The sequence below is a fragment of the Clarias gariepinus genome, chromosome 14 (genome assembly GCF_024256425.1).
Source record: "Clarias gariepinus isolate MV-2021 ecotype Netherlands chromosome 14, CGAR_prim_01v2, whole genome shotgun sequence".
NCBI lineage: Eukaryota > Metazoa > Chordata > Actinopteri > Siluriformes > Clariidae > Clarias > Clarias gariepinus.
Window position 1 is genome coordinate 29,782,508 of NC_071113.1, and position 144,179 is coordinate 29,926,686.

The following is a 144,179-nucleotide window of genomic DNA, read 5'->3' on the forward strand; positions in this document are numbered from 1 at the left end:
TGAATGCGGAGTGTAAGTTAACTTATACTCTCATAGAACATGGTTATGGCTTATTCTCTATGTACATCCGTCTCTATATAATCCCTAATCGCCCGTTTATAATAAACAATGCATTAAGGTGATTGTCTAGTTGCAAACTGTGTACGTAGTCGGAAAACTATAGTATGCTTACCTTTGTTACGTTAGATGGTTTATAACGATGTCTGTCGAAGATTAAGAAGTCATGTAAACACATCAGTAAACACATCGCGTCCGTATCTCTCTCAGTAAGTTTCTCCGGTTTTTGTTGTTGTTGCTCGCGGCAGCGCAGCCCGTTAATTCATGCCCATGCAGTGATGAGAGACAAATCGAGTCGATGCATGTCCATTCTTTTAATTTCTGCGTTGTCAGGCGATATTACAAACTTCCGTGTAGGTTCCGTACTTAAATCAAACCAAAAACGACTGAAGAAAACAGGCTCGGGCTCCATATTCCATAGTTTTCCAGTTTGGACTGCATTACCCACAAAGCACTGCGTTGTGGGCAATGCTTTGTGGGTAATGCAGTCCAAAGCATTGCCCACACTGGACTACACTTCCGTGGCTATACCCACGTGTGTTGTGAAGACACGCCCCACAGAACTGGGTGGGGCGGGCTCAGCAGAGGTCATGAGCATTTAAATTAGCATGTACTGAAACAGGTTGCTGAGAACAGAGCTAGTTTTTACCAGGTAAAAGTAGTGTTTTTTTTTTTTTACACAATCCTTTTGAATTTTTAATTAACATATAATACAAACTTTTCATTAGGACCCTAAAGATCATATTAACATTTAATGAAAAATATGATGTGTAGGACCTTTAACATCTCCCTCACACACTCTGAGGAACATCTCCCTCACACCTGACCTATGCACTGTTTTGTCACGCTTGTTGGTGAATATGCCTTCATTAGAGAGTAGACTTTAAGAATCCTAACACTTTTACCTTCAGCATGTTGCTGGTGGACGCAGCTCCTCCTGGAAAGATCTTCTCGATTTTGACCACGGGCTGCACTCTGGACTCGATGCCACCAGAGATACTGATCCCTGTTCATTACAGACTTCACATTAGTGCACAAACCTTAACAAACAAATGTGGAAAGAAGCGGCTACAGAGGGTGTAAGAGTGTATAAGAATATTTTAACAGGCTGTAAACTATGCTGTTGAATTCTGGATTTATATATTACATAGCGCCAGCTTCATACCTTATTGACTGGCAGAGCAAAGTGTTGAAAAATTTGTAAAAGTGTGAACTTTAATCCATTACACTTAGCAGGCACCGAGCAGCTCCACGTTGTATTGTCTTTATAGTAAATTTAAACTTTTTTCACCTGATCTCCCTCAGTAATAGAAGCTTCTCCGGTCCATCAAGAATAGCCAGCAGGGGGAGCACTAGCGACTTCAACTCTCGCCCCACTGTATACTAAACAAACAGAAAAGAATCTTATATACTAGTACACCTATAAATCGACTACATTTGATGGAGGAAAGGTGAGTGATGTCACACATTATTACCCGCGTACAGATCTCCACGAGCACGGCTACGTCTTCCTCCTCCAGCAGCTTCCTGGCCATGTCCTCCACCTGAGTGAGCACTTCCTGATCGGACACCCTGCTGCTCGTCGTACCTTCAGCCGTAGATTAATTATGAAAAAATCTGTTCTAAAAAATGCTATTTAATCTAAACTCACACTACATTACCATGACCGAGCTCATTTCGGGATGGTGATTTTGAACGCTCTGTGGACGAGCTCCTTTTCCAAAGTAGGCAGAGGAATGTTTTGGAACGCTGCAATGAGATCCCACTGTGTTCTTTTCCTTCCTTCTGCTTCCTCTGCTCTTCCTTTGTACATGTGTGTTTTAAAGAAACAGGAAATGTTCATTGTAATGCTCGATGTAATGTCATTAATTGATAAAATCTGGATTAAGGATATTTAATCCCCCATGCAGCCCAGTCTCCCCCACATCGCCCCAGCCCCCCCTGCCCCCCCCCGCCCCTCCAATTTGAGCCTGTCTAAAAGCAGCCCTGATGGTGAGCTACTCATTCTGTTTATTATATTATTTCCATAGCTGCATTGTAATATTTTCATTACTGGAACAAAAAACAAAATTTGTGTATGTACACATGTTGGGGGTCTGTTTATTGAAAATGTAACATTTTATTTTATTTCTGTTCAAAAGAACAAAATAAACTAAATGATTTTTAAAAAAAAATTAATTTTGATGAACAAGATTCAAAGAACCGAGTCACAAAAATTATTCAATTCTCTCATATCTTCTAGTCTGAGTCATTCGTTCTTTTGAATATATTTCACTGCATAGCATCTATGGGACTTACGTGACAAAAGAACGAACAACTTGGGACTAGAAGACTCATTGAGAAGACAATTGGAAGACCTTTGAGGGCAAAGCTGGCCTGTTAGGGCGGGACGGTGTCCATCCCACTCGGGAAGGTGCTGCTCTCATTTCCTGAAGTATAGCTCATAGTCTCAGAAGAGGCCTAGTTAATCGGTGACAATCCAGAGCCCTAAAACCAACAGGCTAAACCAACCGTCTGCTAGCTGCAAAGAGTCGTCAGTCGTCACGCAGGGTTCATCATATTAAGACTGTGTCTGTTCTCCGAGCTAAGCAAAACTGTAGAAAGACTCAGAAAGTCTGTTATAGTAATTTAAATAACATAAAGGCCACAAACTTGGATCATATTGAATGCGCAGCCGGCACCTCTGATCTAAGCTAGGACTGTTAAATATTAGATCTCTCGCATCTAAAGCAGCTATTGTTAATCAAATTATCACGGATCAGAAGTTTGATATACTCTGGATTAAACAGGACGAGTATGTAGCTCTAAATGAAGCTAGTCCTCCTGGATACAGCTACATACACCAGCCTCGGTTAACTGGTAGAGGAGGAGGCGTCGCAGTTATTCACAATGATAATCTGTCTATTGTACAAAAACATGGACACAAATTTAATGCATTTAAAGTTCTCTATAGTAACATAACAAGTGTAGCTACAAATATTAGGTCTGCTTAGTTGATCCCAATAATTATAATTTACAGACCTCCAGGGCCACACACAAATTATGCTCGTAATTTAAAGATCCACTGTAATATAATTTTCTTAAAGATGTCTCTTGCTATTTTGTTTTTAAGTACGTTGGTTTCCCATCTTTGTTATACTGTCCCACATTCTTGTGGTGTTGAAGTCGTACTGCATGGATGTAATCTATTTCGCATCTACAGCTTTTAGTTCTCACATCATGAGTTGAGTTCTGTATCCACACACACCCAACACAATCATTTAAAAGAGTGTAGAGACACATGCGAGACATTCCTTATTTAAGATAAATTATTTTATTATTTTAGATAAATATGGACCATGTGTGTGTGGCAGGATAAATGTTTGTTTTGAAATGTGCTTCGTTGGGGGGTGTGGCTATCAGATTAATACGGGGAACGCAGTCTATTTAAGGACCCTTATTTTGACTAGTGGTGTTGTGTTTGTGGTGTCTGGGTCCTCTGCAACCTGGCGTGTCCCTTTTCGTTCCTGATCCCTGTTAAGGTAGGCTTGGGTTTTATTGACTGTGTAGCTAGGTGAATAGCTTAATGCTAATCAATGCTATTTACAGTTTAATTCTAGTGGAGGTGACGGCATGGACGTGTGGGCTATTCTCGGCGGAGCGCGCTTTTAGGTATGCCGGTATTCATAATAAATTGTTCTTACTTTGGCAGTAAGCATATTTAGTGTATTTTTATAGTATCAGCGGCGCTAGCGGGATGAGAAGGCCGGCCGGTAGATTGAGCTGCGGCATCGGCGGTGAGTACTCATGCAGCTTCGTGCGGGCGATTGTCTAAACCAAGTAAGTATACATTTTGTGCTTGTCTTTCCATGTGGTCAATAGATGGAGGTTAATGTGTTTATTTTCCTCATGCTAGGAGTGTGGTGGACTATTATAATCTCCTCGCCTTATTCCTAGTTGATAATGCTAGCGGCAACGCCATTGCTGTTTTGCTTATGTGTAAGAAGATTGCTTGCTTGTGACTCGGCTGCTTTGTAGGCCGTGGGGCTGGTAGCTACGGTGTGCATGCTGTTAAGTTTCTTTTTGCTTTCTTATTTTTACTTTTGATTGGTTTTTGTTCTTGTTTTGTGTGAATGGAATTGTCTTTCTTGGCTGATTGTTTTGCATGTCTGCTTTGTGTATTCTGTTGTGACGGCGCGAATGTTTGTGTTGTTGTTGTCCTTTTTTTGTTGTGTTAATTTGGTGTGTTTAGGCACCGGTCTCGGTCGTATATAGGATTGGGAGACGACTTGGTGCCCTCCTCCATATGCTATTGAATCTGTGAAATTGTTTATTTTGTTTTGTTTATGTTTGATGTGATTATTGTTTAGGGGGAATTGTGTGGACTTTACACAATTGTGTTCGCTTTGTGTGTGTGTGTGTGTGTGTGTGTTCTTCTCTTTCTTTATTGTTGTGATTAGGCGCCAGGCACTGTGCAGGACAGAGAAAGCTGGCTGCATGCATTTGTGGTGTGTGCTTCACCGATTGCAAGGGTATCAACATAATTCTTTCTTGTAGTGAGTGCATGGCACTTAATTTGATGTGGATTTGGGGGGTTTTTGAATGATTTTCTGAGCTGCAGCCGGCCTGCTTTGTCCTGTAGGTTTCTGTTCCATTTTTCCTCTGTCCCTGAGGACTGTTTTTATAAATTAATATTCGTTAATTGCTTCTGTGTCTCTTGGGAGCAAATAGATATTTGTTGTCTGTTTTTAATAAATAAACCATCCTTTTTGTACTGCTACCCACGTCTCAGGTACTCATTATTCTTGCCTTTGATAGGTGGAGCTTACCTGTGTGTCTTTATTGGGAGTATTTCCCTGGCGCCCAACCAGGGTGGCGTAGTCGGATTAAATTAATTTTGTAAATTCCCGCCTTTCGGGATATAACGGTTACCACATTTTGGCGTAGTCGGCAGGATCCACCTGGTAAGGCAAGGAATTTTCTTGAGTCGTGGGTATATTTATATTTGGTGATTTTGTTTTTTGTGTTTTTTTTTCATAAGCAAAACAGCAGTGTGCTTTAGATTTCGTGGGCAAGTATGGAGGATGAGATGCAGGAGTTGCGAGAACTGGTGGCCCAGTTGAGGACGGATAATGACCGTTTGCGACGTGAGCGTGAGCTTTCGGTTCCAATGCTGTCCCTGTTGCTGCTGTAACCACACCTGGCCCATCCCAGTCAGCGGAAGTCGATTTAGTGGCACCGGAACGATTTGTTTTTGTGCCTAGGGATCGGCGGTGTCCAAAATTTTGTGGTAAATCGGGTATAGGCATTGAGGAGTGGGTGGAGGAGGCCGAAGCATGTATGCGGGTTCGTTGTTTGTCTAAGGCTGATAAGGCATTTTTCCTCTTTGACCACTTGGAAGGTGAAGCCCAGGAGGAGATTAGACATCGTCCTAGTGGGGAACGGGGAGATCCGGACAAGATTATTATGATTTTACGTGAGCTGTATGGTTGCTCTCAGTCATATGTAGCGCTCCAAGAAGCCTTTTTCTCTAGGAAACAGCAAGATGGGGAATCTTTGTTAGAGTTTTCCCTGGTCTTGATGTCTCTATTCGAGAGGGTTAAACAACAGTCGGCCAATGCTATTCCTAATTCCGACATTGTGTTGCGTGATCAGTTTGTAGAGTATGTTGCTGATAGTGCCCTCCGCCGGGAATTGAAGCAGTTAGTCCGTCGTCAGCTCGCCGTTACATTATTGGAGGTACGGGGGGAAGCAATTAGGTGGGAACGAGAAGGGATGCCAGGAGGGGCGAGGGGTAGAAGTCAGTCCGTCCCAATGGCATATGGCATCCAGTACGGAGTGCAAGGGCATTCTCACTTAGAGCTGAGGGAGTTGCGGGAGATGCTGCAATTGCAGCAGCAGCAGCTGGATCGGCTTACTCGAAGTGTTGCAGATATGCGGTTTCCTCAACGGGCTCGCCGGCCCTCTCGTGCCGAAGTGTTACTTTGTCACCGGTGTCAAAAACCAGGTCACGTTGCCCGTGAATGTGATGGAGAACGTGTTCGTTCTTCCTCCTTAGCTCGCCGTGAGTCACCTTCTTCGACAAGGGTTGGACCAACTTTTGTTCAGCCGTCGGAAAACTAGGTCCCACCGAGCTGCTGAGTCACCATTCGGTAGGGAAAGACCCTGACTCAATGACGTTAACTTCTTTGCCACATTTAATGGCACCATGTCCACACCTTGTTGTTTGTATGGGAGGTGTACAAGTACCCTGTTTGATCGATACTGGCTCTATGGTATCTACGATTACGGAAAGTTGTTTTGTGGAACTCTTTGTACCATTGGGCCAGGATCGTCTCCGGGCATGTCATTGGTTGCAGCTTCAGGCGGCCAATGGATCGTTAATTCCGTACGTTGGTAATGTTGAGTTGGACGTGGAGCTTTGTGGCCAGGTAATTTCAGGGTGTGGCGTATTGGTTGTTAGAGATCCCCCTAAGGGCACTGGTGCTCGAGTCCCTGGGATCTTGGGGATGAATGTTTTAAGTCGGTGTTATCAGGAGCTCTTTGGGTTGCACGGTGCTGCCCTTTTTGATGCACTATCTGTGTCAGAGGCCTCCCAGTTGGTGGTCCAAGCATTACAACATTGTCATGAGGTAGATGCCACCCCTCAGGCAAGCCATATTGGAAAGGTGCGATTGCGGGGTCGTCATGGCTGTTGCATTCCAGGCGGCACTATGAAAGTGGTGGCTGCTACTTGTTCTGAGCACTTCGCTGGGGGAACTGAGCTTTTCGAACCCCCAGAAACAGGGCTGCCTGCCGGACTTTTGGCATCTGCTGCCTTGCTACGAGTGACTCGGGGTACAGTTTATGTACCTGTTGTCAACGTAGGTAAGACTGACATAATGCTTTTTCAAGACTCCGTTTTGGGCACCCTGCACCAGGCATTTATGGTGAGCTTGCCTAGTGGTGTTTCAGAATGTAGTTCAGTTGCTGTGTCCGTAAATTTACAGACTTCTGTTGTTCTTCCCTCAGTAGTGGAACAAATCAAGAGTCTTGATCTGTCTGTGTTGTCAGAGTCCGAACAGAACCAGGTAAGATCCCTGTTGTTAAAATTTCATACAGTTTTCTCTGCGCACGAAGGTGACTTGGGATGTACACAGCTTATTTCTCATGACATCCCCTTGATGGACTCGGTCCCAGTTCGTCAACGGTATCGGCGGATACCACCGTCAGAGTATGATGTGGTGAAAACACACATAAACCAGCTACTAGAAAATAACATTATTAGAGAGAGTTGTAGTCCATATGCCTCTCCTATTGTGTTGGTCAAAAAGAAGGATGGGACCATGCGCATGTGTGTCGATTATCGCCAGCTGAATGCAAAAACCCGAAAAGACGCCTTTCCTTTGCCACGGATAGAGGAAACCTTGGATTCACTGACGGGGGCCCGGTGGTTCTCCACCATGGACCTCGCCAGTGGTTATAATCAGGTTTCTGTTACCGAGGCGGATAGACATAAGACTGCCTTTTGTACACCTTTCGGTCTGTTTGAATGGAATCGTATGCCATTTGGGCTCTGCAATGCCCCAGGCACCTTCCAGAGGCTGATGGAGAGGTTGTTTGGGGATCAGCAGTGCCAGTCCCTTCTTTTATACTTGGATGACATAGTGGTGTTTTCTTCTTCCGTTGCACAACATCTGGATAGGTTGGAGGTGGTTCTGAGTCGACTGGAGCGAGAGGGGCTAAAGGCAAAGCTAGCCAAGTGTGCGTTTTTCCAACAGGAGGTAAGTTATTTGGGACACATAATTTCGGCCCAGGGGGTGTCGACAGATCCAAGTAAGATAGAGGCGGTGAAACAATGGCAACGTCCTACGGGGGTGGCAGAGCTTCGGTCGTTTCTGGGGTTTGCCAGTTATTATCGGAGGTTTGTAGAAGGCTTTGCCAAGTTGGCAGCTCCCCTACATCGTCTAGTAGCTGAATTTGCGGGTCGTAAGTCCAGGGGTCGAGCAGAGTCGAGGTTTGGGGTGGCTTGGACAGAGCAGTGCCAGGTGAACTTTGAGGAACCGAAGAGCAGGCTCACTTCTGCCCCAGTACTGGCGTATGCTGATTTCTCCCTTCCCTTTATCTTGGAGGTAGACGCTAGTCATGGAGGGTTGGGAGCAGTTCTGTCCCAGGAACAGGGAGGGAAGGTGCGGCCTATAGCCTATGCTACTCGCAGTCTTCGGCCCACTGAGCGCAACATGTCAAACTATAGTTCCATGAAGTTGGAATTTTTGGCGCTCAAGTGGGCCATGACTGAGAAATTCAGAGAATATTTGCTGGGGCAGAGGTGTGTCGTCTTTACTGATAATAATCCTCTTAGCCACCTGGCTACGGCTAAGCTCGGGGCCACAGAGCAGCGGTGGGCGGCGCAGTTGGCCTCTTTTGATTTTGAGCTAAGGTATCGTTCTGGGAGGAGCAACCGGAATGCGGATGCCCTTTCGCGACAGGGTCCTTCCAGTCAGGGTGATTTGGCGGGGGTGCTACCTGGCATAGCGCTTCCCACTGCGGTACAGCAGGCTGGTGAGGTGGGGATGGCTTCTCAAGCAGCAGTTACGGTGCTGCCTGGTTTGGCTGTGGACATGCAGTCATTACAAGATGAGGACCCTGTTATAGGGGAAGTGTTAAGGTTTTGGAGGCGAGGAGCCCCACCTAATTCAGAGGAACGTCGACAGTTACCCAAGGCTGTGGTAACTCTTTTGCGACAATGGGGTCGGCTGTGTGAGGAGGACGGGGTATTGTACCGCCGAGTGTTTCGTTCTGATGGGGGAGAGGAGGTGTTGCAAGTGGTGTTACCAGCACTATTGCGTCACGAGGTACTGACACAGTTACATCAGGAGCACGGGCACCAGGGGGTGGAACGCACCACTGAGCTGGTGCGACAGCGTTGTTTTTGGCCAGGCCTGACAGCCGATGTGGTACAATGGTGTCGAGAGTGCAAAAGGTGTCAGGCTTCAAAGGATACGCGACATCTGCACTGTTCTATAAAATATTCTGCTGTGAAAATATTAAACAGGACAATATCTTTAATGTAAGCTCAGCTTTATTACTTTATGTAATTGACTATTATCCTTAGACAAGGTGCCAATTTTTTATTTATTTATTTAATTTAACCAGGAAGGTCCCATTGAGTTACAGTAACTCTACTCCCAGGGAGTCCTGGCCAAGAGTGGCGGCTAGTTACAAGTACACTAAATACAATGGACATACAACCAAATACAATAACAAAAAACCCAGAGGAACAAACAACTACAAAAACACAAGTCTCACATGAATCTTAAGACTAGAAATCAATGATATCACACTTCATGAAGCACATGGTGAAAAGTAGATATGAGGGCACCAAATTAAAAGCAGTGGCACTTTTCTGTAAGTGTTGATTTTAATATGTTTTTAAAAATATTAAAAGATGGAAGTGATTCTAAATTTAAGATGTTTTGAAGTTCCAGACATGTGGTGCATAATAGGAAAAAGATGTTTTTGTTCTTAATGAAGGAGTGACTAATAATATCTTATTTGATGACCTTGTACTGTAAACACGCTTATGATATGTAAGCAGATTTGAAATATATTGAGATAATTTACCCATTAGTCCTTTTGCAATAAATATCAATAAATTACATTTCCTTTCAAAGGAGAGAGAGGACCATTGTACCATTTCATACAAGATGCAGTGGTGAGTCCTAGCAGCTGCACCTGTAATGAAATGCAAGGCTGAGTGATATAAAACATCTACAGTAGCTTTTTCAGTAAAAAGCAAGAGGAGTGCATATACACTAAGTTCGGGGTGACTTTCTAACTCAATGATGGTTACTGATTTTTATTTCTTTCTACATTGTAAAGGAATACTGAAGGCGTCCAAAAAATGCATTAATCTCCTTTGAACAGTTAATGGTGAGATGTTTCTGTTACTTCTGCTCTGTAAAGACTTCATAACGCCTCTAATCTGGTGTTGAGAAAAGAGGTGCTGTTAATTGGTCATTTTTCAGGCTGATAACTCTAAATGAACTTCTCGTCTGCGGCAGAGGTAGGTTTTGGTCTCGCCCTCCTGGACCTTTATGAGAGCCAGTTTCATTATGGAGCTTGACGGATTTTGCAAATGCACTTGACAATACTGTTCTTGCAAGAACTATTACAGAAAGGCCGACCTCTGTGTCTTAAAATAACAACTAACTGTTGTTTTTATTGTTACGTATATAATTACCTAATCCCATATGTGTTATTTTATCGTTTTGAAATCCCCAGTACTGTGTCATCAGCATAAAGATGGACTTTTGTTGGACTTAGATCCATACCTATATTATTAATATAAATAGAAAATAAAACTTATAATACATTTAAGCTATAGACGTAATGCTGATTTACTGACCGAGTCTTTTCTGCTTTCACTTCTCAATTAACTCAGTGATTGTAAGGATTTCTTGAATTTTGGTAGACCCCCTTTGGTCTACTCAGTGCTCCGACTGTATTCTGTACACACACAAAGAACCAAAGAAAAGGTGGATGCAGGAGTGTTTACATCCAGTCTAAAATGCTTTTAAAAGATAAGGTAAAGAAGAACAAATTTAGGACTAGCTCTGCATTTACAAGCATTCAACAGTTTTACGACCTTTAACATAAACTACTATAGAATGTGTTTATTGAAAGTGCAGCTTGTGTCGTGGTAAAGAAAGACACTCTGTTCTCACGCACACAGAATATCATGAAACACACTAAGAATTAAATATTAGAGAGTATCAGAGAACTGGAAGAGAGTTTTGATGATTCAGTTCATGCTACTCCACCCACTTCCCTTCATTCTCTCTCTTCCCCTCACTCACTCACACACACTACATGTCAAATTCATGCCAGATAATTAAATACAGTATAAATAAAAGGAAAAACAAACAGTCAAACAACCGTCAGTGTGTGGCCAGTGTTACTGTAGGTCTGCGTTAAGGACTGTGTGAAGCTTTTCAGAGATGCTGGAATAGGCAGTTTCTCCAGACTTTGTGGAAATTCTTGCGGAGGCAGTTGAGACAGGATTTTTTGCATAGCTGTGAGGAAGAGTGTTCCTGGATTTCTCCCAACTAGGTAGTTAAAAGTCTCCTCACCCAGAACACTGGACCAGCACTGCCGATCATTTTGCAGTGCGCTCTGCATTCCGAACTTCACCTGAGGCATGAACATGAGCAGGCTTTTAAGGCACATCTCGTTGGCATGTGTGTTCTCTTTGGAGGTCCAGAGCTGCTCGAGGGTGAGATCCAGTGGTGTCATACCGTTGTTGTCCTCAAGATGAGGTGAAGCCCCGTTTCCCAATAGCAGTAGGACAGCCTCTGAGTTTGACAGTTCACAAGCCAGATGGAGTGGAGTTTTGCCGTCCTTCTTGTGGAGGCATCCTTCTCCGTCCATGTACGAGCGCGAAGAGGGCATTTTATGTGCCACCTGAAGGATGAGAGACATAATGTCTATCCTGTCAAAGTGGACAGCCTCTACCAAGTGCCAGCAGCAAAAAGGCCCTCCTGGCATGGCAAGAGCGCCGTATGAAAACTTATTCAGCAAGTATTGTGCGTAAGCTCGGTGGTCAGGCTGAATGGTAAGCAGAAGCGCCTCGGATGGAGAGTATGTCCGTTGAAAGCCGTCAAGATCCCACTTAAAGATTTCGATTTTGCGCATGTCCTCCAGCATCCACACAGGTTTATGGTCGCACAGCTCGGTAAAACAGCTCACGCTTCTTGTTCGGGTCCGCCATCCAGGCGGTAGGAGAAGATATAGGCTACGCGGAGAAACGAAAACGCCTTTGGGCTGTCAGTGTTAAAAGTCACAATCGCTCGTCTCACCAGAAAAAGTAAAGGCACTAACAATTAATACCTGATATGTTCATAAAAGAGGCGCGCTTGTCACTTTCACACGGTCGATGATAAGAAGGTCTCTGGAGCACTCGATCAGTGCACGTACGTGATGTTCCTACTGTACATTGTGAGATCACGTTGCCTGTTGTCATGGTACCACCCAAACCACAAAGTACGCTACCTGCTGTGACGTCACGTGAGAGACGCCTGTGATGGAACTGCCCTTACAAACACAAACAGTACAGTAGGTTCTGTCCATATTTATATCCCCCCTCAACCTCCCCCCCCCAAATGAGCCAATCATGTATTTATTTATCAATTCACAGTATCGCGATGTGTTGTTATTCCTGTCTCTGGAAGAGTTGCTTGAAATTTTCTATGGACTAAATCCGTGTATTTATCAACAACAAAAAAAAACAGCTCCGCTAGAAAAACACGTTCTCCGATGGTTAACGTTTTCACCGCGGATACGGAGCAAGAGGTCCTGAACCCACTAAACATTGGACGTCGGATAGATGTGCAGATCATGTCTATATTGGGTCCGGCGGTCCATGACCAATTTTGGACATCTATTCGAGGTCCAAACTAGGTCCACTATTTGGACGTCCAACCATGACCCAACTTGAATGTCATTTTGACGACCTAATCTGGCTTATTTTTTTAGATGAAAATTAGCTTCCCAAAAATGACATGGAAAACACGTTCCACAGACGTCAACATTAGACGTGCGATAGACGTCGAAAAAAGACGCCGCCTGACGTTACAAAACAACCCCATCAATGGACGGAGTGTATTCGGCTAATAATTATATACAAATATGTAAATATTTAATCTGTTATGTGAGATTACAGAGGTAATCCCCCCCAACACAGTCTCATAACATTTATTAAACCCTATATTGTACATTAAGGCTATGTGCAATTGTTTTTCAGTTCATTAGGCTTTTAGTTAACAAAGCAAATCTCTGGCTCATGTACATTGTATGCATAAAACACCTTTCATATATGCTTGTATCCTATTCCAGATTTAGTTTACTCATTGATTTTTATATTATTATTCACTCTTTTGGGGATTATTCCAAGATTTAAATTGTGGCTGCTGGAATTAGTGCATTTGGCCACAAGAGCATTAGATCAGGAACTGGCATCCCAGTGGTGTTTACTGGGGTTGAGGTCAGGGCTCTGTATAAAACACCTAAGAACTTCCACTCCAAACTTCCATGTCTTCATGGAGTTTTGTTGGCACGGATGTTGGAACAGATTTTGCTGAGAAGGCATAAAACTACACAATGCAAAGACATTATATGCATGCATCAGTTTGTGGAAGGAAGATCTATGGGTTTGGTCTTCAGCAGTCCACAAACGTTTGGCCATTTAAAGTATTTTCATTTTGTTTTAATGTTTTAATCTTCTCCAGAGCAATAATTGTACTGCCAGACAACTTCTCAAGCAGTGCATTAACTGCAGACATTACACAACACAATACATCTTAGTTGTGAAGAACATCGTTGATGACCTCAGACTCGCTGCCTGCAGCCTTGCAAATGTCAGCTGATTCCCTTTCCACAGATGTTACAGTACAGCAATGTCAGGACTAAAGGGGTCATTGCAGCATTTCCACTCGCGCAAACTTTTCGCATCTTCTTGGGACGCCGTTGTTTTCGTCGAGCTGCGACTCGCCCTACTTTGATGTCTAGAACATTTTCAGCTTCACACAATACATCTCCTAGAGTGAGCTGGGACATATGACATCTTAAAACATTAGCACATTTCATAACACCCAATAATCCAGAATAATATGATTATGAGAAATAAACAATGAGCAAGGCATAAGACATATTGCTTTTCAAACAAGTCATTTATTATTTACTTTAGTCTAGTAGGCATAGTTGGTAAGTTAGAAAATAACTTATCAGTTAAAATAAAAATTAGAATCCATAACTGGATCATCATGGGAAAGCAGCTGAAGATCATGTCCTGGTCCCAGTCATGCTGGGGGCTAAATTGTCTTCTAGTGTAGACATGAGTAGAACAAACTTCTCTTCTCTTCTCTTCTCTTCTCACAGTGCACTCAAGTTCACATCTTTTATATATTTGGTTCTAGGTATATTTATGTACATTCTATGCAAATAAAAATTAATGTACATTTTAAAATAAAGAATATTAATTTAAATAAAAACATTTTGGTGTTTACTTTGTTTCATTCAATCTGAATAACGGTTCTTTTCACCACTATTTAGATTAACACCACTTAATACGATTTAAATTCAAGCATGAAGTGTTTTTATTTTTTGTCGGCTTAGACAGGCCGGGTAATTTTCATGAAGTCCTCACTACTGTATGTTCTTGTTGTGGAGATTTGCAGTGGTCTTATTTCTAATTGTTTTGCTACAGTAATTAAGTAAACATCTAGTATTATTTTGGTAAGTTTCTATAAGAGTGGAGAGATACAACGATCTAGCCACACTGAGAGCTTTTTTTATAGTTTAGGATGCTCTCCTTCCATGCTGTTTGAAATACTAAATTTAGTTTGACGCCATTTACTTCCCAATTTCCTACCAGTCTGTTTTAAAATGCGTGTGTGGTCATAAAACCAGGAAGCAAGCTTCTTATCTTTAAGTATTTTCCTTTTAACTGGAGTTGCATTATCTAAAGTATACCAGAATGTTGACTATAAATATTCAGTCTCCTGATGGAGTTCTGCGGGGTCAGATGGTGATCCAATCAAAGTGGATAACTATGGGAGATTACTCAAAGCTGTGTGTGGTATTTGATGTCAATGTACGTTTAAAGTTTAATGCGGTATCGTGGTGCTGTGCGTACATTGTTACCATGATGCGCTTTAATTGAGACAAGATAGTAATCTAAAATAACTTCAGACTGTGGAATTGTAATTATATTTCTTATACTTAAGGATATTATTAAATCTAAAGTGTGACTTGCTTTATAAGTGGGTCCTACTACACACTGATTTACTTCTACTGAGTCCAGTATGGACATAAATGCTGTTCTCAGAGGGTCTTCTAGATGCTCAAAATGAATATTATTAATATCGCCAGCAATTACCGCTTTGTCTACAGAAACGCCCAGGTTTGAAAGGAAATCTGCAAATTCACAAAAAAAAAATTCAGGGTACGGCCCGAGGGTCTGTAAATGATCATCGCGACTGAGCTGACTTAATATATGTAACTACACTTATGTTCATAAAGAATTTCAGATGCATTAAATTTGTTTCTGTGTTTTTGTACAATAAGACAGAATATCATTGTAAATAACTGCAATGCCTCCTCCTTTACCAGTTAGACGAGGCTGGTGTATGTAGCTGTATCCAGGAGGACTAGCTTCATTTAGAGCTACATACTCACTGTCTTTAATCCAGGTTTCTGTTAAACACAGTATATCACCCCAGTGAAAAAAAATACACTTTACTGTATTACAAATATATTGAAATCCTCGATAGTACATTGCAAATATACTAACAAAAAATTGTACCATCAATTAATATATACAGTAAAAAGTATACTAACATCATGCTTTTACCAAATTTTGGAATAAAATTTACTTAAAAATAATTGTATTATAGTACACTTTTCAAAAATATATTATTGGAAAATATACTTTAAGTGAAAGGTTGGTCTAATTTCCAATGTATACTTATTTAAACTTGTTTTTAAATGTATTTTTGGTATATTTAAAAAAAATTTAAGGTACAGTATTAGTTTAAACCTGGTGTGTTGATTTTAGCTGTTACACAGAGACTGAAAACAGGCCGAGAGCTACGGAGCCATTATACCACAAGCAAAGTACATGAGATAGATATCTTAAATACCCGTTTATTTTCCCATTTTTCTACCTCTTTTATTGTTATCTGCATCTTGATGTTGATGTACTCTGTATTACTGCCTCTGATCCACAGTGCTCCATCATCTGCATATAGTGATTTTTCTATTGTTTCTTCTACTCCATCGAATATATATGATGCTGAATAATATTGGGCTACACATGCTTTCTTGTGGGGTGCTGTTTTCTACTGTGTATTTTTTTTTTTTTAGTATTCTGTGCCCACTCTGACTTCTATTGTCCTATTTTCTAAAAAGTTCTTTATCCAACTATGCATTTTGCCTCTTGTTCCTCATTTGTCTAGCTTGCATAATAGACCTCCTTTCCAAAGCATATATCGTCAATATTGAAAAAGACTGGCATTACTGTTTCCTTATTTGTTTGTGCTTTTCTTATTTCAGATTCAAGGTTTAATATTGCGTCCATAGTACTTCTTCCTTTTCTAAATTAATTTTGGTATGGCGATAAAAGTTTGTTTATTTCTGGTGGTGCGTCTTTTTGTTACCATTCTTTCAATTGTCTTTCCTATTTGCGATGTGAGTGCAATTGGCCTGTAGTTAGTTAGGTCTGAAGCTTCTTTACCTGGTTTTAGTACTGGTATTATAGTGGCTAGTTTCTAGTCTTTGGGGATATTACCTGTTTCCCATATTAAGTTAAAAGAGGCTTATTATCAGTTGAATCCAGTTCTCTGTCATGTGCATAAGCATTTTGTAGCGGATGTCATCTCTCACTGGTGTTGTTAGCCGTGCCCTTGCTGTTGCTTTTTTAAACTCATGTATTGAGAATGGGAGGTCTAGTTCTTCTCTGTTGCTTTCCTTTCTTCTTCTTTCCTTGTGTTGAATTATTATGTTTTTCATATCCTCTCTCAAATACCTGTTTTCTGAACTGTGTATGTTGACAAATGTTATGGCTAAGGCCTCTGCTTTGTTACTAATTGCAGTCCCATTATTGTACTGTAGTACTGGGATTTCATTTCTAGTTTTAATCCGTTCATTTTCATTATCATTTTCCAGATGTTTGTTAGTTGTGTCTCTCTTCCTATCGTGTTGCAGTACTGTCTCCAGTGTGTGCGTTTAGCAGTTCTTGTGTTTTTCTTAACTATCGCCTGTGCTTTCTTATATTGGATTAGTTTTTCCAGTAAATGGTGTTTTTGAAGTTGTTTGAATGCTTTAATTCTGTTTTTGACAGCCTTGCTACATTCTTTATTCCACCATGGTACGCATTTTCCTTTTCGTTGCACCTTTGTTTTTCGGAATCGTTTTGCATGATGTTTGGTTAATAATATTAGTTGTTCTGTTTTTAAGTTCTTCTATTTCTGTTATACTTTTAATTGATTCCTCCTTATATGTCATATCTATATTTGTTTTAAATTTCTCCCACTTAGCTTTCCCCAATATCCATCTTGGTATTTAATTTTCCCTCTCTTGTCTGCTGCTTACTCCTGTTTAATTAATATCGGATAATGGTCACTTCCCATTGTATAGTACTTTTGGGTGTTCCATGTACATATTCCTGTGATTTCCTTTGACTGTTAAGTCTATTGCACTCTCTGTGTTATGTGTACTGTTGTGTCTGGTTCCCTCGATGTTGTTTGTACATACGAGACCTCTATTTCTTATAAATTCCTCTACTACCTCCCCATTTGTGTCTGTTTCTCTGCTTCCCCAGAGTGTATTGTGCGCGTTAAAGTCACCACAGCATATATTGTGTTCTTCCCATTTTCCTATTATTTCTTCCAGTGTGCTGTTGTTTAATTTACATGGATTGTAGTAGTTTACTATGTAGTTATGCTGCGTTCCTCTGTCCATACTGCGACTGTTATTGTTTCATGTTCATTCTTGCTTTCCACTATATATTTATTTCCTTATTCTCTTAGTATTGCTACTCCCACTCCGTTCCCTTTTTCTCTATCTTTACTAATTGTTTTCTAATTTCCTAGTATCTTGTATTCCTATTTTGTTTTTAGCCATGTTTCTTGTTCGCATATAATTTGTGGTTTTTCTGGTTTGTCTGCTATAAATGTTTAAGTTCTTGTCCGTTAGCTTTTAAACTTCTTGATAATATCATTATTTCAGGTTTATATATTGACTGCGCTCTCAATTCATTTATCATTGATTTTTTGCCTAACTTAGTCCGCTATCCCTAGGTGGTTCTGGCTGTGTTTACTATGGTCTTTATTTTCTCTGTTATCTTGTTTGTCTGTGCGGAGGAGTTAATTATGTCTACCGTGAAGAGCACAAAGTTGTTTTGGTTTACAATCAGAGTGTCTTATTTAATTTGACTACATCCAGTGTGTACCTTTTCTCTCTTTTTTTTTCCAAATCTTATCGTTTTTCCTTGTTTCCATTTTTCTTGTTTGTAACTTTTAGTGCCTCTGCATATGTTATTCCTTGCTCTGTTCTAGTCTTCTGTACTTCCACCGTTTTTTTGCTAGCTTCACATCCCCTGTATGCTGCACTGTGTTCTTCTCTGCAATTACAGCATTTGAGTTTGGTTCCTGTCTTTGGCATTTGGAACATCTTAGTGGGGGATGAATGTATCCCACGAATACTCTATATGGTAATTTACTTTCCCCAAATTTCATCTTGAGTGACAGGCTATCACACCTCATTCCGTTTCTTGTGGAATCTTTTAACCTCCTTTATTTTCTCTCCTGGCCCTCTCTCCAGTTGTTACTGTTGTTGGTATCCCCGTGATCACTTCCCGGGCCCTTCTTTCTTCTATCTGCACACTTTTGACTCGTTTCACTTTAATTTTATTAATTTTTCCTTGTTAAGTTTGTATTTTATTAATAGGAAACCATTTCTTAATATTTTGCCACTTTTAATATCTCCTATTGGTGTTGTTATTGTTTGTGTGATTTGTATTGGCTTCCAGTCTCTAAACGACGCTCCTTCCTGTGTTAGTTTCAGGATTACTTTATATTCTTCTTTTTGTTCTACACTTTGTTTTACCTTGTCCTTCACCCTTTCCTTTAAGTTAGATACTTCACTCATCTGTTGTTTTGGATGTTTGCATTTTACTTCTTTCCTGTTTCTTTGTACTTTTCTCTACTCTTCCCGCCTGCCGCCTTCAAACCACCTCGAGCAGACGTCCCCTCTCCCAGGCAACACTTCCGGTTTGAGACGTTCTTCTTCTACCCAGGATCTGAGTTACTTTTTTTTTTTATTGAACAAAAAATAGAACAAAATATACATTTATGATAGCATCATAAAGTTGTGTAAACGATCAAAAAACAAGGCACACATTAAAATTGCACAAGAAAATAGGTATCGAAACTATAGAGAAATAAGAAATAATAAAAATATATAACAAAGAAAAATTAAATAATTAAAATAAAAAAAAAAAATGAAAAAGAAATGAAAAAAAGAAATGAAAAAAAGAAATGAAATAGGGTCTCTTTATTCTTCTCCTAATAAACCAAATTCTATTATTATGCCAACAAGTTTCTTGGCCTTTTTACCTTTCATATATTCCAATGATGGAACATAATTGCAAATAAAATCCTGTTTAAAGACTGAAAAATAAGGTTTAGTTTTATACACATGCATTTATAAATAAGAAATTTGCCTTAAATCAGCATTATATTGATGAGAAGGTTATTATTCTTATCATCCAGTAGTATTCCAATTATTCAATTCAATTCAATTCAATTTTATTTGTATAGCGCTTTTAGCAATTTTCATTGCCGCAAAGCAGCTTTACATAGTCAAAAGAATTATTTAGGTTTGTATGAAATGTGAATTTGTATGAATCAAAATGGTCAGTTTGTCCCTGGTGAGCAAGCCAAGGGCGACAGTGGCAAAGAAAAACTCCCTGAGATGGTAATAGGAAGAAACCTTGAGAGGAACCAGACTCAACAGGGAACCCATCCTCATTTGGGTGAAACAAAAAGCAGTAAATGATCTGCATTTATACAGTGTGTAGGGTGGGAGGCAGTTCAGCTATAATAGCTGATGTTAATTGATGTTAATATGGAGTCCAGGTAGTTATTGAAGACCCAGGTAGACTTGTAAGAAGTTCCAGTCATGAACTATCGAACTGTCAAGTCCCCAGAGAAACAGTTGCCAACACCAGTCAAGGCCAGAACCATTTTCTAGGTAGAGAGAATCATTCCCAGACACCAGACGCATCCCAGAGAGACACACGGGGCATCCATGTGACGAGATCTTCAGCCAGAAGCGGGGCACCAGGATGGGTCAGACAGGTCCGGAGGGCAGAGGGAGTCTGGATTACTGGCAGCTCTGTGTAGCTCTGTGTAGCTCGACAGAGAGAGAGAGAAAGAGTGAAAGGGGGGGACAGGAGGAGAGAGGAAAAAGAAAGAGGGGGGGAAAGAGAAGAAGAGGAGAGATGGCAGTTAGGTAGGGATGCACCGAAATTTCGGCCGCCGAAAATTTTCGGCCGAAATAGCATTATCGGTTTCGGCCGAAACGTAAGAAAGCGCCGAAAATAAAAGCCGAAATTGTCGCCACGCCTCTCCCATCCTCCCGTCTCGTTCGCGCTGTCATTACGCATCAAACACGGAGTATGTCGGCGGTTTGGAAGCACTTCAAAGTTTCAGATGAGGACAGCAAAGTTGCAATATGCAACATTTTTTTAATACAAACAAAAAGAAAATATTTTAAACATGTTTTTTAATGAAGCCATTTTCGGTTTCGGTATCGGTTTTCGGCCAAGTGCATCCAAAAATTTCGGTTTCGTTTTCGGCCCAGAATTTTCATTTCGGTGCATCCCTACAGTTAGGTATGGTCACAGTCACACAATGTATAATGTGAATGTATATTAACTGTAGAGTGCAAGCAGAGACTCCGGCAGGACTAACTATGACAGCATAACTAAAAGGGAGAGCCAGAAGGAAACACAAACATGAGGGCTTCCTGACATGTAAAGCAAACAATCACCTCACCGTCAGCAAACCTGAGTGATCAATGAGAGTGAGGAAGACAGCATCCAAACATACCAGTTCACCATAATACTCTACGTCCATGAGTCCCCCAGATCTGCTCCTTTACCTATGGAAAATCTATTTATAAAAATGCTTGGCTAAATAAATAGGTTTTTAGCCTGGACTTAAACACTGAGACTGTGTCTGAGTCCCGAACACTATTTGGAAGACTATTCCATAACTTTGGGGCTTTGTAAGAAAAAGCTCTGCCCCCAGCTGTATTTTTCATAATACGCGGTACTGACAAGTAGCCTGCATCCTTTGATCGAAGTAGGCGTGGCGGATCGTAAGACACTAGCAGTTCGCTCAGGTACTGCGGCGCGAGACCATTTATTGCTTTATATGTCAAGAGTAGTATTTTAAAATCAATGCGAAATTTCACAGGGAGCCAATGGAGTGAAGATAAGATAGGGGTGATGTGCTCATATCGTCTGGTTCTGGTGAGGACTCTCGCTGCTGCATTCTGGACTAGCTGAAGCTTATTTATGCATCTAGCTGAACAACCAGACAGTAAGGCATTACAATAGTCCAACCTAGAGGTGATAAAAGCATGAACTAGTTTTTCTGCGTCGTTTAGCGACAATAAATTTCTTATTCTAGCAATATTTCTGAGGTGAAAGAATGCTATCCTGGTAATATTATCTACATGTGCTTCAAATGAAAGGCTGGAATCAATAATCACACCAAGGTCTTTCACTGTTGCATTTGATGGAACAGAAAGGCCATCTAAAGTTACGGTGTGATCTAAAATTTTACTCCTAGCTGTATGCGGTCCTATGACTAGAACTTCTGTCTTATCCGGATTTAGCAGAAGGAAGTTAATTAGCATCCAATTTCTTATGTCCTGCACACATTGCTCAATTTTAGTAAGCTGTTTTTTCTCATCAGGTTTTGCTGAGACATATAACTGTGTATCGTCAGCATAACAATGAAAACTAATACCATGCTTACGGATTATGTTGCCCAGAGGAAGCATGTAAAGGGAAAAAAGCAGTGGACCTAAAACTGAACCCTGCGGAACGCCAAACTCCACTAGAGAACATGTAGAATAATCACCATTTAAGTCTACATACTGATAACGATGGGTCAGATAGGATCTGAGCCAGGAGAGGGCTGTACCCTTAATTCCCACTACATTTTCTAATCTGTGAAGAAGAATAGCGTGATCAACTGTGTCAAAAGCTGCACTGAGGTCAAGTAATACAAGCATAGTTACACAACCCTGATCAGAGGCCAATAGAGTGTCATTTACTACTTTAACGAGCGCTGTCTCTGTACTGTGATGAGGCCTAAATCCTGACTGATACAGTTCATGTATGCCATTTCTATGTATATATGAGCATAGCTGCTCCGCTACTATCTTTTCCAGGATCTTAGAGATAAAGGGGAGGTTTGATATTGGTCTGTAACTGGACAGCTGACAGGGGTCGCGGTCAGGTTTCTTAATTATTGGTTTGATAACTGCTAATTTAAAAGATTTTGGAACATATTCAATGCTGAGTGAAGAATTAATTATTTTCAACAGGGGTTCTATTATTGCTGGTACTATCTGTTTAAGAAAATGTGTCGGTACAGGATCTAATATACAGGTTGATGAATTTGAAGAAGAGATGAGTGAAATTAGTTCATTCTCTTCAAGGGGAGTAAAGTATTCTAGGTTCTGGTCTGACATGGCTAGATTAACATCTGCATCAATTACATTGTTCGGTTTTAAAACCTCAATTTTATGCCTAATTATAATATGTTTTCTTTCAAAAGCGGGCAGTTATTGTATCTTTGGCTCCAACCAATTAGACATGTTTTCCCAAAAGATAGCAGAGAACTCACAAGAAAAGGTGATCAGTAGTCTCAATGTCAATTTTACAGAAAGTACAAGCATTTGGTTCAAAATTAAACCGTTGTCTTAAAAACTTAGATGATGGATAAATACCATTAAATATTTTGAAATGGGTTTCCTTTGCTTTAGGAGCCACTGGAAACACAATATATTGTGTTCGTAGTATTTTAACGGTTGGTTTATCATAAGTTTGTAAAATATTGTTATAATATAATGATGTTGGATATATTATAAAAAATTTAAACAAGAGCGGATGATTTTGTTGGGAAGCGTTGCTTTAAGGTTATTACCATTAAAAAAAAGAAGTGATGGGAGATCACATGAACCATCTGAAATGTCTGGAAAGCTGTTTTGTACAAGGTTTATACAGTTGAAGCATCTGAGTTACCTGTAAGCAGCCCGTAAACAGGCCAGTCACAGGTGGAGCTGGTTACAACTAATTACAGAGAGACCCCTCCTTGTCTCCCTCTGGTGGCGGTCAGCGGTCATGGCAGACTGTCCCTTACATCAGAAGCCTGGTGACAGGATCAGGAGCCCCCAAGACTCACCCACTTTCTGTTTCGGACTTTCATTTTTTCAGTTTTTGGCCTGCAGGAGCACGCGCTGCACACATCGTATCTCCTGTGTTTGGTGTCAGAGTGTGATTAACATTTTTTAGCCTTCTGATTTGCCAACATGGGAACACTTACTGAGAATATTAACCCTAATAATGTTTAAATAATAACAGCATACCCATATGCGTAAATAACAATAATATAATTAATTACAAAGATTTATGCTTTGTTTTTTAATAAACGGTGGTTAATAAAGTGCCTTCACGTCTGTAATAGCTTCTAACAATATATACATACTTGTATATTTTATTAATCATTTCTTTGTTTATAATATACTGATCAGCCATTACATTATGACCACTGACAGGTGACATGTATAACATAGATTATCTTACATGCTAATAGGTTATCTATCTATTATAATAATAAGTTGGTGGAATATATAATAGGCAGCAAATGAACATTTAGTTCCTGAAGTTAATGTGTTAAGAGCAAAAAAAATAAATAAAAATAAATAAAAAATGGGTAAGCGTAAGGATGTGAGTGACTGACAAATAGTCATCACATCCCAGTGTAACCCACACCACTAGGAGTGCACCGTGGTTACTAGATTTTTTCTATACGGCTCTATGTGAAAGGATATACTAGAGTAGTTCCATCTCAAATCAACCAATGAAAGAGAAATTTTCCACCATCACCTCTCAGATTTTGCTGATTTTTTTCACCAATTGTTGATATTGCCATGAAAATAAAAAACCCCAGTTTTTTTGTCCCAACTCCCACTCCTTAAAAAAATGGCAGCCATCTCAATTTTTGGCCTCAAAGTGCTTTTAGACATGCCACGCCCCTTTTTGAAATCCTCTTTTCCTTGAGAACTCGCTTGCTCTATGTCATATGGAGATGAAACTGGGTATATTCATGTAAGTTTTTATGTAGATTCAGATTCTGCAATCGGAATTTGGCTATCTGCTGTGGTTATGGAGATATTTCTGAAAAAACATTTTTTGGGGGTACCCCTTTTCGTGACTATATGTTGCACAGGCGTGAGCAGTGCCCCCCTAAATCAATACTATCTGATTATCTTGATTAGGGCAGGGCAATTCAGTGGTGTGGAATTTGCAAGGAAAAGAGGACAGTAGATTTCTATTTTTGCACATATTTCTATTTTTAGTTCTATTTTTTCCTAGCACATTTCTATTTTTATTTTTAGTTCTATTTTTCCTAGTTTAAATTAATTTTTTATTTAATTTCTATCGTATTTCTTTTATTCATATTTATCTCTTATTTGTAAACTTTAATTCTCTTCTAGGGTCAATGGCAGTCGTATAATGCATTTCACTACATTTCGTACTGTGTATGTTTGTGTATGTGACAAATAAAATTTGAATTTTTTTTTAATTTTCAAAAAGGGGCATGGCATGTCTAAAAGCACTTTGAGGCCAAAAATTGAGATGGCTGCCATTTTTTAACGAGTGGGAGTTGGGACAAAAAAATTGGGGTTTTTTATTTTCATGGCAATATCAACAATTGGTGAAAAAATCAGCAAAATCTGTGATCATGTGGTGGAACCCTCTGGTTGATTTGAGATGGAATCACCCAGTAATAGACCAGTCAAGATTCTAGGATCGCTACAGGAGGGCACAAAATATATGAGTGTTGGTTAACAACAGTAACAAAACAGACAGACCAAGAGAATGACTTAAAATGGCTTGTTTACTTTAAAGTGGTAAACCAGGAGATTAAAATGAAAACATAAAATTAAATAGCAACAGCACAGATAATATAAAATAATGCTTTCCCTTTAAAACTAAGTTTAAGCTCCTTGTAGCTAGTTAATTTATATATTTGTATTGCACTATATTTATTCCGTTAATAGTTAACTTGCTCTAGTTTTAGAATTATTACCTTTTCTATATCTGTTTACTTTTAATTAATTTATATTATTTTCCTGTTTTAAGTCTTATAATAACTCTTTTTGGAGCTTTACTTTGGTTATTCGTCTCATTTGAATTAAATCTGTGACCCACAAATTAAAACAATTTTACAGTAAAGTCAATCTGATCTGAGGAATAATCAATTAACCATAATAAATAAAACACTAACAATTGTAATACGCAACAAGAATTTTGGTCCATAGAATAAATGTAAACATGGAAAACAAACAAAATAGAAATGTCTTCTTACTTTAAATGACAAATTCAATTAACACAAGAGTCTTTATGTAGTGCAAATTCTTGTAGCGCTAATGTTCAGTTGTGCAAATTTCCAAACAGGGCAACGATCAGCATGAGGTAGTTTCGTGGAAAAAACACCACGGGAAAAAATGGATAAATTCCACCTGTAATACTGGACGAACTTCCAACACTTGCTGAATTGCAGGATTCTCTAACTGGGTGGCTCGCCATCTCAGGATAACATCTCAACTTAGGCTCAAGGGAAAAAAACTGACCTGTTTATACAAACAGATGACTGCTAGACTGAACACATCTTCCACATGTAACCTTAAACTACTTGGGAAATACTATTTAAGCACTTAAAATCAGTTATGTAAATGATTAGTTGCTAATTTACACTTTTGAGCTCTTCAGAATTACAATGCTAAAGTTACAACACAACATGTGACCAATAGATGCATATAAACTTACATACATAAAACATTTCAAAACATTAACACATCACATTAAGACTTAATTTAACAGAGTTGCATGTCATATTTTGAAACTCACCAAGTCCGGAGAATTTCAACACTCTTTAAATCAACCGTGTCAGAGCTGGCAGAGTTTACAATCGCACTTCATCCACTTCAATAACATCAATAATCATGCTAAGATGACCCAAATAAGATTTTTACACATGTTAAAATATTATCTAATACATTATTTATGCGTTTTAAACAAAAATGACCGATATACCTGTCTTTGAATCAGTGCTGACACTCGCTCGTTAAAAAGCGCATGTTCTCTCTCCCTGCGCCTGTCCGTCACACTGATGACATCATCACAGTGCGTATTTCACAAAACCCAGAGTTATCCTAATAGTTTAAACGTTCACAGCACATTAACAAATTTAAATACCCATTTAAATTTAGCATTCCTGTTGTTTTTGCTTATTATTATTTTAGTACAATTACATACATCTTTTTCTTTATTATTTATTTATTTATTTATTTATTTTTTAAATACACTAATTTCTAACCTGGGTTAACCTGGGTTTTGATCCATGTCTTTTTTTGCCTCCAGGGTGAGAGCCTCTTGCCATTAATCCTTGGTCAGTTTGATCATTGGAATAAACAGCCTTTATGAACATAAACATATAATCATAAACATATGGTGTATTTTTTTCTGTTCACCTGTGGCAGTTTGGTACAAGTATTTTGTTGTGTGGCACTGGTTTCATTGAGGCAAGATTTAAGTACTCAATAAAGTTCCTGTTCATGGAATAAAATTCAGAGACATTTATGCAGAAGTAATGATCAGTTACATGGTTTTCCTGCTCCCTCCATATCATTGACATGACAAACAGCATGGATGAATGACACCATTTATTATTTACAGATTATGTTTGTCTATTTAACCATTTGTTTTGCTCCGCCAACACATGTCCTTTTGCATGTAGTCGGGACAGTTACCGAGAGACAGTTGGTGTAATTAACAGGGCTGAAAGTGTTTTTTGAAGCCAAAAGGTGAGGAGAATAATCCATGGAGGTGGTGGACAGTCCTGAGAAACTTACAGGATTTACTTTATATTTCCACTTATTCTGCTTTGGAATATCAGCTCTAATAACATCCAGGTTCCTGGGTGAATAAAAAATAACATTAAATACTAGTGTGCTATGTAGGGTGTACAATCGCTAATTCCACACACTAAATAGTGCCCATGATCAGGAGTTAGAGCGGGATTTGGGATGATAGTTAGCTTTGTCTGTTTTAGGCATAAATAAAACAAAATGAAGGCCATTGGAAATGACTTAAAAGCAATTATTAAGTCTAATTATTAATTAGAAGCAACAGTTAGGTGTTGTCTAAAATGACTATAACAGTTTTGAGACATAAAAAGAAAACACTGGAACCAAATTTTCTAAACCATGAACATTTATTTATTTATTTTTTTATTAAATTGTGGAGGCAGGAGCGTAAATTCTCAGCCGCAATCACTTGTATCTGGGGAGACAGGAGAAGCACATGAGTAAAGGTTCAGGTAATATCTAATCACCAGTTGCCGTTGGCATGACTTTTTAATAGCCCGCTGGCGACGAAAGCTTGGTGTTGTGTGCCCTGTTATATGTGGCTTGGTGTGTCGTGACAATTTCCCTACACAGGTGTTCTCGCTCAGGACAGTGAATTATTCTGATAAGCCGATCTGTGCAGTGAGAGGATTCCGCATCTCTATTCCCTGTAGTTATTAAAGGTGTACATTAAAGGTGTACATACTCTCCCCATATGTTAATGACAGCTCATCAAACACCAAGTTAGACTTTGACAAAGAGGACAAATCAAACTGCACTTTGTTAATCCACAATGTACAGTTCAGGTATTCTGAAAAGTACAGATTCAGATTTATAACTAATGAGACCGGTGGTAGCTGGACAGGTAAACCTGGAGTGACTTTACAAACTGCAGGTGAGATCAATTAATGAAATTAAGGTCCAAAATATTCATTATCTGTGTCATTTACTTTTGAAGAACTACAGGAATGCACAGAGGTGGAAAGAGTAATAACATTTTGTGCTCAAGTAAAAGTACGGTTACTTCAGTGAAATGTTTCTGAAGTACAAGTAAAAATCTACTCAGGAAAAAGGAAAAAGTAGCTAATAGAAAACATACTCAGAGTTCCTTTTTTTAAAACCGGGGTGGGATGGAGGATTCTAGTGTAGTTCAAAAAAGACAAGTTTAATTGACGGAACACCTTTGCATGATAAGGCTGTTGCCTTTCTGGTGCTTGAATTCAAAGTAGCTTAAATATTGCCAGGGTTTTGCTTCATAATAATTTGATGGCATTTCGCTTTCAGCTGGGTCTGAATCACTGGCATCTGTTTTGTCTGTCTCCACGGTTCCTGTGAATTTAGCGCGTTTGTTCTTCACGCCAATCAATCAATTAATGCAGTGGTTTCTTGGGTGCAATTTTTCCTTTCCCTTGCATTATTTTTTATTATTTAGCATTTTCCTATTACTTTAAATTTTTTGCTCATTTAGCAAAATGCTTGCAGACCAAGTTACTCACAATCCAAGGTTACGCTGTACTTGAATTAGACAGAGAACTGATTCTAGTGATACGAGGAATAAAACACTTGTGGAGTGTGCTGTGATAAAATAATCAGTGATGTGCTCGTCTGATAATGCAGACTTACTACTGACGCGCAGATTTATTGTCTTTATACTGATATCAGCCAATATTCATCAACATTCACAGATGGCAGTGTCTGATGTTTTTCTATTGTGTCAAATCAGTTTTGCGCTGGTTAAATGTTGTGTTGGTTATTTGTGGTCTGACTGGGACAACAGTAGCCTACCCAGCTGCAGCTTCAGGAAATGCCCAGTAGGTGGCACTATGATACCACAATTTAATGATTGCACACGTGTGGTTTGTTTTCAAATAAAGTGAGAAAATGTCTCAACACAAAGAAGAAAAACATCTGTATTCACCATCGTACAAATTATAATTTAAGAAATTGTGTTGGCATAGAATTTTATAATAGGTGAAAAATGTCACTACAGGGCTGCTGTTGTAGAAAATTAAACAATTTCTGACCATCACCATGTGATATTACATACAATAATAATAATAATAATAACTATCAGAAACAACAATAATAATAATAATAATAATGAAACAATCAGAGAGACATTTTGTCAGTATCTGTATAAAGTGATGAGTGGAGAGGTGTTTGTTTAAAGTCAAACTCACCTGGCGAAAGAGCCACATTATCACACCTGATCACCTGCATCAGGTCTGTGGAACAGATGATTAAATTAATCTGATTTAGTTGAAGTCTTATTTTACATGTATAAAAATGAACTTGTAACATCAACTCTGATGACTTTATCATGGTGTGAATGTGATAATCACCTGACCCTGCGCTCTGACCCCAGTTTCCTAATTGGGATATGCGAAAATTGAGCAATTTCCCTCTGGGATTAATAAAATTCTAATTATTATTATTATTATTATTATTATTATTATTAATTTCCCCTGCGTCGCAAGCACCACTAATAATAATAACAATAGTAATGATAATAATATACTAATAATAATAACTCAAAGTGATCTTATGAAACAGAACAGAGAGACTTTTTTGTCAGTATCTGTGTAAAGTGATGAGTGGAGAGGTGTTTAGTGTCCTGCTGTTTCAGAATTACCCAGAAAATCCACTCGTACCAGAGCCAGATCAAAAAAGCTTCGAAATCTTCCTGTGGAACAGATGATTAAAATTAATGTGATTCAGTTGAAGTCTTTATTTAATGTATATAAAAATTAACCTGTAACATCAACTCTGATGACTTTATCATGGTGTGAATGTGATAAGGACAGATCTTCCTCACTTTGTACATAATAGTTTGAGGGAAATTTCCAAAAATGTAAAATCTTATAAACTGATCCAGACATATTAGACTTTCTTCCCTTTTTAATTCATTAAAAAAATCATAATTATTTGTGATGTATGTATCAGTATTGTGCTAGAGTTTCACAAACGCTGCATCCTTACACTACCCACAGTTTTGTATTCCTCTCATCCTGCAGAAATTTGCCAGTAATTACAGTTTTTTCTTCATTAATTAATGATTTTAGTTTAAAGTTAATGATGTTTTAAAAAAGCCCACGGGACAATTTAGTCCCCCCCAGAAACACGGCTGTCCTGAAGACTCCTCCCATAAACATGAATGTCTCCTTACAGAAAAAAATTATCAATCACTTAAGCCCGCACACGCATGTTAATCTGTTTACATGATGTAACTGTGAGTGAGCTCTTACTATAAAAAAAAATTAAACGAGTTCATCAAAATAAACCTGTGATTTGCAGATGTAAAACTACTACAGAGCTGCTGGTGCAGTCAAACTCACACTGTACATCGTATTCCACTCTTGATCCCTTTGTTCCCTCTGTGGAAAAAATGGTTAAATTAATGTGATTTGGCAAAAATCTTTATTTTATGTGTATAAAAATGAACCTGTAACATCAACTCTGATGACTTTATCATGGTGTGAATGTGATAATGACAGATCTTCCTGACTTTGTACATAATAGTCTGAGGGAAATCTAATCCTCACAGATTATTTTATAACAATAGGGAACATATGATTTATGACATGTGTATCATATCAGGCCAAAATGTCACAATCAGTGCATTTAGACTAATCAAAGGTTTTTAATCCTCTAATACCACCTGCTACTACAGGCTACTGGTGTAGAAAATGAATCATCACCTTCTGACCACTGTGATCTCACACAGGATAATAATAATAATAGTAATAATAATAATAATAATAATAATAATAATAACTCAGAGTGATCTTATAAAACAGTACAGAGAGACATTTTGTCAGTATCTGTGTAAAGTAATGAGTGGTGAGGTGTTTGGTGTTCTGGTGTTTCAGGGTTACCGGCACTCTTCCCCATGCCAACAGGTTGTCCAACATTGTGCGTCTTGCTGCCTGTGAAACAGATGATCAAAATGTATGTGATTTAGCAGAAGGCTACTGGTGTAGAAAATAAATCATCACCTTCTGACCACTGTGATCTCAATAATAATAAGATCTCAATAATAATAATAATAATAATAATAATGGCTCAGAGTGATCTTAAAAAACAGAACAGAGAAACTTTTTTGTCAGTAAAGTGATGAGTGATGAGGTGTTTGGTCTTCTGCTGTTTCAGGATTACCGTCAAAGTTGGTTGGTTCAACATCCACCTCAAGAAACGGTGCAATTTTTCCTGTAGAACAGATGATTAAATTAATGTGATTTAGCTGAAGTCTTTATTTAATGTGTATGGTGTGAATACACATTATCACATTGTTTATGGTGTGAATGTGATAATGACAGATCTTCCTCACTTTGTACATAATAGTTTCAGGGAAATCTAATCCTCAGAGATTATTTCATAATAATATACTCACAAAGGATAATAATAATAATAATAATACTATTAATAATATTAATAATAACTCAGAGTGATCTTATCAAACAGAACAGAGAGACATTTTGTCAGTATCTGTGTAAAGTGATGAGTGGAGAGGTGTTTGGTGTCCTGATGTTTCAGGATTACAGTCAAACTCACATTCTGACGCATCAGGTTGTCCCATATAATTTTTGTTGTCATTGTCTGTGGAAGAGATAATCAAATTAATGTGATTCAGCTAAAATCTTTATTTAATGTGTATAAAAATGATTTTTTTTTTATCGTTTTAAATTTAAAAGTGCACAAAAAATTACATTTTTATTTAATCAAGAAAGCCTTATTATTACATAGGCTAGTAATCTGAAAAAAACCTCTTCACATCTTCAATCGATTACTATTAATCAATAATTTATTTACAAGTTTCAGTAGTATATATTTCACAATGGTATCAGTTTTTATTTAAATAAATATTCAATATTTTATGTCCGTCGTGTGAAATTTCCACAGCAGCAGCGATAGGCGCTTATGTTACCATGGTAACGCACAGAGAAAGTGACGTCTGCGCTGGTAACTTCGCAGGGTGTTCCGAATGGTGAAGTTTTGTCGAGGGAAGTTGCCTTCATCGACATTCATTGGAAATGGAGCAGGAATTAGGCAGCACTCGGGAGGAGCCAAGATGGCGGTGATGTAGCGGCAGTGTTTTTTTACGCTCTGTCAGGTCTTTTTTAGAGTGATGTGACTAAATGGTCAATTCTTTATAGAGTAACTGAAACGTGAATCCAGCAACTGTCACACCTACTTTATTGCCTTTTGTTAGGAAAACTGGTTTAAAAACACTTTAAATCAACTTAAATATATTCCTTTTCCTAGTTGGCATAATTTCAAACGTTTTACACTCATTGACAAAACTATAAAGCATTTGCTCATATATTTCTATCATGATATACAAACGAATGTTGTCCGAATTTTGTTGATTCTATCCATATCATCCGGGGCGACCATCAACAAACCACAAATTTGGGACCTTTATTTTGAAAAACATTTCAAGGATGGGATACTGCATCAGCCAGACACAAGTGAAGACCCCCTGGAAACAACTGTATAGTAAATCAGTCTCTCTCATATAGTAAGAAAAAGCTGTTTTTTAACGGCTGTGATGTCGTAGTCACTTTTGGTCATCATGTGGGGCGACCACCCCAAAACTGTGAATTATAATTTTTTTCCCACAAATCTATATTTTGATGATAAATTTGATAGTGCTTTGTCACTAGAAGAAGCTTGTTTGGTTTTTGAGGCTAACCGTTAGCCTGTTATACTTGAGTAAACTTGAAAACATCATATGGGGCGACCGAGTATCATGTGGGGCGACCACTGCTGAGTGTTTTAAATGATAGATATATGGCCTATATTTGTAGTTTTCATATTCTATACATCAATTCTATACATAGAGTTAAATGTTTAAGCATAATTATTTGTATATTTTATCTTTTTTTTTTTTTAATTCAGCCATTTTCCATTCCTTTTATAGGGAGAAACATTTTTTTGTTGTAGTACAATCCTACAGGAAAAATGTAAAAAAAAAAAAAAACACACACACAATGACATTCTATTTATCTGACTATACATGTATTAGTCATTTAAAACAAGTTTAAACCTATTTGACCTATTTCCTAGATGGCACGATTAACAAGCAAAGAAAAGACTGCTCGTCATAGACAGAAAGTCAACTCCGACCCTGCAGCAAGAGCAGAGTACCTCAACATCAAAGTACAACGGTTGTTACAGTTTCTTGCATAAATCCACTGTAGTCACGACAAGTCGTTTGCTGTGTTCTGTAGCTTCGGTAGATTACAGTTACAACAACTTATTTTACTGTATCCTTTACCTCACAGTCTCATGGTCAAAAGCTTGTGTTCTCCACGCCTTTCTGTATCCTTCCGTGTCGTAACAACAACTTACAACTAACGTGCGTGATAGACATGATACACAACTGTGGGATGATGTCACAGAACAACTTATGAAATGATGTCACAATACAACTTACGAGTATAATACTAAGTGCTTAAACTAATAAACTCAATTAACTTAATGTATAATGGTTAACTTAACAAATTGAAATGAAATAAACACAACAACAAATTACAAGAATTAAATATGGCCCTTACAATGAGAAAAGGAAAGGGCCAGAAAAAGAAACTTATCATTTGTGATATTTGAATGTTGAAAGGTTAATTGAGATGCAAGTAGTGTTCATCCCTGTCCAATAAATCAAAAAGGTTCCAAAAAAGAGATTCTTTACTCAGCTTCTTAAGTTCTTGAAGCATTTAATGTGTGTTGCAATAAAAATTATATCATTTTAAATGTTAATGTCTTTCTGATTTGTTATATTTAAATGTTGAAATGTTATTCGAATAAAAAGAGTTAAATTTTCTTTCGTCTTGAACTCTTTTGTGTACATTTTAACTGAAATTTTTATACCTGTGGTTTTCTTATCATTTGGGGCGACCATATGTCATGTGGGGTAACCAACAAATGGCAATAATTACACTAAATTCATAACCAAATATCCATCAGTTTAGCCTCAAATATTAATCAGTGGTATGCTATTGTTGAATGTGTAATATCTGTATAAATGCTAATTCAGTTTTTTTGCTTTTGTGGTAAAAATCAGTATTGTAACTGGATAATGAGGGAGACTGATATTATAGAATAAACTTGTGAAATAATGGTTTTCATAAAATGAAAGGGCACTAAAGTTTATCTTTCTTCATCAGTTTATCTATTTACTGATATGAGTTCAACTAGTCTTAATGATACATAAAAATGGGAATTTTGAGATATATTACGGTCGCCCCAGATGAATTTTTTAAGGCTATGTATTATAAAATAAGTGTAAAAACATTAAAATGTCAATTTTTTTACTTTTCTTTATAACGGCATGTGTACACTACATTCCAAATGTTTAGAAAATGGCAAAACATATCCATATTTTTGGTATTTTAAAATTGGCCTATTAAAAAGTCTTATCCGTCAATGACCCATAATCTAGTGTTTGTTTTGCTGGATATTTAGTGACTACCTCATCTAAGTTTAATTACTTTTTGTTGTTCATAGAGATTTCACAGTTAATTACTTTACCTAATTATTTTGTGTGTCCTTTTCTTATGTCTTCTTTTTGTTTCTTGAGCATTACATCTTTAAATGTTCGAGGCTTTCAAGACATTACTAAGAGGAAAGCAATTTTTTTACGGTGTAAACAAACTGATTCAGATTTCATATTATTGCAAGAGACTCATTCCATCCAAGGTTTTGAAGATCACAGTGGGGAAATAGTATTTATTTTAGCCATGGTTCGATCATTCCACTGGATGTTGTATCCTTCTGCATAAATTTAATGGCATAATTCCAGAGCATCTAACTTCAGATATTGGTAGGTGGTTAATCCTGGTGGTTAAATTGGATAGTTCAGTTTTTATTATAGGCAATTTGTATGGCTTTAATTCTAACCCTTTAAATAAAGACTTAATTACAGGCATTACTAGTAAGTTCCAAACTTTACAATCAAAATACCAAAGTGATTATATTGCATTATGTGGTGACTTCAACGTATGTTCAGATGAATCTATAGATCGTTTTACACCAAGCCAGTTGCCAAGTTCACAACCTCACAACATTATCTCGTCTGTTTGTTCTGATCTCTCATTGACTGACTGTGATTTTTTCCTTTCTTCTTTTCTCTTTCTTTCTTCCTATATTACTCTGTTTACTGTTATTACTTATTTGTATATTTTTGTTAAATTTGTTTATAATTATTTGTGTAATTCAAGCTTTAAAACCTGGTTCTTGTACTTTTATATCTTCCATATTGTGCATATTTTTTTTGTGATTTAATAAAAAGAAAATTAAAAAATAAGGCGACACCCTGTGCACTACGGAATGGAACGCAGCCCTAATTCTAGTTAGTACTTTTTCTAGAAAGCCAACGTGAGAAACAACCAGAAACTATAGAAAGATTTTACCACACACACACACACACCGTTATGTCAATTTCTTCATGGTGCCACGACTAAGCTGTCACATTATTAATTCTGAACACATCTGCTTCAGTTGCAGCCTTATTTTCACTGACAAGGAAGGTTATATCTATGACTGAAGGACGAGATGAGCCAATCAGAGACTGGAGCTGGTTCAGAGTCTGAGGGTAAAAAAGCGCGGGAAGAAAAAAATCTGGTGTGTGTGTTTTTTTTTTTCTTTGTGAAAGATCTTACTGTAGACTTTACTACAATACTAGCTGATGATGCATTATGGCCGCATCAGACTATGAACTGAGGAAACTGGAGAATCACCATTAACATAACATAGCTGTCACCTTAGCATCACATTTTTAGGAAGAGAGGGAGTTTCATGATTTGATGTGCAGCTAAATAATAATTTTTCCGACCCAATGTTCAGATTTGCCTGACAACTTTAATGCGGACCGAATAAACATAAAGAGTCAATGTTGTATTATGAACACAGACCTAACAGGAGATATAAAGTTCTACTCACCTCAGCTCTCTATCGTACTGACGCTCGAATGACACGTGACGTTTGCTCGTGGGCGTGTCCACTGCTGGTGGCCATAGGGGTCATTTAAGGGGAGGATGAGGGTAGTGTCATCCCGCAATCATCAAAACCAGATCGCAATCATCAAAAAAGTCAGTTCGCCCCCAAAGAACATGAATTAAAATAAAACTTAAATAAACTTGAAAAAGTGCTTGGCTTTCTCGATTCAGTGTCGTTTGCAGACAGAGGCTAACACAGCCCAGCCTCCCCCTCCCCCTCCAGGTGGGACTTGGTTGCGTCCGATCCGTCCTTCGCGCGCGTACTCACGCAGCAGTAACTGCGCTGCTCTACATGAAGGGAGAGTAAAAGGTTTTTTTTAATATATATATACACTTTTTGCCATGTCTAACCTCCCTCAATGTTGAAGCCAAAGTTACACCAAAAAAAATCAACTCGCTAATTAAACGCACTGGTATCACTTTTGTTTGTTTGACACACTTAGAATTTGTTAATTTAATGTATATAAAACCTACGGTAGCATGGCGCATTTAGCAAATACGAACCAAAGTGCACCCACGGAAACGGAATCACATTTATAGTGGAGAAAGACGACGAGATGCTTGTCTCACATTAACCCAACCAATGCAGCCCTGCTTCAGGCGATTAACTCATTAACAGGAGTTGAGTCTTGGGGGGGGGTTTATGCATGAACTGCAATTAAAAAATAAATATTTACATACAATGTATAAATACTCATATATTTTATTAATTTATGATAATTTCTTTGTTTATAATATATAATATACTGATCAGCCATTACATTATGACCACTGACAGGTGACATGTATAACATAGATTATCTTCTATGCTAATAGATTATCTATCTATTATAATAATAAGTGGATGGAATATATATTAGGCAGCAAATGAACATTTAGTTCCTGATCGTGCGTGCACTGATCGAGCGCTCCAGAGACCTTCTAATCATCGACCGTGTGAGAGTGACAAGCGCGCCTCTTTTATGAACATCTTCTTCTTCTTTGTCTTTCGGCTGTTCCCTTTCAGGGGTCGCCACAGCGAATCATCTGCCTCCATCTAACCCTATCCTCTGCATCCTCTTCTCTCACACCAACTAACTTCATGTCCTCTCTCACTGCATCCATAAATCTCCTCTTTGGTCTTTCTCTAGACCTCCTGCCTGGCAGTTCCAACCTCAGCAACCTTCTACCGATATATTCACAATCTCTTCTCTGAACATGTCCAAACCACCTCAATCTGGCCTCTCTGACTTTATCTCCAAAACATCTAACGTGGGTTGTTCCTCTGATAAACTCATTCTTAATCCTATCCATCCTTGTCACTCCCAAGGAGAACCTCAACATCTTCAGCTCTGCTACCTCCAACTCTGCCTCCTGTCTTTTCTTCAGCGCCACTGTCTCTAAGCCGTAGAGCATCACCGGTCTCACCACTGTCCTGTACACCTTTCCTTTCATTCTCGCTGATACTCTTTTATCGCACAACACACCTGACACTTTTCTCCACCCATTCCAACCTGCCTGTACCCGCCTCTTCACCCCCTTTCCACACTCTCCGTTGCTCTGGACCGTTGACCCCAAGTACTTAAAATCCTGCACCTTCTTTACCTCTGCTCCCTGTAGCCTCACCAATCCTCCTGGGTCCCTCTCATTTACACACATGTATTCCGTCTTGCTGCGGCTAACCTTCATTCCTCTGCTTTCCAGAGCATACCTCCACCTCTCCAAATTTTCCTCCACCTGTTCCCTGCTCTCGCTACAGAGCACAATGTCATCTGCAAACATCATAGTCCATGGGGACTCCTGTCTTACCTCATCTGTCATCCTGTCCATCACCAGAGCAAACAAAAAGGGGCTTAGAGCCGATCCTTGATGCAGACCCACCTCCACCTTAAACTCTTCTGTCACACCTACAGCACATCTTACCACTGTCTTACAGCTCTCATACATGTCCTGCACCACTCTAACATACTTCTCTGCCACTCCAGACTTCCTCATACAATACCACAGCTCCTCTCTTGGCACCCTGTCATACGCTTTCTCTAAATCTAAAAAGACACAATGCAACTCCCTGTTACCTTCTCTGTACTTCTCCGCCTCTTTTATGAACATATCAGGTATTAATTGTTTGTGCCTTTACTTCTTGACTTCTGGTGAGACGAGCGATTGTGACTTTTAACACTGACAGCCCAAAGGCGTTTTCGTTTTTCCGCGTAGCCTATATCTTCTCCTATCGCCTGGATGGCGGACCCGAACAAGAAGCGCGAGCTGTTTTACCGAGCTGTGTGCGACCATAAACCTGTGTGGATGCTGGAGGACATGCGCAAAATCGAAATCTTTAAGTGGGATCTTGACGGCTTTCAACCGACATACTCTCCATCCTAGGCGCTCCTGCTTACTATTGAGCCTGACCACCGAGCTTACGCACAATACTTGCTGAATAAGTTCTCATACGGCGCTCTTGCCATGCCAGGAGGGCGTTTTTGCTGCTTGCACTTGGTAGAGGTTGTCCACTTTGACAGGATTGACATTATGTCTCTCATCCTTCAGGTGGCACATAAAATGCCCTCTCCGCGCTCGTACATGACGGAGAAGGATGCCTCCACAAGAAGGACGGCAAAACTCCACTCCATCTGGCTTGTGAACTGTCAAACTCAGAGGCTGTCCTACTGCTATTGGGAAACGGGGCTTCACCTCATCTTGAGGACAACAACGGTATGACACCACTGGATCTCACCCTCGAGCAGCTCTGGACCTCCAAAGAGAACACACATGCCAACGAGATGTGCCATAAAAGCCTGCTCATGTTCATGCCTCAGGTGAAGTTCGGAATGCAGAGCGCACTGCAAAATGATCCGCAGTGCTGGTCCAGTGTTCTGGGTGAGGAGACTTTTAACTACCTAGTTGGGAGAAATCCAGGAACACTCTTCCTCACAGCTATGCAAAAAATCCTGTCTCAACTGCCTCCGCAAGAATTTCCACAAAGTCTGGAGAAACTGCCTATTCCAGCATCTCTGAAAAGCTTCACACAGTCCTTAACGCAGACCTGCAGTAACACTGGCCACACACTGACGGTTGTTTGACTGTTTGTTTTTCCTTTTATTTATACTGTATTTAATTATCTGGCATGAATTTGACATGTAGTGTGTGTGAGTGAGTGAGGGGAAGAGAGAGAATGAAGGGAAGTGGGTGGAGTAGCATGAACTGAATCATCAAAACTCTCTTCCAGTTCTCTGATACTCTGCCTTTATTTTTTATTTTTGAATGACAATATTCACCCAAAAAAAATAAAACTATGCTGTACCTAATTTTTTTGATAAAACATTTTTACACTTAAAAACATTAAAATAAATCTAAAAGTTGTGAAATCATGTAAAATATACTTCATGAATTGAGTACAAGTTGGTACAAAAAGTAAGTAGACCTGAATAACTTTATTTAGTACAATGATGTACAAAATTGAGTAAATGTAATGAAAATCAGAAGTTAATGCAATGGTTACCCCAAGTGAAAATGAGAAGTAGAATAATTGAGTAGATATAATTGAAATGCAAGATAGAAGAAACTGAAAACTAGACTATTATTTAATGAACAAATGTGCTTCATTTACTAAATATTTTACCTGAATTTAATTTATACTTCTCTGTCACAGAAATAATATATTACACCTAATTTTTTAAAATATATTTTACCTTTAATCAAGGGGTATTTTAATTCAGGTCAATGTATCTAATGACACCAAATTATAAACAAAGAAACATTACACATTACCATTTTAATTAAACATTTATTTGCCAAATTTGATAAGACATGAAGTCTAAACTCAATCTGGTTTACTTTGCAAATGACATGTAACAAGATCATAAACAATGAGCTGAATTGATCTTATTAGTAAACAGTCTTACAAACAATACATCTGCCACAAACATTATACAGTTAACATGTGGAAAGTTAACATGTCGACTTTTGTATTAGAATCTAATGAGTCACATTTTACATCTGAAAGATTGCACACCTTCACACTTCAGTTTCCTGCAAACTGTGGGATCCATACAAATGTGTGTGCAGAACTTCTCAGGTCTTAAAGAAGCAATGACAGTCTAAATGAAGACAGGAGACTGAATATCATTGACCAACAGTACCAGACTTCACTCCATAATGATCGAAATTCCTTTTGATGGTGCAACAAATGTGCAGAGCTTACACCGCCATCCCATAAGCTGGCACCTAAAAAAGGAATTATAGCATACAAGTAAGTACAAGTGTGACTGTTACTATATACGTCATCATACTGATCTACAAGTGGTGTTCAAATCAAAGCGGGACTTGTGATGAAAATTCTCTGAAACAAAGACGAAAAACTGATTTAAATTTACAGAGTCCTTTGCTGGTAAAATTCAGGTGAACATTCCAGTGGAATGCTTTTACACTAAATGAACTGCTTTGATCACCAAAGGCGTTTTGTTCTTGCAGAACAATGTACAACCTCATATATAAAGAAATAAAGGGAGCTTTTACTCTAATAAGTTATTCTGCACAATCAAAGACATCCCTTGTACATGTCTTTGTCGCTTGTATAAACATGATACTGAACCTTATTTACGCATTACGATCAACTATATAACTTTTTATACTTCAGTTTATGGAAAATCTATTATATTCTAAGGGAAAACTTGTATATTCTAGATTCATTATAGGTAAAGTGAAATATTTCAAACCTTGTTTTAATTAGTAATGGTTACAAATTTAATATTTCTGTAATATTTAAAAAGTTGACATTTACCTTGCTTTATCTACATTCTAACTTGTGTTGGTGCTGTGAAAGAGATATATAAAATATATAACATGTTTCACACACACAAACATTTTTAAATCAGTTTTAGTTTCTTTTACTTACACATCAGAACATATATAACATATTTCACTGCAATATTTTAATTTTATATTACTTTCTCCCAATTACAATTCTGAAAGAAACGTTGTACTTTTACTAAATCTTTATATTACATAGCTTTAGTTACTAATACATTTCATAGCACATTTCTTTAATCAACAGAAAATTTAATAGTGTTTAAGTACACTGTTTTGTTTGTGATGTACTTGCAGTACTTTTGCACTTCAAATACATTTTAAAACGTCATGTACTTATGACTTTAACTTGAGTAAAAAGTTTAAAGTTCTATTTTTTAAACAAAGCTATGCAGCATTATACTGCTAATCAAACTGTCTGCCTCTAGTGCTGTAAATCATTGCACTGGAGCTGTGCTGGACTCGGAGCTGTGCTGGACTCGGAGCTGTGCTGGACTCGGAGCTGTTGCTCTCTGCAGTGTTACTGCTTCTGAACGCACAGCTGATGCATTTACTTTTTCAAACAGTTTCCTACTGCTGCGTGGTCAGTGTTTATTCATGTTAAAAATACTCGCATACAGTAACACAAGGGCGTAGATTTCCCCTGCCACCCCCACCAACCCCAAGTCTTTTTAATATGCTGCAAAATGCAATGTAAATGCACTTTACATTAAAGGGATCATCCAGAAACATGTTTTAGTAAATGTTAATATGATCTTTAGGGTCCTAATGAAAAGTTTGTAATATATTTAATAAAAAATTCTCAATGGTTGTGTAAAAAAAACCACTACTTTTAACTGGTAAAAACTAGCTCTGTTCTCAGCAACCAATTTCAGTGCATGTTCCTTTAAATACTTATGATCTCTGCTGAGCCCGCCCCTCAGTTCTGTGGGGCGTGTCTTTACAACACACGTGGGGTATAGCCATGGGAGTGTAGTCCAGTGCGGGCAATGCTTTAGACTGCATTACCCACAAAGCCTCGCCCACAACGCAGTGCTTTGTGGGTAATGCAGTCCAAACTGGAAAACGCTGGATTATGGAGCCTGAGCCTGTTTTCTTAAGTAGTTTTTGGTTTGATTTAAATACGGAACCTACGCGGAAGTTTGTAATATCGCCTGACAACGCAGAAATTAAAAGAATGGACATGCATCGACTCGATTTGTCTTTCTCATCACTGCATGGGCATGAATTAACGGGCTGTTACGCTGCCGCGAGCAACAACAACATAAAGCGGAGAAGCTTACTAGGAGAGATACGAACGCGATGTGTTTACTAAAGTGTTTACACGACTTCTTAATCTTCGACAGACATCGTTATAAACCATCTAACGTAACAAAGGTAAACATAATATAGTTTTCCGACTACGTACACAGTTTGCAACTAGACAATCCCCTTAATGCATTGTTTATTATAGGAATTATATAGAGACGGATGTACACAGAGAAAAAGCCATAACCATGTTCTATGAGAGTGTAAGTTAACTTACACTCCGCATTCATCGTGATTATTAGAAAAGGCGATCTGCAAAGAGTCATAGAAAAATAAATTACACTCACCGAGCCTGGTGAAGATGAAGCAGGAACACGAACCGTTAGTACAGATCCATTTTTAGGAGCAGCTTCCTAGTAAAACCAGCTTTATATTGACCCGCGTTTATAAAGCAGTCTGGTGAAAAATGATTATCGCAATCATGAACGCATTTAGGTAAATTGGCGTAGACGTTAGCTTTATAAACTAAATTCAGCCACTGCGTCTTCAGCGGCTCAGATGTCGGTAGTGAATGACGACTGCTGTGTTCGCTATTACACCCAACAACTGTACACCACACTCGCTTAGGCGACATTTTGCTCCAGCGGCGAAAAACAATGGCCGACAGCTTCTTCTCACTCGAGGCGGGTCTTTGCTAAAACACCAGTGTCAATCAACTAGTGTAGGAGCGGCCTCTTGTGGTGTGGCGTCACATCGACAGGCATTTGCGATTGGCCTGATTTCAGAAGGGGCATGTTATTGTAATAAATGAAAAGAAAACCACTGGGCGGCTCTTTATCATCGTAGAGTGGTTGTGTACGCACTCTCCTAACACACAGTTCAGTCCAAACAGCTTAAAAAAGTGCATGTAGGCCTGTATGACCCCTTTAATACTAGCAATGCTTCGATTGATATTAATCCACTCGAAATGCAATTCATTAAGTTAAATTAGGGAGTAGTGTAATGGTAAAGGAATGTTTAATAATTGACAAAAAGATAGTTTAATAAAGACTATTCTTTATTGAGCCATAGTGCCATTGTTTTTCCTCCTACGGAAGTCAATGTTTAACGGTTTTCAGCTTTTTTTTCACAATATCTTATTTTGTATTCAACAAAATTAAGAAAATCATAAAAGTTTGAAACCACTTAAGGAGTAAATAGTGAGTAAAGTTTTTTGGGGGGTGAACAAAGCCTTTAATAGGCCTCACCTTTGACCCTAACTCTTCCCCTCTGACTGCACTAGTACCTGACAGGATTGCCAGCTGATGAAATAGGGTGACAAAAAAGTGAGACATGTCAGTTCAAAACTTTTGCCAAAAACACTAATGAATCACTTACATCCTCAGCCTATCACTCCTTATAATGCTAAATATTAGTATAATCAACATGTATAATACACACATTATACATTATATATAATCAACATTTAGATTCACCTCCTGTGACCTTGCCTCTTGACCTGAACTACAACATGGCTGATCTGCTTCTGACCCCTAATAAAAAAACATTGAGGGATTCCTCATTGACAGAGAATGCCTCAGCCTATTATTGGTTGGACTTTCGGCTGCTCCCGGCAAGGGGTCGCCACAGCGGAATGCCCAGTCTGCACTACAACTTGGCACAGGTTTTACACCGGATGCCCTTCCTGACGCAACCCTCCCATTTTATCCGGGCTTGGGACCGGCACTGCATCCAGTGGCTGGGGTTTGGGCTAACAATGTTAAATCTCAGGACAACTAGGTATAATAATATCAAGTCACCGTTCAACATCACCTGTGACCCCTTCTCTCCATCGCTGTCTGATATACAGCACAGTTGTTTAGGTTCTGTCACCTGACAAAACAGGAAAAACACATGCCATTTAAACAGCAATCATTTTATTTCACTTTTTCTGAGTCTTAGTGTGCAAATCTCGAATCAATAATGTTTGCCAAGTCAGTGAATGCATTCTAAAAACTATTAGTGCGAAGTGGATTGTCTATTAGTGAACTGTCAACGAAATTCTTGCCATATTATATGTTATATATATATACTAATATTGCCATATAGGCAATATTAGTATGTAGCACACTCAAAAAAATAACTTGTTGAATGAACATAATTAAATTATGGAAAGAATTTTCACCTGATTTATTGGCTCTCTTTCAGCATTAAGCAATTTTGTTGGCCCAACTTAATGTTCTTAGGCTCAGTCAAATTTATTCTATTAGGTTCATTTAACTTATTTACTACAGCTGCGTCCAACATACTTTAATACTGTTAACATAAATGAATAGCGTTGGTACAACACATTTTTCAGTTGTAAATTAAGTTGATCCACCTCTAGTAAATTTAAATTTTAAGACCTGGTCAACAGAATTCTGTGAAGGAAGGAAGCATAAGACAAACGGGATAAAACGGAGATTTTTATTTTACACCAGCAGCAATTTACAAATGAAGTCTCAATTTGAAAAGATGTACAAAACATAAAACTGACCCTGAGAAAAAAAAGACACTGAGAAAAAAAAAAAACACCAACAGAAGCGTTTTGTACTTTATAACTGTACGTTATGACTTTTAAATATGACCGTTAGAGACGGTTGGTCAGGAAACTCCTGAAGTCAGATGCAGACAGGACACTTTCACTCACAAACTCCTGTAAAAAAATACAGAGATAGATTAAATTAAAATTCATGATACTTAATTTATCAAATGAACAATATTTATATTTTCTTCCTCTCGCTTCACAACTCATGAGAACAGACCGAAACCAGAACCAAACCGCAGATTAAGCACGCGCATATAACCGTCGGTATTTTAAGTGTGATTAAAAATACAAGAAATAGCTTAAACCAAAATAACGTGACTAAACATCGCTAAACAGCAGGTAACATTTATGTTCAGTATTTCGTTTCTATTCAGAAAGACGGGAATTAATTCCTGCTTACCTTTTCCACACGCCCGCCAAACGTTTGTCTTCTCAACACGCTGTGTTCTCTTCTCGCGATGTCTTGTCGCGATATTTCCGGTTTTGCTTTTTCCGGTTTTGATAGTGACAAGATCTCTTTGGTTTATCTCAACGTGATTAAATCTAATACGTGTTAAGTTGTTGAATTTCATTTAAATACAACATAATTTATTCATGTTCATGTTGGAAGCATGAAATTATTATGTACAAAACACATATTACATTTTAGTACATGTAACAGGTAGCCATGTTCATTTTTTTGAGTGCATATAAATTTCTTTTAAAGACTGATTTCTGACAAATAGTCGTCATTAGATTAGGAGAACTGACAGGGATCATATTTATACTTTAACATTTAGCTGTTTAATCTGCTGTTAGTTTTAAGTCCGTATTCACAGACTATAGCCTGTCCTGCTATAATGAATGTGCGTCAAAGCGGTAAAAAAAACCTCACTAGCAATAACGTTAACTGTTGTCGTTACTTTGATGGATTCACTAGCGAACTTAAAGTGACTTACACTTTTCTTTGAAAAAAAAGCCGTTGATCTCGTTGATCTCTGTTCTACACTCCCTTGTGCCGCTCCAGCAGCCTGAGCACTCTGGACTTCCAAAATACATTTTGGAGTGACTTTTATAGCTTTTTATTGTTTTATGGACGTTCTATCGGATTAAACATAACTACAAATGGAAAAATCCACTAATTCTGACAAACTCCAAGAAGTGATTATGAAAGAATGGGTTGCTATCAGTCAGGATTTGGCCCAGAAGTTGATTTAGAGCCCAGTCGAATTGCAGAGGTCCTGAAAAAGAAGAGCCAACACTGCAAATACTGACTCTTTGCATAAATGTCATGTAATTGTCGATAAAAGCCTTTGAAACGTATGAAGTGCTTGTAATTATATTTCAGTACATCACAGAAACAACTGAAACAAAGATCTAAAAGCAGTTTAGCAGCAAACTTTGTGAAAACTAATATTTGTGTCATTCTCAAAACTTTTCCCCACGACTGTAGATGCCGAGGCCGTATAGAACAACTGAATCTGCACTTTCTAAAATAAACACTGCTCTGACTAAACACTAAACACACAAAACAATGATCCCTGATAAAGAGAGAACAGGATCGCTTCTCTTTTATACACTACAGAGAGGAAGAGAGATAATGAGAAAGGAAATGGAAGGAATGTAAGATGGAAGAAGTAGGAGCGAAAGATGGAAAAAAAAGTAATAAACTGGAAAGAGGAAAAGAAAAATTGATAGAAAAATGAGAGAATGGAGAAAGAGAATGAAAGGGAGATATTGTAGGCAATATGAAAGAAAATAAAAACAACAAAGAAAAAAGGAAAAGACAAGAAGGTAGGAAAGAATAAATAAAAGAAAGTAAGAAAAAAGAAAGGTTGGGACGATGAAGGAAAATAGAAATGAAGAGAATGTAAAAGAGTAATAGAAATGAATGAAATTAAAGAATAATTCTAAATAAATTCTGATTAAACGCTTGTGCTGCTGCTGCCGAGCTCCCTCTAGCGGCACTGAGCGGTAACACAGCAGCCTCAGACACCCATACAACATTGTCTACTGTACATCTCATTACCTTTATATTTTTTATACTTTTCTATTTTTTTAATGAACGGATATTATTAATATATTATATTATTATACTAATATGAAAGTGAAGCTCGACAATGTCTGCATTTTGTAAGTAGTTGTAGTAAAAGTAAAGTGATATCCACCTCCTGACCAATCAGATTACAAGTTGAGTAAGAAAAAACCAGCATGAAGGTCAAAGTGATGGTGAAAATGGGTGGTGTATTAAGAGTTCCACTCATCTTTATTACATCTGCATTCCTGAGAATTATACATCTCATGAAAAGACCAAGATACAGTAGGCGAGTTAGCATTATGAACGCTCTGTTCCAGTTATAGAGTCATCACCATCGCCACTGATAGCTGATTAAACCCTTTTAAGATGGATTGATGTGGTTAAAAGATCTGGTGTGTTAGAAACAGTACTGGCAGGCAGCTGTGTTCTCTCCCCTGGGTGAGCTCTCTCTCATGGGTGTAGTGATGGGTGTCTTTAGGTGTCTGGGTGAAGCTTTTGCTCCCTGAATGATCCAGAAGTTGATCCGAGCGAGATGTTTAACGCACAAGCTGTTTAGGAGTGTCTGGGGACCTTCACCACCAGCTCCATGGGGTCAGTGTGTTTGTTGCTGAAGGCTTGGCGGATGATCTCCACCGCGTCCTGATGCGTGATGCCCTGCAGAGATACCCCATCTACTGACACCAGCTCAAAGCCAGCCTGAGAGACAGAGAGAGAGAGATAAAATACAAAAAAAATCAAGAAAGAAAGAAAAAGAACAAGGAGAGGAAGAAAGGAGGATGCTTGACTAATAAAGAAGGTGTAGGATGGTGTAGAAGATGATAGGACAAGGAGCTGGGACCCACAAGTGGAAGATCACATCACACCCCAGATAGCACAGGTACGTCGCGGAGACGTCTGCTAAAGAGCGTATCATCTGGTAAACATCGCGTTCGTTTTTTATAGTCGTATTTTGATGGTCTGTAGATCGCCTGTTTGAGCTGTTAAATGATACATCGTCTTTACATCTATACGATGTATCTTTATCATCCGAAATTTGCTGGTATGTGGACGGGAAATATATACAGTATATATAAATAATCTGGAAATAGAGTGGAGAAACGCCAAAGGAGAATCAACCAGAAGGTGGCGGTAGTGCTTACGAAAGTGCTTACGGCTAACACTTACGAAAGCCGCCGATAAACTCCAAAAAAGAAGAACAGTTTGTTGAGAAGACAAACGTTTGGCGGGCGTGTGGAAAAGGTGAGCAGGAATTAATTCCCATCTTTTTAAATAGAAACGAAATACTGAACATAAATGTCACCTGCTGTTTAGCGATATTTAGTCACATTATTTTGGTTTAAGCTATTTCTTGTATTTTTAATCACACTTAAACTACAGACGGTTATATGCGCGTGCTTAATCTGCAAGTCGGTTCTGGTTTCGGTCTGAGTTGTGAAGCGAGAGGAAGAAAGTATAAATATTGTTCATTTGCTAAATTAAGCATCATGAATTTTTATTGAATCTATCTCTGTATTTTTTCACAGCAGTTTGTGAGTGAAAGTGTCCTGTCTGCATCTGACATTAGGAGTTTCCTGACCAACCGTCTCTAACGGTCATATTTAAAAGTCATAACGTACAGTTATAAAGTACAAAACGTTTCTGTTGGTGTATAATTTTTATTCTATGATTAATACTTACTTGTGGTGTTTTATGTTTTGTACATCTTTTCAAATTGAGACCTCATATGTAAGTTGCTGCTGGTGTAAAACAGTTTTTTTTTTAATTAAATATAAAATAAAAATCTCCGTTTTATCTCGTTTGTCTTGTGCTTCCTTCCTTCACAGAATTCTGTTGACCATGGTTAATTATAATTAACCAAGGGTATTTAATCAAAATAATGGGAGGGGGGTGTTTTAATAAAACGACGTCTATCCGACATGAATCAAACATTTGGCAGACGTATGAACATCTGATTAACATCGTCTAAAGAGCAGATCAGGGTCGTTTTAATTTATTTACGTCTTAAATACGTAGGCTTAGCATCGTTCTAACATCTGGCACGGATGTCTTGGCGACATCTGCAAGGTGAGCAAACGCCCTCTGCCAGATGAAAAAGACGACGTCGCATAGACGTCTCCGCGACGTGTGTGTGGTATCTGGGACAGAATAAGCAGATTACAGCATAAGGAAGAGTGCTAAGAGATGTTCCTTAACATCTCCCTCACACACTCTGAGGAACATCTCCCTCACACCTGACCTATGCACTGTTTTGTCACGCTTGTTGGTGAAAATGCCTTCATTAAAGAGTAGACTTTAAGAATCCTAACACGTTTACCTTCAGCATGTTGCTGGTGGACGCAGCTCCTCCTGGAAAGATCTTCTCGATTTTGACCACGGGCTGCACTCTGGACTCGATGCCACCAGAGATACTGATCCCTGTTCATTACAGACTTCACATTAGTGCACAAACCTTAACAAACAAATGTGGAAAGAAGCGGCTACAGAGGGTGTAAGAGTGTATAAGAATATTTTAACAGGCTGTAAACTATGCTGTTGGATTCTGGATTCTGATTGGTTAATAAGTGTTAATGAATCTTCAGGCTTTTGTTCTAAAGGGTCATTGTTTCTATGGAATCAACTTAAGCACAGGAACTCATTTCATGGATGCTCCAGATAATTCATTTAAAAAGGTATAATTAAACTGGTAACATGTATGGAAGGAGTCTCCAGTGTCAGTGCTTTGTAACATTTAGAGGTAAAGCTGTATAGTTTCTGACATGTTCAGTGCAAACAAAAGAAATAAAGTTTATATTTTGTGCTTTCTTGATATCATGACTAGTTTGATTTTTGTTGCATTAACTTTAAAAGAGAGAAGAAAAAGAGCCTTGCGAGGGAGTGACCTTTATAGCTGCTATACCGCAGTGATAACAGGAACAAGCTTGTTTTACGGACGTTCTACAGAATTAAACGTAACTACAAATGGATAAATTGCTAGCTTTGTGATATAAGAAGAATATACTCCTTCAGGACATGCTGGTACTGGAAAAGATGAAAAAAACAAGAGCACAGATTTCCTTACCCAGTGAGCGCTTGGTTTTGCTGATGCAGACCGTTTTGAGTTCATACTCCTGATCATTACCATGCTCCTGCGCTTGTTTTTCCTCACAGTGTCCCATAGAGGGCCCCGCAGTGCTGTGTGATCTCCTGAGAGGACCGAAAACCTGAGACAGTGGTGGTCTCTTGTGACGAGAAGTATCCACAACAGTAAAGAAAACATCTCGTCCAGTTTTGCTTTCCGTGCATCCATTTCGGAAAGGAGACCGCCCCCTTGACGAGGTCGGGTTTTCCAAACTCGGCCTGACCTCGTCGTCTGTTGTGGAGACTGGAGAGTCTGAATCTTGCGTCAGTAGCCAGTTAGGGATCGTTGGAGATCTCGATCTGGATGTTTTTCGAGATTCTAGGTAAGAGTACAAGTCTACGGGAATGTCCAGCAGAGGAGTGAAGGACACATGGCTAGGTTCCTCCGTCTGGCTTTGCGCCCGAGACTCTACACGAAGACGCTGTAATTGTTCCAGCAGCCGATTTTGTCTGTCCACGTCCTCGGCTGCTTGGAGCTCGAATCCACCCTGCTGATCTAAATTACATATGTACCCTGGAGCGTTTCGAATCAAAAATGCATAAAAGTCGTTAATTTAGGTTCTAATCCTTGGACTTACCTGGTACTGGTGTGATAAGGTGGCGCTTGGGGGCGTGGCCTGCTTTGGGGGAGCGCAAAGGGGATGACTGTCCTACAAGGAAAAGGGGAAATAGGACAAACAAAAAACGCTCATTGAGCTCACTCAGGTCAGGAGCTGGTACGAGCTACAGTAGCTTGGTATTTTTGTACTTACGAGAGCGTCGCTTTAAAATGTCGTATGCTTCCTCCTCAAAGGGTTTCACCATGCTGTTAAACTGCTGAAGATCCTCTTTAGGGACAAGCATTCTGAAATCAGGAGTGAAGAAGAAGCAACTCAGGAGACGTAACCTGTTCTGGTCATAGGATCCTTAAACTCAGTTACAAATTTTTGCTCTGATGCACTTCGTAGTCACAAACTATGATAATTCATGGGTAGTCATATGCTAAGATCATCGACCAACAGGGTGCATCAAGGTGACCCGTATTGAAACGTAGTCTCGATCGTAGTCACTGCTGGGAAACACTTCCCAGCAGCGACTACGATTACGGCTTTATTGCTATTGACCTGTAGGTCCGTCGTAGATCCAACTCTATGTTTACATACACAACATGATTCACTATTATTCATATTGAATCGTATGCACGGTAGCAGCACCATGTCATGTGACGGCGAGGCTTCTTCCGGTATAACAGGTTTCTCTGTAGGGACCTTGAAGTGCACCGTCAAACGATTCATACATTATTGTCATTATCTGCTTCCTTACTGTACCAAATCATGGTCATTTTCCGTGCTATTACATAGCGCCAGCTTCGTACCTTATTGACTGGCAGAGCAAAGTGTTGAAAAATTTGTAAAAGTGTGAACTTTAATGCATTGCACTTAGCAGACGAAGCAGAAGCCGAGCAGCTCCACGTTGTATTGTCTTTATAGTAAATTTAAACTTTTTTCACCTGATCTCCCTCAGTAATAGAAGCTTCTCCGGTCCATCAAGAATAGCCAGCAGGGGGAGCACTAGCGACTTCAACTCTCGCTCCACTGTATACTAAACAAACAGAAAAGAATCTTATATACTAGTACACCTATAAATCGACTACATTTGATGGAGGAAAGGTGAGTGATGTCACACATTATTACCCGCGTACAGATCTCCACGAGCACGGCTACGTCTTCCTCCTCCAGCAGCTTCCTGGCCATGTCCTCCACCTGAGTGAGCACTTCCTGATCGGACACCCTGCTGCTCGTCGTACCTTCAGCCGTAGTTTAATTATAAAAAAAAAATGTGCATAGAAAAAATTCTATTTATTCTAAACTCACACTACATTACCATGGCCGGGCTCATTTCGGGATGGTGATTTTGAACGCTCCGTGGACGAGCTCCTTTTCCAAAGTAGGCCGAGGAATGTTTTGGAACGCTGCAATGAGATCCCACTGTGTTCTTTTCCTTCCTTCTGCTTCCTCTGCTCTTCTTCTGTACATGTGTGTTTAAGAAAAGCAGGAAATGCTCAGCATTTTTTACATTTTAGATCTAGTTACACAAACCATAACGTAAAAGACCTGAGACAGTCATGTGACTCTGGGTGCGACGGACGAGTGGACCGGGTCGGCTCAGTGCCATCAGGAGGGATGTTTTCCTCCCCTCTCTTCTCTCGTCTCTTCCTGCTCCATCTCCTTCATCGTTACGGATAGACGAGTCTTGCAGGAGCTCCGTCGGGCCCCGGCTCAGACTCGTCTCTGCGTGCTGGTCGTTTTCGATGCGATCTGTGAGAATCTGGCCCTCTGTGAAACCGGACAAGTCGGATATCTGGGACCTGAGGGGCAGTGAGAGAGGCAGCGTGGCCTGCGAGAGACCAGCGACCGAGCTCAGGGGGGTTCCAGAGGATAGAGAGGAGGCAGAGGAGAATGAGTCTGACCCCCGTGAGGAAGAATGGAGCGCTCTACTGCTTCCTAAAAGAAGACAACATTCAGCAGCGTTATTGTACAGTATTTGTGAAATATGATTCGGTCTACAGTCTGGATTCTTACGCTTATCGAGCCAGCTGTACTCCGCCACCAGCTCCTGATACGCTGGGTATCTCCCTGCCTCCTGTCAATCAAACAAGACTCAACTGAAATCAGTTTTTCTTTATATAACACTTTTACAATGCAGATCTTTACAGGATGTTCTGTAGGAGCACCGTGTGAATCCTGGGATGAACACAGGACCATCTTTATCAAGTGTCAGACGTTTAACACTCTAAAAACCTGTGGTTTCTTCTTGTAGCTCTTCAACCCACATACACTCGGCTCTGATCAGATCAGCTCGGAGCTATAAAGTGTGCTTTAAAGTGATAGCTACACTCTACACTCTTTGAATGTTAGCACCTGATCCTTTAGCATGGTAAATAATGCAGCATTACCTAGCCAAGACACACACAAACACACACACACACACACATTACATTACACTCATAGATCTGATACTATTTCGCCATATTATCAATAATTATGTGTGTGTGTGTGTGTGTGTGTGTGTTCACCTTGATAGTCAGTGTGAGATGATTCTGGCTCCTCAGGACTTCCACAGCTCTGCCGTGAGTGATATCCTCAAAGCTCACACCGTTGGCTGATAGGATCTGATCCCCCATCTTAATCCCGGCCTGCTCAGCCAGTCCTCCTGGGTCCAGCCTGTGCACGCGCACACATACACACACACATATATACACACACACACACATAGAAAATACAAATATTGTGTTTTTCATTCAAACTCCTCACCTTCTCACTCTGAATGAAAGAGACAGACAGGTGGACAGATAAACATAAAGTCAGACATACAGACAGATGAACAGACTAATGAACAGATATACACGTATACACTGTGTTCCAAATTATTATGTAAATTGGATTTAAGTGTCAAACATTAAATGTTTGTTCTTTAAATTAAACTCATCAATGGTATTGTGCCTCAGATCTTTTTGGATCATTGAAATGAATCTCGGACACCTGTGATAATTAGTTTGCCAGATAAGCCCAATTAAAGGAAAACTACTGAAGAAGGTTGTTCCACATTATTAAGCAGGCCACAGGTTTCAACCAATATAAGAAAGAAAAAGGATCTCTCTGTTGCCAAAAGGCGTCAAATAGTGCAATGCCTTGGACGAGGTCTGAAAACATTACATATTTCATAAAAACTTAAGCGTGAACATCGTACTGTGAAGACATTTGTGGCTGATTCAGAGCACAGACGGGTTCGTGCAGATAAAGGCAGAATGAAGAAGGTTTCTGCCAGACAAATTCATCGGATTAAGAGAGCAGCTGCTGAAATGCCATTACAAAGCAGCAAACAGGTATTTGAAGCTGCTGGTGCCTCTGGAGTCCCACAAACCTCAAGGTGTAGGATCCCTCCGAGACTTGCAGTTGTGCATAAACCTCCTATTCGGCCACGCTTAACCAATGCTCACAAGCAGAATTGGTTGCAGTGGTCCCAGGCATACATGAAGACTAGTTTTGTTTACTGATGAGTGTTGCGCAACCCTGGATGGTCCAGATAGATGGAGTAGTGGATGGTTGGTGGATGTCCCCCATGTTCAACAAGGCTGCAACGTCAACAATTTGATGGCGGAGTTATGTTTCGGGCTGGAATCATAGGGATTTATAGGGAGAGAGCTGGTAGGCCTCGGCAAAGTATATAGAGTTTTTGACTTTCTTCCATGGTACAAAAAGAAAAACCGTGCCTTCCGTAGCAAAATCATCTTCATGCACGACAATGCACTATCTCATGCTGCAAAGAATACCTCTGTGTCATTGGCTGCTATGGGCATAAAAGATCATGGTGTGGCCACCATCCTCCCCTGACCTCAAACCCATTGAGAACCTTTGGAGCATCCTCAAGCAAAAGATCTGGGATAGGAGGCAGTTCACATCAAAACAGCAGCTCTGGGAGGCTATTCTGACATCCTGCAAAGAAATTCAAGCAGAAACTGTCCAAAAACTCACAAGTTCAATGGATGCAAGAATTGTGAAGGTGATATCAAAGAAGGGGTCCTATGTTAAGATGTAACATGCCCTGTTAGGATGTTTTTGATTTAAATAGCTTTTGATTTCAGTAAATATGACCTCATAATGATGCAAATTCAACGAAAGCCTATTTTCAGTTTTTTACGACCTATAAAATGTTCTAACTGTGTTGTGCATAATAATTTGGAACAGTGTGTTTTCAGTTTTTTTTTTTTTTAAATAAATCTTCTTACCATTAGGAGGTTAAATCAATAAAATTTTAATTATACCCTAATGGTTGATGACGATCAGAGAAAATCAGAGAAAGATATCATTTGCGTAATAATTTGGAACGCGGTGTAGACAGACAGGGAGACAAAAGGATAGACAGATAACCAGACAGAGAAAGAGAGAGAGAGAGAGAAGCAGACAGACAGATAAAGAGAGTCAGATGGTGGTGCTGACTTGGAGACGTAGATGCCGAGGCCGTACTCTGTGCCCCCGCGGATGTTGAGGCCGAGGCGCGGCTCTGAGAGAGACGTGTGCAGGTGAACTGTACGACACAGAGCGCCGTCCCTGCGGCTTTCTGTCTGAGACACGCCCCCTTCCTCTACCACCATCCTGCGGTGAATTAGATCTACCCTACACACACACACACACACACACAGTCTTAAGCAAATTCACTGTGTTATATAACCTTATTCACTTTACTCATTGCAGTTAGTTGCTCTGAATTGTGCAGCAGAATTTCTGTTACTAACATCAAAGAAATAAAGTCTTCATCTAATCAGCTTTCTGTCCATCTGTAAATCTGTCAACAGTAGTTCTCTGCCTCCTGATACTTGTAGTAAGGACAGGTGTGTGTGTGTGTGTGTGTGTGTGTGTGTTGCTCACCAGGTGGTCTTCTCATTGGTGTATCTGACCCCTGGGACACGCCCCACTCTCTGCAGGACCAATCGGAGGCGGCGGTGTCCTGTCAGCACATTCACTGCACTGCTCATGCTGATGTTCTCCAGACTGATACCATTCACCTCCAGGAGCTTATCCCCCACACACAAACCTGCCTGCTCTACACACACACACACACACACACACACACACACACACAGTTCTCTCTCTGTACAGTACTAAATATAATTATTTGAAGATTTTTTGAAAAAAAAAAAAGAGTAAAGAACTGATGATCTCTACTCTTTTTTTACCCACCATCACACACACAACATCTCACACACACACACACACCTGCAGCAGTGTTGGACTCCACCTTGCTGATGAAGATGTTGAGGCCGTGCTCGGCTCCTCCACGAACACTGAAGCCCAAATGGCCATCTTCTGTCTGATCCACTGTTAATGTCATTGTTTTGCCATGCAGATCATCTGCAACACACACACACACACACACACACACACACACACACACACAGAGCAGAGATCTGCTGAATTCTGATTGAACACACAATCTCTCTCTCCCAGCTGGCTTTTTTGTTGCAGACAAAAATCTGTCACATGGCCGTAACCCAAAATCTTGTCCAAAATTGGAATAAATCATTCAATGTTGCGCTGTTATAGGAAAATAATCAGTAACAGGTGACGTGATGAAGCACTTCTTTTAGTCTTACTCTCTTAATATTCTGATATAACTTTACTACGATGTGTAACAAAGTTCTGTGCTCGTGTGTGCCAGCTAATACTCAGGAGAAAGAAAATGCAAATGAGAGCAAAATAGGGAGATTAGATGAAATAGGAAGAAACAAAAAAAGAAAGAAAGTAATTCGAGCAACATATGAGATGAAATAAACCAGAAAAAGCTAAATAAGTGCTTTTTATATAATAAATAATAAATGAAGAATAAAAGAAGGAAAGTGATTTGGAGAGACTGAAAAAGAAAGAGAAAGAAAGCAAGAGTATTTGGGGGAAAAAGGACAACAGACAAAGAAGGGAGAGAGGGAGGAAGGAAAAGTGAAACGAAGGAAGGAAGAAAAAAGGGATGAAGGAAGAAGGACGGCTAAGAGACAGCTAGCTTAGAGAAGAAAAAGAAAGAAGGCACTACAGTAGGACTGTATTAGCGATCAGAAGGTTGTGGGTTTAAATCTCAGGACGTAAATCTCAGGGCTTGGGATTGTGCTACACATAAAGTTCTGATATTATTCTACCATCAAACACTGAATTTATCTTAGACTTTAATAGAAAGTTTAGAAATATTTAAAATATATTTAGCTTATTATATTAAAATTATGTCCCTGTAAGATTTTGGTGTATAACTACCGGAAAACAGAAATAAAATACTTTTGAAATTTTAAAGGTACAAATTAGATACAATGACCTGCAGCGTTGCACATGTGGTTTTGCTTAAGATTAATTTATGCAAATTTACACTAAATGTGTAAAAGTCACATGATGGCTCTCCTGTGTGAAAAATTTTCAGGGCCATTTACATCTCGTTCTTTATAGCACGAAGCTCCCGTTCCACCACATCCCAAAGATGCTCTATTGGGTTGAGATCTGGTGACTGTGGGGGCCATTTTAGTACAGTGTTCAAGAAACCAATTTGAAATAATTCGAGCTTTGTGACATGGTGCATTATCCTGCTGGAAGTAGCCATCAGAGGATGGGTACATGGTGGTCTTAAAGGGATGGACATGGTCAGAAACAATGCTCAGGTAGCCCGTGGCATTTAAACCATGCCCAATTGGCACTAAGGGGCCTAAAGTGTGCCAAGAAAACATCCCCCACACCATTACACCACCAACACCAGCCTGCACAGTGGTAACAAGGCATGATGGATCCATGTTCTTATTCTGTTTACGCCAAATTCTGACTCTACCATTTGAATGTCTCAACAGAAATCGAGACTCATCAGACCAGGCAACATTTTTCCAGTCTTCTGGATGTTTTTCCCTTTTCACACCATTCTTTGTAAACCCTAGAAATGGTTGTGCGTGAAAATCCCAGTAACTGAGCAGATTGTGAAATACTCAGACCGGCCCGTCTGGTACCAACAACCATGTCACGCTCAACATTGCTTAAATCACCTTTCTTTCCCATTCTGACATTCAGTTTGGAGTTCAGGAGATTGTCTTGACCAGGACCACACCCCTAAATGCATTGAAGCAACTGCCATGTGATTGGTTGATTAGATAATTGAATTAATGAGAAATTGAACAGGTGTTCCTAATAATCCTTTAGGTGAGTGTATAATCCAAATGCATTGTTAGTGTATTACTGTAGTGAATAAATTACTAATAAATGTACACGAAAAATATGATTTCTTACTAAAACTTACACTCTTTTTTTAAGTTTAAAGATTTTAAGTTAAAAAAACCAGACTGTAGATCAACATATATAGTTTTTTAGTCAACATATATAGTTATATATAGCTGGGTGTTATTAAATGTATTTATGGTAGCTTATCTTGTATTACATTTTGTTACATTCATGTTACATTAACATTTTGGTTAATAAAGACATAAAACTTCATGAATGCAAATGATCTACGTTTGCTGGTTTTTATTTATAAATAAAGTATAAGGAATAATAAAACAGCTTTTGACATGATGTCATTGTATAGTGGACGGGGCTTAATGTATTGCTATGTATTGCTACATTTTTTATTAAGTTTTAGAAAAAGACGTTTTATATATATATATATATATATATATATATATATATATATATATATATAAATGTGTGTGTGTGTGTGTGTGTATATACTGTATACATATTTAAAAAACAACTTTTATAAATGTATAAAAAATTTAAGTTGTAGCTATATGTATTTTCTATTAGAAAAAAATAATATATCTCGCGGGAATTTAAATTAAATTCTGGATTATACATATAAATTGTGAATTTATATATTTTTTATATTTTTTTTAAAAAGACACACACACACAACCCGTCTATCTGTTTCAGATAAAGCTCAGCCGGAATACAGGCGGAAATAAAACGCGTTGTCAGCGGTTGCTAAGCAACAAGTAAAAGCCGCTCTCTTAGTGTTCACCTGCGTCGCTCATTAATGATAGAAACTAAATAAAATAAGCCAAATAATTTCAAGTTTTAAATCACAAACGTGATGTTACTAGTCAACACAGTCAAAACGTACATGTTAATGTGTTTTATAAAAGTTTAAGTCGTTACTTTTTTACCTGATGTCGTTTGTGGTAAAGGCCAAACCTGTCCTTCATTCATCCCAACTCAATTTCCTAAGCCCCGCCCACTGTCGCTGATTGGTTGGTATTTCTGCGATAACTGATTTACTATTGGATAAAATGGTGTCAATCATTTCGGTCCCATCGTGGCGTCAAGATAAGAGGGAATTAAAATGACATAGATTTAGATTTAACTGTCCGTTTAATTAAATAATAAAAAATAAAATAAAAATACACAAAGGTCAATTATTTTATTAATCAATGTTTATTTTATAAAAAACAGTGTTTGACATTTTAATGTAATCACATTGTGCTTAAGATACTTATTATCCCACATAAGTTTTTATAATGATTAATGGTGATATATATATATATACTGTATCAGTGGCGGCTGGTGCAAATTTTATGGGGGGCGCAAACAAAATTAAAATTAAACTTTTAATAATCCCCTGTAAATAGCCATAAGAAGTGCTAGAAAAGCATCAGGTGTAAGCTCGGCCGCAATCACTTGACTGCTGCTTAATTACAATTTTATATTTTAAATATAAATGTGCTTTTAGATTGATAACTATTAATGTAAATGTGTTGTTTTATATTAGAGAACCTACAGTAGCTATTAGTATAAATAAAGTAGTGACCATAAAAAAGTGCAAACATTAAAATTGTACTTCTGCAGTAGAAATTAACCAGGCAATTTTAAAGTATTAATGGTTTCTCCCCTGCAGCTTTTTCAATTCTATTACAATTAACAAATCAAATTCACTGAATCACAGTGTGTGTTGAAGTACTTTTTGTCGGTTTTGAAAGCATAAGGCATCAAAACTGCTCGCTCTTGTAGAGAGTTTAGAGTCAGTCTGTCATTAAAATGCTCCCAAATCCTACAGCACCATTACATGTTCACACTGCAAGACATTAATCCATGAGTGAGGAAGAGCAAAAAAAAAAAAAAAAAATCTGGTGTGCGGCTATGCTATTGTTTTATGACAACAACAAAAAAAACTCTGCAAAATGTGAAAATGTTCGGGGGGTAAATACTTATGCACAGTGCTTTATAACACATTGGGCTAAAGGAAAAAAACAAGACCACTACTCAGTACCCTCTCTAGGACACTTTTTGTTCTTGAGATCCGTACTATTAGCTTTTAATCAGCTTTCGCCACTTTCCTTACTGCCTGTAACACTGATCTGAGATCAGCTTTATCACCAAACTCCTTCTCCTGGTGCTCCAATAAAATACCCTGAAAATAAATATACAGACATATATAAGGAAATTGTATAAATTGGTGATTTAAAAAAAATAATAATAATAATAATATGATAGAACATCACCTGATTCTCTGGACCAATCACATAAAGGCCTCCAAGGATAAACCCCTCCCCTTTCCTGTTGCCAGGGTAACCTTTTCTCCAGGCGCGCAGGATGTTTCGCCACACGTTGATACGAGTGAAGCCCAGACTCCTCATCTTCCTCTGGCAGGGAGTGTAAAAAAATTGCTGCAGCGTACAGAAAAAAAATAATTATTACAGACCGGATGTAACATATTGCATCATGATTTGATCACATGATCACAAACTTTCCCAATGTGTGCTTTCTTTTAGACATGTGAAGCCATCTTTTTAAACTGTTGCATCACTGAGTGGCATAACACACTCAACGGAAAGCGCTATCCGCCCACTCCCACATACATGATAGACAGGAAAGTCTATTTGCCCCACCCACTTAGACATCACAGCCAGCTCACTGGAGTAGTTTAGAATTGAACTTAAAATGTACTTATGATAGGACAAATGTTTCTTTTGTAAGAAAAACCGGTGGCAAGTAAAAGGGACAAATAAAATCTAAAATATCCTACAGCAAGTGTGGCTGATTCTCAGGGGCAATAAAAACTAAATCATTATTCTGTTAAATTCTCACATATCCAGTTATTTACTCCCTTTATGTCTTTATATAATCCCCTGATACACTAATGCACTTATCCCAGCGTTTCACAAGTGCTTTTCATCAAAAGTCCCGGTTTGACTTGAACGCCCCTCTTAACTGTCCTCCTACACTGAGGACGAAATAAAAAACTCCTCAGGAGAGCAAGTGCACTCAAAGCTGACGCCAAAAATTAATTTCAGTGCTACTTTGGAATCTCATACCCTCTCATCCAGGAAGATTTCTCCGCCGAAGTAGGGTCTGAAGTCATGTATCTCTGTGCCGATGTCCTCCTTCACCACGGCGTACAGAGGAACACCGACCTCATCCAGCTCAGGCTTCAGAGAGGACAGCTCAGTCGCTTCCTGTCATCACACACAAGCACATGCAAGGTACAGTACAGACACAGGTCACACATTTGGTGTATGTGAGGCATTAAAGACACAATGTGTAACTTTTAAAGATTTGGCAACTCCTTATCCTTGTAGAAATGCATTATATGTGTGTGTGTGTGTGTGTGTGTGTGTGTGTGTAAATCTGTAAAAAGTAGTTTGAATCGAGTGTGACCTTATGACCTTTACACCACGATAGCCGTGTAGCTCTACTGTAAAACTCACATTTAATCCTGAAGTTAAAGACATTTGCGTTTCTGCTTCAGGTGTTTATAACTAGTGTTTATAAGAGTTGCCTAATTTAATCCTGCTGGATTAGATGAACTGTTTTAATAAAAAGTTAAAAAACGACAGGAACATTCCTGTATCGTGGTGTACTGGCACTGTATATCGACACAACACGTACACACACACACACGCACACACACACTCACACACACACACACCTCTCTGCACAAAGATCATCCTGGGCGTCTGACGGCCATGATCACGGCTCCAGATTTCTTCCAGAGAGTGAACGCTTTAAAGCTCTTCTCCTCTGTGTCTCAACAGTTCATAAAAAAATAATAATAATGATTTGCATGAAAATTCCCTATAATAATAAAATGCAATAAAACATATAGATACTACATAAAAAGAATAATATTTATCATATAAAATCATATTAAAAGAATGGAATATGGACTATGGTATAATTTAAATCTAATGTAAGATGTACTGTAATAGTACAACAATATACACTATAGTATAGCAGTATTATATTTATTATGATTATGATTATGATTATTATTATCTTTTAAATAATAACGTGTAATAGGAGTATATTATCGCAGCTGTACTGAAAGTAATACACAAGTGGACATTCTATTAACTGACAGAGGTCATTTTAATTGCACATGTTGGTAGAGTAACTCACCCTATGACATTTAATATAATAATAATAGTAATTAGATATTAACTAAATATTAAGGTATATTTCAAGGGCTGTAACAAAAATAATGCAAAAGTGGGAGTAACTAAGGGTCAATCTAATTGCACATGTTGGCAAGTTTTCAAAAAGGATTCGAGAGTCAGGTTCGCCGATGGCGCAGGTGCATGGCTTATGATGGAGAATATGTTAAGTCATACCTTTATTTAGGGGAAAAGTTATTCTCCTAATAATCTAAATTTGAACTAACTATATCAGTTAATAAAAAAGGTTTCAACCAACTTTACATTGTTTTTGGTACAGCTTTTGTATAATGTTATAGCAGTAATATAAAAATGATAATTATAATAAAATAATTATAAAAATTATACAGGTGGTAGTATTGCATAGTAGTATAATATAGCTGGCTATGGCTAGTTCATAATTTATAGCGTTATTATTTTTCTTTTCATTAGCATTTATTGGTTAAATTTTACATTATGTGGTCGTAGTTCGAAATGAAATTAACTACAGTATCAGTCAAATGTTTGGACACACCTTCTAATTCAGTGTTTTTTGGTTAGTGATTTATTTTCTACACTCTCTATTTTTTTTCCCCAACACGGTGAAATAACTCATATGGAATTAAGTAATTAAGTAACAACAACAAGTTGTTTTTTTTATGAAACGGGGGTCAGCTGTTCTTTCTAGAACAGTATTGTATCGAGTGTGTTTGTAAAACCCATCAAGCTCCATGATGATGAAACGGTCTCTCATGAAGACCTTCCCAGGGAAACAAGACCAAAACTGAGCTCTGCTGCAGAGGAGAAGTTCATTTAGAGTCACCAGCCTCAGAAATCACAGATTAACAAACAGCACCTCAGATTAGAGCCGTTATGAAGCTTTACAGAGCAGAAGTAGCAGATATACATCTCAATATCAACTGTTCAGAGGAGATTATTGTGTGTTTTGGATAATAAACGCCTTCAGTATTGTTTTACAGAGAGAAATAAAAATCAGGAAAGACCATGGAGTTAAAAGGGGTGTCCAAACTTTTGACCGGTTACTTCTGGATGATGATGATGATGATGATGATAAAAAAACATGTATAGAACGACAAAATATAAAGTCGAGTCCATTATGATCTAATGTGTTTAACTGATATAAAAAAAATCCTCTTAAATTCAAAAGTGAGGAACATTAAGCACTTTAGGCACCAGATATTGATGATGTAATACTTGCACTGTCTACAGTATGACTCTACAGTATATGTACAACTACTTATTACTATAAATCAACTATATTCCTATCATTAGCTAAATACTGTGTATAAAACTGATTTCTGATGGGAAGACATGATTTTCTTTTTTGTTTGTTTGTTTTTTTTCCTTTTTTTGATCCTTTGATTTGCGTGTTACCCCCCACGGTGGTCCTTAGCTCAGCGTTGGCGAGTGTGTTCAGCGAGCTCGGATGTGGTTTAGTCAGGAACAGGTCAGTGTTGAGCAGCAGGACACACACGGTGATCAGAGTCACGGCCAGCAGCCACACATCCACACTAAACCCTGCAACACTCACCAACACTATACACACGACAAGAGAGAGCAGACAAGAAGGATAAGATACAGGACGTGTTCAGTTTCAACTACAGCATAACAGTCATGTTTTAGATTATGAGTATCGTTATAAATACTGGATTCTGATTAGTCAGAGACCAGCAGCTTAAACAGTATTGCTAATATGTTAAGGTTTCCATAGCAACAGTTATGCAGGCGCTCTGAATAAACTTTGATGCTGATGGAGTGACATTTCCTCTTAGGGGAAATTCGTTTATATGGATTAATGGAAGGAGTCTCCAGTATCAGCAGTTTGTAACAATCAGAGATGAGGCTGTGTGTTCCTCCCAAAAAAAAAAAAACAGTTGATTTTTTATTTTTATTAAAATCAAGAGAAGGAGTAACAGTTGATAGCTGGAGTTATTGTTGATGTTCCAAAACATGAAATGTGATTTATAAATGTATACAATAAATAACATTTATGTTAGTGTTTCCATAGCAACATGAAGGTGTACCGCGGGCAATCAGAGTAAATTTTGACACTGATTTGGTGACGTTTTCTGTGAGGAGAAATTACTTTATTTACAGTAGATTAACGGAAGGAGTCTCCAGTATCAGCAGTTTGTAACAACCAGAGGTGAAGCTGTGCATCCTGATTCCATGTACTTTACACAGTTTATTTATACAGTTCATACTTTTTTACATTTTTTTTATTTCTATTTGATACTTTATTTAATTGTAACAAAATTAATTTTGCATTCTTTCCTATTGGTGTTTGCCTCTATGATTTCCTTTTTTAAGTAACAAATTTTTTTTTAATTGAAATAAATGATAACAGGAACGATTGTAGATGTAGATAAAAGGAAGATTAATTATAAACTTCAGAACTAGTACGAGTACCTCCACATCATTGCACCATCCCACTGTTGATTATTTTCCTCTAACAGCATGGTACAGAGAATTTGAGTACTCATTCCTAACTACTTCCAAGACATGATATTGGAAAAGAGGAAAAGAGTTATTTAGCTGAAATACTCACTTGTTGCTGCAGTCGGATTCACACCCTGGAGTTAAAAGCTTTTGCCACAGATCATAGATGTGAGTTCATCTTGTCTCATCTCTCACATTAACAGCAGCAGCTCCGTACAACTGAATTGCTTTATGTATATATATAAAAAAACAACTGAAAAGCTCATTTGCATGAGGAAGAAACCAGCGAATCAGAAGTTGTCTCATTTGGGCGTGGTTAAAATGTGAGCTCAGGGTTTTACACACCCTAGTGAAGGGAACGTGTAATGCAAATGTAAGCAAAAATGCAGAAGAACTACAAAACTAATGGAGATAACAAGCAAGAGGAAGCGTACAGCATCCGCACACACTCGCCTCGGGCGCACAGCGTGTGTGTACATCTCTGTTCTGTTTTTATTTTGTTCTTTCATTATTATATTTTCTCTATGGAAACACTCTAAAAGACTAAACACCTAATCTCTCTCTCTCTCTCTCTCTCTCTCTCACACACACACACACACACACTGACCTCCACTGACTGTGTAAAAGAGCATAAAGTCTCAGTGAGCACGACTCCCACAGTTCCCTCTGTACGGGTCAGAAGCTCCATGACACACACACACACACACTTCTGACATAAACCGAACTTACACAAAGATTTGGAGTTACTCAGTTAATACTGATGGTATTTAGAGCAGGTGTGTGTGTGTGTGTGTGCGTGTGTGTGTGTGTGTGTGTGTGTGTGTGTGTGTGTGAAAGAAAGTGACAAATTGAAATGAATGGGTTCTAATATCTAATTTCTAGATGAATTATATTGTTACATTACTGTCTTGGCACCGAGAAGTTTAAACTGAGCCTTTTTAATTAAGTATTTGTAGTATTAGTAATAGTAGATATAGAAGAAGAAGTAGTAGTCATACTTCTGGTGATACAGCAGTAATAATAGTAGCAGTAATAGTATTAATCATGGTATTAATAGATGTAAAGGTGATCTTAGTACTAGTGTAATATTAATGGTTGTGGTAGTACTAGTAGGAGCAGTAGGTATAGTAATAGCAATAGTAATTATGAAAGTAGGAGTAGCAGTCATACTACTGGTGATAGTATTAATAACAGCAGCAGTAGTAGTAACCATAGTAGTAATCATAGTATTAATGCGGGTAACAGTGAAAGCAGTACTAGTACTAGTGTAACACTAATTGTTGTGGTAGTACTAGTAGAAGTAGTAGCTGTAGTATTAATACAAGTGATAGTAATACTAGTTATTAAAGAAGGTGTAGCAGTCGTAGTACTGATGATAGTAGCAATAATAGCAGCAGTAGTAGTGATAATAATCATAGTATTCATACAAGTAATAGTGATAAAAGCACTAGTATTAATGTAGTATGGTAGTAGTAGCCATAGTATTAATACTAGTAATAGTAGTTATAGAAGTAGTAGTAGTAGTAGTAGTCATTGTATTAATACTAGTAATAGTATTAATACAAAGTACTAGTTTAATCCTAAAAATGGTAGTGCTAGTATTATTAGCAATACCAGTAATAGTAGGTATGGTTATAGTTATAGTATCAATAATTGTAATAGTACTTGTAGTAATATCGATAGCAAATAGCAGTTAAAGATCATAGTACTGGTGATAGTAGTAATAATAGCAGTAGTACAGTAGTATTAATCATAGTATTAATATAAGGAATAGTGATAGTAGTACAAGTGTAATACTAATGGTTGTTGTAGGACTACTAAAGGTAGGAGCCATAGTATTAATACTAGTAATAGTTATAGTAGTTATATAAGTAGTATGTAGTCGTAGTTATTGTATTAATACTTGTAATTAATTGTATTAATACTGTGTATGTAATTCTAATCGCAACGGTACCAGTATTAGTAGTTCTAGTTCTAGACATCAATAATTGTAATAGTACTTGTATTAATATTAATAGTTGTCATAGCAGTGGTACTAGCAATAGTGGCCCTGCACCTCCAGGATTGAGGGTTCAATTCCCTCCCTGGGTCTGTTTGTGCAGAGTTTGTATGTTCTCCCCGGTCTCGGTGGGTTTCCTCCGGGTACTCCGGTTTCCTCCCACAGTCTACAGGAATGCTGAATAGGCCAACAGGGGTTCCCAAATTGCCCATAGTGTGTGAGTGTGTGCGTGTTTGTGTGTTGCCTGTGATGGACTGGCACTCCACCTTGTGCCCTGAGTGCCTTAGACAGGCTCCAGGCCCTGTACAGGAAGTGGTATAGAGGATGAGTGAGAGAGTCAGCAGTGATATGAGTTGTACAGTTGTAGTTGTAGTATAGTAGTGTAGCTGTCGTAGTAGTTGCAGTTATTGTAGTTGGGTTTTTTTTAGTCCTAGGAGTAGTCTTACTAAAAGTAGTTTTATTATAGTCTTAATATTAGTAGTGATTTTTCTCATTGTAGTAGAACATATTATATTATATATTAATAATTAATAGTAGTAGTAGTGGTAGTAATAATAGTAGCATCAGTAGTTGTAATTACTGTAGTTTATGTTTTTGTAATGAATAAAATTGAATCCTTTCTTTATGTATTATTTGTTCTTTAATGTAGAGACCTCATTATACACTGTGGGTATAATTTTAACTATAAATTTTTAAAAAAATAACTATTTTTAATTAATCATATTAATATTTTATATCTCATCTCAGTCCATTGTTTTTGTCTCTAAAGGCAGCGGGATCAGGGAGGGTCAGATTCTTGGGCAGTTTGGTAACTTGTCGACATTGTGTTGCACAATTCAGCATTTTCTTTCAGGGTGTGGGTTTGCATTTGTGTGTGTGTAAGTGTGTGTGTGTGTAAGATTAACTTGGGCACACTAAACTGACCTTATCTTCCATAACTCACTGATAAGTCAGGTGTCACATCTCTCTCTCTCTCTCTCTCTCTCTCGGTTACACACGAACAAGTCTCTTGCAAACCCACAACAATGTTATCAGCATAAATCCAGATCCAACAACCCCTAAAAACACTTTAATGAACGAACTGGAACGATGTTATGGGACACAGAACAGGAATGTATCTCGCTCATACTGACCTGACCTCAAAATCTGTTCCATTTACATAATCCAAGAGCTGTCTGTTTTTATATCTACATGCTTTATTCGCTTTAGTTTTAGTAGTTAGTAACCAGCTCTTGTACGTACTTTATCACTTTTTAGTGTTGTATGTTATATCAGGTGCTCGGGATTTCTTCTGTGGACTATAAAGAGGATAAGATACCCAGTCACATGACATTTTTTACATAGTTAAACTATTTAAGGTAAAATTGCATTAATGTTCATTTAACTAAGATTCATTTTCATTTAACTAATATACAATATTCCTTATATGAAAAAGAAAAAGTAAGAAAAGTGGCACCATATTGATAAATATAACTTATAGTCAAGGTACTGCATGTGGGCTTAATTTACACTTAATAAATAAATAAAAAGCCTTTCATTTTAAAGATGTAAGTAGTTTAAAAACTACCATAAAATATTTATGGTACAAATGATTTTTTTAATCACAAATCTCTTGTATTAAATCAGAAACTTTATGTATTTTGTTCCTATGCTTTATTTTGTTCCTATACTTACCATTTAAACAGACATTAAAATATACTATACAATGAATTATGAAGCATATACACAGTATAAGGCATATTTAAACAGGATATGGCTCATCGTCACTCTTCTTTATCCTCCTCCTGCAATAAGAACAATCATTTTGTTAGTGTTTGGTTCATTGTCATTAGAAACACTTCCTCCGTTAGACTTTGTTCAGGATATTGTCTCTATTTTCATCTCACATAAAGCTTTAGTGAAACTCAGTAATGATCTATAATGGGATATCCTGTATTAGGTGACACAGAAAGAAGCGGGAAACGTCACCGTGTCCTTGGGCGTGCTTGGGTCGGTGAGGGTTTCGAGTTCTTCTGGTTTGGCAGCATCGCTCTCCACCGGAGCTTCTGTTTGGTCTTCAGCCACGTCGGTGTCTGTGGCCTCGGTGTCGTCCTGTTTCAGAAAAGAGCAAAATGAACTACAGTATTATACAGTAGGCCTCATCATTCCATTCTGTCTGTCTGATTCTGTCTGCATGTAATAATTTAATTCTCTATTAATTTAGTGTCTGTCCGTGATGTTAGAGGCTGAGAATAAAAGTATCACCTGCAGCGTGAGAGGAGGTTCTGAACTGGCCGTTTCTTCCTCTGCTGTTTGGGCAGGAGGCAGAGATCCATCATCGCCTGCCTGCTACAGAAAGTGACATCAATTGTGTGGAAAAAAAAAGCTTTTAAAATTCCAATATCTACATCTCCTTGCTTCATATCGCATATTTTTTTCTTCCTCCTGCTATCTTTTGCCAATTCTATCAAGTGTTTAGAATTGTAATTCTACACAGAACACAATTCTACACAGAACACCCAGAGAAAATCATCTGTCTTCTATCCTCACCTTTTCTTCTGCTAATCTTTTGCTTAGCAGTGTTTTACTCACTGATTCTTCAGCATTTATGGAGACTGTATGAACCATCTACATCTGGAGAATATCATCCACCTGAATCTTACAGGTTTAATTCTTCTCTTCCTGCTTTATCTGTCATCTCTAGTCATTTAGTCAACACTTGTAGTGAGAATGAGGAGCGTTTTTGTTTGCTAGTCGATGCTGATGTGGCTGATGTGATGCTGGTGGTCGATGAGGGGCGCAAACATGAAACTAAACTCCACTGGTTGGTTTAACAGTCTGTCAGATTAGCTTCGTTCACATATGCCCAAAACACAGTAGCAATGCTGATTAAACGTTTTTATGTTATACAATATAATATAGAAAATGTGTGTGGCCAAAGAAGTGACTTCTGAAGTTTATGCAACATGAAAGTGACCGATCTCACTTCCCTAAAACCTTTTAGTTGCTTCAGCCGTTTCGGAGAGATGATTTCATATGTGTCCCAAAGATGGCATTTTTCAGCGCTATACTGTCTCGCTTCAAACAATAATCATTTAAAGTGCAAACTATTGATATTTATTTATGGGTATTGATACTAAAATTGGTGTAAGCTTCTAGGAGCATATGAGCTTTAAAAACTGCTGTTTAAATGAAAGCATTCTGTTTTTATTTTAAAAGTTTAAAAAGCAAAAATCTGTAGTGTCCGTAACCATGTTAAAATCATGTTGCAATATCTCAACAATATGGCATTTTCATGTGAAATCTAAATTCATCTGAATTACAATTAAGATCATTAAAAGATCTGAATTTGAAAAAATTATGGACACTACATAAAAGTGTAAGAAATTGTGTTAGGCAAATGTGTTACTTTTTATCTGATAAAAATATAAATATTAAATATAAATATTAAATATTTTTCACTTAGACGAGACTTTTTAGCACCGATACCATGTTGTATCCGATAACATAAGGTACATTTCTACTCACTAAAACCCTTCTACAAAATCTACTTGTGATGACGTTCAAGCAGTGATTGAGCCACAGTTTGCAGTTTTCTTTAACACCTCTCATAAACAGTGTTTGGGTTTGTTGGCTGTAGCTCATCGCGTACACCTCATGCGCTATTTGAGGTGCAAACTGTGGTTAAAAGGCCACACTAGAAAAGCATTCACATGTAAGCATGTATGCAGAAGAGGGCGCTCTATACCCCCCTGTGACACAGCACGAGCTGGCTTTATGTTTCTTAGAGGCATGTGCCTACAGATCCAGTATTACTGAGCCACGATACTGTCCTCACTTCTTCCTCTGCTTAACTTTCACTTGGTTGGGTCTTACTAAGGATTTGTGAAGTCACTCTCTAAGATCTAAACTTCTACATTTTGAGGTTTGGACCTGTTCATCACTCAAAAGTGTTGATCCTTCTTGATGCATCTGTCAATGCTATAGTAAAGCCAAACTCAGCTGTCATGTTTACAAACTGAGGTCTTCTGTCCTCACCTCCTCTTCTGCTTGACTTTCACTCGGTTGCGCCTCGCTCCCGGATTCTTCAGGATCTTTTGGTGTGTCGTCTGTCACTGATTCTTCAGGATCTTTTGGTGTGTCGACTGTCACTGATTCTTCAGGATCTTTTGGTGTGTCGACTGTGCTGTCTGCAGCTGTACTGTCCACCTCTGGAGGTTTCACGTCTTCTGTATCCTTCAATAATAATAATAATAATATGGATGTAAAAAAAAAAAGGCATAATCTTAGGATCATTCACAATCATCTTTTCCTGGTTTATGTACTGACCTGCTCAGTCGGCTCGTTCTCTGGTTCCTCTGTTGTGTCCTTATTTGCATCTCTAGAGGGCGCACTCTCTATATCTGTCTTTACATCCTGGAGGTGAACACACAAGCAGCTTTTTTATTTCTCTTTTACAATTTTCAAAAACGTTATTACATCCTCTAAGGACTTTTTTTTACCTTAAACTGATGCCTCATTATGACGTGTTGGTGTAAAAATATTAAGAGAAGAAGAAGGGATAATGGATGATGCAATGTTCCTTTAACTTTTTACATGTGGTCTACAGAGATTCTTTATTAACTTTTAGTTTTGCACCGGGGCTACAGGGTTAATGTAGCTAAAAAACAACGTACAGTATCAGTATGTTGTTTCGGTTCTGACATAACCTGCAGTTTTATGCAGTTACATGCAAATATTAAATAGTCTCACGTTGTTCAAAATGGTACCTACTGTACACCATAAGCGGTACACTAAACGTTAGACTTCTGGTCTCCGAGCCACCGGGGGGCAGCAGAGTCTTAAAAATATACAGGATTTATGTAAATCTTGATTACAACTCTGATCCTCAATGAAATACCAATTTGTATGTCACATTTTTCATTTGTTTTGTGTGTTTTTATCAACGTTCTTGATCAGTGATACACTTTAGTGGCCTCACCTCTTCATCTTGTGCCTCTGGCGTTGTATCAGCTTCGGGTGGCACATCTGCCTCAGGCTGCACAGGAGGTTCTTGAAGGTTCTCTGCAGGTTCTACTGCTTCAGATTTAGCTTGTTGCTAAATTTATGGAGATGAAAATCCAGAGAGAGCGTTGATTTGAGCATAAATAAAAACCTTCATTACGGAAGGTATGATTTAGACTTACAGAGTAAAATAAAAAATCTTTTGTGGAGACAGAGCTAAATCTGTTGTAATGTAAAAAGTCAAATTTAAGAGAAGCACTGTCTTGTGAAGTGAAAAGAAGGAAACATCACCACTATGACCATAACCATCACCACCACCATAACCTCCAACCCCCTCTCCACCACCATCATCCCCAGTCCTATCACCAACACCACCACAATCACCATCACCCCCAATCTTATGCCCACCACCACCATCACTACCACTACCTCCATCATCCCCATCCCTACAACCACTACCATCACCAGCAACCCCAACCCAACCACCACCATCATTATCACCATCAACAGCACCATCACCATTACTGTCCCCACCCTTACCATCTACATGACTCCTACCACAAAGACTATCATTATCACCACGTTCACCACCTGCATTATCACTCATTAATAAAAACACTTTCACCAACGGCATCACCCCTACCCCACCACTTTCACCATCATTACTACCCTGACCCTCACCATAACTATTATCTCAACACCTACCACCACCACTATTGTCCCATCACCACCGCAACAACCAATGCCATCATTACTACTCCCACTATCACCACCACAATCGCCACCACCATAACCTTCTCCACTACAACCCTCACCATCATCGTTACCCTCACCATCGGCATAGCCATCACCCTCAACACCCTCACTACCACCTGGGTTTCCTTTAATCTGAACCTCTCATCCTCCTTTCATCTCTCACCTCCTGTGCAGCTTGTATTTTCTCCTCCTCCTCCTTCAGCTGTTTCTGATGCTCGGCCTCCTCTTTGGCTCGCTGCACCTCCTCCTGCACCTGCTTTTCATATGCAGCTTTCTGAACAAACGCAAAGACGAAAGTCATCATGAAATTCAAGGCTCTGAGTTTATTGCTCTCTTCTGCCCCTAGTGGTACAACAGAGACTAGCAGTGTCTTCTTTCAATTCTGTTAAAGTCACCTTGGTTGTAGAATCTTTTTTCAGGCTGGTCGTGGCCTGTGAGTTGTATGTTTCGCACCCATTAAAACAGCGCCCTCTATGCTTTATGACACTCTAAGCCCATGAAATAATAAAACCCATGCACCATTTAGATTTAAATGAACTTATTGTGTGGAGTATGGTTGGTCTATTAATGGTGTAAAAGCAGACATATGGATGTAAACTTGATCCGCCTGACCTTTTCGGCGTACTCCGTGTTTTCTTTGTGTTTGTAAAGGTAATGAGCGAGAAACTCGATGGGATCCATAGGTCTCTGCTCCACGACTTCTGCCAGAGCCTCCACCAAGCATTTACCCAAATTCGTTTTCAGGTACTCAGAGTCCATCCTGACAGGAAGATCTACACACACACACACACACACACACACACACACACACACATTGGTTCAGGTTGCTTATATGTTTTAAATGTACATTCTGTAAAAGAAGAAAAACACCCACAACAAGCAGGAGAGGTAAATTTCCATATAATAAATAATAAATGTAATTAATATTGATATTAATTTTAAATAACTGATAAATGAAACAAGTAAATTAAAACACGTGAAAAAGTAAATCAATAAAAAACAAGCAAATAAATAAACATGTTACTTTGCTAGTATGTTAGTAAGAAAGTAAATAAGTGAGCAGACAAACAAGAAAATAAATAACAATATCAGTACATAAGTAAATGTATAAGTAAATACAAAAAATAAGCAGGTATGTAAGTAAGCAAACATTTAAATAAATTGAGAAAAATATATATGTAAGTAATAGGAAAGTAAATAAGAAGGCAAGTTTGCAAACTAATTATTAATAAATATAGGTAAAGGTATACCTTCTTCATTTCTGATTTGGACAAATTTCTATTTTCTTCTTTTATATTTCTATATTATATCTATTGATATTTTGTTCTTATTTGTACAGTATATTTTATTTTATTTTATTTTGCACAGTATATTTTACTAGTTAATTTCACTTTCTACCATATTTCCTTTATTGCAATATATCTATTTTTTTATTTGTACAGTATATTTTACCAGTTAACTTTATTTTCTAACGTTCCTTTATTTATATTTATTTCTTATGTTTAAGCTTTTATTTTAAGGTCACTGGCAGTCGAAAAAGCATTTCACCGCATATCGTACTGTGTATGACTGTGTATGTGACAAATAAAATTAGAAATTTGAATTTGAAGGTAGCCCTTAAAACTCAGAGAATTTTAGCCTTTATTTGTTTTGTTGTTTTTTCATAAGGATTTTGCAATATAGTTATGTATCCAGCACAAAATAGGCAATAAGATCAACTTAATTTTAATTTATTTTAACCGACTACACTAACATGACTGAGCAAAAAATGAGATAATGGGTTACATATGTAAAGAAGGAGCACAGATACACGTGATCATGTGTTTTTATTGTTGTTTTTGTTTGTTTCTGTGAATAAATAATAATAACAAGATCATTTTGAGAGTTTTACATTTTTGCAGCATCATTCATTCCCATATTCCAGTAGTGGTAAAAATTTACATGTTATAAAAGTAATGATAACTTTTTCGTTTTACCTGACATATCATAAGTCTAAAGCCTCGCCGTTGACACACACAGACACAGACACACGCACACACACACACACACACACACCAGCAAGGCTTTTTATGTAAGCAATTTTTGTTCAATTTGCCAGACACGTACTGTATCTGTGCCACTTGGTTATTGAGGGTAAATAACTAAGTAACTGAACAAACAAACAAATAAACAAACAAACAAACAGACAAACAAAAAAACTAACACAGAGACAGCCTGTGAGACAAACTGACAGATTAAAAGCGCTATAAAAAATAAAGTTGAATTGAATCGAATAAACAAACTGACAAACAAACAAACAAACAAACAAACAAACAAACAGCCAAGCATATATATAATGTATTTTGGTCCCCAGATGCTAGAAACATTATTAATAAAGACTATAAATATATTTAACAATATGATTAGACATGATATAACTTGACGTTATTAGATGTACAGTAATTGAGCTGAACCCCACCAGTCTGACCTCCTGTATATTCACTCACTTGTTATGTTAAAAATGTGAGATATTTGGAGTAATAATTTAAAAACATGTAAAAGTTTTTACCTGCTGTGGAAACACATATAAATATATTTTTATAAAACTGTTCGCGTCTCTCTTTCTGTTCCAGTGAGTGTTTTCCGTTACCATGGTAACCGTGCAACACGACTAATCCTCCGTCAGGAACAAAAGCAACACTTTCGGCCCAAACACCGGAAGTTCCTGCAGCGGCGCGTTAGTGACGTCACACCAATGGCGTTGTCGCGCGCTGTAAGAAAGTCCACGTCCATGTCGCCTAGACTTGTGTCTGCTTCCCAAAAACAAACAGTAAATAAATGAATATGAGCCTAAAAATGAATCAGTCCGTCAGTGAATAATCTTCCATCCCCTTTAGTGACCATAAAGTTATTCCCAGTTCTATTCACTTCTTCCCTCCACACATCAGCTGCAGCAGTAAAAGGCAACAATTACTGAAAGATGAACAACTCGCTTAATTAAAGATGAAGTGATTGTCCCACTTAACTACATTAGGAAAAATATATATCATTTTACTTAAATACTGATTTCATATCTGGTGGATAAACCTGGGAAATGAGAAAAACTAAATATTATAAGTAAGCATCTGCATCTTATATCAGTGCTCATCTGACATCTTTACAGAACAGGGTTCACTGGAAATGCAAGAAGATTTAAATGAAATATATAAAATGAAGGCAGGAGATGCCTTTTCAGATCTCACAATTCATGGAGAACAAACTTCCTCTAATTTTTCCAAAGTAAGCATGACTCTAAAAATCAATTCTATTTATCAATTAAAATGTAATGAGTCTAAAACAGATGATTCCGGGCTTATATCTGACTTCTGCGAATCATTTTCTAAACACTTTGACTTTTTATTAAAAAATACAAAAATGGACATGCAATGGATGTATGTTAGTAAGAAGCTGTGAGTTTTACTGGGAATGTGAGATGTACTGCATTATTAAAACACAAATGATGTAAAACACCATGGAAAAGGGGCTGAGTGGCTTAACGACTTAAGTATGAGGACACCAGACAAACACCATCGTTGAGCTTGGTAAACATCCCGATTTAAATTTATTCCCACAGTCTCCTGGGAAGTCTGTCCCAGTTTATCCAGTTTATCCCAAAGCTGATGCTTCGGTGGAGTTCAGTTCAGTCAGGGCTCTGTGTAGGATACACTCCAAACTTAACACACCATGTCTTCATGGACCTTTCTCCGGTAAGAGTGGACTTTGTTCCCAACATGCATGGGTGGTAATCCTTGGTGGCCCTTGATTGATTGGTGTAAATTGACAGTTTACTAAAGATGTGTAACGTTTGTTATAGGCAGAAATACTAAACAGACTTTCCCAGGATACAGCAATACACATTTATTGTTCATAAAAGATTTTACACACAAAAAAATTGCGTAAAGAATATGATACATAACATTGTACTGTGTATTAAATATAAAGAATCGCACCTTGTTCCTTTCAGTGCTTTCATTAGAAGGAATCTCGCACTTCATCATAGAGCCAAGGCTTGTGTAGTCCATTTGAAGATGTTTGAACAGAAACAGCTGATCCATACAGTCACAGAGTATTTATTCATTAACCTTCATCCCTCACTGATTTATTAATCCGAGTCCTAAAACCGACTAACCGATCAAGCTTTCTCTTCCTTACACTGGTTTTGAGAAAGACCCTGGAGCTTCCCTCTTTGGATCAGAACCACCAAAGTGTTTTCAGACACCGAGCAAAACTCCATAACAAACGTGGCGTAGAAAAGCAGCACGGTGATGACGAAGAGCCACTCACACACAGCGGCGGCGTGCTGCAGAGTGAAGCTGTCCTGCAGGAAGAACACGGCACCTGGCGCACACAGAGGGGTTAAGGACTATAGATCAGCTGTGTATCCTAAAAAACGAAGCTTTAACTAGAACTAGAAGGTGAGTCATGATACACATTATTCAGAGGAGACTTTCTGTCTCTCTCTCTCTTTCTCTCTCTCTGTTGTTAGTAAAGGATACAGAGAAGAAGTTGGATCAGGGCGAGCAGACTGAGGATGAGTCGGAGGTGGGCGGTTCGGCAGTGTGTGCACGTTTTTGCCAGACGGTAAGTCACAATTGTCTGCACACACACGAACAGCAAACTGGTTGGGAAAGCCAGAATCACTCCCACGTAGTGTACCACCTTAGCAAAGTCTACCTGCAACACACACACACACACACACACACACACACACACACACACACACACACACACACACACAAAACTCAGTAGTTTTAGTCTTCTGCTAATAATTTCTGCTTGTCAAAATGTTGGCAACATTTGTTTTGGAACACCATTGTTTTTTTTTGTTTTTTTTTTTTAAGTAAGTATTCCCCACATTGACTATAAGTCACTGGGATATCATTAATGGGATAACGTCAATGATCTCTATACAGTACAATGCTGCAAATACAATGTTAAATCAATATATATTTATATTTCTCAACTGAAACATGTCTCTGAAATGCTCATACCACTGATACTATGCTAATAATTACGCTTGGACCCGAACCTGGGTCACGGTGGGGTTTCTAGCTTCCCCCCAGAGACAAACAGACAGGTGGATAACCAGACAAACAGACAGGCAGACAGGTAGTGACCAGACAGACAGACAGACAAAGAGACAGACAGGTGGATAACCAGACAGACAGGCAGACAGACAGACAGACAGACAGACAGGTAAATGACCAGACAGACAAACAGACAGGTGGATAACCAAACAGACAGACAGGTGGATAACCAGACAGACAGACAGACAGACAGGTAAATGACCAGACAGACAGACAGAAAACATTTCCCAGATGCAAAAGAAGGTGAAAACAGCTGGATTAATTAAAAGACAGATAAACCCATCTATACTGATATGAGTGATATTCCTCCAAGGTGAAACTCATCCCGCCCCACTAGCCCCAGTGATTAAAAAATGTCCCTTTAAAGCTTCCGTACCTGGAAGTTTCCCACCATGCTGAGTCCTGCAGCACAGAGCCAGCCTGAGCAGAGCCCCATCATGTTCAACACACTGTCCTGCTTCTGCTGCTCCAACACCTGGGCGTAGCGGATCAGACCGATCAGCATGACTACCCGCACACACACACACACACACACAAACACACCCACCCACACACACACACACATACATAAGTCAGCATGACTGGAACACAATAACTCACTTGGATCCACATTATTTGATGCATTCTGTTGTAGCTACATGATGAGCTGATTAGATAATTGGATGAATTAAAATAAATGTGCAGGTGTTCCTAATAAAGTGGATAACGAGTGGATGGAAATCAACTTCAAAAGTTCAATACACTATCACTCACTCATGAAGGATCCGATACTGCAGAGGAGACTAAACCAGCAACTCTCTGGAGGAAACACACCACACTTACTGTACAGAGAGAGAGAGAGAGAGAGAGAGAGAGAGTAAATTTACTCCTAATCACGGCTCAAACTGATGTAGTTCACTTTTTTTAAAATAAAAATGCCGATGTAATAAAAACCATATTTGTCCCAAGATTAGCACTCATGCTGCACATTAAAAGTGCGATGAAAAAAACATTTCACTTATGGTCGTGTGCATGAGGAAATCATTTTATGTAGTCTGTAGTGGCAGTTTGTGTTTATACTGTACAAGCCTTGAGTTTTCCACTCTACACACACATCGCTCAGCTTCAGCTCTTTAAACATTAGAGATTTAATAAGAGAAACAAAATGCGATCAAAAAACAAACTGACTTGATTTATAAAAAAATATTTAATTCACTTATGTTTGCTACTTCAAAGATACATTTATTTAGAGTGGAAACCAAGTGATGTTTATTATAATAAAAAAAACAGAATGCAGTGTAATACATTTATTAGTTAAAAAGAACTAATAAATATTTAAATAGATTTAAGCTACAAACTCTAATTATGTAAATAATAACGATTACAATAATAACTTATAATTTTGTAAAAATATTAATGCTTTAACTAAAGTCATGAGGTGGATAACAAGTTTTGTTTATAGTCTAGAAGCTATTCATTTATTCATTTATTTATTTTTCTATGGTGTTTGGTTATTTTTTTTATGTTGTTTGATGATGTTAAGTTATATCGATATTACTGTATACTTTATTTTGAATAAGTAGAAAGTTACCTGATGAGAGGGATGTTATCCAGAGTGCAGCAGCGAAACTGTCCACTCTGCATCACCAGAGGCTCCTCACAGGACGAGTTATACACCCTGTATCACACACACACACACACACACACACACAGGGAATTTTTGTGTTTAAAGCTCAAAAGTTGTAAGTCGACTTTTTCAGGAAAAAAAAAAAATATTTTCAAGGAAAAAACTAAAGTTTTGAAAAAAAAAAACCACAAAAGTTTAAAGAAAAATCTCGAAAGTTTGGGGAAAAAAAATTGAAAGTTTTGTGTTAAAAACTCAAAAATCTGTGGGGTATTTTTCAATCATGGAAGGACACCGCATATACACTTTTTAAGTTTGATTAGATCTTCCACTTTAAACATAATGCAAAACAAGTGAGGTCTGCCCAACCTTGCAAAGTGTATATCTGGTTTCCTTTCTTGAGAGAAAAAACCCCCACAGATTTTTGAGTTTTATACACAAAACTCTGTTTTAAACTCAGAAATTCCCTGCCCCTTTCTTTCCAACTCTTAAAAACAATCGCTGTCATATTGGCCCTAATACTCCGTTATACATTTGTAACGCAGAGTATTTAAAAAAAAATTCCCTTTGATGTCATCTCATCATTGAGCAAACCTGTACTGAATAGAATATGAAGATTATTCACAACAGCAGGGCCAGAATTTCAGCTGAGCGATGAACTGATCATGAATGCTAGAATAAGACGTTTTGCCCCCAGACCCCCTGCACTGACTGACCCAGGTCTCCTGATCAATATTAATTATTGACAGCTGACTCGTGCCTGCTTGCTTGTCACGTCTGCTCTGATTCTGTCCTCGTTGCCCCTCACACACTCTTCCCATTTGTTTCCCTCGTTTTCCTTATATGGTCTAAGTTTCCTGTGGCCTTTCTAGTAACTACTGCTGTGTTTGTCAAAAGTGCATATTTCGATATTTCTGACCTCCACCTGTCGAAAACAAAAGAAAGACCTCTCAATTCAGAAAGATGGAAAGCTCCGCTCAATTACAGAAGGCACCAAGTGATGTCATGTGAACATAGCTGTTCTCTCTGTTGATGTGTCAACTCTGTAATGAAGCTTTTTTAATTTTATTAAATTTGTATTTATTTATTTATTAAATCCACTTTGTAGCTTATAAAGCATTCATAACTATGTGGGAACTGAGAAACATCCAGCGTCTGATTAAGAGGAGAGTTTTCCTAGAGCTATGACTGAGGTGCAGTGATGTCATTTCAAGATTGCACTGATAGTGAATATTTATTTATAAAATATAATAATCGAGGTTATATTTAAAATATGCGGTCTAAAGTCTTAGACTAGGTTTTGTGTTATAAAATTCCAAGTTCCTACTAAATGTAGCATTAAACAGACCAAGCTTGAAAAGTGTATAATTCCAAGTTCAGACTTTCCACTTGCACGTAGCACACCTGTGCCTTGTTAGGGTTTTTTCATCCTTTAGATTGTTACGATAATTTATATAAAAATGTAACTTTTCTTATATCACTGTCATTTAAAACTGTAACTTTTTTTTGGTTAGCAATACTTATTATTCATATACAATTATTTGTTTGTATGCATATATATACTCAGGAAAAAAAGAAACGTCCTCTGACTTTCAACTGGTTTTACTTTCAGTAAACTTAATGTGTAAATATTTGTATGAACACTAAAAGAGTCAACACCATAAGACATAAATTAAAAATGTTTCCCAATGTGTCCCTGAATGAAGCGAGGCTCAAAATCAAAAGTACCAGTCAGTATCTGGTGGCCACCAGCTGCTTGAAGTACTGCAGTGCATCTCCTCCTCATGGACTGCCTATTGCGGACAGTCTGAGCACTGATGGAGGGATTGTGTGTTGCTGGTGTGACTCGGGCAGTTGTTGTGGCCATCCTGTACCTGTCACGCAGGTGTGATGTTCGGATGTACCAATCCTGTGCAGGTGTTGTTACACGTGGTCTTCCACTGCGAGGATGATCAGCTGTCCTTCCCGTCTCCCTGTAGCGCCGTCTTAGGCGTCTCACGGTGCGGACATGGCAATTTATCGCCCTAGCCACATCAGCAGTCCTCATGCCTCCCTGCAGCATGCCTAATGCACGTTTACGCAGATGAGCAGGGACCCTGGGCATCTTTCTTTGGGTGTTTTTTTACAGTCGGTAGACGACTCTCTTTAGTGTCCTGCGTTTTTAGGACCTTAAATGCCTACTTTCTGTAAGCTGTTAAGGTCTTAACGACCATTCCACAGGTGCATGTTAATTAATTGATTATGGTTAATTGAACATGCATGGAAAACATTGTTTAAACCCTTTACAATGAAGATCTGTAAAGTTATTTGGATTTTTACAACATTATTGTTGAAATACACAGTCCTGAAAAAGGGACGTTTCTTTTTTTGCTGAGTATAAAAAAAAAAGAATAAAGAAAAATTTGAATAAAGTTTAACAAAGAGTGGACTGTTACTTTTTTTGTGCCAAACATGCTAACTATGCTAGCAAACTGTCACGCAAAGAGCTGTCTAATAAAGCTAACAATCAAGCCACTAGTTTACAGGCAATACAAAATGTTCGTTCTTCTCCACAATCCAGCACAAACACATAACAGACTTTCATCCGGTTCTTATCGCCTCCTTGTCACATCAATAATCGCAACGGCAATCATGTGAGACAAGTCAAAGGTCAGCTTGAAATAGTAGAGTTCAGTTTGTAAGAGAATACAGCAGTCACGTATAATAGCTTACAGAAACGTCTGAATGGTGTCTCACTATTGGGTCACACTGTGTCGATATACACTACATCCCATAAAGATAGTCACAGTTTTGCTATATTTTATTTTATCAAATAAAATACAAACATGATTTATACCAGCAAATTATGTTAAAGTCATTAACTTTACCAGTTGTTTATAGGGCAGACGTGCTGGTTATACACTGCCATGGCATATCTGTGGGGGAGAAATAAAACAGAAGGAAAGAAATGACAGACGGTAAGTAGTTGTGTTTATGACCTTTGGATTGAGGTTCGAGTCCATGGATTTGCAGGAGGTTTCTACAATTAATACGCAAAATTATGTTTGTGCATTATTCCTGAGTTCTTCCAACTGAAATTAAGTAGCCAGGGTGTGGTTAGTGTGTGAAGTTTGATTGGTGTCACATGGACAGCCAACTGATTCAAGCGCAACAATTGCTAGAGTAGCTTTAGGACCGTGATTGTCATTAACAGATTTTGCACATACAGTAAATCTTCATCAATGAACAGATGATAACTTCAACGTAATAGACTATGAGGGGTGTTCAAGTCAAACTGGGACTTGTGGAGAAATTTTTGATAGATGAAGGTGCAATACCAATTGACAGTCAAAAGTCCTGTTTTGACTTAAACGGCCCTCATTTTTGCATTTGTGCCTTAGCAAGTTTACAAAGCCTTACCACAAATACTTCAGTGTACAATTGGCTCTGCCAACTGTGTGAATGACGATGATTTAGTGTAGTGTTAAAAGTAAAGGTGCTACCCTTAGACAATATGTATAGAGCTGGAGGCCGAACGCCAGGGTACAATTTGTACAAACAGAAAGAAAGTCAGATAAAATGTAACAATAAGAAAAACAGTGGAATATAAATTCATAGACATCCAGTAAAGCATTAAGAAAAAAAATCCAAACAGTGGGTCGAGTGAAGACGTCTATTCTTGGGCAATAAGTAAGAGATATTTTTGGCCTAAACTTTAGGTTTAAATAGTAACTCTACGTTTTTACTCCACTCTTCCTGTCTCAGAGCTGTTGGGATAAAGGACATTGAATGTTGTTGTATTTGATCTAGTGTGATATTAACAACCTTAGCAGACAACGATGCCAGCCTACAGCTGAACTTTCACAGTCAGTCATTTATTTTAAGCTATTTCCACATTCAGGTATAACTAAAATAAAAGACTTACAAAGTTTTTTTTTATTTACTTAGTGTGTTTATGCCTCTGTACACCACCACATTGGATTTGCAATAAATAATAAAAAAATAAGGTCTTTAACCGAAGGGAGAAAAGAACAAAATATTTTTTGAATGAATGATGGAATTTATGAATGATGGGTGAAGAAGTTGCTGAATAGATGAATGACTAGATGGATGAACAGATACTTTTGAATTCATGGAATGCTGGATGGATGGATGGATGGATAAGTGGAATGATGGATATACAGTACTATTAGATTTGTAAATAATTGGTGAAAAGTTCAGTGAATAGATGGATGAATGGATGGGTATAATCCTGAATTTATGAGTGGATGGATGGAAATGGTTTTCTGTTGAATTCATGAATAAATTAATTAATGAGAGATGAATGGGTGATGGATGGATGTGTATACAGCTGACGACAGCTTGATGGGCAGATGAACAGCTACCAAATCCAAATTCAACACTTGTAGTGAACTTCAGACCTTTTATCTCCTTCATTTCTCATGAAATACCAAACAAACAAGCCACAGCAGGTAATGGAACTTACTTCTGAGCCTGTGAAACTGGTGGAACTTGTGTTTACACTTCAGTTGCATCCTAATTGCTTCATTTTTAACACATTGTGTGCAGAGGGCAAAAATACAAAAACTATATGGCTGTCCATATACTTATGGACCTGACTGTTTGTTGTCCTACTAAAAAGCAGAAATGAGGTTAAGATGTCACCTATAAACCTGAACTGATTTTTATTTAACTCTTTTTGGTTGATACAGAAGATATGTTTTTATGATTTTTTTTTTTTTTTTTTTTTAACAGAAAACACTACAACATGGAACTCGTGCTGTTATCCACAGTAACTATACACTAGATAGACTAGAGGACATTTCTTCACATTGTAGTGCACATAAGAGTACACATTACATTTTTTTATTACTGTAAGAGCACCCTTCAAGATTCTACGAATAATAAACACTTAATTAATAAAATAAATAAATACAAATGTGCAATTTACCAAAAATAGGAAATAGTGATATGGTAAAATTTCCTTTTTCTTAAAGAATATTCATTTATCAATTATGGACTTCAATAAATCAATGAAGAGACTCTTAGCTACAGTAAAACATTTGAATATTGCGAACGTTTTAAAGAAGGCCGTATGTCCATGAACAACAGTGCCGGTCGAGGTGGCTCAGAGCCCACTAAACATTCACCTGATCACTGAAAATCGATGGATAACTTGTCACCAACTTAAAGAAGTCTGTGTGAACTGTACAAACACTCATACACTAACACCACTCGCACAGGAACTCAGCTGGGAGTTGGTGCCACATCCCCCGTACAGTCCTGACCTCGCTCCAAGCCATGTTTGGAAATTTTGATCATTAAAGGAGTTCCTGGGAGGCCAGCGTTTTAGACAGAAAACTGGGATAAGTGCATTAGTGTAGCAGGAGATTATATAGAGAAATAAATAGGGGGTTTTTACTCTAAGAGCTGTGTTCTGTTATTCAATCAAAAGCACTCAAAAGTCCCAGTTTGACTTGAACGCTTAATTGAATGTTGTAGATGTAGAACATTAAACACTGTAAGTACTTCATAGGGATTGTTCATTAGTTTTCTATAACAGGACACAATGCTGTTAATATTAATAATAATTATAATGATTTTTATTATTATTAATATTTAGTCTTGTGGTTGGAGAGTGAAGGACTCTTGTTGTTTAACTTTCTATATATTACTTTAGTTTGCTTTAAATGTATATTTAATTTCATGAATTAGATCACAATGTTGCTTTGTAAAACTTCAAACATACCGTTCAAAGCAAATGATATTATTACACATGCAGTATTTTTTAATAACTTAAATTACTTTTAATATAAGATGATATTAGAACCTAACTTTAAGTTAGGAAATTATACTGTAATTGTAAACAATAATGCAAATCTAATCAAATGTCAGTAAATAGTAATGGATCTTTCGACACTTACACAATCCATACTCCCGAGATGGTGCAGAGAGGCAGAGTGACAGGTAAAAGCACCCAAAGTGACATTATTTCACCTGAATGTACCTTCAGCTCTGCAGGATTCCCTCATTTTCCGTCTCAACAGGATCAATGCGGTGATTACGTCATTACTAATCGAACTCATGAGTGTCCTTCCAGAGTGTCCAGCTTTCTCTCGTACTCTTCTCTCAGAGCGGTTCACTTCAGCGCACATGCCATGCCGCCGTAAGCCCGTCCCCTTAAAGCATCAGGTTCCATAAGTTTACTAGTTACTTTAATCACTGTTAATGTTTGGACTTTTCATCAGTTTACACAGCAACCAGAAGCAAAAGTCCAACCGGCAGAAAGAAGCACAGCTTTCAGTCAATAAACCAAACCAGCTGAGCGTCAAGATCGAGGAATCATGGTCCATCAGCGTTTCCACACTCGGTCCTCAATCAGATCATACAGTCACAAGGCACAAGGAGTCACACCTACCGTACACCGATACACTTCAATCAGGTCTTACGGTCGGCCAAAACACAGAAACTGTGCTGATTTATTTATTTTTATGTATACTTTCTACCAACTTTATGCAACATGGAAGTGACCGTCTCGCTTCCCTAAAAATTTCAAGTTGCTTCACCAGTTTTAGAGAGATGATTTTTTATGTGCGCTATATTTTTAGTGTTATACTGTCTCGCTTCAAACAATAATCATTTAAAATGCTAATTATTTATATTAAGTATTGATACTAAAATTGATGTAAGCTTCTAGAAGCATATAATCTGTTAACATTGTTGCTTAAATTAAAGCATTCCACAAAAATTTATACAATTTCCCTTCGGATTTATAAAGTTCTCTCTCTCTCTCTCTATCTATCTATCTCTCTATCTACTGTATATAAAAAACTCTGTAGTGTCTGTAACCTTATAAAATTCATGTTGCAATATCTTAACAATTTTGCACGTTAGAATAATACACTTTTTCAGGTTTATGTCTTTTCATGTGAAATCTAAATCACCCAAAATTTAGATTTCTGAATGTCAATCATTTAGAAAAAAAGATTATTTAGAAAATCTAAATGACAGGATGATTGAAAGATTTGAATTAAAAAAAGTTACGGACACTACAGACATAAAAGGGCATGAAATTGTATTTAGCAAATGTTTTTCTTTTTATCTGACAAAAATATAAATGAGTATGTATTTTTACAAAACACTAAGCATGGGTCGGTAGATAAGAAGCATTAAGTCTTATGGAAAATAGTGTCATATGATCCTGTCTGAAAATTCACTGTTTCACCTACAGGTGAGACTTTTTTATAGCACGGATACCACGTTTTGGCTGAGTATACAGTAGCATTGCAAGTGTACATGATGGAGCTTTTTATAAAACACGGTATAAGATAAAATGATGTTTAAAGCTATATCTGGTATGTGTGTGTTTAGATAGATAGATAGATAGATAGATAGATAGATAGATAGATAGACATGTATGTACAGTATATGTGTTTATGCGTCTTGGGACTGATTAATTAAGATGGGGACAGATGATTTGTTTTGATTTGTCTGCAGGATCAAATCTTGACACTTCTCCATTTCTACAAATAGACATATGGAACATCTTAAACAAATGATCAATTAATTCATTCATTTGTTTGCTTGTTTGATTTAAAGTTATAATAGTAATGCAGTAATGTACACCTTATAAAGAACAATTTATTAGCATTGCTGTTAGATAAGAAACTTTTATTAAAAATTGGGAGTCCTGAGTGTTAGACAATATAAACATATATTAAAGAAATAAATTTACTCTTTGATGTGCAAAAGTGGGTAAAAAAAAAATTACAACTGCAGTTTCATCCTCTTCATCATCACATACAACCTGTCAGTAAATCTGTACAGACATAAACACTGTGAGAAAAAAGAAAGCCTAAAAGGAAGAAGGGAAAAAAAGTACTAGAACATTTCTCGCACTTTTGTCATCAACAGTCAAGCATTTAGTATTTATATCCTAGCTTGCTGCCTGCTAGTGTGAATGTAGTGTTGTGTCGCTGTATACAGACGGTTCACTCACACAGGGATCATCCGCTGAGTGTATTTATTCACTTTAGCGCTCATCTTTTAAGGCATTAATAAAAAAATAAAAAAATTATCTGCAGCTCTTTTAGAAAGTTTTTAGAAAATATTTTTAATGTGAGAACAGTTAGGGCAGACATAAATGGATTGAAAAATGTGGACAGATGTGGTTGGGTGGATGGTTATGCTGATGGACGGCTGGATAGAAGGATGGCTGGATTCACAGATAATCGGACAGAAGGATATACTGAAAGTTGAATAGTATGCTGTTGGAGGATTGGATGGATGGATGGATGGATGGATGGATGGATAAAAGGGTGTACCTTTGAATGCATGGACAGATAAATGTACAAATTGGCAATTGATTGTGATGAATGGATGGCTAAATGGGTATACTGTAGGATTCATGAATGGATGAATAAATAGGTGGATAAAGGATTCAAGAATAGATGGATATACTCTTGAATTCATGATGATTCATAAATGGATGGATGGATAGATGGATGGATGGGTATACTGTTAGATTCATCAGTAGTTGACTAGATGGGTGGATGGATGGATAGATGGATGAGCGTACTGTTGGATTCATGAATGGATGGATAAATAGGTGGATAAATTGATGGGTATAATGCTGAATGTAAGGCTGTATAGATGGGTAAAGGGGTATTATACTGCTGGATTTTTGAACGGGTAGATAACGGATGGATGGGTTAATGGATGGATTCATAGACAAATGAATGGGTATACTGTTGGATTCATAGTTGGATGGACAGGTGGATGGGTGTAAAGTGAGATAATTAATTCACATCATTCTTATTTCATGGATAGATGGATTGATGGGTATATGGACATATTGGTATACTGTTGGATTCATGGATAGATGACTAGATGGATGGATGGATGGATGGATGGATAGATGGATGGGCGTACTGTTGGATGCATGATGGGAATACTGTTGGATCTATAGAAGATGCGTAAATTGGTCACTGACTGGATGGGTATAATGAATTTAAAGATGTGTAGATGGATGAATGGGTATATTGCGGGATTTATGAATGGATAGATGAATAGATGGATGCATGAATGGATAAATAGGTAGATGGGTATAATTAATACTAAAACTAAATTCTTAAATAGATGGATGGATAAAAAGGGATAATTCTCAATTCATGACTGGACATATGGGTATACTGTTTCATTCATGAACAAATTGATAGATGGATGGATGGATGGATGGATGAACATATGGGTAGATGGACATACTGTTGCATGCATGAACAGATAAATATTTGGACAGGAAATACACTGAGGATATATAAAACACAAGTTCTATCTAGAGTCTATTAGTTGTGTAATACTACACTATGATCAAATAAAAAGCTGTAAACAAAGTTGACAGTTCGGAGCATTAAATATAGGGATCTAATAGAAGATCAGACTCCATGTGACAGTCTATATTCAGTCTATAAGTATAAACATCACTGCTTAGATACATAGAACACCGGTGCCACAGTGTGCTTCTCTGGAGCTCATTTGTGATCCGGGACAGTTTAGTAACCTGAATAAACTATATATAAGAGCTCGATATGAATATATCTGGACTGGCATGAGAGTTATACAGTTCTCCTTACTGGCCATTATGAGGTAACGTGAAAGGTCAATTAGATCAAATCAGTTAGAGATAATAAAGACAGGTACAGTTTGCACTGTACCACCAGAGGGCAGTGTCTGACTGCATGATTATTACTACATGATTGACTACTGTAAACATTTACTGTAGTCCTGTGTGCTCAAGTTCAAGCATTTTATACAGAATCACTTTCATGGATAGTATAATAATAATTAAAATTTGTCCGATTTATATATAATGTTTTGTAACCGTCAAATCAATAGCTTGCAATAACTACAGTATGTTACAATGTGCACTTTGTTCATATGGTGTGTGTTTTAATTATTTTGGTCTATTACACTAATTATGCAGTGTAAACCTGGCCTAACTGCACACTTCATGAAACATACACACCATAATCCAAACCATGAACAGACAGAAGACAGAAAGCTACAGTAATTAGACAGACAGACAGAAAGACAGCACCGGCTCCTGTCCAACAGACCCTATTCAGCTTTAACTCTCCTCTCCCTGGCCGTCTCGTTCTTCCCCCTGTTCAGGTACGACTGGTAGAAGAAGGAAACGAAGAGCAGTAGGTAGCTGAGGTACATGATCGAGCCCCAGGTGATGTTGCTGTCCGTGGATCTGCACACCGCGTCGTTCTGCCAGAGGTACACGAGCATCAGCACCACCAGGCCCACAGCCATCTGTAGAATCTGGAGGGTGGTGATGATGATGGCGCAGGGCCGAGGAAGACGCAGGCCGGCCGCTTTCGCTGCATAGTAGGTGTACATGAGCGAGTGCACGGTGAAGTTCATGGTGATGAACCAGCACCCTCCCGCGACTCTGTCTCTGTAGGTGTACCAAGTGTACAGCAGCACTGTGATGTGGTGGTACCAGTGCAGGAAGATCAGACGCTGCTTACGCAGAACGATGAACACTGTGTCTCCTGGAGGGAAAGAACACGGCGCAGAACCAAGCATCAAGTTCAGGACAGTTCAGGCTGGATGGTACTGTACTGTATGTGCATGCATGCAGGTTATAAATGAGATAATTTTCTATAAATAATGTTTCTCTACTCCAGTACTTTAATGTCTGTTTGTATAATCTCCTTTTGTTTACATTTATTGTAAAGTGTCCTTAACCTCTGGAAAGGCGCTATATAAAAAAAAAATCATATTATTATTATTATTATTATTATTATTATTATTATTAATGTTGTTGTAGTAACAACCCTAATCACTATTTATTTCTGTATCTACATGTAGGTTATAATATATCAATTTTTTTATCTATTCTATGCATGCATTTTTATATTTTTGCTTTAATTCTTACCCTCTTTCAATTATAAATTGTACACATTTTTCTTAATCAGAAGTTAACAATCAAACATCAACTAATCATTAACAATTAACAATAAAAAATGCAAATTTTTTACTCTATTTAGGTTTTTATTTACACAATTCTAGCGGCACAATCCCAACTTATAACTTATAACTTATAACCAACCTATAATCTGAGACACATTAATGAGGCTAGTGCTTTACCTAAGCTGTCTCAAGGCCGCTAAAAATACAGCGCACAGTAATCATGCATCACCCGTAATGCGAGTGAGCCCTCTTGTGGTGGCACTTTAATACAGGTATTCCGTGACCTATAAACAAGTTCCAGTCCAGGAGCACGTTCGTAAGACGGATTTGTTCTTAAGTCCGACACAGTTATGCTTATACGCCTTTTAGACATTGTACAATGTAAAGCATACCAATCTACAGTACTTGGCTAAATCTTCGTCCCCTATCCGCACATTGCAATCATGTGGCCAAAAACCGTAACCGCACCCGAGGAAATAAATCTCACACGTGTCAAATATAACAAAGTTGTCTTATGCCTTTAAATCAGGAGGGGAATCCTGGATGCCATTTTGTCTCTGTGCTGTTTGTGCTTAGACTGTTTTCCATTGTATTGGACTGTGAGCTCTGTTTTGTTGAGGATTTTCCAAAATTAGGATAAATCACCATCAGGTCAGCTTTACAGGACAGACAAACATTTTCTATCATTGTGCTCCCGGACTATGTGGTAATGTCGACTCATTTCTCCCGCGCACACACACACACACACACACACACACATATATAATATACCGGACTTTAGACATTTTATACATTCACTTATACACTGAAAATATTGTTATCTGGTACACTGCAGTGTAAATTTGTTGTACAATACAATTAAGCTACTTCTGCGATTTTTCCGCATCTACGAATGTTTGCAGAATCGCAGTCCGTTCATATCTACGGAAATTTGTAACTCGAAGGTTTATAAGCTGGGGACAACCTGTATGTAAAACAAATATTATCAATTGCAGCTCTTCTTAGTTGCTTTGCTTCATTTCTGAAATCAGGACTGAAATTCTAAAAAAAAAAAAACATCTTGTACAATCTTCACATCATTGAGCTGAATCTGGACTTCACCTATAGAGACGAACGCTTGAAGCGTCCGATCAGCCAGTTCTCTAAAATACCTGGTTGCCATGGGAACGGCATGTGTGACGACGGTATGTTAGAGCAGATGATGGATAAGACCCCCATGAAGGTTCTTTCAGCGCAGTGTTGTGAGGTGGAGGAGAAGCTGTGGGCCTGAAGGACAGGACCATCAGGAAGTGCAAAGTATAGTAACAGAGCTGTAATTCCTCACACTCCACCGCATCTACAGTACGGTTCGGCCTGAGCAAAGCTCCCTGCGTTCACATTTCTAATCTAGTATTGTTTTCTCTTTGTGCTGTTCGGCGGACTGAAACAGTCTTGTCTTTCTTGTCTGTCAACAAATTTGAGGATATTCAGTAAAAAGTGTGGAAGTGGATGGTGTACATTCTCTTGCGATCAATAGTGCACATGTAGTAACACGTAAGTGCAGCTTTTAATCACCCTCATCGAATCCTTAGCCGTCTGTCTTATTCTGACGCCACTAACATGTTCACTGACATAAATACATACTTCTGAGAGATAGACAAACTATTTCGATCTAGTTACATGCCTGTGCAGGTAATGCATTGTGCTGCGCTGTTCGTACTAACAGTTTTAAGAAATGCACTTGCTCCAAAGCCACTAAGAAAAACTGCAATCCCTTTGAATTGGTTGAATTCCTAACAGCAATGAATTGATTAATGATATGATCATTGTGATCATAATGAACATTCACATCTGTACTTTACTTTGTGCCTTATCTTTTATGTACGCTGCTAAAGCGCTCTAATGTTTCTAAGGATCAATAAAGTTTGATCTTATCCTATCTTACATTTTGAGGAATTAGCGAAAGCCACTATGTGACAATGTTTATTGCTGAACTTTAAAATTAAATATGGCTCACTTCCTTTAACATTTCAAAATAGTTTATATCTCAATATAAACTTATACACTGATCAGCCATAACATAATGACCACCTGTGTAATATTGCCAGCATAACTGTGATGCACTGTGTGTTTTGACATCTTACTATTGGAACCAGCATTAATCTTTTTCTTAATTTGACCTTCTATTGGATCAGACTACACTACACTTGGCCACCCATGACCCTGTCGCCAGTTCACCGGTTTTCCTTCCTTGGACCACTGCAGCCCAGGAACATCCCACTCGAGCTGCAGTTTTGGAGTTGCTCTGACCTAGTCGTCCAGCCCTCACAATCTGGCCCTTTTCGCAGTAGCTACATTTTCAATAGAAGTGGGTGGAATAAATTAGGCATCAAGTGAACACTTTGTTCTTGAAGTTGATGTGTTGGAAGGAAAAAAAAAATGGGCAAATTGGTAAGAATTTGGGTGACAAGAGCCAGATTGTGACGGCTAGATGACTGAGTCAGACCAACTCCAAAACTGTAGCTCTTGTTGAATGTTCCCGGTTCGCAGTGGTAAGAACATACCAAAAGTGATCCAAGGAAGGAAAAAGGTGAACGAGCGACAGGGTCATGGCTCTCTGATGCACTGGGGGAGTGAAGGCTGGCCCGTGTATTCCAATCCAATAGAAGAGCTACTGTAGATCAGCTTGATAAAAAGGTTAATGCTGGTAAGATGTCAGAACACACAGTGCATCACTGTTATAATGGCAAAAGGGGACCTAATCAATATTACGCAGGTGGTCATAATGTTATGGCTGATCAGTGTATCATAATATGATCAAATACATACAATACATAAAAACAGTTTCGAGAGTTGGGCTTCTCCAGTGACCCCATTCTTAAATAATGGGAGGGAAAAAAGCTAATTTGACATAATGTTCCACAAAACTCCAAAAATGTGCAGGATAAAATTATTGGCACCCTTTCAAAATGTTGTTGTTTTGGTTGTTTTGCTGCCTCTGGCACTGGGTGCCTTGACTGTGTGCAAGACATCATGAAATCTAAGAATTACCAAAGGATTTTGGGTCACGATGTAGGGTCCAGTGTCAGAAAGCTGGATTGCGTCCGAGATCTTGGGTCTTTCAGCAGGACAATGACCCTAAACATACTTGAAAAAGCACATTTTGGGAGTTTTGTGTGACATTATGTCAAATTAGCTTTTTTTCCTCCCTTTTTTTGTTTTGTTCCAATGCACGCAAAGAGAATAAACATGTGTATAGCAAAGCATGTATTAATGCAATACTTTTCTGTGAGAAATACTTGATTTTCTGGAAAAATTTCTGGGGTGTCAACAATTTTGACCATGACTGTATACACAAAACAGCATAATGATCTTGTAAATAAGTCATAACTATAATTTATTGCGTGTACACCTTTTGCTGAAACAAGATAGAGTATAAAAAACGTATAAATTATACAATAACAATTTAAAAATGTAGAGTAATATGTTGTTAAACAAAAACGAGTCAGCTCTTCCTGCACGCTGTGTTTGTGTCAGAGTTTTAAACTAAAAGTAAAAAACACGTCCTCACCGAACTCGGGCACCTTGCTGATGGTGAAGGCGTAGGCCCAGAACTTGCTGATGGGGGCGGTGTATAAGTCTGTGTCACACACGGTCTGTCTGAATCCGGCGGTGCTGAGGAGGCGCAGCATGTAGGAGCCGGTACGCAGTGTTCCTATTATACTGACAACGAACACACATCACTCTGCTCACTCACACTGACGCATGAAAAATCGATAAACAGTACAAGTATTAGCTTTAGATCAAATCGATTTATTGACATACAGTCGCATTCAACTGTTGAAGCTAAAACACGAACCATACATCATGTATTTTTTTTCCCCCTTACACTATAGCTTGAATAAGAAATCCTCCTGCTATGGAACTCCTAAGCCTTGATAGATTCTCACTCTCACACTCAGAAAGAAAGATGTTTCTTTTTTTTTCTGACACATTTCTCTTTCAGCAAGTCTTTCCCTGATCATGCACGCTCACAAGTCCGGATCCATAAACTAAAAGTAGTCCAAAGTATAAATTAGAGCAAATGCTCAGCTTTACAGTCTCTGACTCTGCAGAACAAGAACATCTTTTATAGTTAATTCCGACTACGGTTCGGAAGATCCCAGGTTCAAACCCCACAACCACCAAGTTGCCATTGTTGGGCCCTTGAGCGCGGCCCTTAACCCTCAACTGCTCAGGTGTGTAATGGGATAAAAATGTAAGTTGCTCTGGATAAGAGCGTCTGCCAAATGACTAAATGTAAATGTTTATGGATCCAGACTTTTGGGCCACACTGGATAATATTTGAAGTCATGACTCTCTTTAATGGGAGGCTTGGAATCTTTCCACAAGACCATTAAACCCATTAAAAGCAGAACTGGGAGGTAACTGACTCACGACATGTACTTAATTACTGCACTTAAGTACATATTTTACACATTTCACACTTCTACTTCACGACAGTTTGGCATGGCTTCATGTTACATAACCACAGTGGTGTGTAGTATTTGAAGCAGGAATTAATAGTCGCAACCTGCTGACTATTTAGTGTCTCCTCCGAGACATGACATGAGAGAGAGAGACAATTTAATTTTCTATTTAAAAAAAAAGGATGCTGTGAGCTAATGCAAGCTTTGTACTTTTGATACTTTGATACTTTTGTACTGTAAATGTTTAAGTAAAGTTAAGTTTTACACTACAGAAATTTGACAATGACTATACTTTTTTTAATGATAACTTTTTATTAATTTATATTAAAGGCCCGTTTAAAGGTAGAGCAGCTTCACAGATTAACCTGGAGACGACTTTCAAAAAAGTTAAACAAACACCTCCTTATCAACATATACAGTAGATCAACAATTACACATGTCTATTTATGCGGCACCTCCACTGTACAGCTATCACCTTATTGTTTCCATGGTAACAGCTCATTTATAGCACATCCTGTACTAGTATAACAGTACAGCTGTAGAGTTTTAATAAAAGTATAAATAACAGACTCACTGCCGTATAGAGTTATAAAGACCGTGTCTTGGGTAGAAATCACGATCTCCTGAGCTCACCTGAACACAGCCAGGCTGAAGGACCAGAGCACCAGCGGAACACGCAGGTCCCACTTCTGTCTGTCTCTCATCAGGTACCGGCCGAGGAATATCACCACAGCATACAGAGCGGACAGTACAAAGGACAAGGTCCTGTAACACACACACACACACACACAAACACACACACACACACACACACACACACACACACACACACACACAAACATTACAGTATAAAGTATAGATCTATTCAGACACAGTGATGCCTGAATCTCATGCAACAGACAGACATTATGACAGACAACAAGCATAAAATCAGACAAAAAGACAGACAGACAGACAGACAGACAGGCAGACAGACACATAACCATACAGATAGACAGGCAAACAAAAGAAATGCGGTCAGACAGAAAGACAGACATTATGACAGACAACAAGCATAAAATCAGACAAAAAGACAGACAGACAGCCAGACAGACAGACAGCTATACAGATAAACAGGCAAACAAAAAATGCAGTCAGACAGACAGACAGTACAACATGCAGCCAGATACTAAAGAGTGACAGGCAGGCTGACAAGAAATAACAATCTCAGACAGCTATGTGTGGAAGACTAATATGTAGATAATAGATAAGAAATCAGACAAGCAGACTGTGAGACAGACAGACAGACAGGCAGACAGACAGATAGGGGCAGGCAGACAAATGCATAGACAAGTAGACAGACAGACAGCTAAGAAAGCAGACAGGTAGACCTAGTAAATAAGTTAAATAAGTTTTAATTATTGTCATCCTCCATGAAAATCAACAAATTTAGTGAAGACGCTTCAAAAATTCTTTATTGTATTCATTTTTTAAGTTCCAGACTATTTATTGCTAAATTGTTGGCATCCCTATCATATTAGTTAAAGAGGCTTTGAAGCTGATCAACTTCTGTTGGTTTGGTGACGTATGATATCCGCAGCACATCTAATATAAAAATGAGATAAGGACCAGGACAAAGGTCAGTGACAGGAGTTACTCCACCTGAACTCTGTCTCATTGCACACTGCTGGTGTTACACAACGCTCGGTGAGTTCAGTGAATCACCACATTCACCAACGTCTCACTGCCGCCTGGCACCGGCGTCAGATGCAGTACGTCACTGACGGGCACCATCACACCATAAGTGTAAGTGATGGTTAAAGGTCTGTTCTGGACATGCACAGGGTGTGTGAGAGTGTGTGTAGTAGGGACAGTCAAGTAATGACACCATCATTACAGGACAGTTTTAAACAGGACGCAAATAAGCCATGTCCTGTTGGTACAGAGACAATTAGAGAGGCATATGCAGACAGACAGACAGACAGACAGACAGACGGATAGACAAATGGTTAGGCAGACGGACACACGGATAGTCAGACAGGCAGACAAACGAGTGGAAAGGAATACAGATGTGAAGAGAGTAAAGAAATACTTATGTAAATTTAAAGTTAGGTACTTTTGTACTTTTACTTAAACACACATGTAAACAGAGGAATTCTACGTTTACTTGAGTAATATTTGACCAACGGTATCTCTACTTTTTTCCTCAAGTACAGGATTTGTGTATGTTGTCCACCACTGCTTACAAGATTTTATTAACGACTTTACAGTGTACCTAATGGAAAAGGGTTTTTTTTATTCAAATTTTTTTTTTACATTGTTTTTTTTACTTCATACACTATATATAAAAAAAATATATGCACTATTAAGAACTGCGATATAGATTATCTGATTCTCAGTGTTTAAATATTCCCTGAATAAATAAATCAATAAATAATTTATTTGGGCTTAAAAAAACAGGACTTTTGCTTAAAACATCAAATTTTATTATAAACTCTGTTGCTCTGGTATAATACACCAGGTTCTTGATTACCAGGTCATCATTATTATTGAGTACAGTATCTGGTATATTATTACTCCACAGGATGAAATAAAAGATGCGATGTTACATGTCATTGTGGAATGTCATCTGTAATTGAACTACATGTGCCAAACAGAATTTCAGTTGTTTATATACTAGGAGGAAAATTATGGAAATGTGAATGAAATGTGAAAAATGTGTATGAATCAAAATGATGGAGCAGAGGAGCTGCAGTTACACCTAGGTAGAAATTAGAGAGTAGCAAGAGAACTTGTCTGAGTGTACGTACTGTGGAGCTGTACGCTTTCCCGATGGCATTAAAATGGGCTGAGCAGGTTAGTCACTGATATGTAGTGATTTGTAGTGACTCAGCGGCAGCACTTCATTTAATCTTAAGTACAGACAGGTACAGGTACAGCCAGAAGCCAAAAGGTGTATGAAATCTTGAAAGGACGCATTAGACGTTTTAAACCGGGCTAGTCTGGAAAATCGGCTTTAAGAAGCCAGATGAGGGAGAATGTAACCTACTGTACCTACTGGATTCCAGCCACTTAACAAATAATAATAAGAAGAAATATGCACTTGAACACCCCCTCTAATTCCATGGTGTTTCCTAAAGGTGTTTCTACATTGCGGCAAATTAATACTGAAGGCGTTTATTATCCAAAACACACAATAATCTCCTTTAAACAGTTGATATTGAGATGTATATCTGCTACTTCTGCTCTGTGAAGCTTCATAACGGCTCTATTCTGAGCTGCTGGTTGTTAATTGGTGATTTCTGAGGCTGGTGACTCTAAATGAACGTCTCCTCTGCAGCAGAGCTCAGTTTTGGTCTTGTTTTCCTGGGAAGGTCTTCCTGAGAGACAGTTTCATCATGGAGCATAATGAGTTTTAAAAATGCATTTGGTAATACTGTACTTGCAAAAACTGTTCCAGAACAGCTGATTCTTGTTGTTCCTAATTAATTGCCTAAAATTCTATAAGTGTACTCTTTCATAGTTTAAAAAAAAATCCAGCATTACTATAGAATGTAAAAAAAATTATTCAAACTGGTGTCCAAACTTTTAAGCTTTTGGAAACAACAGCCATCATGTTCTCTGGATCAAAGATCAAAAGGATCATCCAAGCTGTTATCAGCATCGGGTCCAAAAGCCAGCATCACGGGATCGGATTGTGCCAGCGCCCGTGGCATGGTTGCTGTATCTGTGTGGGACCAAAAAAATATGTTCTTTTTTGGAGAAACATATGCTGCCATCCAAACAACATCCCTGTATTTTCCGGCAGGACAACAGAAAACTGCATTTTGCTGGGATTACACACTCATGGATGCTAAACACAGAGTACAGGTGCGAGACTGGCCTGTCTGCTCCAACTGAGGGTGTGTAATGCATTATAAAGTGTAAAATATGGCCACGAAGACCCGTATAACTGCACAGCTGACAACCTGCATAATGAGGCATGGGGGAAACTCCTGCTAGATAAACTCGACCAACAGGTTTCTTCAGTGCCCAAATTCTTAAAAGGTGTTACACATCAATAAAGTCAACTGTCCTAACTTTTTTAGAGAAAGTTGCAGCAACCAGATTTGGAATGATTGCATATTTACAAGAACATATTTACAAGGTGAAGAGAATTAACAGATGACTAATCTTTTTGATTTATTCACACTTTTTTTTTTGAATTGGGGTTGTAGATGGATAAATAGATACAGACAAGCAGACAGACAGGTAGAAGGTAAAAAGATATAGAGAGAATTAACATGATATTGGAAAAATTTGAAAAATCTGTAACAAAATGAGACAATCATAAATGTGCTTTATATATATATATATATATATATATATATATATAACCATAATAAACATTCTTTTGGCTGCTCCTGATCTGCACACAAAACAAAATCTGATCTTCAGATCCCCAAAACAACAAAATATAGCCTTAGTTGCCTGAGCCACCACTCCCCTAGACTGTATATTAATTGATTCATTGATTCACTAATTGATTTATTGATCCACTGATTGATTCTGATTCAATAACTAATTATGAAGATCAAGCTTTTTTATTTTTCCGTATCTGATAACGATATTAAAACTTGGAGAGTCATAATAATCATCTCTTTTTTTTCTTTAAAAACTACTAACTACTAATTAACCCCTACCTAACTAACAAACTTTAAAGATAAGTTACAAAGTTACTCCTAGTAAGTAAGTTCTAAGTAGGGCTAAAAACTTTTAACCCAAAAAGTAACTCCTAATCGACAAATATTGAAATCTAAAAACTACCAAGTATCTCCTGTCTAATTGTTTCATCGATTTGACTCATTGATTCACTAATTGACTCATTGATTCACTAATTGACTCATTGATTCACTGACATTAAAAGTGGATGGGTCAGTTTACTCACCAGTTCTCTTCAAACCATTTAAATGCACTATTTTCATCGAAGTGCCGCTCGAAGTCATAAAGCTCTGGAAGCAATGTCTTATTCATGTTTTTTTTTTCTGTCTCAGTTTTAAAAAGACTCTTTGGTTAAGAGAATAAGTTGCACTCCAGCGACTGTCACTCAATAAATCCACACAATCAGGGTGTGTACCGCGTACCACCCTCCAGCGTCACCTTTTTTCATGTTAGCCAATCAGAGCGAGGGGGGCAACGCGGTACTAGCTAATCAGCGATCAGAAGGCGGGACGTAAATACGCAGGCAGCCAATAGGATGAGTCTGATCTCTAACACTTCCTTGTTGTTCTTTTAAAATACGGATCTCGACCGGAAGAAAAGCTATTTCTCAAAATAAAAATACGCTGGAATTTTTATCTTAATCAAATGGTGCGTTTATAATAAAACATATTTATGATAAATATTTTTAAGCCCAGTATGTATGGCTAGCAACGCATAAGTCTCCGAAAAGCTCTGAAGTCTACATTCGAGCTCTAACTTTGAATCAGAGGTCACGTGTTACTCGGTTACTTTACAGATAAACAGCGTTTGAAGTGTGTTTTATAGTAACTGATGTGGTGTTTGATCTTAGTCTTAGTTGAAATAAAGTCTAACACGAGACGAAGAGAAAGTGTACACGCCTAATACGTCTCCCTCGCATGTTGTGAGCAGAAACTAAAGGTTTATTTTATATAATATTATTTCTATTAGTCACATTTAGTGCTTGTATTTAAAACAGTTAATCCATTATAAGAGCCACGTGTGGTGTTTCAGCAGCTTGCATTGCCCTGTGTGTGTGTGTGTGTGTTATCAGCCTGGTGCATGTGGGTGTTTAAAGGCGTTGTTCTTTGTGTATTGTGCTTACTCACTGCTTATAACCGTTCATAAGCATGCACACTGTCCCTGTGTCCCACTGTCCCTGTGTCTCACTGTCCCTGTGTCTCACTGCACTGCTTTGTCTAGTAGCTACAGGTGACAGAATGAAGGTGCTGGTGTTAAAGGAACCCCGAGAGAGCGAGAATGAGACGGATCCGTACATCAAGGTACTGTAAGTTCCTCTTTAATATTACAGTACTGTAGAAGATCCACCTGTCCTGCATGTCTTAGTGTTTTCTCTTATTTAACACACCTGATTGAACTCATTCGGGACTGGGTAATTATCTGAATTAGATGTACTGTAAGAGCAATCTGTCCGTAAATACTGTACATAGACAGACCCATACTGTACACGCCACTCCATATTTCATCTACCTCTGTATGTACTGTAGAAGCTCAATGGTTTACTTTATTAGACTTGGATCATAAATAAGTGTGGACTGTTAAACACCTCTTTTTTTTTTTTTTTTGCTATATTTTGTCAGGTGATGTCAAGTTTTTCTTTGCCTGAAAGTGTAGTGTGCATTGTCATTACTTTTCTTTTATTCATTCATTCATTCATTCATCCATTCATATTTCCTCCTCCCTCCCTCTTCGGTCAGCACTGTGTCCAGGTCAGGATGGCAGTGATTTGGTGCAAACATTTATTTTAGTCATTTTAGTAAAAACAGCATGATATACTTTTTGTCTTTCCCAGTATCCGATAATGTTATTCAAACCTTGAGAATAATGTCTGATATAAATAATTATCTTATATTTCTTTCTTTAAAACTACTAACTACAAGTTATCTCCTAAATATCTAATTAACAAACTTAAAAAATCATTAAGTTACTTCTAACTAACTGACTTTAAAATGCCATTAATAATCTCCAAACTTTAAATAGCACCAAGTACATCCTAACAAACAAACTTACTAACGAACTTTAAAAGCTACCAAGTAACTCGTAAGTAACTTTAAAAACTAGCTTTTTAAATAAATTCCTAACCACAAAGCATCTTCTAACTTTCTGGTCGAAAACTACGAAGTAACACTTTACTAACTGCAGTAACTACAAACTACCAAGTAGCTCTTAACTAACTCATTTTAAAAGCTATTTTAAATTTATCAAAAAAATAAATAAATAAACTACTAACCACAAAGTACAGTAACTCCAAACTAACTTAGAAAATAAGAATAAATAAATATGAAGAAACACCCAACCAACTAACTTTAAGCTATTATATATAGATAATTTCTAAAACATAGATTAAAAACATTACTTCTAAATAAGTAACTTTAAAAAACTACTAACTACTAGATAAGTCTTAACTAACATCCCTTCAAAACTTTTCTTTCTTTTTTTAAAAGCTCTCAACCCTTTTTAAAATGATTACAGGACAAATACATGTAAAGGTAGCACTTGTCCTTGACCACAGCTTTCACACAGAGCTCACTTACACAACAAATGTAATAAAGTATAAAAAATTATAACACTCAGTCCTAACCAAGTAAAGATACAAATTACACAAGAGATACAGTTCATGTAAAATGAGAGAGGCTTAAAGACACTGGTATGTTGCAGGAGCTGGCGGCATGTGGACACTCGGCCACACTCGTCCCCGTCCTGGCGTTTCAGTTCGTCTCTCTGGATCAGCTATCATCTCGGGTTAGTATCAGACCACGTACGTCCCTGTGCCCCAGCAGTCATGATGTTTTGCCTGATTATACAGTACATTGTTTTGTTTTCTCAGCACTTAATCCGTGCTCAGGAACGCCTGGCAGCACTAATCACTTCCTCTTCATTCTTACATAACACACAGCAGCCGTCCGTATTTATTCTAGTGTGATAAAAAAAAATTGCTGTTAAGAAATGCTGGATTATTTATTTATTTATTTATTTATTTATTTATTTATATACACAACAGCGCCTCTGCTGGCCAATAGTAAATACGCACAAAAGGCAGGAAAAAGTGAGAAGCGAGTCGAGGGCTGTTTTCTTTCTCACCCAGGGTGTAAAATCATGTAGGCAGTCAGTAAGAGCTCGGTGATTCCTCAGAGTGACAGAGTGACGCGCCTCCAAGATTAGACCTCCATCTGCGCTGCTATAAAGATTTGACTCAATGAGTTTTGTGTAAAAACATAATAGAGATCATCTAATCGTAGCGCGTCTTGGTATTTGGCAAATAGAACCTCGGTCGAACAACACTATGAATGTAAAACTGTGGCCGATACCCGAGTACCCCTTCCTGCCTCCACAGGATATAAGAGGGTAAGTTGCAGTTGGGTGATGCTAATCATCAACGCTTGATTAATTGATCATCAGCAGGTGTGCAGACGTCTATAAAAGCAGACGTTTTGGCAGTTTCCTGGTCTAAAGTTTTTCAGGTGTGTCAGTCGAACATGAAGATAAAAAGGTTCATAAAATAATTTCCAAACAATTCTATAGTGAGTAAGATTATTCACAAATGGAAACCATTCAAGACAGTCCTGCCAGGAGTGGACGTCCCAGCACATCCACACCAAGGTCAGACCTCGCAGTGCTCAGAGAAATACAACATAATCTAGGAGCTACATCTCTGACCCTCCAGGCCCCGGTGAGCGTGTTTAATGTTAAAGACCATGACGGCACAATTAGCAGAAGACTGAACAAGTACAGTGTGTTTGGGCGGACTGCCAGGAGAAAACTCGATGTGAGAGACTGATAAAGTCATAGAGGGAACCATCACCATAAGTTATTGCTGCTAAAGCTCGAGCTACGAACTATTACATTGGGGGGGTGGGGCGGTATTTAGTATTGACCTCATGTTTTTTTTTCATGGCTTCATTTGCAGTAAGTAAATAATGGCGCAGTGAAAAAATGTATATGTGGATGTACTGAGACCCGATATGACCCGATCAAATAATTTTAAATATGATTTGACAGAAAAACATAGAATTAAAAGAGGGGGCACTAACTTTTACACCTGACTGTAGATCACTTGATGTATAATCAGTAACAGAAATTACACAGAAAGGACAGATGATTTCCCTCTGGTTAGTTGGAATCCAACATTAGGGCTACATGTTGTATAACACATTGTATAACTCAGCAGCTTGTCAAGTTAGCCGTAGCGTGTTACTGATCATGTGTGTGTGTGTGTGTGCGCGCGCGTATGTGTACATGCAGATATTTCACCCAGAAAGACACGGGGGGCTCGTGTTCACCAGTCCCAGAGCGGTCGAGGCTGTGAAGCGCTGTATTGAGAGCAGTACACGCAGAGAAGGTCGGTGTGTATGTGTGTGTGTGTGTGTGTGTGTGTGTTCTCTTTATTGCATTTTTAAACATAATTGAAAAGAAAAAAGAAATCACTTCAATAAATAAAATCATCTTTTTTTTCTATTCCAAGTAGTTTAATTTTATTTTTATTTATTTTTTTATTAGAAACAATAAATATATTTATTATATATAATTTTTTCACAAACAGGAACCACTGAACCAGTTAACTTCTTATCTACTCACTTTACATATTTATATTTATTGTTTGTTTCCCAGGTTTTACTTATTATTTACATATATTTCCTACACGTCAGCCATAAAATTAAAACTTGAATAACATCACCTGTCGCGGGTATTTAACAAAACTCTACCACCTGTACTGCATCAACGATCCACCAGAGGGCGAAAGTCATGTACAGTATTAGATGCTTCAGTACACAACTTGTTTCTCAGGTGAACTCAGGTGTAACGCCGTCTGAACTCACTGGTTTACGCCATGTGTCCTGGATCTTATATGTAGGAAATAAAACGTTATTTTAATGATCACGTACAGAAGAGTTTTTAAAACGTCTTTAAAGATGTAGAGTCTTTAATAAAGAGCTCATTACTAACACAAATAAAGCTCATGACAAACTTGTAAAAGTTTATTTACTGTATATTAGTCTTTATATTTATTATAAACTGTAAAACATCATACTTTATCAACTATTACAGCAACGAAAAACTTGTTTTATAAATAGTAATATTAATAATAAATGCTTCCTGTGTCTGTATATAATTTAAGATAATAGATATAATATTCTTCAGCAAAGGATATTTTAGTGTGCGGTCATGTTCCTCTGCTCATATTTAAACATTTACAGCTCCAATATATACTGTACATATATCATGTCCTTAAAAAATAACATAAAGTGATTTTTGTTTAGTTTCACCCAAAAGCCGTAAAAAATTAAAGTGTGATTTTTTTTTTTTATAATACAATTATTACTTATGAAAGAACCAGTTGTTTATTATTGCAGTAATACCCCAGATTGGCCACTAGGTGTCAGATGTCATCTGATGTTAATTCCAGTTGAGAATTATTATTTTTTTTTTAACTCTTTGTACTTTGAACAGTGTTTTTTAGGAACAGGTTAAAGTTCAGGGTTTATAAACAGGTTTTGTGTGGACCCTTCTGGAAGTCTGATGTAGAAGCGTTGGAGAGAGTACTCATAGCGCTGAAACTCTGTGGAAGTTAAAGACTAATTAGTTAATTGTGTAATATATTATCCTCCAGTTTATTGTTTATTATTATTATTTTGCAATGTTGTGGATTTGGTTAACAATTATTTAAATAGATTTTTTTTACTCCAGGGTCTTTAAAAAAAGACCAGGATCTTCAAACATAGAATCTCTGACCCATGGTTCCCCTGTGTGTGTGTGTGTGTGTGTGTGTGTGTGTGTGTGTGTGTGTGTGTGTGTGTGTGTGTTCTGTTTTTATTATTATTATTATTATTTTTAGAGTGGAACTCAGTGAAAGAAGAGTGGAACGCTAAATCTGTGTATGTGGTGGGGAAAGCGACGGCGTCATTAGGTAACACACACACACACACACACACACACAAATGCCAATGTCTTATAAAAACAAGAAGAAAAATAACATTACAATTATTTACATAGATTAGCTTTTAATTTATTTTAATTAATCATTTTTAAAAATACATTTGAATAATAATAACTATAATATATAAAATATACAGTAACTAACATAATATAATATATAATCTTACTTTATTGCCCCTTAAATTGATAATAAAATATTTTTAGCTCAACAATATTGAATAAAAAGTCTGATAAAGTCTGACAGGCGGCGACTTTATTTCCATTTGTATTGATGCATCACAGCATCTGTGTGAGTGTGTGTGTGTGTGTGTGTCCTGTGTGTGTGCTGGGTGCTGGGTGTAATAACGGCTCTATAAAGTGACTCACGCAGCCGTAACACTCAGGATGTTTGTACACTTTACACCGAGCTGACACACACACACACACACACACACATATACACCTGCTGTCTTTCTCTTTACTACCACAGATTAGCTAATGATCTGCTCATTAAAGTGTGTGTGTGTGTGTGTGTGTGTGTGTGTGTGTGTGTGTGTGTAGTTGAGGCTGTGGGCCTGAAGCCGCTGGGTGAACACACGGGCACGGCTGACGTTCTGTCTCGGCTCATCATCGAGAGTAAGAACACAAACACAACACAGAACACTCGGTACACTTTAGTAACGTTACCATATATATGAACTTATTGTCATGTTTAAGTCATGTTTGTGTGTGTGTGTGTGTGTGTATGTGTGTGTGTAGGAGAAAATGCCACATCCCTGCCTCTGTTCTTTCCCTGCGGCTCTCTGAAAAGAGAAGTGCTGCCCACCACACTGAGACAACACGGTGAGACAGCACAGAGTGTGTGTGTGTGTGTGTGTGTTTTCACTACTAATTACAGAACAGTGTCTGACTGGGGGCTCTTACTGTACATGAAGAACATTAGCAAGTCATCTCTCTCTCTCTCCCTCTCTTTCTGTCTCTCCCCCCCTCTCTCTCCCTCCCTCTCCCCCCCTCTCTCTCCCTCTCTCCCTCCCTCTCCCCCCCTCTCTCCCTCCCCCTCTCCCCCCCTCTCTCCCCCTCTCTCCCTCCCTCTCTCTCCCCCTCTCCCTCCCTCTCTCTCCATCGCCTGGTGTTTGTTTGTGTTCCTGTCGCTCCTCCCCCTCCTCAGGTGTTCCTCTGGAGACCCTGACGGTCTACGAGACGGCTGAGCATCCAGACCTGGAGAGAAACATCACACACTACTTCAGCGAGCAGGTGAGACTCACTTACTTAGTTAGGCTAGTTTAGGTTAGGAGGGGGTGTGGCTTGGTGAGTTTCGAACGCTATTGGCTGGTGTGTGTCAGTCAAACTCACCAACACTTCCTGTTTCAAAAGAATTGGCACTTTTATGTAATAAGTAACGACATGTATACAAGTGTCTATATGAAGAATTAATGTATAATAGTGGTTTAATCATGTAGAGTGTTTAATGTGTGTGTGTGTGTGTGTGTGTGTGTGGCAGGGAGTGCCAGCCAGCGTCGCTTTCTTCAGTCCGTCTGGGGTCAAGTTTTGTCTGGAGCTGGTAAAGAAGCTCTCTGGAGAGAAACTCGACCAGATGAAGGTGAGACATCACACCCGCTCGAGCTCCTGAGTTCTGATTGGCTGGAAGGTGTTGATTCTGACCCTCACAGGCTTCTATAAATGCACCATATCATTTCCATAGCAACAGTTCATTCACCAGATGTTCTGAATAACCAGACTGAGAAGACGTGTCGTGTGGTTGGTGATCTGTGAGGAGATGTTTTTGTAACGTTTTTTTACGGAAGGAGCCTCCAGTGCCAGCACTTTGCACTGTCTTTTTTTTTTTTGTCCTTTAAAATCCAGCTGTTTTTATTTATTGGGCTGGTCCTGACATTTTGAGCGTGTCCTTTTAACATTTAAATTGTCTAGATCTAACACAGATAGCAAAAAATGTTCAATACAAATCCATGTATATGAAACAAAGAAAATCCAATATTGTCAAAAAAAAGTTAATTAATCTTCGGCCCACAAACCCACTCCCCAAGCACTGGTATTCTATACTGGGATTCTGCATAATTAAAATAAATTGCTTTGACTTGAACACGCCCCCCCATTAACAAATAAAGGATGTAACTTCTTGTCTTTTAATAAATAACAAAACAAATAAATTTTTGATAAATTGCTGTCTTATAAGGGGAATAGAACACATGAGAATGTGCTGTTATAGAAAAATAATCAATGTGAGGTGGTAAGCGGTATATTTTTTTGGTCTTTTAAATTTGAAATCTTAATCTTGTTAAAACATTAACATATACTTGGGTAACATCAGTATTTTACATTCTAGTCCTGCTTGAGACACAGCAGTACAGCGCTGTACAGTACACGGGTTTACCTTTACATTCTTCAAGTGAAATTAAAGTGTTTTGGGAGCTTTAGGATTTCGGGCGGTCAACTGTATGTTGATTTGGATTGTCATTGTGTGTGTGTGTGTGTGTGTGTGTTGTAGTTTGCAGCGATCGGTCCCACCACGGCCCAGGCTCTACAGGAAGCAGGTGTGAGCGCCAGCTGCACGGCTCAGAAACCCACACCGCAGCACCTCGCCACGGCCATCACACACAGCCTGAGGCGTGACCTCTGACCCCTGATCAGACGCGGTCCGTCCAAACACCTGGGACGTCATGCCACTGAGCGATAAGAAATGCTTCACAGGTGTCTTGAAAATCTCTATACGTATAGGAAACGAACATCATTAAGCAGCTACATGCAGAGCACAATCAGGACTGCGAGAAATTACTGCGTGTGTGTTTATGAAGAAGCTGAGGTCTTGTAAAAAAAAAAAAAAAAAAAGTTATGTTTTGAAGCAAGGGAGTTGATTTAGCGTGTGTATGGACACTTGAGACACCCTGTTCTGTTGTCCATGGTGGGGTGTGTGTGCACTGGACATCATAAGAAAATGATGAATCTGTTACAATACAAATGTTTTACTAATCAGTTGTAAACTGAACAAAACCACACACACACACACACACACACACACCACCAATGAATTTGTAAAGATTTGCCATATTTCACCTTAATTTCAAAATGTATTCCTAAGTACAGGAATCAAACTGACTGATTATGAAACACAGAAATCAATAAGCAACACATCCATATAAAATGTTAGATCACTACTATAAATATTTTATTTTGCATACTTTAACTAATAGTATTCTAACATATTAAAACTTATACCCCAGGATACGTCCATGCATGTTTCCTATAGAATGAGTGTTTTTCCAGTAATTCATTCCTCTTCTGTTTGTTTAAGAATCACCGCTACATGAGTATTTGATGCACTGAAATGAGTCACTGGATTACAGTAAATAATTATGAGTGTATAAGATACAGTACATCAGTGTGAACACGAGTGTTACGTTCTGTTTGAAATGAAAACGCAAATAAAGGACAGTTTATACTTTGACACGGTGTGTTTACTCTCGCTTAGACAAGGCTGTGAGAGATGACTGGATATGCGGGGTGCCAAGGAATAAGTCATGCTGTTATGGGAAAACAATCAACAACAGGTGGATCCCAGAATCCTGTTGTTCCACAGCATACTGTACTTTAATGCATTATACTGTAGTTTTCTACTCCTTCTTAATGTGCTAATAAACTGGTTCCTACTAAAAACTTTACCATATCAACAATACTCATTTTTTGAATCTGTTCATGTATATTGTTAAATAATTGCATATTTACAAAGTCCTGTAATTATAATTATTATAATTTTATTTATTTTTTTCAAATAATTGACAAAATGACAAAATGTAACATGGACCCATCCCAAAGTAAACCTGATAATATGATATCTGAAAACTTATTGCATGTTAACTGCTTAAGTAGATTCTCCTAGTTATTATTACAACCCGGACTGTACGAGTTCAGGCATTAAATGTTACATACGTATATGGAAGCGTTTAAGAAAAAAAAGGCTTTATTCATTATTTATGATCTCATAATCATTATTTACTGTCCTATAGTTATGAGATATGGATATAATTGTGAGATAGTAAGTTAGAATTAGGACACATTTATCTTATAATCAAGTAAGTTGTGTTTCTGTAAGACAAAAATTAATGCATATTAAATCAGGCATCATGAGTCTTGTTAGAAGTGATATTGAAACATCTAAATCTTCTCATTATTATGATCTATTCGATGGCAGAAACTTAAGCACTTTTGTAGGTTGCTCTGGATTAGAGTGCCCGCCAAATAACTAAATGTAAATGCAATTACTTACAGAAAAGTGTAACTAATAACTAAGATTTTATTTAATACGTCTAAATTTAAATCAATATAAAGTTAAAAAGGTAAATTAAAAAAACTAAAATCCCACTTTTCGACATATAGCCAGCTAGATAACATTAGTGATAGTCTTTTCTACATGGTAGAAGGTAGGATTAGAAGAAGAGACGCCATGTGCTTGGATAGAGTGGTCAGGAGATCTGGATCGGTGGTTGGTTTGAAGCTGGATGCCCTCAAGGAAGTGGTGAAGAGAAGGACATTAAAAAAAGTAAAAGTCTTTGGAAGACTTCTCTCACAAAGCCGTTCAACTGACAGACTAAAATGAAGTCCTTTGTCCCCTTTTAGCCATTCTGCTTTTCAGCGCCTCTCTACGGGGGCATGGGAGTGTGGACTGGGAGATCTAGGCTTAAGGCTGCAGTGGTCAGGACCTACCAAAAGTGATCCAAAGAAGAAAAAACTGAACTGGTGACAGGGTCATGGCCGGCCAAGGATCACTGATGGATATGGGGACATGCTGTAGTTCTAATTGCTGAAAAGGTTCATGCTGGTTTCTTTAAAAAGGTGTCAGAACACATACTCTAGGTCATTGCTGTTTTGGTGGCAAAAGGTGGGACCTGCTCAGTATAAAGCAGGTGGTGGTCATGATGTTATGACTGATCGGTGTATGCCCACTTACTCACTCACACATTAATCCTCTATACTGCTGTATCCTGTGTACAGGGTCGGGGTGCCTGGAGCCTATTCCAGGTGATTTAGGGCACGAGGGCCAGGGGTACAGCTTGGAGTAGGGGTGTAACATGGAAGATCTAGATTTTTCACATTACACGTTAATATTAATATGTTTGTTTTCAATAAAATAAGTTTATTTTCATTTCTAGTGTAAAAACACTGTATATCACTGGGCCGTTTTACATTTAACATTTACTGTACATTAAAAAAACAACATTATTGTCGTTTAGACATTATTTGGATTTTATTTAGCTACAGATTGTTAATGACGCGGGTCGTCACGTGACCTTCTCGCGCCTGACTGAGAAGAGCGTAAAGTCATAAAAATAAAAAAAAGTGCGCGTGCTGTTAGCGCTAAGTCAACGCACCTGGGGTTGACCAGGAGAGTGCACGCGCAGGTGCGCTCACGTATAGGCGCGAGGCGCGTGGCGCTCGGTCACGAGCGGGAAAGACTAATAATAATAATAATAATAAATGAAGAATGAAAGAAACAATAATTAAAGTGTGCTTTGTTTTTAATATATGTTTTTTTATGGGAATGTTTTTTTTAACATATAAACTCGTCTTTATATACATTACATCCGATTTTATTTGAGTCAGTATTTTTAAACAGTTATTAAATCGGGAGTTTTCACACCTGGCCGTTAGAGTGAGGACGTTATGACCGTTACTGTTTAAATTTCTTTTAAACGAACTTCAAAGACTCCCCGTTGCCTATAAAAGCGGCTCCTCTAACGGCTCCCGCGCCATTGCTGAGTTATTCAGCCTAGAGTGAACCTCATGTCTGATTATAACGAATAAACTTATATACTTATTATATGGTTATTAAACGCTGTTAAACAGACCTACTGAAAGCAGCGATGCCGTCTCAGCTGGCTGTTTGTGTCCTGGTGGCGGTCCTGGGCTGGACTGTTCCTGAGAGACTGTTCCACACTCGGGATCACTCGGATGTAGAAATGTCGTCCTCTCACCTGGCCGAGCTGATCACTGACACCGACACTGCTCAGGTGAGAGAGAGACACACACACACACACACACACACACAACTCTACACTCATCCACAGGAGCCATCTCTAAAGGCTAAACTAAACAAAAACAGGACCTCACTGGAGTGGAGAAGTAAATCAAATTTCCTTCATTTTTTTTTAAACCAGCTCAAGTCATCATGACTGTTGTTCAATCATTGTTGTGATGTTATTCTGTACAGAGTCTGATAAATTTGTGTTTGATGTTTTTTTTTCATTAAAGCTACAGCGAGTTCCTCAACTCATTCGCCATGAATGTCGAGTAGTATTTTCTAAACCAAAATTATGATTAATTCTTCTTTGGTAAGATGTTGAGACAATTATTATACCACCAAAAAGTGCAGTGGTAAGTACGGCGTTGGACCAGTCGAATGCAGGCAAAGGGTCGTATCATTTCTGATTCACTTAAATTTGTGGTCATTCACTGGTTAAAATGGTGATTTTGAAATTAACTACATTAACTATATTCATAGAGACTCCACGAAGGGCCAGGGGGCCAGGGGTAGCTCAGTGATTAAGGCATTGGACTACGGTTTGGAAGATCCGAGCTTCAAATCCCACAACCACCAAGTTGCCCTTGAGCAAGGCCCTTAACCTTCATCTGCTTAGAGGTATAATGCGATAAAAAAAATATATGGATAAGAGCGCTGCCAAATGCCTGAATATAAATACTCTGACAGTTGCCCCTGGAAGAGGGAGGTCACAGTGCTAAGCACTACACCACTGTGTAGAACCACACTGACTCCAAAATGTTCTTTTTTTATTTTTTTTACAATCAGTGATTGCATTTGAAGTGGGTATTGACTTGCATATATGTTTGCATCCAAGCAGAGAATTCCTTTGTTCAAACATGGGTTACCTCCATCAAGTCCAGCCAGGTGCTTCCAAACAGAAGCTACAGTACCTCTGTCCAGCCTCAAGTGCTTCATTTGTCCAGTCAAAAACTCTGAATTCTCCCATCCAGCCTAGGGTTAAAGTTTTTCCTGGTGTTCCCTGATGGGGTCAATCCAGCCAGTGGTCTCCTTCTGTCCTGCTTGAGATTTCTTCCATTGAACCTGTCCATGTACTGCCCAGTCTGAGGTTGTCTTTGTCTTGTTGTCCCACAGTATCTGGGCCACCTTCTGTCCACCCTGAAGCCTCTCCGTCCACCCTGGGGCTTCTTCTATTTTGTGTGGGGAGAGTACATTGTTGGTGTGCAGGCCTGAAGATGCCTATTACTGAAAATGTTGTTCTTTTGTAAAGTCATTGTGCTCATTGGTTCTGGTTCATTTTTGCATGTTTATGTACACTTGTAAGCATTTATTTATGGGGTTTTTTGTTTTTCCATTCCATCTTTAGCACTTTCTCTTCAAGTATGGGTTCATGAAGCCAGTCAATTGGGAAAGCACCCAAAGCCCTGATGCAGACACTCTAACTGATGATGATGATGATGTCTTCTCAGAGGACACAGTGTCTATCGTTCAGGAGGGGACTTCCTCGGCCCGCACAGGACGCCCCAAACATTCCCCAGAATCACCCGACTTTGTCAGAGCTCTGCTGGAGTTTCAGCGCGTGTCTGGTTTACCTGTTACAGGTGTGTTTGATGACGCCACCAAAGTGGCCATGAACAAACCAAGATGCGGCGTCCCTGACAAGGAAGAGGACCAGACTGAGACCATGGAGACCACCATGGCTGCAAAGGACCTGAATAAATCCTCTGAGGTTTTTAACACCACAGCGACACCACAGAGTAACGACACAGACGTTGATGCAGTTCAGAACAGCACCTCTGTCCAGGCGGAGACGAAAAAACAGCGCCACCTACAGATACTGATGCGTAAAAGTGGCAGGAGGAAAAGAAGCACCAGTACGTTGTGGGGACATGCTGCGTTCTCCAAGAGCATCCTGACATGGCGTCTGATTGGTGAAGGCTACAGCAGTCAGCTCTCGGTGGATGAGCAGCGCTACATCTTCAGGTTGGCGTTTAGGATGTGGAGCGAAGTCTCGCCTCTGCAGTTCGTAGAGGATCTGCATTCACCGCTGGAAGAGATCGACATCAGACTGGGCTTCGGAACAGGTGTTACTCTTCATTCTGGTTATTGTGTATTTCTGACATTTAACAAGAGAATGATGTAATACAAACGCTAATTATAAGCAATAAAAAAATTTTAGCACAGTAAAAAAAAAGTAAAACATTTTCTGAATAAAAACATTATTTATGAATCAAAAAGTTTTCGCAGTGGCAGTGGTAGCCATCATCATCATGGTAACGTGTTCATGTGTTGTAATACCACCATTGGCAGTTAGAGGCACTCTCCGTACCGATCCCCATTAAGCACATCAGCTATTTTTGGACATTGATATTCAATTTGGACTTGCTTAAGCGGTATTCTAGTATAAATCAATAATCATGTGTCACAAGTTATAGTTGAAGTTAAACATAATGTGATAAAAAAAACAATTGTAGGAAAAGTGATCTGGTCCAATGTGACAACATTGTGACTATTGTCTTCTGTTACTGTACGTATAAACATAACACACCATGCAGTAGCCAGACGGTGTTCTGACGACAGTTAAAAAATGCAAATGCCTCTCTTATGCAAATGTCAAATATTATTTTATATTATCTTCAGGATGGAGACTAGCTACTGCACTAGAGCGCAGTCAAGACTTTTAACATGATCTTGCATTGAGGGCACACGTTAAACCCACTACATAATGGTAAATATGATTTTAACGAAACTGTAAAATGTAGTGTGTCAGCTTTTTTTTTTAAACAGTTTTACACTTGGGCTCAGTGGTAGGTTTCTCGTCTAGCATGCGGAAGCCCCGGGTTCAATTCCCACCCTAGGTTCAAATCCCAGCCACTGGATGAAGCATCGGTCCCAAGCCTGGGTAAAATATAGGAGGGTTGCATCTAGAAGGTCATCTGGCAGAAAAAAACCTGAACTTCAAGATGTACACTTTTATTCAATATGTATTTTTACAAATTGTCTTGCTTAAAGTCATAAACTAATTGACTAATCCCACAATTCCGTCCCATTTGTAGTTATTTGCTGGACCTCTGTATTCATAGAATTTTATGCAATAAAAAATATATACAGTCTATATATATATATATATATATATATATATAATGAAAATAGAGCCTCAGCATTCACATTCACAGTTTCCGAAAAGTGTCATATAATTTCAATACTTTTTAATACTATTAATTTTAATCAGTATCAGAATATCCATATTAACACGCATTGTTCGTGTTCATTACAGAACACAAAAAGAGTCATGCTGAAGAACAGAATTAAAATGGGTCATTTTGACCTGAACAGAAGACGAGGGGGCAAATTAACATTCTAACGAGGCTATTAATGAAGCAGCAGGGACTATTAGCATGGCCTCATTTGCATAATTCAAGCTGGTGTCTTGCAGCGTTTATTAATTATTAGCACCATTTGCATGGAGGGGTGAAATATTCCTTTACACAGCGCCAGAAGGAGAAGTACTGTATAAACGTGGAAGACTAATATTTTGTAATTTTGTGAAGTGCAATATACTTTAATATGAGATAATTTTAAAGGTGTTGTGTAACACTAACACATAAAAGACTATTCATATTTGCATAATTGTAATATTACTTTGAATTAGAATTGATTAGAGCTGGAACATATACTTTATATAAACAAAATGATTCAGTTGTTCTTTTGGTGAAATTTTATGTATTATACATACTGTACAAGTTTATTTGTATACACTTGAACACGGTCAGTCTAAAGTCAGACACTTTTTTCCACTCCATAAGTACAGTGGAAGTCTCTAAAGCTCGATATAGATTCAGATGCGTGTGTTAAAGATGTCTACGGGGTTTTGTTCCATCCTGATTTTACTGCACTAATTATCCTCCCTTTGTTCAGGAAGAGAGCTCATTACTGAAATATAATTAAACAGCAACGCACTGAATACCTGCATTGTTATCTTTGACTACCCCGACTATAGATTAGTGTCAGGCTGCACGCAGAGAGAGAGAGATATTCTACTGCACTATAGCAGCTGTCGAGTCTGCCATGCTGCAATAACAGCTTACTTCATACACTTATAATCATATCATCAGATAGATAGAGAAGGAGGGTGTACAGTAGATCACAGCATTGTTCTCTTCCTCTCAGGTCGACACTTCGGATGCTCTCAGAGGTTCGATGGTGCTGGAAGGGAGTTCGCTCACGCCTGGTTTCTTGGTGACATCCATTTTGATGATGATGAACATTTCACAGCCCCCAACACAGGAAATGGAATCAGCCTCCTTAAGGTAAGACTTTAAATCTAAATTTAGCCCTAGGCATGGCTTATGTGGCCTTAATTAATTCCCTGCAAATGAGGCGTGGCCTATTAACCATTAAGCTGCTATAAAGGAGGCGTGGCTTATTCACCAGACTGTAGCAGTAATGTAGTTTGTGTGACTTTTTTATTAAGCCCCAGGAGAGAACATGTGGCCAACAGTATGTGACATTTAGGAAGTGTGACCTAATCCCCGATCAGTCCCAGTAATTTACCCCATTTAACCCACATAAGAAAGGCGTGGCCTATTTCCCAAGAAGGTGTGGCAGAGGTGCCAGTTATCTTCACTGAAGAAGGCGTATGTTGTGTTCCATCAATTCTGAAAGAAAGGAGGTGTGGCATTCAGTCCCTTTAAAAAGGGTGTGACCTATACTCCCTAGCCCTAGATGTGGCCTAATGACCCATTAAGCCTTAATGAGATTTGAGGTTTGGCATCACCATCCAAAAATGGGTGTTTGTCATTTCACCCTAATGAAGGAGGTGTGGCCTATAGGGCATTGAGCCCCAATGACGGAGGTGTGGCCTATATGGCGTTGAGCCCTAATGACGGAGGTGTGGCCTATATGGCACTGAGCCCTAATGACGGAGGTGCGGCACATCTGTCACCCCCAAAAATGGGTATGGTAACAGCAAAGGAGGTGTGGCCTACATGCCACTCAGCTACTACTAAAAAAGGGCATGGCTTATGTTAATTATGTTATCAATTCCTGGTGAAGGAGGTGTGGCCTATGTGCCAGTTAACCTGTGGCCTAATTGCTAATCATTCCCTGTGAAGGTTGGCCTTTTTACTAATCAGTTTGAATAACAGTACAAGTAATTCAGTCACAATCAGTCACAATAATGTAGAGGAACATGGTCTATGTTCTATTAACTTCCAAATCATAAAGAAGGAAACAGATCTACAAAGGGGTGTCCATGAAATACAACTGTAAGTCGCTCTGGATAAGGGTGTCTGCCAAATGCCTGACTGTACATTCACACACAGTGTGGGGTTATAACACCAATGTGTGAACAAATAGGACCAGAGGAGTCCTCCACTAATGGAACAGAAATCTCTAATATTCGCAGGGCTTTTATTGGATTTCCGGCCCATGTTTTTCAGGTAGCTGTGCATGAGATCGGCCACGTGCTGGGCCTTCCTCACATTTACCGCTCAGGATCCATCATGCAGCCGAGCTATCGGCCCCAGGACGACGGCTTTGAGCTCGACTGGCTCGACAGGAAGGCCATTCAGAACCTTTACGGTAAATACAATTGACTGTGTACTGGAGTGTGACCAGTTTGTGTGTGTGTGTGTGTGTGTGTGTGTGTGTGAGAGAGAGAGAGAGAGACCTAGAGCACAAACCCCATCAAAGCTTAGTAAACAGTTTATCTAGCTTATCGCCATTTACATGTGATTGCATGTGATTAAAGGAAGCCCAGAGCTGTAATATTGTTGTTTCTGTCAGACATTAGTGCTTATTTGCTGCACGAAGGTTACAGGACGGTGATGTGGAGCAGGAAAAGAGCAAGATTTTCTTTTGCACTCACAATTTTAAAATAAAATTCGATATAGTATTGGAAAGTCCAGTGTAGAATTAGTGGAGCTGTTGGGTCAAAGTCCCAGAATTCAACGCAGCTACTGTATAAAACTGAGCAAGTTGGCCATTTGCACTAAGACTTGGTCATGAAAGTTTTCGGTAATCAGTTTCAATATCAGTTCTGATCAGTTTCAATAACCAACATTGTATTAAAAAATTAAAGCTATCTATTTTTAGATGAAAGCACTTCCATTATTTTGTGATTAATTAAAAAAATAAAAGCTCTGAGCATTTCCAGATTCTTCAGATCGCAATCAGTATAATTAATGTTCGTATTGTTATATATACAGTATATCAAGTCTAAAGTGGCTCACAGATCGCAGTTATGAATCTCTCCAGATGACAATTCATTAAGGATAATGATCGCTTTGCTGCAGAAAAGGCAAGCGTGACGCATCACGTTCTGCCCAAGCGAGTCCCAGCAGAGCCGCCGCTGTCACATCCATCAGCGTTGTAATGGGATGTGTTTTGGGAGGTTCATTACCGCTGACTGGCCCTCATGTCGCTGAGCATTTCGGTTCCTGAACGTAAAAACTCAGCTATAAAAAGTGCTCTAACGGCTTGTAAATAAAATCTGTCATTTTTCTGTCTAGTCAGAGTCGGCTGGTAATGAGAAGGAACAGTAAAGTGCAGGTACCGCTCTATTCTGAGACATTGTACGGTGGTTATATTTACAGAATAAATATAGTTCACTGTTACAGGTGAGTGTGTGTCAAGTTGATACATCAATCTCAACGTTTGACAGAAATTACTGAGGAACCGCAGTGAACCTAAAGTGATGTACAGCAGATTGAGAAAGCTTATGTTGTACTGTACTCAGACTGTTGAAGAAGAAAATGCAAATGACAGGTTGACATTAATTGGCATTTCTATGGCAACAGTTCATCCATAGGAACTTATAAGTTTTTATTTCACAATGCTGTAAATGTTGATATGGTGATGTTTTTGTATAACTAGATGTATATTTAACAATAAAGGAAGAATTCTTCACTGTCAGTAACAGTACAAGTTTTCCACCTGCACGAGTTACAACATTTGTTCAGTGTACTGTATATATACACAGGGTGTTCAAGTCAAACCGGGACTTGTGATGAAGTTTATGGTGAATCAATGAAGGCGTGAAAGTGATTGACATTCACAAAAATACCTCATGCGTGGGACGGTGATGAGACTCTTAGCCACAGTGAAACATTTGAACGGTGCGAACGAATCCAAAGTCCTGCTTTGACTTGAACACCCCTCGTATAACACCTCAAACACAAAAAAAATGTTAAATCATGAATATTTAAACAACTATATTTATTTAATGAAAGCAATTTGTATAGCATAAAAAATAATCAATCATTGACAAATAAACTGAATTATTTTTATTTTATATTTATCTTCAATCTTTTCCAAAAGGCATATTTGGTCACATGACTAGAGCTCATTGTAGTATTCGAATTAGAAACAATTTTGACCCATGAAGCTGAAAAGAAAGAGACGCAAACAAACAGTAGCAAACAGATTCAGGAAAGAAGAGACAGATAGTGACACCGAACACTTTTTAAATGAATTAGACTTCATATACTATTAGTGTGATCATGTGATGCCTTTGCATACGTTAATATCCATTAATACTTCCAGTTTTGTAAGACTATGTCCTGCACGTTTAATGCAAAGAATTAACAATTCATTTATAATTAACTGTTTAAACTGTATGTTCACATCCTTTTCTTTTTCTTTTTTTGTACCGTTACAATCCCCAAAAGCTTAATTGCTTTTAATTCATACATGAATATACTGTACTGGAGGGTCAAATGTTACTAAAGCTGCTATAACGTAAGTGGTACAGTAAAACCTGTTCTTGAGCATTTCCATGACATTCAACGTAACTGTGAATGAAAATGATCGATTTTACTACGGTTATAGTAGCAGCTCGTGCTGTTAGGACATCTATAAGCATCTGAGTTACATAATCAAAACAAGTTCATTTATTAATAGTGTTCTATAATTTTTTGATTAACTTTAATTTCGTGTCATTTTACCAGTGAAGATTGTCGAAAGCAACTTTACAGGAAATAAGAATTCAGTTTTTCACAAGAATAATAAAGATAATAATAATAATTTATAGTTCTATCAATTTGATTTAAAAAACGATATATGTATAGGTTCCATGTTTAATCTGGTTCTTGAATCGGATTATGTTTGAGGCTCCGCGCCGATGTCCCTGCTCACTCTCTCCGTTTCGTTCCCTTGGTTCGGTCCCGTTCAGGAGGGTGCGGGGGACGGTTCAGCACCGTGTTCGACTGGATCAGGAAGGAGAGAACGACGTACGGCGAAGTGGTCATTCGCTTCAACACCTACTTCATGCGCAACGGTTGGTACTGGCTCTACGAGAACCGCAGCAACAGAACACGTTATGGAGATCCAGTCTCCGTGCAAGTGGGATGGCACGGACTCCCCGTGTCCGGCGTGGACGCCTACGTGCACGTGTGGAGCCGCAACACGGACGCAGTGTATTTCTTCAAAGGTAGATTCGAAAGTTATTACAGTGCGGTGTATTTATTGTGCTTCATTATAAGACTGTGAGGATGTTGACCGGATGTGTTGTGGTGTAGGAACGCAGTATTGGAAATACGACAGCGAGAACGATCAGGTAGTCACTGAAGACGCAGACGGCCAGCGATACCCTCGTCTCATCTCCGAGGGCTTCCCCGGCGTGCCGAGCCCCATCGACACGGCCTACTACGACCGGAGAGACGCTCACATCTACTTTTTCAGGGGTTCCATGGTAAGAACTAGGAACTACAGTGTAATTCTGACCACTACCACTAAAAACACAGCCTTTTTTAAATATATATATATATAAATATATAAAATTTACCTCCCCCTCCCCCCTCTCAGGTTTATAGGTTCAGCGTCCAAGCTAACAAGCTAGCTGCTAAAACTCCTCAGAAAATGACCGAGCTGTTTCCTGCGCTCTCCCCCGGCGACCATCCTACGAGCAACCTGGATGCCGCTTATTTCTCGTACACCCACAACGCCCTCTTCCTGATCAAGGGCGCCTCCTACTGGAAGGTGGTGGGAAGGAGGGAGCGCAAGGTGAAGCGCTCGCTGCCCTACAACAGCCTGCTGCCGAGGCGAGAGGTGCAGCAGCAGTGGTTCGACATCTGTGACGTCCACGCCAGCGCTCTGAAAACTAACCGCCGGTGACCAAAGAGAGTCAGACTGGTACTTACACTCCAGTAAGGTACAGCAGCTTTGGGTTGTCCTGGTAAAAAAGCACGTAACCCTGGTGGAACCTCACCGGATGAGTAGAACATACAAACACCATGGAGAATTTCTTCACCAGCTGAAAAACGTCTCCATTTTTCACCACCTAGCGATTTGGATTGTTTCAGTTCCTACGATTCAACATTGACTCCCAGTGCGTGGTCCAATGGTCACCTTAACACTGACGTTTAATTCTGATTACCTGAAACAACTGATCTAGTTCCTTATTTCAGAGCTTTTTATCTCTCATTACCTTATTTATAAACAGTATAATGATCTAATGATCATGAAGGGGATCTAGTCAGGGACACGAGATGGCTTTTCCAAACATGTGGAAATATCTCGGAGCGAGGTCAGGACTTTACGGGGGACATGGCGATGACTCCCAGCCGAGTTCCTGTAATGTGCAGGTGGTGTTGGTGAATGAGTGTGTGTGTACAGTTCACACAGACAGAATCGAGTTTTAATAATAACCCAGTCTTGATAAGAACCAGACTTGTCAGAGAACAGAGAGATTTATTTTTTTATATTTAATGAGACCATACACACTGTAGACTGTGGAACCAGAAGAAACAGACTTTCCGTTTAATCAGCAAATCAAGAGGAACTTATTCAAACACGAGTATCTTTATATGAATTTGTAGTTTAAACCCGAATCAGACTTTATCTAATTAACATGACTTGGACGTGTTTTGACACGTTTGCTAATTTGACCCAGCCGCTCTGATCTGAAGGTTTTAGAGAATATAAGTGTGTGTGTGTGTGTGTGTGTGTGTGTCTGTGAAAAACTGAGGTATAGAGAGCTTTCGAGATTGTTCAATTTAATGCACTGTTTCCTTATTTATAATCCTATTTATCTCTGTAAGACAAAAACAGAATCCTTACTTCCTGTTGACTGTTTTTTTAATTAATAATTGATTATTTTTTTGTACAAGGACAATAAAATGACAGCTCTATAAAGAGAATATTTATATATAGAGAGAATACAGGCGAATACATATCAAGTTAGTGGTTTCTGTGTGTGTGTGTGTGTGTGTGTGTGTGTGTGTGTGTGTGTGTTTTTCTAGGCAATTAAAGCGTTTAAAGCGAAGCGAGGCTGCAGGCGCACATCGATCATGCCGTCGGTGTGTGTTCAATTCAAGTGTTTGTTCTATTCATTCACTCTGTTGGCCGAAGCAGATTAAACTCCTGCTGGTGAATGACCTTCCCTTGTTCTTTACACACACACACACACACACACACACACACACACATACACACATCACTGACCAGTGCAAATACAAACTAACATTGTTAGACAAACATCCAGAGCACTACACGTTAGCGTGTCCATCAAAAACAAACGCAATGTGACGAGTTTCATCTGTTAGTGTCTCAGTGTCTCAGCGTCTCGCTGAAGTGAAGTGATCACTAATGTTCTGGTTCCTCTGGTTTCACTCCTCATCTCCATTAAAGGATCCCTATTATGCAAACTTCTCCTGTCAGTCATTTATGGTTAGACATTCAGCTAGGTCTCCTTGCTTTTTGTCCTTTTTTTCCATTTTAAACTAAAGTCAGTTAGATTTTTCCCCTAAGATGACATCATATAAGAAGAACCCCTCCTCACTGGCATGTTGCTCAGCTCAGTAGGCAAAATTATCTGAGGGGTATTTCAGCTGGAGCATAAACGCGCACACACACACACACTTTGGAGGAGCTCTGATACCTGTGTTAGCTTGCTAAAGTAATATGGGACCTTTAAAAGACGTCGTTGCATAGTATCACACAGTATCAGATGTTAGATCATTTTCTGATTATTTGTAATATTTAATTACATACTGTATGATTAGATATCACTTGTAGATCCCAGAGTGATATTTCAGTGTTGGACGTATCCGTGATGGCAAGAAAATCCGCTGATCTGATATGAAGTTATTTTTGTTATTACGTCAATTGAAATAAAATCATTACACTTTTGTTTAAGAAACTAACCGGGTGATTAATACTATTAAATTATCAATAAATAATAAACATCTACAAGATTATGGTGTACAAAATAAAACTTTTAAATCTGTAAAATCCTCATGTCCTGGTTGTGTGTTTCCGCTAACACGGATTCTGGCTTAGTGTTTACCGCGAGCACGCTTTGTGTGTGTGTGTGTGTTGGGTGTTATAGTGTTACACTGCTCCTTTGTCAAGCTTTTACCCTCGTCTCATCATCGCTGTCATGGTGAGAAAGATTTCACTAATGGTACACTCCTCACACGTCAATCATTATTAATAGAGCAACAGTTTAAGAAACACATACGTATACTTTAGGTGGTCACTAGGGGGAGTCTAGCACAAACAGTCCAGCACAACGTAGATCGAGGTGTGGATTTTGTTTTAAAATAGATACTGTTAACGGTTTTATTATTTTTTTTACAATCTAAAGAAGACACACACAAACCGGAGGAGCATAAAGCTCTAAAAAGCATTAAATTGAAGGTTAACGAGACTAGTACAGGATAAATACAGTAATAACTACTCTTATTTCCTGAAAGTGATTAATAAAAAATAAAATCAATAAATAAAGTGCCTGAATTTGATCCTTTTTAATTATTTTTTTTTAGATATTTATTGTTGTCCATATTGTTGTCCATAACGTAAAAATTTTTTATCCGTATTAGAACTAGAGAAACATATGGAGGTTTTTCTGCTTCAGATGATTGGTTAATTTCAAGCTGCTGCAGGTAATTACTGCCGACGCTCCACTCGCCGCAGGAGTCGCTGCGCTACGGTCCTTGATAATCGATTCATCACTCCCTGTTATAAAAACGTCTAGGCTTTTTTGTGTCCTTGTCTGTGTATGTGTGTGTGTGTGCGGGGCAAGTCTTCATATTCCTGCGGCTGATTTATGGAGTGAAGAGAAAAACTCATCAAAGGATCCTTCACAAAAACGTAGCCACAGTACAACCGGCACAGATTGTCATCTTCATGCTTAAACAGGCCAATTAGACTTCCCCTAATGTGACCTCATAAAAGAAGCTCAACTCTGCTGTTTAATGGAGGGGCGTGGCTCAGGAGTCGCTCATTTCCATAGACACTGAAACAGCACATGTGAAAGAGAAGTGAAATAGATTTTTACCTTGGGATACGAATTGAGTTCCTAAAGTAAAACTTCGTATTATAAAATACAATGTAAATGCAGATAATCTGCTCCTGCTACCACTATACCAATTTCCAACACCATAATCATAATTGTTTTTTTTATTATTATTATTTTTTCCTGATTTTCTCCCTAATTTATTCGTGTTCAATCCCTCCCTGTCACTAGGTGGCTCCCACATTAAGCTTCCATTACCACTCAGTCGGGAGGGCCGAAGACTTTCACGTGTATCCTTCGAACCACGTGACGCCAGCCGAGGACAGCGCTATCCGCTCCTTCCGCTTGCGTGAGCTCACAGACGCCCCTGATTGGCTGTAGAGCCGTGATTAATGTGGGAGCACTAAGTACCTTTCATCCCTCCCCTGTGAGAGAGCTCGGCCAATCAGCTCTCTCTAGACCTCCGGCTGCGAGAGGTTACAGCATCACCTGGGAATCGAACCAGCGATCACCGGATAATAGGGCGAGCACTTTACCACTGCGCCACTCAGAGGCTTTGATCGTATTTTTTAATATATATAAACAATCAAAACATTTAAAAAACGTGTAAATAAAGTAAAATATGACATAAATAAGACATTAAACTTCACTTAAACTTAATTTATGATTCCTCTCGGCTCCTTTTCCTCTTGCTACCGTCTTTGCTAACATTCTTGGGACCTCATGTTGCGAAGTCTTCATTAAATCTTACACAAAATAAAATAAAAAAAAAAGTAAACTTGCTTCACTTGACCTTCCACTGACGAAGTTTTGAACAGCTTGCGGACGTACGTGTGACTTAGCCAGTGTTCGCTCATAAATGCTTCGTATGCTGAGAACAATTTCTTGCAAAAAGATGAAAATTCTTAGGGTTCATATGCCGAGGTACCACCGTACTAACCAAATTATTACCAGATTATTAAGTAAAATAGGAAAACCAGGACAGATAGCAGCCCTAATCGTGCTGTGTGCGGTGTGAATATTCACTGTGATATCAGAAACAAAAGCTCACACCAATGATTCTCTCTCTCTCTCTCTCTCTAATAATAATCTCTCTCTTTATATCCTTCTTTTCTCTCTCACACACATAATGATCAGACAAGCAGCATGTGAGATCACTTCTGATTTCTGCCTCATCAGTGAAAGCATAATTCTCTCTCTCTATCTGTGTGTGTGTGTGTGTGTGTGTGTGTGTGTGCTTAAGAACCAAATCAAAAAGGTCAAAAGACAAAAAGCACAGCAGGTGCTGAGTAGAAAGTCCACCCTTACCCAGAGTTTCCCATCTTGCCTAAATCTCAGCGCCGTACTTTAATGAACTTTGAATCCTCTCAAGGCTGATTCTTTTTTTTTTTTTTACCCACAATTCCCTGAGCTATGTCGTTCAACATCATTGAGGGTTTTTTCACCACAATGTAAGAGACTTCCTACTCCCTGGGGTATTGTGTACCGTCTTCCTGCGTCATGTGTTTTATAGACACACAGTTCTCTACCTGCGTCCTCTTTTGGCTCAAGGTGCACGGGAAATGTTTTTGTCTGGAATCAGTTAAAGCAGCATCTGTTGTCACACACATGGACACATTTTCATGTCTCATAAGGCCAGTGTGATGTGGCTCCGCCCACTCAGATGTGATGGATGATCTTTGACCGGATATAAACACCGGCAAGCTGGTGCTGTCATGTTGAGTGACAGCTGTGAGAGGAGGCGTTAAATGGAGTGGGTGGTGTGTGTGTGTGTCGTGTGTGTGTGTGATCCTTTATCCTTGCCAGCATGAACACTCACCTCACTGACAGAAAGAAAACAGATGTAGGATGTAGGATGTAGATAGGGTCTGTATTTATATGTTTTAATTAAAAACATTGTCTTAAATTTGGACTTATTATTATTATTATTATTATTATTATTATTAATCATTGTAAGAAATCTCACTGAATTTGAACATCCTGGCTACAGACTTTATTTTATGTCTAGGGTAAGTAATGTAGGATTCCTGTTTTATTGAAGGTGCACTGATTGGACTCACCACTAGAGGGCACTTTTACAGATGCTTTACTGTATTGGCAAGAATGTTAACAAAAAAGCCAAAGCAATTACATAAGATTGATTACATTATAATCAAAGTCTCTCACCTGTTTTCTCCGTCTCTCTTTTTTTTTTTGCTTTCTGTCTCGCTCGCTGCTTCTTTCTGTCTCTCATTTCACTTTGTCTCCTTCACTTTCAGTCTCTGCCCATCTTTCTCTGTCTTCTGTCTGTCTCACTTTTTCTCATTCTTGTCTCTGTTGTGCCCTTTTTGTCTCTATTTTTTTGCTGTATCTTTGTATTATGCTATCTGTCTCTCTTACTCTTTCTATCTGTTTGTCTTGCTCTTTCTGTCTCTTTCTTTTTCTCTCTCTCTCTATCTCTTTATTTTCTCAGTATCTCTTTTGTCTCTCTTGCTCTTTTCATCGCTCTCTTTTCATGTCTCTCTCCCTGTATTTTTGTATATTTACCTATCTCTTTATTTTCTCAGTATTGCTCTCTCTCTCTTCCCTTTTTTTTTGTATTGCTCTTCCCCCCTCTCTCTCTCTCTCTCCCTCTCTCTTACTGCCTATCTCTGATGTTGTTGATTCTTGGCCACATGACAAGCTGCATTTTTTTTGGTTTGTTTACTTAACTTAGAGAGAGAGAGAGAGAGAGAGAGAGCGAAAAGGTCTGGTTTGACCGGTGGGATTGCAAGAATTTCTAGCTGCTATAACGTAAGAGAGAAGAGGAACTGTTCTCGTCTCACTGATGTTCTGCAGCATTTCATGGACAAGAATTACAGCATTATATTATATTCAGTAAGTAATGAATAATACTTGTTGGAACAGAGAAATAAACCACTACAGAACACACTGTTTAAGTAAAATAATCACCTTTTCACGTCTATAGACACAGCGGCTGGATTTGTGTGGGGTGGACGGATAAGTGCTCAAAGACCCAGCAGACCCTCTGATGAGCCTCACCTGCCCAAGCCACCATTGGAGTACTGAGCCCCAGTTAAACCATATAATAAACAAACCCATTATCACCAGTATAGTGAAATGAATAGGACCATAAACAGTATCTGAATACAGTACAGTACAAGTTTGTGAATGAACCACAGTGTAACAGAAACCTCTCTCTCTCTCTCTCTCTGTCTCTCTCTCTCACACACACACACACACACATACACATACACACACATACACACAGATCTCTGACTCAAATCAAGTTACTGTAGGGAGAAAACAGATGGGAATAATTTAATATCTACAATAAAATGAAGTCAAACCTGAAGAGAACCAGAAGGGAATTTCCTTTCACACATCAAAGAGAGAGAGAAAGAGAGAGATATTATTATCTATTATTTTTATTATTATTATTATTATTATTATTATTATTATTATTATGACTATATACTGTATATGCTTTTGTTTTTTTATAATGTTTATGAGTCACTCTATGCTTGACTTTAACTAAATGTCTGTACTCTTTTATTTTATATATATTTATTTACATTGTATTATTACTCTTTCTATACCATTTTTTTGTCTTCTTTTTACTCTCTTCTCCTGTTATTTTCCTGCGAGCTTTGGCAATATGAATGTAAACATCTGTCCTGCCAATAAAGCACCTTATAGAGAAATAGAGATTCAGACACACACCCTGAATATCGCTAACTAACTCATTTCAACCAGTTCAACCGTATTTAACATCACCACTGTTCAGATAGTTACCTGATAGTTGTTGTTGTTATTGTTGTTAACATTGATAAGGTTTTGTTGTTGCTGTTGTTGTTTTTTTGTTTACCTATTATGTTATTCTTTCATATTCAATATGTTTATCAATTCCTATTTATGTTATTCATAATGTAATCAATATTTTATAACTGCTTTGGCAACAATGTAATTTTTTGTTAACATCTATGGCAATAAAACCACGAGGAACTGAGAGAGAGAGAGAGAGAGAGAGAGATCTTTGCTCTTCACCCTAATTAAGTTTTAGGTCTTGAACACTGTTGCGCTCTGCAGCAGAGCTAATCAACTTGAGTGGTGTGTGTGTGTGTGTGTGTGTGTGTAGACTACCCAGATGTTTTTGTTTCACACCTGCTTCACTACATCTGCACCTGCCGTCTACACACTCTCACACACACACACACACACACACACACACACGTGTATATTTATAGCCTGTCAGTCGGGTGAGAACTACATACTGACTCTGAGAATCATCTATGTTTAATTTGTTGTTTCTCATTTAGAAGCAGAATTTGTGTGTGTGTGTGTGTGTGTGTGTGTGTGTGTGTTTGTTAAACGCTTTATATGTATTGTACATGTATGTTTTAGTCCATGGATGCTTTGATGCAGGTCGTCAGGACAAACACCCGTTGCATCGCTCATCACTCTGACTTGCATCCGTATCATCAGTGACGTCTCGCTGCTCTCAGGGTGAAGACAAATACGCCGGAGTTCTCTTATATACACGGGAGTTCTACCTCCAGAGCATCCATGATATATCTTACAACCCAGGCTCACAGAGAAGAACATTCCCTGAAGTCTCAAAGTGTGTGTGTGTGTGTGTGTGTGTGTTTAAATTCATACTTACAAGTCATTGTATTTAACTTTAATTCTTGTTTTAATCGACTTTACTGGCTGTTCATCAGTACAAATTGTCAGCCATTGTTCTTTTCCTGTGGCTTTACTATAATGTAAACATTTGTAAGACTTTGTGAGATTTATTCTGATGTGTTATTATTAAAATATATAAGAATTTGTTAACGAAACCTCTATTAAAACACCCTGAAACTGTACTGTAATGTTGTTTGTGGGGTAAATTTTCAGTCAATAGGTCCATTTTCCTTTTATTGTCTTAGTAGAGCACATTTTATGGCACTACTGTATATTTGATTGAAAAACTTGTCAAACTTAACCTGATTAAGCCCTCTCAACCAATCGGTTGAGATGCCCTATAAATATTCTTTAAAAAAAAACAAATAGATGACATTGTCTTCAAATAATATACCTTTTAAATAGCTTCATAGGATACCACAAAAAATAACGAGGATCTAATGCCCAATAACATAATGTGGTGCCACATAAAGACAAAAAATGTTACACTTTTTATGTAACTTTTCTGTATTTGTAAATGTATTGGTACTTTTACCAAAAAAGCTACATCTCAACCGTTTGGCAGAGAAATACAGTCTTAGGCATCCCTTGATAAATAACAGATTTGGGTGATTTTTTAATTGTAAAAATGTTACATTCACATTTGGGCATTTGGCAGACACTCCTATCCAGAGCGACTTACATAACGTGCTTTGAAGTTTACATCACTGGATACATACTGTACTTACACTGGGTTACTAGGTTACTAACTATACACAGATATCACAGCTTGCAAGCGCTTTTTAAAGACAGCTAAACGTCTTTCATTTCATGTACTGCACTTGGGAGTTTCTCCCATTCCTTCTTACAAAAGGCTTTTAGTTCTGTAATATTCTTTGGACGTCTTGCATGCACAGCTCTTTTAAGATCTACCCACAAATTTTCAATGATGTTTAAAACAGGGGACTGTGATGGCCATTTCAAAACCTTCAGCTTGCGTCTCTTGAGGTTTTCCATAGTGGATTTCGAGGTTTGTTTAGGATGTTTAGGATCTTGTACCTGTTGTAGAAGCCATCCTCTTTTCAGCTTCAGCTTTTTTACAAAAGTTGTGATGTTTCCCTCCAGAATTTGCTAGTATTTAGTGGAATCCATTCTTCTCTCCAGCCATGCAATGTTTCCTGTGCCACTGGCTGCAATACAACCCCCAAGCATAATAGATCCACCCTCATGCTTAATAGTTGGCAAGGTGTTCTTTTCATCGAATGCTGCCCTTTAAAAAAAAAAAAAAAACATGCCTTTGCTGATTGTGGCCAAAGAGTTCTATTTTAACTTCATCAGTTTCCAAAACGCAACAGGCTTCTGTAGATGAGTCTTACACAGCTGCTTAGAGGAACCCATGGTTGTTGAGTGTCCACAAGTGTGTGCACAAGGTTTGAAGAGTCAAAGTGTTTGTAAAGTTTTGAAATTGGTATTTAATAATGACAACTGTTGCCATGCATCAGATCTAATGAGCTGATTAAGGTCTGAAACCTTGTAAAAAGAATCTGAGACTCTGGAACTCTAAGGGGGTCGAAACTTTTGCACAGTGCTATAATAATGTTTTTATTCTCTATTTGTGTTCAATTTATGGCATAAGAAGTAAGCATCAATGTTTGCAAAAAATATTGTACATTTTTTAAAAATAAGATAAAACCCAATATTGTATTAAGTTGTGCTAAAAAACACAATGTTGTAAATCACATCCTTGTGCTCTGGGATTCTAACTGATTATACAGTAGATGAGACTTTATTCTTGTAACTAATCAAAACACAGAAGGTGAGACTTCCTACCCTGATATAAATAATTCTCATAGCTCATGTGCAGGCGATTTACAATTGTGATTTTTAAACTTCATTTAAAACGAAATAAACAAAAACAAATAGGTCAAAGATGTAATCTTATTTTTTTTTTTCTTCTCTCCATAAGCCTCTTCAGGAGCTCAGTACGTAAGTCAGTCAAAATCAAAAAGGAGAAAAAAAAAGTCAAGTTGGTCAAGAAGAAGACATCCTAATGAAGACCAATGAAGCATGCAGGTTGTTTCCATTCCTGGGAGCAGGACACAGCACCGATCCCTGTTCCTTCTTAAAACTGAGGTCTAAGGCTCACTTAATCTGAACCTGTGGTGAGATCCACAGCAGGCGTGGAAGCTAATGACGCTCACCAACACATGCTAAATAACAGGATTGGTCGAACCACCCAGGCTTTCTGAAAACAGTGTCACGTACCAGACTGCATGACTAAACGTGTTTATTCTTGATGAAACAGCTCATTGTTTGTAGGTGCGACTGAAAAATAAGAAAACAGCTGAAACTACTGGAGAACTACGTAGTTCAAAACTGTGTGCAACAACGGTGACATATGGTGCTGCACAATTGATCCTAATTTCAGAAAGGAAATATTTTATGTGAATGCAAACTTGAGATTTTAAGCCCCGCCCACCAAACGAGCAGAGGGTCAATTCTGAGTGCAGGTTTGAGTATTCGAACCAAACCTAAAAAAACTAAGATTTTTAATAAATTGACTTGAAAAACAAACAAGTCTTGGATTACGAGTACCGAGTATCACGCATGTGCTTCTTGTTTTGACGCCGAGCGTCACGTGATCACAACTGAGCCAACGCTTTTTCTCCCTCTTGCGCTGCGGAATTGTGGGTAATCATCTCCCCTGCTGGGTCTTAGTGCTCGTCTCTTACTGGTATGATCAACACCCGTGCACGCGTAAAGTGTTTACTATTACACTGTGACCACGTGTGTGTGTGTAAAACATATTTTATTTTGTGTCTGAATGCATGTGTGTACAGCGCCCGTGTAAAGCAAAAGTCTTATTAGAGAGGTTAAAGATCCATTTTCTCTCTCTGTATCAGCCTGCTCTTTGTGTCTGTGTGCATGCGCATCATTGGACACTGTGCCCCACACACACACACACACAGATCCCTCCTATTTTCGCCTTCACAGACACACACAAACACACACACTTTCTCTCTGCTCTACACAAAAAGCCTGCTCTGTCGCGTTTCTTTTCAAATGTAAAGTGCAGGTTAATTTGTTTTATTTTTACTTTACAGCAGTGATACCGTTAGTGTGTCGTTCAATCAAGTGTCGTTAGAGAAATTTATTGTTTATTTTTTCATAAAAAATTTATTTTAGTTGTGTGTGCGCGTGCGTGTGAAAAGAGTGGAGGAAAAGCAACTGTGTAAGACAAGAAGGAGGAGAGGGGGAGGGGCTCCTTACTTTAGCTTCACACACACACACACATACACATACACACATACACAGCACTTGCACGCCCAAACAGAAACACTTATCTGTTAGGATGTTTTTTTTTTTTTTTTTTAAAGGTAAAGTGCAGGTTAATTTGTTTTATTTTTTCTTTATATTTTGTGTTAATTACTTTTATGTATGTATTTTTTGGGCTGTGGAACAAATAATTTGAATGTCAATTATTTCTTATGGGAAAATCTGATTTGGTTTACAAGTGTTTTAAAATACGAGCCTGCTTTTGAAATGATGTATACTCGTAATTCAAGGTTTCACTGTATTTGACACTGTATTTGAATTATACTGTTCCACAAGACCTTCATGGGAGAGTCAGCAGAAGAAAACCTTACCTGCATCCCCATCATAAAATCCAAGTGCAGTGGACTGATGAAGTTAAAATAGAACTCTTTGGCCACAATCAGCAAAGGCATGTTTGGAAAAAAAAGGAGCAGCATTTCATGAAAAGAACACCTTGCCAACTATTAGGCATGGGGGTGGATCTATCATGCTTTGGGGTTGTGTTGCAGCCAGTGGCACAGAAAACATTGCACGGCTGGAGGGGAGAATGGATTCCATTAAATACCAGCAAATTCTGGAAGCAAACATCACACCATCTGTAAAAAAGCTGAAGCTGAAAAGAGGATGGCTTCTACAACAGGACAAAAATCCTAAACATACCTCGAAATCCACTATGGAACAGCTCAAGAGACGCGAGCTGAAGGTTTTGGAATGGCCATCACAATCTCCTGTTTTAAACATCATTGAAAACTTGTGAGTAGATTTTAAAAGAGCTGTGCAAACAAGACGACCAAAGTGTATTGCAGAACTAAAAGCCTTTCGCAAGGAGGAATGGGAGAAACTCCCAAGTACAAGAACTGAAAGACTTTTAGCTGGCTATAAAAAGCGTTTGCAAGCTGTGATATCTGCCAGAGGAGGTGTTACTAAGCACTGATTATGTAGGGCGCCCAAACTTTTCTACACTGCCACAATAATGTTTTATAATGTTTTTATTTTTATGCATCCATGTTTTCTGAAAATATTGTGCATGTTTTCCATTTCCAAGAGAGACTGTGTTAATTTCAATAAAGAAAAATCACCAAACTCTGTTATTTATCAAGAGTTGCCTAAACTTTGATATACATACGAATATACAGTAAATTTAACAATAAAATAAAAGACAGATATAGCATATATAAAAAATATAATTGTTTAATATTAAATTTCTGCGACAAACTAAAACAGTTTAATTTTCCTTTAAAGTGATTTTCTAGTGAGGATTAAAAAAATTTCAAGCAGTTTAGCTAAGGTTGTGGGTATTTAAATTAAGATTTATTATTAGATTAACAACTTTAATATCAGAAGATTTTATCAGAGAAAAAAACTGATATCTGAATATCAGTTTAAATTCTGAGATGAAACTCTCAAATATTTATTTATTTATTTGTTATTTCTTTGTTGGAAATAAAAAGACAAATCTTTTTTTCTTTTTTGTATTACTCTTTTCTACTGATTTTTTCCATTTTTTATAATGAATAATATAATATAATTGTCAAACCCCTGGTCTGATCTTTAAGATTTTCATTTACTTTCTCTCTCCCCTCGTATTCTGTGTTGTTTACATGTCTATTTAAGCACATGGCATTTGTTTTGATCCTCCGCCATGTGCCCGTGTCTCTGACATCACCATCCCTCCCACTCCCTCTTTATTATTCTATCAAGATAATTTCACTCACCTGTTCCCCCTCGTTTCCGTTGTAATCATTCACCCTATTTATTCCCTCCTGTCTGTTGTCCTGTGTCAGATCGTTGTTCCATGTCGCCAGCAGTCTGCCAGTTTCGTGTCCTGTCCAGTTCGTTACATTCTGTTCCTTGTTTTGGCTCCAAGCCAGTATTTTCCGGTTTTGTTTTGTTTCACCTTTCTTCTCCCCCTTCTCTTTCAGTTTTTTTCTCCTTTTTGCATCCAGACTGGATCCTGTTATTTCTTAGTTCGCGCTGTTCTGCAGTTTCCCGTCCCGCGGCCGGCCTGTCCCGCTCTTCTTCGCGGCCGTGCAGTTTAACGGATTTCGGTCCCATCGCCCTCTGCTGTTCGCCGAGGGAATTGCAGCCACGTCTCACACTGAAGGCCTTTTTCCTCTTCGGAGTGGTTTTTGTTGTTTTTTTTTTCCCCTTTTTGAGACTTTGGCGCTCCGGTGTCTTTGCCTAAAGAGAACAGTTCAGTTTGTTTGTTTTTGTTTTGTTCTGGCGTTTTGTTTCTTCTGTTTTTGCCTGATTCAAAGCACCTCTTTTACGAAAAGCAATAAAGGAAAGAACCTTGAAGTAGACCTGCATTTGTGTCCGTTCTGATTCCCTGACAGAACGATCTGACCAGCATGGACGCAGCAGGTCCAGACCCCATCAGATCAGCAGTGGCCCAACAGGGGGTGCTCTTAGGCCAGCATGAGACCCGGCTGACCAGCACCACGAGAGAGGTTGAGTACCTCGCCAACCAAGTGGCAGACCTCACTGCGCGCATCCAGGAACTCCAGCGGGAAGGCGCCCAAGCAAGTTCTACCCACCTCTCCTCCAATCATGATCGTGAACCCCGCTGCAACAATCCACCTCCCTATGACGGGGATCCCAACTCCTGTCGAGCCTTCTTGACACAATGTTCAGTAGTGTTCGCCCTCCAGCCACGCACGTTCGCGGCAGAAGAGGAGATACAGGATGAACTGGCCACTCATGACTTACCCCGCGACCTTGAAGACCTCATCGACCTGGCACTCCGCATTGAGGCTCGTCTCTGTCGTCGGCACCAGCGCCGGATGGTCCGCTCCTCTAGCAGGGTGGAGGGTTCCCAGTGCCCCCCGGTGACCGTCGACCTGCCAGAACCTGAACCCATGCAGGTGGGACGCCTCCGTCTGACACCCCAGGAGAAACAACTGCGTTTGACCAGGGGCCTGTGCCTCTATTGCGGAAAGCCAGGCCACTTCGCCGCAGCGTGCCCAGCAAAAGTCAAGGCTCACCAGTGAAGCGGGGGATCCTGGTGAGCGCTATTCCTTTTTCTCAATCCCCCTCCTCTCGCACACTTTTACCTGTATTGGTCCAGTATGGGGAGATTTCAGAGTCGTGCTCGGCCTTGGTCGATTCGGGGGCTGAGGGTAATTTCATGGACCGCTCAATAGCTGCACGATTGGGTATTCCAACCATTCCCTTGCCTGAATCGATCCCTGCCCGATCCCTAAATGGGACTTTAATTACTACTGTCTCGCATCAGACACCCAAGGTTAACCTAGTGGTCTCAGGCAATCACCGTGAGGAGACCACGCTGTACCTTCTGGACTCCCCTAGTGCTCCTATAGTACTGGGGCACCCCTGGTTGGTACAACATGGCCCTCACGTTGATTGGTCCGGAAATTCTGTCTTGTCTTGGAGCCAAAATTGTCTTGCTTCTTGTCTTGGTCCTGCCCCTTTTTCTGGTTCTGTTTGTCCTGTGTTGCAGGTGGAGGTTGCTGATCTGTCTGGGGTCCCGGCGGAGTACCACGACCTGCGACTGGTATTCAGCAAGTCCCGGGCCATGTCCCTGCCTCCTCACCGCCCTTACGACTGTGCCATTGAGCTCCTCCCAGGCACTTCTCCGCCCAAGGGTCACTTATATTCCCTTTCAAGTCCAGAAAGAGAGGCCATGGATACATATATCAACGAGTCCCTCAGAGCCGGCCTCATCCGTCCCTCCTCCTCTCCTGCGGGTGCAGGGTTCTTCTTTGTCAAAAAGAAGGATGGCTCCCTGCGTCCATGTATTGATTATCGTGGGTTGAATGACATTACCATTAAAAACAGGTACCCCCTCCCTCTTATGTCTTCAGCTTTCGAACTCCTGCAGGGAGCAAAGGTCTTCACCAAGCTTGACCTGCGCAACGCTTACCACCTTATCCGCATTCGGGAGGGAGATGAGTGGAAGACAGCTTTCAACACACCCACGGGACACTTTGAATACCGAGTCCTTCCGTTTGGTCTGACTAATGCTCCTGCTGTCTTCCAGGCCCTGGTCAATGATGTGCTGAGAGACATGGTAAACCAATTCGTCTTTGTGTACCTAGATGACATCCTAATTTTCTCTCCCTCTTTACAGGTACACACTCAGCATGTCCGCCAGGTGTTACAACGGCTTTTGGAAAACCAACTATTCGTGAAAGCGGAGAAGTGCGTCTTCCATGCAAGGTCGGTTTCGTTCTTGGGGTTCGTGATTTCGGCGGGTGAGATCAGAGCTGACCCTGCTAAAATAAGGGCGGTAGCTGATTGGCCAACTCCTGACTCCCGGAAGGCGCTGCAGCGGTTCTTGGGGTTCGCCAACTTTTACCGGCGCTTCATCCGGAACTTCAGTCAGATGGCTGCACCCTTAACAGCACTCACCTCTCCAAAGGTACTGTACAAATGGAGTAATGAGGCCCAGGAGGCCTTTGATAAATTAAAGTCCCGGTTTGTCTCTGCTCCTGTCTTGTCTACTCCAGATCCTGAACGACAGTTTATTGTTGAGGTGGATGCTTCTGATGTCGGAGTTGGTGCAGTTCTGTCACAACGCTCTCGGGATGGGAAAGTGCATCCGTGCGCCTTTTTCTCCCACCGCCTGAACTCCACGGAGCGGAACTATGACATAGGTAACCGGGAGTTGTTGGCAGTCAGACTGGCTTTGGGTGAGTGGCGTCACTGGCTGGAGGGCGCAGTCCAACCGTTCGTGGTCTGGACTGACCACAAGAATTTAGAATACATCAATTCGGCCAGGAGACTAAATTCTAGACAGGCCCGCTGGTCCCTCTTCTTTAGCCGCTTTAATTTCACCCTCTCCTACAGGCCTGGGTCTAAAAACACAAAGCCGGATTCCCTTTCTCGCCAGTTTGAGACCCCCAAGAGGGAGGCCTCTATTGACACCATCCTGCCCAAAGGCGTGGTGGTGGCTACTCTTTCATGGGATGTCGAGAGAGAGGTTCAAGAGGCCCTGCGCAGGTGCCGTATACCCAGAGAAGTTCCAGCGGGCAAGTTGTATGTCCCGGTGACACTGCGCTCCAAAGTCATCCAGTGGGGTCACTCATCCAAACTAGTTTGTCACCCAGGAGTACGGAGATCGCTGGCCTCCATCCGTCAGCGATTTTGGTGGCCCGCCATGACCAAGGATGTCAGGCAGTTCGTGGCAGCTTGCTCAGTGTGCGCCCAGAACAAAAGTTCATCTTCGCCTCCCATTGGTCTGCTTCGCCCATTACCCATCCCCGCCCGCCCGTGGTCACATCTAGCTCTCGATTTTGTCACTGGCCTCCCCAAGTCAAGGGGCAACACCGTCATTCTCACGGTGGTGGACCGCTTCTCCAAAGCAGCCCACTTCATCCCTCTTCCCAAGCTCCCCTCGGCCAAAGAGACTGCTCAGGTGGTGGTTGACCAAGTGTTCCGGATTCATGGTCTTCCGGTTGACGTGGTCTCAGATAGGGGCCCACAGTTTGTCTCTCGATTTTGGAAGGAATTTTGCAGACAGATCGGGGCCTCAACGAGTCTGTCATCTGGATTCCATCCCCAGACCAATGGGCAGTCTGAGCGGGCTAACCAGGATTTGGAACGTTCTCTCCGCTGCCTGGCATCCCACAATCCGACCTCCTGGAGTCAACAGCTGTCCTGGGTGGAGTATGCCCACAATACTCTACCGGTTTCTGCCACAGGTATGTCGCCATTTCAGTGCTCTGTCGGCTATCAACCCCCTCTGTTCCCTTCACAGGAACCCGAAGCGGCGGTTCCGTCTGCCTTGGCTTTTGTTCAACGCTGCCGGCGCACCTGGAGAAAAGCTAAGGAGGCCTTGGCCCGGGCTAATAGACGAACCAAAGCTGCGGCCGATCGCCACCGGACTCCTGCCCCGAAATATGTTTGTGGTCAAAGGGTATGGCTTTCTACCAAGGACTTGCCTCTCAGGGTAGCCTCACGCAAATTGGCTCCCAAGTTTATCGGCCCATACCGGATCACAAAGGTCTTGAACCCAGTGGCGATTCGGCTCAAGCTTCCTTCCACGCTTGGTCGGGTACACCCAGTATTTCACGTTTCTAGGGTTAAACCTGTGTACTCCTCCCCTCTTGTTTCTTCTGCTCCGACCCCCCCTCCCCCCCGTCTAGTGGATGGCTCCCCAGTATACACTGTTAGGAGGTTGCTAGACGTCCGTCGCAGAGGTCGGGGTTTTCAGTACTTAGTGGACTGGGAGGGCTATGGTCCAGAGGAGAGAAGTTGGATTCCGGCCCGGGACGTTCTGGATCGGGCGCTGGTCGAGGACCTCCGTCGACGACGAGGTGAGCCCCTTCCTGGGGGCGCCTAGTGGCGCCCATGGGGGGGGGGTACTGTCAAACCCCTGGTCTGATCTTTAAGATTTTCATTTACTTTCTCTCTCCCCTCGTATTCTGTGTTGTTTACATGTCTATTTAAGCACATGGCATTTGTTTTGATCCTCCGCCATGTGCCCGTGTCTCTGACATCACCATCCCTCCCACTCCCTCTTTATTATTCTATCAAGATAATTTCACTCACCTGTTCCCCCTCGTTTCCGTTGTAATCATTCACCCTATTTATTCCCTCCTGTCTGTTGTCCTGTGTCAGATCGTTGTTCCATGTCGCCAGCAGTCTGCCAGTTTCGTGTCCTGTCCAGTTCGTTACATTCTGTTCCTTGTTTTGGCTCCAAGCCAGTATTTTCCGGTTTTGTTTTGTTTCACCTTTCTTCTCCCCCTTCTCTTTCAGTTTTTTTCTCCTTTTTGCATCCAGACTGGATCCTGTTATTTCTTAGTTCGCGCTGTTCTGCAGTTTCCCGTCCCGCGGCCGGCCTGTCCCGCTCTTCTTCGCGGCCGTGCAGTTTAACGGATTTCGGTCCCATCGCCCTCTGCTGTTCGCCGAGGGAATTGCAGCCACGTCTCACACTGAAGGCCTTTTTCCTCTTCGGAGTGGTTTTTGTTGTTTTTTTTTTCCCCTTTTTGAGACTTTGGCGCTCCGGTGTCTTTGCCTAAAGAGAACAGTTCAGTTTGTTTGTTTTTGTTTTGTTCTGGCGTTTTGTTTCTTCTGTTTTTGCCTGATTCAAAGCACCTCTTTTACGAAAAGCAATAAAGGAAAGAACCTTGAAGTAGACCTGCATTTGTGTCCGTTCTGATTCCCTGACAATAATATAATATAATATAATATAATATAATATAATATAATTTTGTAGGTAAATCTCTTATTCAGATCTTTTTCTCTAACGTCTCTATCCTGAGAATAGTTGTTAATGGCGTCTTTGTTTTGATGCTGATGTGGATTAGACTTTAGATGACAAAAATTGTTCTCAAAGCATGGAATAAAGCATAAAATCCTCCACACTTGTTATTATCGCTCCAGCATGCATTCAGAAACGCCCACATCACATCACATCATGGCTCTCACGGTGTCTGGCAAAGTTATTTTCTTTCCTGAAGCAGCAGCAGCACCATGCTGCTCGAAAGACTTTTGTAGTTAACTTTTTTGTTTTATTCACCAGTCTGTCCTTAAAAAAAAAAGAAGAAAAAAAAAGAGAAAAACAACCTTTTTGTACTATTATTCATTCCTTTAGCCGGTGCTCTGCTGCGTGTTCTGTCCGTCTAGTTCTGACCTTCACTCAGGATAATAAAGGTCACATTTTGCTTGTTAAAAGTACTTATTTTTGACATTTTCAACAGTCACTTGAATGAACGCAGCCTCCAGGGCGCCGGCTTTCCTCGCCGTGTTCTTCTTGTTAAAATAAATCACATTTTTAGGAATTTGAATCGTCGTATAGACGCACGGTCGTAATACAGGTGGCCTTCAGCGGTGCGGAGAAAAAAACAGGCCATTATTCCACACGCTGGTAGGCTAATGAAGGTGTGGGGGGTGCTGCGTTTCTCTCATTACCTTTTCATTAAAGGTAGGGCTGGAAAATAGCTGTTGCTATGGAAACAAAGGAGCAGGGGAAAAAAAAGTCTGGGTGCGTTCTGCATTATGGGCCGTGTTGTTTACTGGACTGATGGGATGCAGAGATGTCTTTCGTTTGCAATCTCAGCTCAATCTCAAGCTTGAGTAGTGTGTGTGTGTGTGTGTGTGTTTCCTGACTAAAACAATGGCTCGTTAATAAGCTCGTAACGAGGTGGAAGTGAATGTGGAAGAACAGGAAACTTTAGGATATTCAGTACACTGAACAGGACCTGGGTAAAGATTTTGAACTTGACACCCAAAATCGATTTTTGTTTGATTTATTGCTAAGGCTGGGCACAGTGGGCGGAGTTATCTTTAATACTTATTTCTTTTAACTTCGTTCAACTTGTTATTAGAAAGAAATTCAACGAAATGTACAGTAAATGGAAGCATGAGAAAGAACAGGAACGTCGAACCCAATTAGTGTACAGTATAGAATTATGGTTAGGGTTATGCTAAGGGGTGGGGCTAGCATTCATATTCATTTTTTCCTTGCAACTTTATAATAATAATAATTTATAATTATATTGTAATAATAATAATAATAATAATAATAATGTTAACAGTTCTAGGGAAATCTAATGTGTTCTCAAAAATTAGACTTAAACATTTTTATTCATCAGTTTTTCTTCTGAATTTAAGACCCATTTAGTATAAAATGTATAAAAATCAAAATTATGTTAATTATTTTTAATGATATAACCAATTTTAAATGTGCTTAAACACATCTGTGAAATTTTTTATTAATTTAAGTTTTTTTTAAATAAATGATAAGCAAGTATTTCCTTTATTTAGTGACAAATAGTAAAGAACATTCCTGTGTGTCAGCTCACTTACATTTTCGATTCTTTCATACAAATCTTATATATATCCCTGAACCTACTGTATATGGCCACTTTATTAGGAACTTATAGTGACTGACAAAACATAAAGTGACTGAAAAGCCTACGTGATATGTCCAATGCCCATTACAGACTCAGGTTCTGGTTCTGGCCCGACAGGAGATAATCATGATGTGCATTTTGAGATACAGTACATTTCTGCTCAACATGGATGTAAAAGGTCTCTTCCTGACCATTTAATTCCCACCAGTCTGACTTCTCTACACCAACAACCTCTTTGTTGCATCAAATTGCTGAAATTCAAGTTCAAGTTCAAGTTCAAGTAGGCTTTATTGTCATTACAACCATATACAGTTAGTACACAGTGAAACGAAACAACGTTCCTCCAGGACCAAGGTGCTACATGCAACATAAATTTACAACATAAATTAACAGAGACACTAAACTAGCTAACCAAGAGGCCTAGTTAACTGGCTAGCATAGACAGGACAGAGAGACCTAACATAAATTACAACATAAATTAACAAAAACTAACTAGCTAAGTAACATTTTTATAGACAACATAAAGTGCACGTGCAAATGTGCAAACAAGAGCAACAACAAAGTGACAGTGCACAACCACGACATAACAGAACATAGAATATGGTGTTGAGGTAGTGGGTAAACGTAAACATTCCTTAAAACAGCAGCAAGATTTGAGGAATTAGTGCAAAAATGTAGTCCAGTAATGATCATTGTGCAAAAAGATTGTTAAAAACAGTGAAGCATTTACAGGTTGGTGTGTACGATAATTCGGTGGTGTAGGTCAGTGTGTCTGCACTAGTTTTGATTAGTCAGTCCAGTCTCAATATTTTGAGGTAGTTGAGTTAAGCTGTGTGATAATGTTTGTGTTTGTGTGTGAGTGTGTTTGTGTTTATCAGTCCAGTCCCAGGATGGCTTGTGGAAAAAAGCTGTTGCACAGTCTGGATGTGTGTGCCCAGTAACCATACCATGATATCGCTTAAATATTTAGTCCATTTTGATGTTTGATGTGAACTTTAAATCAAACTCTCCACCTTCATCTGCATGATCTTTCATCCCTGACTGACTATATTATAGACAGAGTAACTGCATGATGAAAGCTATACAAGTGTTCCTAATAAAATGACCGACAGCGTACAGTAAGGGGGAAAAAATGAAAAGCCTGTGCCAACCTTTGTTTAATCGCGTCTTCTTTGAAAAAACTGTCCAGTATTGTATTGAGATTTGAGATAATACAGTACGTTAGTGAGAATTGATCATAATTACATTGTTTATGCCTCCTTATGATAATCATCATAATTAACAAATCTGCTCGTGAGAGGAAGACAATTAGTCTTGTTTCCTCTCAGGGTTCCTTTCTCATCACCGTCTCAGCTGTTGGACGTGATTATTTTGCGGATATGATCTACGATAAAGCACAGTGCGGAATAGAAACCCTGCTTTCATCAGCAGCACCAACGTTTTATTCACACCGGCCTAATTGACTCATCATACCAGCGCCGGAATGGTTGCGCTCTCATCTCCTCTGCAGAGCACCTGATGACCGGCCATCCTTACCATCTTCATCATTATCATCATCATCATCACCTGAGACAGCGCGGGGTTGTGATTATTACAGAACAGCACCGTAATGAGAGTTCCTTTAAGAACCTCGCAGCAGCAGCCTTGGGTATTGTGTAGGTCAGCCTTTCTGAGACGCTCTCTGAACGAGAGGAATGTTCTGTGTGTGTGTGTGTGTGTGTGTAAGAGAGAGAGAGAGAGAGAGAGAGAGAAACAGAGATAAAAGGTACTGCTGATAATGGATATGCTTGTGGTCTAGGATAATAAATGTATAATAGATAGAGCAACTAGGGCACAGCGTATGTTCTTGTCGAGGTGCTGTAATGGGCTCCACTCGTCTCTTCTTGGAAGGATTTCCACTAGATTCTGGAGCGTCTCTGTGGGAATTCATGCTCCTTCAGTTAAATCTAAAGGAGCATCGGTGAGCTCAGGTGCCGATGCTGGGATGTCGAGGAGGCTCCTGTTCCAGTTCATCCTAAAGCTGTTGAGTGGGGTTAGGTTCACGCTCTCATTGATCTGGCTTCCTGTAAGAAATTTTACAAACTATGTTGAATGTACAGTACCATAGTTTATATGGTAGGAACCATAGGACACAAGTGGGTACCTTCGTAGTACTATGGTGGAAGAACTTTGGAACTTATTACATTTACAGCATTTGGCAGACACCCTTATCCTACATTTGATCCTATTTTACATCTAAGCAGTTTAAGCAGGTTAAGGGCGGGTTACAATGTACAAAGGTACCATAAAGTATAAATTTTACCATTGTAGTACATTTACACTATTCTTTTATTTTCTATATCGCTTACCCTGTACAGGGTCGTGTTAAGCCTGGACCCTATCACAACGTGGCCCGACTTTTTGACATGTGCACACTCGCTCATTCACACACTCCGGGCATTTGGGGAACACCAATTTGCCTAAGCTGCAAGTCTTGTCATTTACATTTAGGCATTTGGCAAACGCTCTTATCCAGAGCGACTTACATTTTTATCTCATTACACATCTGAGCAGTTGAGGGTTAAGGGCCTTGCTCAAGGGCCCAACAGTGGCAACTTGGTGGTTGTGGGGTTTGAACCTGGGATCTTCCAAACCGTAGTCTAATGCCTTAACCACTGAGCTACCCCTGGCCCCCACTGGTCATGACTGTGGGAGGAAACTGGACAACCCGGAGAAAACCCATCAAGCAAACTCTACACACACAGATCCCGAGACAGGAATCTAACCCCTTAACCCTGGAGACGAGCGGCCACAGGGCTAACCGCTACGCAAATGTACCGCCATTAGGGTACATAAACATGTATAGCTTTTATAATAGCGTATTTGGTACATGTTCCATAGTCCCATAGTACCATGCTATGACACCTGGTAGAACCGTGTACCATACTGTAGGTCATGTACCGTTGTACCAAAGTATGTACTATGGTGGAACCATGTGCTATAACATACTATGCGAAATATGAAAAAATAAGTACCATGGTAATGTATATCGCAACACAAGTACAGTACTATTAGAATACTATAGTACCTATATTATGGTAAATTTCCTAGGGGTTTGTGTACTGTATAAAGGCGTTGCGATGCAGGAACTGGTTTGAGCCACTTTGTTCTGTACAGTTGTGTGCTTCCAACTTAGTGGCAACAGTTTGAGGAAGAACCTAATATATCTGTATATCCATGATGATGAGGTCACCTCAGAGTGCTGTTGGCCTGGACTGCCCTCATGACATCATAATGTCTCAGTGACCAACGTCTCAGCACCCTGACTTAATCTGCTAACACTGATTTATAAATAAGAATAGAGTGAGGGGATAAACTGCACCTTGACCTTCTTTTTGTATTTTAAATTTTACAGATTTTTCTTTCCTTAGCATTACTTTATCTAAGCTCTTGCACTTTATATAAAAAGAAATGCAATTCAGTTGCATCAGCGGTTCCAGTGGGAAAACCTCACGATGTAACAATATCTCAAGATAAATCAATATACATATACATTATATTCGCAAAAGTATTCACGCCTGCCTTCCCATGCATATGAACTTGGGAAATATCCAATTCTTAATCAATAAGATTTAATATGATGTTGGCCCCGCCCCCTTTGCAGCAATAACAGCATCAACTCTTCTGGGAAGGCTTTCCACAAGGTTTAGGAGTGTGTTTATGGGAATTTTCGACCGTTGTAAGGTCAGACACTGATGTAGGACGAGAAGGCTTGACTCACAGTCTCCACTCTAATTCATCACGAAGGTGTTCTATTGGGTTGAGGTCAGGACTCTGAACAGGGAGAGACCGCCCCAAACTGTTCCCACAAAGTTGGTAGCATGAAATTGTCCATAATGTCTTTGGTACGCTGGAGCATTAAGAGTTCCTTTCACTGGAAGTAAGAGGTCGAGCCCAATTCCTAAAAAACAACCCCACACCAGTTCCAACATGACTGCGCACCAGTGCACAAAGCAAGGACCATAAAGACATGGATGAGTGAGTTAGGTGTGGAAAAACTTGACTGTCCTGCACAGAATCCTGACCTCAATATGACCTGACCTCAGAATTCTGACCTCAATATACTGTATATATATACATTTATACATATACATAGAGAGAGAGAGAGAGAGAGAGAAGACATTCAACAGACTGCATGATGAACTATGATGAAGACATAATGAACATTTAATTGTAATCAAGCCCAAACTGCCTTTGTAACATGCATGCTCATATTAAGACACCACTGTATTGCATCGAATCGCATTTTGGACTAATCACCGGCCCGATCATCTGGCACCATCTGCACCTCTTTCTCACTGGTTCATGCCTTTAGTTAGATGTTTTTTATGGTTGAATGGTGCATAGGTCACTGTGTGGCTTAACAAACAAAACATATTCCTTTGAAACTCCTCAGGTACAGGAATTGGACAGAAAATGAGAGACAAAAAAAATAAGCAAAAAGAAAAAAAAAACAATTTTAAAAAGTCCTTCAGGAAGCCTGGAGAATTATTCCTCAAGACTGCATTAAAAATGCAAGAAGGTCTGGGTGTTTGGAGGCAAAATATGAAGAAATGAGGGGGTGGTGTCAAGACTTTTGCACAGTACTGTATATATATACAGTGTGTGTGTGTGTGTGTGTGTGTGTGTGTGCGCGCGTTTCCATTGAGCACTTTGAGCACTGAAGATTCAAAGAACTTTATTAATCCCAGCAATAAATTGCTTACACTAATTATTTCCAGGCTGAGGTTTTAAAATACAATATAATTCTT

The 144,179-nt window shown here is 38.9% G+C and overlaps 7 protein-coding genes and 2 pseudogenes across 13 annotated transcripts; 3 read left to right on the forward strand and 6 right to left on the reverse strand.

The window, feature by feature from the left end:
- Positions 1 to 10,944: 10,944 nt before the first annotated feature.
- On the reverse strand, positions 10,945 to 12,011 carry LOC128540864 (ankyrin repeat domain-containing protein 9-like). The gene is made up of 2 exons (XM_053510850.1): positions 11,992 to 12,011; positions 10,945 to 11,809 (listed from the first exon to the last, which is right to left on the reverse strand). Exons 1-2 carry the CDS (start codon positions 12,009 to 12,011, stop codon positions 10,945 to 10,947), a joined length of 885 nt encoding a protein of 294 aa, XP_053366825.1.
- Positions 12,012 to 37,997: 25,986 nt separating this feature from the next.
- LOC128540865 (ankyrin repeat domain-containing protein 9-like) lies at positions 37,998 to 38,839 on the forward strand (annotated as a pseudogene).
- A 7,786-nt stretch (positions 38,840 to 46,625) lies between these two features.
- Positions 46,626 to 58,234, reverse strand: pdzd7b (PDZ domain containing 7b). 2 transcript variants are annotated; one of them, XM_053510881.1, is made up of 15 exons: positions 58,173 to 58,234; positions 55,270 to 55,404; positions 54,922 to 55,096; positions 54,493 to 54,669; positions 52,569 to 52,716; positions 52,075 to 52,135; positions 51,607 to 51,996; positions 51,377 to 51,520; positions 51,187 to 51,299; positions 51,003 to 51,094; positions 50,266 to 50,357; positions 50,092 to 50,163; positions 49,455 to 50,009; positions 48,711 to 48,811; positions 46,626 to 47,092 (listed from the first exon to the last, which is right to left on the reverse strand). In XM_053510881.1, the coding sequence occupies exons 1-15, from the start codon at positions 58,213 to 58,215 to the stop codon at positions 46,949 to 46,951; spliced, it is 2,442 nt and encodes an 813-aa protein (XP_053366856.1). In that variant the 5' UTR covers positions 58,216 to 58,234; the 3' UTR covers positions 46,626 to 46,948. The 2 variants fall into 2 exon arrangements, with proteins under 2 accessions (XP_053366856.1, XP_053366855.1); XM_053510880.1 differs by having other exon boundaries at positions 51,607 to 52,135.
- Positions 58,235 to 59,211: 977 nt separating this feature from the next.
- Positions 59,212 to 64,070, reverse strand: LOC128540891 (peroxiredoxin-like 2A; annotated as a pseudogene).
- A 3,455-nt stretch (positions 64,071 to 67,525) lies between these two features.
- On the reverse strand, positions 67,526 to 74,230 carry dydc2 (DPY30 domain containing 2). The gene is made up of 9 exons (XM_053510851.1): positions 74,162 to 74,230; positions 72,226 to 72,386; positions 71,777 to 71,887; positions 70,835 to 70,951; positions 70,183 to 70,269; positions 69,892 to 70,089; positions 68,119 to 68,202; positions 67,843 to 67,965; positions 67,526 to 67,658 (listed from the first exon to the last, which is right to left on the reverse strand). Exons 2-9 carry the CDS (start codon positions 72,370 to 72,372, stop codon positions 67,638 to 67,640), a joined length of 888 nt encoding a protein of 295 aa, XP_053366826.1. The 5' UTR covers positions 72,373 to 72,386; positions 74,162 to 74,230; the 3' UTR covers positions 67,526 to 67,637.
- A 1,301-nt stretch (positions 74,231 to 75,531) lies between these two features.
- Positions 75,532 to 84,383, reverse strand: LOC128541524 (transmembrane protein 150A-like). Of its 2 annotated transcripts, XM_053511988.1 has the most exons (7): positions 84,225 to 84,383; positions 81,189 to 81,236; positions 78,289 to 78,375; positions 77,472 to 77,539; positions 77,095 to 77,225; positions 76,128 to 76,305; positions 75,532 to 75,969 (listed from the first exon to the last, which is right to left on the reverse strand). In XM_053511988.1, the coding sequence occupies exons 1-7, from the start codon at positions 84,287 to 84,289 to the stop codon at positions 75,764 to 75,766; spliced, it is 783 nt and encodes a 260-aa protein (XP_053367963.1). In that variant the 5' UTR covers positions 84,290 to 84,383; the 3' UTR covers positions 75,532 to 75,763. The 2 variants fall into 2 exon arrangements, with proteins under 2 accessions (XP_053367963.1, XP_053367964.1); XM_053511989.1 differs by lacking the exon at positions 81,189 to 81,236.
- A 3,584-nt stretch (positions 84,384 to 87,967) lies between these two features.
- zgc:92749 (Elongation of very long chain fatty acids protein 6-like) lies at positions 87,968 to 98,781 on the reverse strand. The gene is made up of 4 exons (XM_053511796.1): positions 98,635 to 98,781; positions 94,362 to 94,493; positions 92,831 to 92,982; positions 87,968 to 88,859 (listed from the first exon to the last, which is right to left on the reverse strand). The coding sequence occupies exons 1-4, from the start codon at positions 98,718 to 98,720 to the stop codon at positions 88,417 to 88,419; spliced, it is 813 nt and encodes a 270-aa protein (XP_053367771.1). The 5' UTR covers positions 98,721 to 98,781; the 3' UTR covers positions 87,968 to 88,416.
- A 195-nt stretch (positions 98,782 to 98,976) lies between these two features.
- Positions 98,977 to 107,823, forward strand: uros (uroporphyrinogen III synthase). Of its 5 annotated transcripts, none has more exons than XM_053512320.1 (10): positions 98,977 to 99,056; positions 99,633 to 99,709; positions 101,106 to 101,189; positions 102,690 to 102,786; positions 104,281 to 104,352; positions 104,922 to 104,996; positions 105,120 to 105,203; positions 105,529 to 105,614; positions 105,862 to 105,960; positions 106,867 to 107,823. In XM_053512320.1, the coding sequence occupies exons 2-10, from the start codon at positions 99,647 to 99,649 to the stop codon at positions 106,996 to 106,998; spliced, it is 792 nt and encodes a 263-aa protein (XP_053368295.1). In that variant the 5' UTR covers positions 98,977 to 99,056; positions 99,633 to 99,646; the 3' UTR covers positions 106,999 to 107,823. The 5 variants fall into 5 exon arrangements, with proteins under 5 accessions (XP_053368295.1, XP_053368294.1, XP_053368292.1 ...); XM_053512319.1 differs by having other exon boundaries at positions 98,978 to 99,056; positions 99,630 to 99,709; XM_053512317.1 differs by lacking the exon at positions 98,977 to 99,056 and adding an exon at positions 99,104 to 99,347 and having other exon boundaries at positions 99,630 to 99,709.
- A 2,407-nt stretch (positions 107,824 to 110,230) lies between these two features.
- On the forward strand, positions 110,231 to 119,487 carry mmp21 (matrix metallopeptidase 21). The gene is made up of 7 exons (XM_053512315.1): positions 110,231 to 110,383; positions 111,740 to 112,457; positions 114,544 to 114,683; positions 115,815 to 115,956; positions 118,547 to 118,804; positions 118,893 to 119,065; positions 119,179 to 119,487. The coding sequence occupies exons 1-7, from the start codon at positions 110,237 to 110,239 to the stop codon at positions 119,485 to 119,487; spliced, it is 1,887 nt and encodes a 628-aa protein (XP_053368290.1). The 5' UTR covers positions 110,231 to 110,236.
- The last annotated feature ends 24,692 nt before the right edge of the window (positions 119,488 to 144,179 follow it).

Excerpts from the sequence above, each read along its gene's own strand:
- dydc2 (XM_053510851.1), bottom strand. The coding sequence starts at position 72,372 with ATGGACTCTGAGTACCTGAAAACGAATTTGGGTAAATGCTTGGTGGAG. Across the intron at positions 70,090-70,182 it reads AGAACGAGCCGACTGAGCAG|GATACAGAAGACGTGAAACC; the intron begins GTCAGTACATAA and ends TTATTATTGAAG. Across the intron at positions 67,966-68,118 it reads AACCTCCTCTCACGCTGCAG|GACGACACCGAGGCCACAGA; the intron begins GTGATACTTTTA and ends TTTCTGAAACAG.
- LOC128540864 (XM_053510850.1), bottom strand. The coding sequence starts at position 12,011 with ATGTACAGTAGGAACATCAC. Across the intron at positions 11,810-11,991 it reads ATGTACAGTAGGAACATCAC|CCTATATCTTCTCCTACCGC; the intron begins GTACGTGCACTG and ends TTCTCCGCGTAG.
- uros (XM_053512316.1), top strand. The coding sequence starts at position 99,557 with ATGCACACTGTCCCTGTGTCCCACTGTCCCTGTGTCTCACTGTCCCTG. Across the intron at positions 101,190-102,689 it reads TGGATCAGCTATCATCTCGG|ATATTTCACCCAGAAAGACA; the intron begins GTTAGTATCAGA and ends GTGTACATGCAG. Across the intron at positions 104,997-105,119 it reads GTCTCGGCTCATCATCGAGA|GAGAAAATGCCACATCCCTG; the intron begins GTAAGAACACAA and ends GTGTGTGTGTAG.
- mmp21 (XM_053512315.1), top strand. The coding sequence starts at position 110,237 with ATGCCGTCTCAGCTGGCTGTTTGTGTCCTGGTGGCGGTCCTGGGCTGG. Across the intron at positions 118,805-118,892 it reads CGCAGTGTATTTCTTCAAAG|GAACGCAGTATTGGAAATAC; the intron begins GTAGATTCGAAA and ends GTTGTGGTGTAG. Across the intron at positions 119,066-119,178 it reads ACTTTTTCAGGGGTTCCATG|GTTTATAGGTTCAGCGTCCA; the intron begins GTAAGAACTAGG and ends CCCCCCTCTCAG.
- zgc:92749 (XM_053511796.1), bottom strand. The coding sequence starts at position 98,720 with ATGAATAAGACATTGCTTCCAGAGCTTTATGACTTCGAGCGGCACTTC. Across the intron at positions 92,983-94,361 it reads TTCAGCCTGGCTGTGTTCAG|TATAATAGGAACACTGCGTA; the intron begins GTGAGCTCAGGA and ends GTTCGTTGTCAG. Across the intron at positions 88,860-92,830 it reads CAGCAAGGTGCCCGAGTTCG|GAGACACAGTGTTCATCGTT; the intron begins GTGAGGACGTGT and ends CTTTCCCTCCAG.
- pdzd7b (XM_053510880.1), bottom strand. The coding sequence starts at position 58,215 with ATGAATGAAGGACAGGTTTGGCCTTTACCACAAACGACATCAG. Across the intron at positions 52,717-54,492 it reads CTCGGCATCTACGTCTCCAA|GCTGGACCCAGGAGGACTGG; the intron begins GTCAGCACCACC and ends GCGCGTGCACAG. Across the intron at positions 51,521-51,606 it reads GAGTCACATGACTGTCTCAG|AAGAAGAGCAGAGGAAGCAG; the intron begins GTCTTTTACGTT and ends ACACATGTACAG.
- LOC128541524 (XM_053511988.1), bottom strand. The coding sequence starts at position 84,289 with ATGTCACTTTGGGTGCTTTTACCTGTCACTCTGCCTCTCTGCACCATC. Across the intron at positions 78,376-81,188 it reads GTCTGCCCTATAAACAACTG|GGTGTATAACTCGTCCTGTG; the intron begins GTAAAGTTAATG and ends TGTGTGATACAG. Across the intron at positions 77,226-77,471 it reads CAGTATCGGATCCTTCATGA|TCATGCTGATCGGTCTGATC; the intron begins GTGAGTGATAGT and ends GTGTGCGGGTAG.